The sequence below is a fragment of the Vulpes vulpes genome, chromosome 4 (assembly GCF_048418805.1).
Source record: "Vulpes vulpes isolate BD-2025 chromosome 4, VulVul3, whole genome shotgun sequence".
Taxonomy (NCBI): Eukaryota; Metazoa; Chordata; class Mammalia; order Carnivora; family Canidae; genus Vulpes; species Vulpes vulpes.
In genome coordinates, this window is record NC_132783.1 from 21,285,108 (window position 1) to 21,429,286 (window position 144,179).

Genomic DNA, 144,179 nt, shown 5'->3' on the forward strand with positions numbered 1-144,179 from the left:
AGGGGGTAGCTAGAACTATTATCCTCCATACTTTACAAATGAATTAGCTTTCAGTATAGTTCACATTTGCCCCAGGTCACACAAATGATCAGAAGCATAATAGGTTTCCGATCCCTTGGTCTATCAGACTCCAGCCCTTATTATCTTTCTACACTGCAGGGAGGGGACATGAAGATAGAGCAAAGGACAGTGAAAGACTCATGAAGGAAATGTAATCAGATAATAAGAAGAGAGCTTTTGAGCTTTTTTTTTTTTTAAGGAAGAAGGGAAATAGAGATAGTTGGAATGGAGGATACAATCACTTAAAGAGGAATCAACAAATGGGAAATGAGTATGGCAAAAAGATTTCCATACTGGGGGAAGAGCATCTATGTAAGAGAATAAGGAGCCAAGACTGGTAAAGTAGGAGACAGGCGAGGATTCCACAAAGGCCTTGAAACACAGAAGTTTGATTTAAAAGGGCAAATTCAATGAAAAAGCTGATTAAAATAAGTGATTACAATGTTTCAGTGTATGACTGTACGGTGGATTTTTGGGTAGAAACTATAGAGAGACATTGACTAAAGAATCTAAATTGACTTTAGTTCTTCCAGCTCTAAAACCATACACCATCCAATAGCCTAGCTCTTTCTAAAAGGAAACAAGCTTCTGCTCTGGGCTTGGGATACAAAATGTATATGCTCTTCTTTTTTTCCTACAGGATATGCTTTCCGTGATCAATCGGAAAGGACCACTCCTGCAAGGCATCTTCAGAAAATCAGCCTGTATAAAATCCTGCAGAATCCTAAAAGAGAAACTAAATTCTGGGGACAGAGTTAACTGTTACAGCAAATCTGTTCATGTGGTAGCATGTGTTTTAAAGGTGGGGAAAGGTCTAGCTTTACCACACATGGGTAACTGAAGCTGTGATGGTGTCTTTCATTATGATTGCCCAGGAACCAACATAGGCATAACTGATTAAGAACTTGTCAAACTGGAAAACACTTCATGAAATCAAATTTAAGGAAGCTACTGTAGGAGTTAAAAGCCCCATACATTAGAAATACTTTCTGTTTTCACCACAAACAGCCTACCTGAGGACTCCATGCAAAATACTAATACTAATATGATACTATTAATACTAAGAAATTTCAAAATATACACTCACACATACATAATATTTACCAAAGCAAACATCCTGCTTTGGATGACATCCTCACCACGATCCTAATGAAGGCAGTTTCCAAAAGAAAAATCATACAAAAAATTTGAGAATAGGTAGGGAATTTCACAATAGTAAGCAAATGTTTACTTTATGAGGAATCCAAAAAGGCTCAGTGAGGTGACCAAATCATTCTTAACCATCATTGTCGCATTGTCTCCTGTTTCTTGATGCCTTTTACTTTATAAGTCATGGAGGAATGATTTTGCCATTTGTGTCTCCTTTCACCACATCCTAGGCATCCTTTAGTTAATATTTGTGATGTCTAGCCCACCATCCAAGGTTATAACGACATGTTAGCCAGCTCTTGCTACATGCCAGTTTTGATAAACCTAACTTTTGGAGTAGGTGCAACAGGCAAAAGTAGATTGGAATTCTGAAAATTCAATAGATCAACTCAAGAACTATATTAATTTGGAAATTATACAGCTACATCACAGATATCCCATTCTATTGCTAAAATGGGAATGGAGAAAGAAGTGAGAACTAGAATAGAGAATTTAATCCATCTACCTTGGCACTTGCTATCAGCTCTCAACAAAACTAAGTTAAGGCAGTAATGATGACACTCTTACAATCAAGGTCATATGTGGTCCTTCCTTGTCACATTTGGTCTTTTCTTGTCCCTCATTTCTGTTCAACTATATGAAAGATACCAATAGTCCCTGACCACTACTACACTGAGGTCCAGTAAAACACACCACTAAATATATATATAGGCATCAAGAGACAGGGGAAAGAATGATGATACATTAGGTACTCGAATAGCATGATAAGTGTTGCCCTCTTGAAGGTGCACACATGGAATTGATGTTTCTAGCAAGGTTTAATAGGGTCTTTTCTATTCCCGTGTTATAGGCACAGACTAGGAAGATGGTGACCACGTGTGCATAGAGTTCTTAGACATTCCTGAAGCTTTCCCTACTTAAAGTTGACTAATCTTTGTGGAGAATCAGACTCTGCAACCTTGGCCTGAATAGTATCATGCCAAACTATCTGGAGAATTGGCCTACACTAGAAATGAATACATCCTCAGGACCATCACGAGTTTGCCATTAGACTCTCTACTTTTGTATAGTTCAGGAAAGGAAGAATGATACAATTATGAGAGTAGCTTATGTAGTAGTTTGCAGAAAAGCACACAAAAGAGTAAGTGCTATATGATACAAGGGAGCTTTGTCCTCATTTACACTGAAGCCTAGGCTCTGCTTTGATGCTTTCATGTTTGTTGGAGAAAATCCACACACCTGCTTTTGCACGTACAAGTCAATGGAGAATCAGAGCAGAGTTCCATGTGCGTCACAGTTTGGGTATCTATGACGGAAGTAAGACTGAACTGAAGTTTGCAACTAAGTGTTTTCTCTGTAATATTTCCAATATATATTTTGTATATGTGAGTGTGTCTGTGTGTATTTTTCTTTTATCCACATAAGGATTTTCTTGAAAATATTGAAGGCAGTTTACTTTCATCGGACCTCTATGAAAAATGGCTTCGTGTTCTTGACGAAGTGACAGAGAAGAAAAAAATAAATGCAGCCCAGAGGTAATGATGCAATAATTACTCTACTCTGGTCATGGCTCAGAAATACAGCCAATATACTATTAGGAATATATTGGTTTACTTCTTGCCACTTTGACCACTAAAATAACATTCAATGCCACATAGTTTCAATTCTTGTCACCCATGGAGGGCAGTTTCAGAATACAGACATGCCTTATGGCTATTATTGTACTTCTCCTGACCTTATTAACATTGACTCATTAGTCATTGTATAACTTCTGAATATATGAAACTGGTAGACAAAAGTCAGTGGCCAAAGAGATGCCAGTGCATCAACAGCCAGTGGCATAACCTAAAGTTTGTCAAACATTTAAACGGAGTGGGTTAGCTCAGAAATTGAATTCGGTAAAACATTTTTGTATACGTTCATGCCTGGAACTCTGCTACAGCAGGCTGTATACTAGATCTAGAAAGATGTTCTCTGCTCTCCATCTCTATACTTCCAGCTGCTAAGTGCAGTGACTTGCCTTATTTAAAAGTGCATCTTTCTGACTTCAGGCTTCTAGCCCAGCTGCCAAAAGTGAACTTTGTTCTCTTGCGATACCTTTTCGGCGTGCTCTACAACATTGAGCAACAATCCTCATCCAATCAGATGACAGCTTATGAATTATCAGTGTGTATAGCCCCAAGCCTTCTTTGTCCACCTAATTCCTGCAGGTTGGAATTGGAAGAGAACTTCAAAAAAAAGGTAGGGAGAGCTCTCATATGTGTCCCCTCGGGTTTATAATCCAGGCTTTGAATCTGAAATGTGTAGTAGTAAATTGGATGGATCAGTTCTGAAAAGTGCACATCTTCCTAGGCTTTCTTGGAATGGCAGGTTTGTTATGCTTCTCTGGTGGAATATGGGAAGGGGTCTTAACGTGGGAAACGCAGAGCAGTTGAGTCACTTCTTTCCCATCCAGGAGATTCAATACTAGACTGACTAAACAAAAGAGAGAGGAGTGATGTAATATGGTAGAAAAGACCTGGGCTCCAGAGTTTGACAAGCCAAGGTTCAAATCTCAGCCTGATCCTTGAGGGAGAGCTTGTAACCTTGCGCAAAGACATGGTTTCCTCATGACACAATGGTAACAACCCCCAGTTCCTGTGGTCGTTACTGGCACATCCTAGGTGGCTTGGGCACTAAGAGCACCCATGGCTCCAAACACATAGCTTTGCTCTGCAAGTTGTGGCTCATTTAGAAAAACACTTGACTACTCTTTTGCCTCCGCTACATCAGACAGAAACTAGTGAGATATTCCAAAACATCCTGATGAAGCCACACATACCTAATAAGATGACAGCTTCCCCAAGCTCATGCCAAGAGCCAGCATTATTCAAAGTAAGACATGAGAAGGGACTGCGGCTAGACAAACATGTTTTCTCCCCAGCCCTGTGAGTTTTTACTCAAAAACAAAACAAAAGAAAACTTCAAAAAAAATCCACAGGAATATCCACTTTCCAAAAAATATTTGTCCATATTTAAGAAATGGATATCATAGGATTTTGTCACTGCTTTATACATCTAAATCAGATATTTTCCTAAGTTACAACCCAATATTTTCTGGAAGCAAAATTTTAGAAAATAAGTAAACTTTTAGAAAGTGGGTTACTTTGAAAACTATCCTAGTTTTAAAGATGTAACCTTTGGTATCACAATGTTAGGTATTAAATTAGGCCACAAAGTAGGAGTTTAGCCCTCTGTGTAGTAGTATTTTAAAATCTGTACTCAAAGTACAATGGAAAGCATCACTCTATGTTATTTATTAGAGAACTTGGGTTTCTATTTATTTTTATCAACTCTGAATTTTTCATAGAAGTCTTTCACAGTTTTGGTTAGATCCAAGGTTTATAAACAAAATGTGACCTATAACTCTTCCATATGAAAAAGAGCACCCCACTGTGTTCTTTTTGCATTACAGGCTTCTCTCATACAGTTTTTGATCGAAAATTGCCTGAAGATATTTGGCGAAGACATCACTTCTCTCTTGGGAGAGAATTCAAAGAGTTGTCATAACAATGGGAAGGCTGCAGGTACTGTGGATAATTTAATAGGCTTTAGGGAGACACAGGCAGCAAGGTTGCCAGGGGTCATGGCAGATACTTAGCCCTGTTCTGGAGCCCAGAGCATGCCCAGGGCAATGATTCCCAGCTGCTCCTTCTTCTGAAGGCTGGCTAGCAGGTCAAGGGAGGTTTCACACTGTTGGAGACCCAGGAAAGCATAGAAACTTCAAGACGTTTTGGCAGTATTAGGAGATAGCATGGTATGATACAGTGTTTGGGGATATTTTTAAACACAATTTTAAATGGATCCCGCATCTATATTATATTTTATATGTGGGTAAGCATATAATGCATAATTATTTATTTCTACTTATAATATATAAATGTGCTCTGGTTGAAACCATAGCACGGGGCTTTAATTCCTGCTCCATTCTCTTTTTGATCAATGGCTCTTGAGGCACCACAGGATTCCAGTGCTCTTTAAAATGAGTTGAAAATAACCAGCATCATTGAGAGAAAAGGACTTGACTTGATGTCAAACAACCTCTCCAGAGTACAAACTCCAGTGCCCCCATTTATCATCTACATGACCTTTGACCAATTACTCTAGCTCGGTATCACTTTATTCATGCCTAAAATGTGGATAAAAATAATGCCTAAATCTTAGAAGTGTTTTCAAGATTCAATAACATAAAGGATGTAAAAACGTTTCTAAAACACAATTAATAGAACTAGGAGAAGTTCCTCTGAGCCTAGTGCAAGTATTATTGGAGCCTAGCAAATCACAGCTCCCTGGCAACACCCCATTTTTTGTAAATTGGAGTTTAGATCCAGAACCTGGAGACACATATCATCAATCCCTCCATCCTTTTGACATATCTTCGTTTTACGACATATACCTCATTGTGTTGAGGGAAGCTTTTGGATAATCCGTGTCATCAGGAATTAAGATGAGTCTAGTACCATGTCTGAGAATATGCTGGTGCAAGACAAGTGTTTGTTTTTCATGTCGTCAGTGACAGAAAATCAAACTGTTGAATCCAAGCCAGTGAGAGTGATAGTGATTTCCAGAAGAGCACAACTGCAGAATGCTACCAAGTCCCCATGTGGTCCATCCACCTACATGTCTACAGTTTAGTAAGGCACTGAAGACTGGAATCTCCATAATGACCCTTGACACTTCTTTTTCTGTTTTTCCAATGAATGAGGAATGAACCCCTTCCAAGACCCAGCTATTTCCATTTAAAGTTTTTTCTTTGGTCCCATATATTCATATTGAGGAATCTTCCACAAATTATCTCCCCTTTTCACTGCCTACCATATCCTATGAACTACTTTTTGAATTGTATTGTACTGTGTTGTGTTGTATACTTTTATATGGATAATAAAAATCATTCCATAGCTCAGTACGTTAGACAACCATTTCTTTGGTTACGATTCACATAACACTTCAGTGGAGACTCATCTGAGCAGTTCTGGTCTCAGACTGGATTTGAAACCAGAGGATTACTAATCTCAGCCTGATTTGCATACAAATCCTTCTGGCTTTTAAAATCATATCTGACAGCTGAACCCACTGATCACTCCAGTAGAAAAGAAACGTCTACAGGTTCAGTGTCTCCTGTTGCATTGCAAAGACAGTAACTGATGGCAGGAAATTCTGACCTTCAATCTGATCAAGTCCCAAGGTTTAACCATCAGTCTGAACGATAGGAGCAAGAACTCATCAATGCCATGAGGACCCTCTTAGCCACATTAGAACATGGAGAGTTTTACACAATAAATGACTCAGTTTCCCTCTTCTAGCCCCTACAATGAACATGCTGTATAATGGCAATGGTGAAAATAAGGCTAAGTGAATTAAAACACACTAATCTCCCTTCTTCCTTAGATTCAGACCGGAAGACGATGAAAAGCACTGCTTTCAGAGACTCGGCCGCTTGCCAGCGCATTGGCCCGTCCCAGAACAACCAGTGCACAGCTGTGCTGTCTGAAGAACCAGGAGAGCTCTTTGGAGTTTCCCTTACGGATATCTTTGATAAGGACATCTTGCCCTTACCCATACTGGTAGGTCTCAGTTTGGTCTTTTTTTTTTTTTTTTTTTACCTTCCTGAGGAGAAGGACCTCGGAGGGGCCAAGTGTTCTCATGCAAACCAACCCTCAAATGGATAAATCATTAGACAGTCCTTCGCTTTGGCTGAGAAGCTTTGCTAGTGTCATTTGATTTACCTACTGCAGAGTCATTTGGCCAATACAGCAGAACAACGTTTTGTCCCTTCCACTTGTTTCCACTGAGACCCATGTAGGCCTGTTCAGATCAGTCAAAATGGACTCTGTGTGCATGAATCATCTTCACATTCTGCTGTTGTCTTCCTGAACTCACAGTAGTCTCAGGTCTCCTTCAACGGAGTCTACTTAATCTAACAACTGAAAACATCTTACCTAAGCATAAAGACTCATCCTGAGGCATATATGAATCTGCTAATTCTAAAAGAGGATGTTAAATGACAGCCACAGAGTTTGCCCTTGTTATCTCAAATCGGTGTACTGAATTGTCAGTGTGGAAATTTCCTGAGTACCCAGGACCTCTGCAACCCTGCATAAGATTTGGGAATGTTATCCAAGGTGTGAAGAAATTGACCACGTTAGTTCCATGCTTGCTACTACCCCAGTCCTTGCATCACATCAATTTTAGGGGGTAGCTAGAACTATCATCCTCCACACTTTACAAATGAATTTGAAAGCTTTCAGTACAGTTCACATTTGCCCCAGGTCACACAAATGATCAGAAGCATAATAGGTTTCCAATCCCTTGGTCTATCAGACTCTAGCCCTTATTATCTTTCTACACTGCAGGGAGAGGACATGAAGATAGAGCAAAGGACAGTGAAAGACTCATGAAGGAAATGTAATCAGTTAATAAGAAGAGAGCATTTGAGCTTCTTTTTTTTAAGGAAGAAGGGAAATAGAGATAGTTGCAATGGAGGATACAATCACTTAAAGAAGAATCAACAAATGGGAAATGAGTATGGCAAAAAGATTTCCATACTTGGGGAAGTGCATCTATGTAAGGGAATAAGGAATCAAGACTGATTCCAGAAGGAATCAGGCGAGGATTCCACAAGGCCTTGAAACACGGGAGTTCGATTTAAAAGGGTAAATTCAATGAGAAAAAAATCTGATTAAAATAAGTGATTACAATGTTTCAGCGTATGACTGTCAGGTGGATTTTGGGTAGAAACTATAGGGAGACATTGATTAAAGAATCTAAATTGACTTTAGTCCTTCCAGCTCTAACACCGTATACCATCACATCGCCTAGCTCTTTCAAAAAGGTAGCAAGCTTTTACTCTGGGCTTGGGATATGAAATGCCATATACTCTTCTTTTTTTCTCTCAGGATATGCTGTCCTTTATCAATGAGAAAGGACCACTCACGGAAGGCATATTCAGAAAACCAGGTAGTATAAAGGCATGCAGAATCCTAAGGAAGAAACTAAATTCTGGAGACAGAGTGAGGCATTACAGCAAATCTGTTCATGTGGTAGCATTTGTTTTAAAGGTGGGGAAAGTTCTAACTTTATCCGCACATGAGTAAGTCAAGCTGTGATTGGTGTCTTTCATTATGATTGCCCAAGGAGCGACATGGGCAGAACTGATTGAGAACTTCTCAATTCGGAAAACACTTCATGAATTCAAAATTTAAGGAATCTACTGTAGGAGTTAAAAGCCCAATACATTAGAAATACTTTCTGTTTTCACCACACACCACGCCCCTGAAGACTCCATGCAAAATACTAATACTAATATGATTACTAGTAATAATAAGAAATTTCAAAATATACACTGATACATACATAATGTTTACCAAAGCAAACATCCTGCTTTTGATGGCTTCTTCACCACACTCCTAATGAAGGCAGTTTCCAAAAGAAAAATCATATTAAACATTTGAAGATAGGTATGGAAGTTCACAATAGTAAGCAAATGTTTATTTTATGAGGAATCTAAAAAAGGCTCAGTGAGGCAACCAATCATTCTTAACTATCATTGTCGCATTGTCTCCTGTTTCTTAGTGCCTTTTACTTTATAAGTCATGGAGGAAGGATTTCGCCATTTGTGTCTCCTTTCACCACATCCTAGGCATCCTTTAGTTAATGTTTGAGATGTCTATCCCACCATCCAAGGTTATAACGACATGGTAACCAGCTCTAGATACATGCCTGTTTTGATAAATCTAACTTTTGGAGTAGGTGCAAGAGACAAAAGTACTTTTGTATTCTGAAAATTCAGTAGAAGGACTCAAGAACTAGATTAATTTGGAAATTATACAGCTACATCACAGATATCCCATTCTATTGCTAAAATGGGAATGGAGAAAGAAGTGAGAACTAGAACAAAGAATTTAATCCATCTAGCTTGGCACTTGCTAACAGCTCTGAACAAAACTACGTGAAGGCAGTAATGATGACACTCTTAGAATCAAGGTCATATGTGGTCCTTCCTTGCCACATTTGGTCTTTCCTTGTCCCCCATTACTGTTTAACTACACAAAAGATACCAATAGTCTCTGACCACTACTACACTGGGCTAGAGTAAAACACACAGCAAATATATATATAGGCTTCAAGACACAAGGAAAAGAATGATAATCCATTAGGTACTTGAATACCATGGTAAGTGTTGCCCTCTTGAAGGTGCACACATGGAATTGATGTTTCTAGCAAGACTTAGTAGGGTCTTTTCTATTCCCGTGTTATAGGCACAGGCTAGGAAGATGGTGACCACGTGTGCATAGAGTTCTTAGACATTTCTGAAGCTTTCCCTACCTAAAGTTGACTAATCTTTGTGGAGGAACAGAATCTGCAACCTTGGCCTGAATAGTATCATGTCAAACTATCTGGAGAATTGACCTACACTAGAAATGGATACATCCTACACTAGAAATGAATACATCATGAGTTTGCCATTAGATTCTCTACTTTTGTATAGTTCAGGAAAGGAAGAATGATGCAATTATGAGAGTAGCTTTTGTAGTAGTTTGCAGAAAAGCACACAAAAGAGCAAGTGCCCTATGATAGAAGGGAGCTTTGTCTTCCTTTCCACTGAAGGCTATGCTCTGCTTTGATGCTTTCATTTTTGTCAGAGAAAAGCCACACACCTGCTTTTGCACGTGCAAGTCAATGGAGAGTCAGAGCTGAGCCCCATGTGGGTCACAGTTTGGGTATCTATGAAGGAAGTAGGAATCAACTGAAGTTTTCAGCTAAGTGTTTTCTCTGTGATATTTCCAATATATATTTTGTATTAAATATACATATGTGTGTGTGTGTGTGTTTCTGTGTATATTTGTGTGTGTGTGTGTGTTTTTTTTATCCACATAAGGATTTTCTTGAAAATATCGAAGGAAGTTTACTTTCATCGGACCTCTACGAAAAATGGCTTTGTGTTCTTGACGAAGTCACTGAGAAGGAAAAACTAAATGCAGCCCGGAGGTAATGATGCAATAATTACTCTACTCTGGTCATGGCTCAGAAATACAGCCAATATACTATTAGGAAAATATTGGCTTCCTTCTTGCCACTTTGACCACTAAAATAACATTCAATGCCAAATGGTTTCTTTTTTTAATAATATATTTAATTGTTATTTATTTGTGTTCAATTTGCCAACATACAGAATAACACCCAGTGCTCATCCCATCAAGTGCCCCCCTCAGTGCCCGTCACCCATTCACCCCTACCCCCCACCCTCCTCCCCTTCCATCACCCCTAGTTCATTTCCCAGAGTTAAGAGTCTTTATGTTCTATCTCCCTTTCTGATATTTCCCACACATTTCTTCTACCTTCCCTTATATTCCCTTTCACTATTATTTATATTCCCCAAATCAATGAGAACATACAATGCCAAATGGTTTCAATTCTTCTCACCCATGGAGGCCAGTTTCAGAATACAGGCATGCCTTATGGCTATTATTGTACTTCTCCTGACCTTATTAAGTAGACTCCTTAGCCATTGTACAACTTCTCTTATATATGAAACTGGTAGACAAAAGTCAGTGGCCTAAGAGAGATGCCAGAGCATCAACAGCCTGTGGTATAACCTTCAGTTTGTCAAACATTTAACCAGAGAGAGTTAGCTCAGAAATTGAATTCGGTAAAACATATTTCTATACGTTAATGCCTGGAACTCTGCTACAGCAGGTTGTATACTGGATCTAGAGAGATGTTCTCTGCTCTCCGTCTCTATACTTCAAGCTGCTAAGTGCAATGACTTGCCTTATTCAAAAGTGCATCTTTCTGATTTAGGCTTCTAACACAGCTGCCAAAAGCGAATGTTGTCCTCTTGCGATACCTTTTCGGCGTGCTCTACAACATTGAGCAACAATCCTCATCCAATCAGATGACAGCTTATGATTTATCAATGTGTATAGCTCCAAGTCTGCTTTGTCCACCCGTTTCCTGCAGCTTGGAATTGGAAGACAACTTGATTAAGAAGGTAGAGAGATCTCTCATATGTGTCCCCTGTGGTTTAGAATCCATGCTTTGAGTCTGAAATATGTAGTAGTAAATTCGAAGGAACAGTTCTGAAAAGTGCACATCTTCATTGCCTTCCTTGGAATGGCAGACTTCTTTATCCTACTCTGGTGGAATATGGGAAGGGGTGTTGTTAAATTGCGAAATGCAGAGCAGTTGAGTTGCTTCTTTCCCATCCAAGAGATTCAATACTAGACTGACTAAACAAAAGAGAGAGAAGAGTGGCATAATATGATAGAAAAGACCTGGGCTCCGGAGTTTGACAAGCCAAGGTTCAACTCTCAGCCTGATCCTTGAGGAGAGAGATTGGAACTTTGGGCAAAGCCATGGCTTCCTCATGACACCATGGTAACAAACCCCAGCTCCTGTGGTTCTTACTGGCACATCCTAGGTGACTTGGGCACTATGAGTGCCCATGGCTCCAAACACATTGGCCTTGCTCTGCAAGTTGTGGCTCTTTTAGAAAAATACTTGGCTACAGTTTTGCCTCTGCTACATCCGACAGAAACTAGTGAGATATTCCAAAACATTCTAATGAAGCCACACATACCTAATAAGATGACAGCTTTTCCCCAAGCTCATGCTGAGAGCTAGCATTCGGCAAAGCAAGACATGAGTAGGGACTGTGGTTAGACAGACAGACATGTTTCTCTCCAGACCTGTGATTTTTACTCAAAAACCAAGCAAAAGAAAACATCAAAAAAGAAAAATCCACAGGAATATCCACTTTCCAAAAAACATTCTTCCCTATTTTAGAAATGGATTTCATAGGATTTCATGTATGTTTTACACATTTTAATGAGATATTATCCTAAGTTACAACCCAATATTTTCTAGAAGCAAAATTTTACACAATAAGTAAAGTTTAAGAAGGCAGGTTACTTTGAAAGCTGTCCTAGTTTTAACGATGAAACCATTGGTATCACAATGTTAGGTATTAAACTAGGCCACAAAGTAGGAGTTTAGTCCACTGACTACTAGTATTTTAAAATCTGTACCCAAAGTACAATGGAAAGTATCACTCTAAGTTATCTTACTAGAGAACTTGGGTTTCTATATATTTTTATCAACTCTGAATTTTTCATAGAAGTCTTTCACAGTTTTGGTTAGATCCAAGGTTTATAAACAAAATGTGACCTATAACTCTTCCATATGAAAAAGAGCACCCCACTGTGTTCTTTTTGCATTACAGGCTTCTCTCATACAGTTTTTGATTGAAAATTGTCTGAAGATATTTGGCGAAGACATCACTTCTCTCTTGGGAGAGAATTCAAAGAATTGTCATTACAATGAGAAGGCTGCAGGTACTGTGGATAATTTAATAGGCTTTAGGGAGACACAGGCAGCAAGGTTGCCAGGGGTCATGGCAGATACTTAGCCCTGTTCTGGAGCCCAGAGCATGCCCAGGGCAATGATTCCCAGCTGCTCCTTCTTCTGAAGGCTGGCTAGCAGGTCAAGGGAGGTTTCACACTGTTGGAGACCCAGGAAAGCTTAGAAACTTCAAGACGTTTTGGCAGGATTAGGAGATAGCATGGTATGATACAGTGTTTGGGGATTTTTTTAAACACAATTATAAATGGATCCCACATCTATATTGTATTATATATGTAGATAAGCATATAATGCATAATTATTTATTTCTACTCTGGTTGAAACCAGAGCACGGGACTTTTATTCCTCCTCCATCCTCTTTTTGATCAGTGGCTCTTGAGGCACCATAGGATTCCAGTGCTCTTTAAAATGAGTTGAAAAGAACCAGCATCATTGAGAGAAAAGGACTTGACTTGATGTCAAACAACCTCTCCCGAATACAAACTCCAGTGCCCCCATTTATTAGCTATAGGACCTTTGGCCAATTACTCTAGCTCCGTATCACTTTATTCATGCCTAAAATGTGGATGAAAATAATGCCTAAATCTTAGAAGTATTGTCAAGATTCAATAACATAAAGGATGTAAAAACATTTCTAAAATGCAAATAATAAAACTAGGAGAATTTCCCCTGAGACTAGTGTGAGTATTATTGGAGCCTAGCTAATCACAGCTCACTGGCAACACCCCATTTTGTAAATAAAGTTTAGATTCAGAACCTGGAGACACATATCATCAATCCCTCCATAATTTTGATGTCTTCGTTTTACAACATATACTTCATTGTGTTGAGGAAATCTTTAGGGTAATCCATGTCATCAGGAATTAAGATGAGTCTAGTGCCATGTCAGAGAATATGCTGGTGCAAGACAAGTGTTTGTTTTTCATGTCCTCAGTGAGAGAAAAAAAAACTGTTGAATCCAAGCCACTGAGAGTGATAGTGATTTCCAAAAGAGCACAACTGCAGAATGCTACCAAGTCCCCATGTGGTCCATCCACCTACATGTCTACAGTTTAGTAAGGCACTGAAGACTGGAATCTCCATAATGACACTTGACACCTCCTCTTTATTTTTCCAATGAATGAGAAATGAACCCCTTCCATGACCCAGCTATTTGCATTCAAAAGATTTTCCATGGTCCCATATATTCATATTGAGGATATCTTCCCACATATTATCTCCTCTATCTTCAATGCCGACCATATCCTATGACCTACTTTTTGAATTCTATTGTACTGTGTTGTGTTGTATAATTTTATATGGATAATAAAAATCATTCCATAGCTCAGTAGGTTAGACAACCATTTCTTTGTTTATGATTCACATAACCCTTCAGTGGAAGCTCATTTGATCAGTTCTGGTTTCAGCTGAGGTCACCTGTGCACTTACAGTTAGCCTGCAGCTCCTGTCGAGCTAACCTAGGTTTCTGTGTATTGGCGCTGGCTCTCAATTGGTCCCCATGTCTTCCATAAGGTAGCTTCTCCTCCTTTCATATGGTGGAGGAAGAGTACCCAGAGGCAAGAGGGACTTTTCAAGAGTTAATGTGGGAGAGGACTGTGCAAAGCACCACGCCAAAGGTGGTGGTTTTCAAGACGAGGAGGCATTATTTCTTGAGACCACACATCATAAAACTCACAGCAGCACCACTACCACACATATCCTTTCCTTCACTGGCTTTTCATCCTCAGTTCTGTACACCAGCATTTCCTAAGGGGTATTCCAAGTAGGGTAGGAAGAATCTTTGAAATACTAATTTTTTTTTTGCCTGAGATATTCCTTCCCTCAACCTTCTTCCTACCTTAAGCTGCCTTTAGAGACAATTAAATCACCTCCTCCAGGCATAGAAGCAAGAGGAGAATATGAGGAAAAGGGATCTCCATGTTGCTTATGAGTTTTACAGTGTTGGCTTTCTAGGAAACAGAAATGATTCATAGCATAGAGTAGAAGATTTGGGTGGCAATCTCACGGGAAAAAAGCCCAAAACCTTTGGTAGGTACATAGGATATCTGCACCATTTCCTGCATGGAAACCAAATGGAAGCAGAAAATCCTCACAGAATAGTGAGCTGACATGTCTAAGAACTATGGGGCCCTCTATGTCCATGCAGAGTTTCTAATACCTCAACATGGAACATGTATCTCCATCAGTCCCAGAATAGTATGGAAGAAATAAAAAGCCACTGGGTGTGAAAGACATGCCTCAGCAATAGGAGTACAGGCCAATTTCCCAGGACCAGAGAGCAGTTTGGACACCTCAGCACCTATTTATATACATCAATGACACAGAGCAATTAGATAAGTGGCACTTCATCATTTTACAACTTGTCCTGCACCAGAAGACTCCGGAACATAGACACACTCATGGGGGCAATTAAGAAAACCTAAATCACTACCAGTCTCAGAACAGAGAATCAAACTAGGCATCAAGTGAGCTATTTAGAACTACAGAACTGTACATTTCTGAATCATGCCAGCGTGTAGATGGAGATTGCTATCAGTGCATATAGAATATAGGATCCATGCATTGTTTTCCCTTTCCCAGGAAGGGTTCCCTTGTGAAATAGGTCTAGGAAATTCTTACTTTCCTTTTGGAAGTCAAATGCCCCAGTTTTCTTCCACATATATTTCACATTATTCGACCCTTTTGAAGCGACCCCATTCATTAATGATCCTGGGAACATTTATTGCCTTGTGCCGAATAGTATCTTATATATTTAGTTTAACTTGGTGTAGACAGCATCATTTACGTTAAAGTTGAGCAAACCAAAGCTTTAAAATGCTGAGCTTGCTAAGTGGCAGAACCAGGATGCTTCTGGTGCAGTGCTGGCCCCACATGGGTGGAGGTGCTGATGCACGTACTACATCCCAGAAAAGCCAAGTTGCCCGGTGTTTAAGGTTATTTGTTGAAATGTTCCTCATCTTTTTATCCTTCGACAGCTTGGCTCACCTCTTGACTCTTAAAGCAATCGGTTATTTAAGCAATGTTAAGGTATCTTCAAAGGGAAACATTCACTGCTGAGCAGTAGAAATTTGAACTCAGCTTTTCACTGCTGATCTCCTTTTCTTTGGAAAGTTCTTCCTTCAATAGGGAATGTTGAGTAGTTGAAAATCATCTCTGGAAACTGGTGGTCTATAAATGCATTCCTAACCTCTTATTGTTTTGCATTTTCTATGTTTTCTTTCAAGCCTTGTACTTGTGTGTAGGTGTATATATACATGTATGTTTGAGTGTGTGTGTGAGGAAGTGTGTTTCCACACTTCATTGTGGCTTAGGCTCTTTTCAGTAAATGTTAAACCTATTTAACCAAAAACATCATCTATGGGTGGGTTGGTGGGGTATGACAAGAGAACACAGCCACCACATAGCCAGCATGTGATGACTACTTCCCAAGGACCCTGACTGCAGAAAGTCGTCCTTGAAGATGGCCCAGAGCAGAGGAACCAGAGAAGTAGGGGTCAGGCAGATTGTGTCCTGAGAGGCAATTCCTTTGGTTGGTAGAAACTTGAGCACTCAGAAAGCCAAGGAGAGAATCTGAGGCTGAGGGGAGCCTGGCTGTGAAAGCACAGGATTACCAAACTCAGCTTGATTTGCATACCAAAAACTTATAGCTTTTAAAATCAGAAAAAAATAAAAAATAAAAAAATAAAATCAGGTCTGATACCTGAACCCACTGATCACACCAGTAGAAAGCAAACATCTACAGTTTCAGTGCCTCCAGATCAGTGTAATGGCAGTAACTGATGGCCAAGGAAATAATCACCCTGAGTCTGATCAAGTCCCAGGTTTACCCATCAGTCTGAATGTTATTGACAAGAACTCACCAATGCCATGAGGATGCTGTTAGCCAATATCAGAACGTGGAGAGCTCTGCACAAGAAATGACTCAGTTTCCCTCTTCTAGCCTATACAATGAACATGCTGTATAATGGCAATGGTGAAAATATGTCTAAGTGAATTAAAAAAACACTAATCTCCCTTCTTCCTTAGATTCAGACCAGAACACCAAGGAAAGCAGTGCTTTCACGAACTCGGCATTTTGCCACTGTGCTGGCACTTGCCAGAACAACCAGTGCAGAGCTGCACTGTCTGAAAAACCAGGACAGCTCTTTGGAGTTTCCCTCACGGATATCTTTCATAAGGACAACTTCCCCTTCCCAATACTGGTAGGTCTCAGTATGGTCTTTTATTGCCTTCCTGAGGAGAGAGACCTCGGAGAGGCCAAGTGTCCTCATGCAAACCTACCCACAAATGGAGAAATCATTAGACAGCACCTGGCTTTGGCTGAGAACCTTTGCTAGTGTCATTTGATTTACCTCCTACAGAGTCATGAGGCCAATACACAGAACGACGTTTTGTCCATTCCACTTCTTTCCACAGAGACCCATGTAGGCCTGTTCAGATCAGTCAAAATGGACTCTGTGTGCATGAATCATCTTCACATTCTGCTCTTGTCTTCCTGAACTCACCTTAGTCTCAGGTCTCCTTCAATGGAGTCTATTTAATCTAACAACTGAAAACATCTTACCTAAGCATAAAGACTCACCCTGAGGCATATATTAATCTGCTAATTCTAAAAGAGCATGTTAAATGACAGCCACAGAGTTTGGCCTGTGTTATCTGAAATCGGTATACTGAATTGTCGGTATGGAAACTGCGGAGTATCCAGGACCTCTGCAACCCTGCACTAGATTTGGGAATGTTATCCTAGGTGTGAAGAAATTAACCACGTTAGTTCCATGCTTGCTACTACCCCAGTCCTTGCATCACAGCAATTTTAGGGGGTAGCTATAACTGTCATCCTCCACACATTATAAATGGATTAGAAAGTTTTCAGTACAGTTCGCATGTGCCCCAGGTCACACAATAGATCAGAAGCAGAGTAGGTTTCTGAACCCTTGGTCCATCTGACTCCAGCCCTTATTATCTTTCTACACTGCAGGGAGAGGGCATGAAGATAGAGCAAAGGACGGTTGAAAGACTCATGAAGGGAATGTAATCAGAGAATAAGAGAGCATTTGAGCTTTTCTTTTAAAGAGGAAGGGAAATAGAGATAGTAGGATTGGAGGATACAATCACTTAAAGATGAATCAACTAATGGGAAATGAGTATAGAAAAGATTTCCATATATGGGGAAGTGCGTCTATGGAAGGGAATAATGAAAAAAGACTGATAAAGTAGGAGACCGGTGAGGATTCCACAAGACCTTGAATCACGGAAGCTTGATTTAAAAGTAAATTCAATGAAAAAATCTGATTTAAATAAGTGATTAAAAAGTTTCAGTGTATGACTGCAACGTGGATTTTGGGTAGAAACTATAGAGACACATTGACTAAAGAATCTAAATTGACTTTACTTCTGCAGCTCTAAAACTGTATACCATCCAATAGCCTAGCTCTTTCAAAAAGGAAGCAAGCTTTTGCTCTGGGCTTGAGATATGAAATGCCATATACTCTTCTTTTTTTCCTACATTATATGCTTTCCTTTATCAATCAAAAAGGACCACTCATGGAAGGCATCTTCAGACAATCAGCCAGTATAAAATCATGCAGAATCCTAAAAGAGAAACTAAATTCTAGGCACAGAGTGAACTTGAACAGTGAATCTGATCTTCTGGTAGCATCTGTTTTAAAGGTGGGGAAAGTTCTAGCTTTATCCACATATGAGTTACTCAAGCTGTGATGGTGTCTTTCATTATGATTGCCCAAGAACCAACATAGGCATAACTGATTAAGAACTGGTCAGATGGAAAACACTTCATGAAATAAAAATTTAAGGAAGATACTGTAGAAGGAAAAAGCCCCTTTCATTAGAGATACTTTCTGTTTTCACCACACACCTCCCACCGGGTGACTCCATGCAAAATACTAGTACTAATGTGACTACTATAATAATAAGAAATTTCAAAATATACATTGACACATAACGTTTACCAAAGAAAACATCCTGTTCCTGATGATTACCTCACCACACTCCTAATGAAGGCAGTTTCCAAAAGAAAAATCACATGAAAAATTTGAGAATAGATCTAGAAGTTCACAATAGTAAGCAAAAGTTTACTTTATGAGGAATACAAAAAGCCTCAGTGAGGCGACCAAATCATTCTTAGCCATCATTGTCTCCTGTTTCTTAGTGCCTTTTACTTTATAAGTCATGGAGGAAGGATTTCGCCATTTGTGTCTCCTTTCACCAGATCTTAGGTATCCTTTTGTTAATATTTGTGATGTCTAGCCCACCATCCAAGGTTATAATGACATGGTAAGCAGCTCTAGCTACATGCCTCTTTTGATAAATCTAACTTTTGAAGTAGGTGCAGGAGACAAAAGTACTTTGGTATTCTGAAAATTCAGTAGAATGCCTCAAGAACTAGATTAATTTGGAAATTATACAGCTACATCACAGATATCCCATTCTATTGCTAAAATGGTAATGGAAAAAGAAGTGAGAACTAGAACAAAGAATTTAATCCATCTAGCTTGGCACTTGCTAACAGCTCTGAACAAAACTACGTGAAGGCAGTAATGATGGCACTCTTAGAACCAAGGTCATATGTGGTCCTTCCTTGTCACAAGTGGTCTTTCCTTGTCCCCCATTACTGTCCAACTATATGATAAATAGCAAAAGTCCCTGACCACTACTACACCGGGCTACAGTAAAACACACCAGTAAATATATATATATATATATATATAGGCATCAAGACACAGGAGAAAGAATGATGATACATTAGGTACTCGAATAGCATGATAAGTGCTGCCCTCTTGAAGGTGCACACCTGCAATTGATGTTTCTAGCAAGGTTTAGTAGGGTCTTTTCTATTTCCGTGTTATAGGCACAGCCTAGGAGGATGGTGACCACGTGTGCATAGAGTTCTTAGACATTTCTGAAGCTTTCCCTACTTAAAGTTGACTAATCTTTGTGGAGGAACAGACTCTGCAACCTTGGCCTGAATAGTATGATGTCAAACTATCTGGAGAATTGGTCTACACTAGAAATGAATACATCCACAGGAACATCATGAGTTTGCCATTAGACCATCTACTTTTGTATAGTTAAGGAAAGGAAGAATGAAGCAATTATGAGAGTAGCTTTTGTAGTAGTTTGCAAAAAAGCACACAAGAGAGTAAGTGCCATATGATAGAAGGGAGCTTTGTCTTCCTTTCCACTGAAGCGTAGGCTCTGCTTTGATGCTTTCGTTTTTGTTGGAGAAAATCCACAACCTGCTTTTGCACGTGCAAGTCAATGGAGAGTATGAGGTGAACTCCGTGTGGGTCACAGTTCGGGTATCTAGGAAGAAATTAGGGACTGAACTGAAGTTTTGAACTAAGTGTTTTCTCTGTGATATTTCCAATATATACTTTGTATCATATATACCTATATATTTGTGTGTGTGTGTGTGTGTGTCTGCGTCTGTGTGACTGTGTCTGTTTGCATGTATTGATTTATTTTTCTATCCACATAAGGATTTTCTTGAAAATATCGAAGGAAGTTTACTTTCATCGGAACTCTACGAAAAATGGCTTGGTGTTCTTGACGAAATGACTGAGGAGGAGAAAATAAATGCAGCCCAGAGGTAATGATGCAATAAGTACTCTACTCTGGTCATGGCTCAGAAATACAGCCAATATACTATTAGGAAAATACTGGCTTCCTTCTTGCCTCTTTGACCACTAAAACAATATTCAATGCCAAATAGTTTCAATTCTTCACACCCATGGAGGCCAGTTTCAGAATACAGGCATGCCTTATGGCTATTATTGCTCTTCTCCAGACCTTATTAACGTGGTGGACTCCTTAGCCATTATACAACTTCTGTATATATGAAACTGGTAAACAAAAGTCAGTGGCCTAAAAGAGATGCCAGAGCATCAACAGTCTGTGGTATAACCTTCAGTTTGTCAATGATTTAAACAGAGTGGGTTATCTCAGAAATTGAATTCGGTAAAACATTTTTGTATACGTTCATGCCTGGAACTCTGCTACAGCAGGCTGTGTACTAGATCTAGAAAGATGTTCTGTGCTCTCCATCTCTATACTTCCAGCTGCTAAGTGCAATGACTTGCCTTATTCAAAAGTACATCTTTCTGACTTTAGGCTTCTAGCTCAGCTGCCAAATGTGAATGTTGTTGTCTTGCGATACCTTTTCGGAGTGCTACGCAACATTGAGCAAGAATCCTCACCCAACCAGATATCAGCTTATGATTTATCAGTGTGTATAGCCCCAAGCATTCTTTGTCCACCTAATTGTGGCAGCTTGGAATTGGAAGAGAACTTCATAAAAAAGGTAGGGAGAGCTCTCATATGTGTCCCCTGAGGTTTAGAATCCATGCTTTGAACCTGAAATGTGTAGTAGTCAATTGGATGGATCAGTTCTGAGAAGTGCACATCTTCATAGGCTTCCTTGGAATTGCAGAGTTTGTTATCCTTCTCTGGTGGAATCTGGGAAGGGGTGTTGTTAAAGTGGGAAACGCAGGGCAGTTGAGTTGCTTCTTTCCCATCCAGGAGATTCAATACTAGACTGACTAAACAAAAGAGAGAGAAGAATGATGTAATATGGTAGAAAAGACCTGGGCTCCAGAGTTTGACAAGCCAAGGTCAGATCTCAGCCTTATCCTTGAGGCGGGAGCTTGGAACCTTGGGCAAAGCCATGGTTTCTTCATGACACAATGATAACAACCCCCGGCTTCCGTGGTCCTTACTGGCACATCCTAGGTGCCTCGGGCACTATGAGCACCTATGGCTCCAAACACATTGGCTTTGCTCTGCAAGTCTTGGCTCATTTAGAAAAATACTTGGCTACTGTTTTGCCTCCGCTACATCAGACAGAAACTAGAGAGATATTCCAGAACATCCTAATGAAGCCACACATGCCTAATAAGATGACAGCTTTTCCCCAAGCTCATGCCAAGAGCCAGCTTTAGGCAAAGCGAGACATGAGAAGGGACTTCGGTTAGAGAGACAGACATGTTTTCTCCCCAGCCCTGTGAGGTTTTACTCAAAAACAAAACAAAAGAAAACATAGAAAAAAAATCCACAGGACTATGCACTTTCCAAAAAATATTCTGCCCTATTTAAGAAATTGATTTCATAGGAATTTGTCTCTGCCCTATACATTTTAATCATATATTATACTACGTTACATCCCAATATTTTCTGGAAGCAAATATTTACAAAATAAGTAAACTTTCAGAAGGTAGATTACTTTGAAAGCTATCCTAGTTTTAAGGTGTAACCATTGGTATCACAATATTAGCTATTAAATTATGCCACAAATTAGGACTTTAGCCCACTGACTAGTAGTATTTTAAAATCTGTACTCAAAGTACAATGGAAAGTATCACTCTATGTTATTTTATTAGAGAAATTGGTTTTCTATATATTTTTATCAACTCTGAATTTTTCATAGAAGTCTTTCACAGTTTTGGTTAGATCCAAGGTTTATAAACAAAATGTGACATAACTCTTCCATATGAAAAAGAGCACCCCATTGTGTTCTTTTTGCATTACAGGCTTCTCTGATACAATTTTTGTATGAAAATTGTCTGAAGATATTGGGTGAAGACATCACTTCTCTCATGGGAGATAATTCAAAGAGTTGTCATTACAATGAGAAGGCTGCAGGTACTGTGGATAATTTAATAAGCTTTAGGGAGACACAGACAGCAAGGTTGCCAGGGGTCATGGCAGATACTTAACCCTGTTCTGGAGCCCAGAGCATCCCCAGGGCAATGATTCCCAGCTGCTCCTTCTTCTGAAGGCTGGCTAGCAGGTCAAGGGAGGTTTCACACACTGGAGACCCACGAAAGCATAGAAACTCCAAGACGTTTTTGGCAGTATTAGGAGATAGCATGGTATGATACAGTGTTTGGGGATTTTTTAAAACACAATTTTAAATGGATCCCACATCTATATTGTATTATATATGTAGGTAAGCATATAATGCATAATTCTTTATTTCTAGTAATAATATATAAATGTGCTCTAGTTGAAACCATAGCACGGGACTTTTATTCCTGCTCCATCCTCTTTATGATCAGTGGCTCTTGAGGCACCACAGGATTCCAGTGCTCTTTAAAATAAGTTGAAAAGAACCAGCATCATTGAGAGAAAAGGACTTGACTTGATGTCACACAACCTCTCCATAGTACAAACTCCAGTGCCCCCATTTATCAGCTATAGGACCTTTGGCCAATTACTCTAGCTCCGTATCACTTTATTCATGCCTAAAATGTGGATAAAAATAATGTCTAAATCTTAGAAATCTTGTCAAGATTGAATAACATAAAGGGTGTAAAACACATTTCTAAAACATAATTAATAGAACTAGGAGAAGTTCCCCTGAGACTAGTGCGAGTATTATTGGCGCCTAGCAAATCACAGCTCACTGGTAACACCCCATTTTTTGTAAAATGGAGTTTAGATTCAGAACCTGGAGACACATATCATCAATCCCTCCATACTTTTGACATGTCTTCGTTTTACGACATAAACCTCATTGTGTTTAGGGAAGCTTTTGGATAATCCGTGTCATCAGGAGTTAAGATGAGTCTAGTACCATGTCTGAGAATATGCTGGTGCAAGACAAGTGTTTGTTTTTCATGTCGTCAGTGACAGAATATCAAACTGTTGAATCCAAGCCAGTGAGAGTGATAGTGATTTCCAGAAGAGCACAACTGCAGAATGCTACCAAGTCCCCATGTGGTCCATCCACCTACATGTCTACAGTTTAGTAAGGCACTGAAGACTGGAATCTCCATAATGACCCTTGACACTTCCTCTTTATCTGTTTTTCCAATGAATGAGAAATGAACCCCTTCCAAGACCCAGCTATTTCCATTTAAAGTTTTTTCCATGGTCCCATATATTCATATTGGAGAAATCTTCCCACAATTTATCTCCTCTATCTTCAATGCCGACCATATCCTATGACCTACTTTTTGAATTGTAGTGTACTGTGTTGTGTTGTATACTTTTATATGGATAATAAAAATAATTCCATAACTCAGTAGGTTAGACAACCATTTCTTTGTTTATGATTCACATAACACTTCAGTGGAAGTTCATTTGATCAGTTCTGGTTTCAGCTGAGGTCACCTGTGCACTTGCAGGTAGCCTGCAGCTCCTATCGAGCTAACCTAGGTGTCTGTGTATTGGCGCTGGCTCTCAATTGGTCCCCATGTCTTCCATAAGGTAGCTTCTCCTCCTTTCATATGGTGGAGGAAGAGTTCCCAGAGGCAAGAGAGACTTTTCAAGAGTTAATGTGGGAGAGGACTGTGCAAAGGACCACGCCAAAGGTTGTGGTTTTCTAGAGAAGGAGGCATTATTTCTTGAGACCACACATCATAAAACTCACAGCAGCACCACTACCACACATATCCTTTCCTTCACTGGGATTTCATCCTCAGTTCTGTACACCAGCATTTCCAAAAGGGTATTCCAAGTAGGGTAGTAAGAATCTTTGAAATACTTTTTTTTTTACCTGAGATATTCCTTCCCTCATCCTGCTTCCTACTGTAAGCTGCCTTAAGAGACAATTAAATCACCTCCTCCCGGCATAGAAGCAAGAGGAGAATATGAGGAAAAGGGATCTTCATGTTGCTTATGAGTTTTACAGTGTTAGCTTTCTAGGAAACAGAAATGATTCATGGCATAGAGTAGAAGATTTGGGTGGCAATCTCACGGGAAAAAAGCCTAAAACCTTTGGTAGGTACATGGGATATCTGCACCATTTCCTGCATGGAAACCAAATGGAAGCAGAAAATCCTCACAGAATAGTGAGCTGACATGTCTAAGAACTATGGGGCCCTCTATGTCCATGCAGAGTTTCTAATACCTCAACACGGAACATGTATCTCCATCAGTCCCAGAATAGTATGGAAGAAATAAAAAGCCACTGGGTGTGAAAGACATGCCTCAGCAATAGGAGTACAGGCCAATTTCCCAGGACCAGAGAGCAGTTTGGACACCTCAGCAGCTATTTATATACATCAATGACACAGAGCAATTAGATAAGTGGCACTTCACCATTTTACAACTTGTCCTGCACCAGAAGACTCCGGAACATAGACACACTCATGGGGACAATTAAGAAAACCTAAATCACTACCAGTCTCAGAACAGAGAATCAAACTAGGCATCAAGTGAGCTATTTAGAACTACAGAACTGTACATTTCTGAATCATGCCAGCGTGTAGACGGAGATTGCTATCAGTGCATATAGAATATAGGATCCATGCATTGTTTTCCCTTTCCCAGGAAGGGTTCCCTTGTGAAATAGGTCTAGGAAATTCTTACTTTCCTTTTGGAAGTCAAATGCCCCAGTTTTCTTCCACATATATTTCACATTATTCGACCCTTTTGAAGCGACCCCATTCATTAATGATCCTGGGAACATTTATTGCCTTGTGCCGAATAGTATCTTATATATTTAGTTTAACTTGGTGTAGACAGCATCATTTACGTTAAAGTTGAGCAAACCAAAGCTTTAAAATGCTGAGCTTGCTAAGTGGCAGAACCAGGATGCTTCTGGTGCAGTGCTGGCCCCACATGGGTGGAGGTGCTGATGCACGTACTACATCCCAGAAAAGCCAAGTTGCCCGGTGTTTAAGGTTATTTGTTGAAATGTTCCTCATCTTTTTATCCTTCGACAGCTTGGCTCATCTGTTGACTCTTAAAGCAATCGGTTATTTAAGCAATGTTAAGGTATCTTCAAAGGGAAACATTCACTGCTGAGCAGTAGAAATTTGAACTCAGCTTTTCACTGCTGATCTCCTTTTCTTTGGAAAGTTCTTCCTTCAATAGGGAATGTTGAGTAGTTGAAAATCATCTCTGGAAACTGGTGGTCTATAAATGCATTCCTAACCTCTTATTGTTTTGCATTTTCTATGTTTTCTTTCAAGCCTTGTACTTGTGTGTAGGTGTATATATACATGTATGTTTGAGTGTGTGTGTGAGGAAGTGTGTTTCCACACTTCATTGTGGCTTAGGCTCTTTTCAGTAAATGTTAAACCTATTTAACCAAAAACATCATCTATGGGTGGGTTGGTGGGGTATGACAAGAGAACACAGCCACCACATAGCCAGCATGTGATGACTACTTCCCAAGGACCCTGACTGCAGAAAGTCGTCCTTGAAGATGGCCCAGAGCAGAGGAACCAGAGAAGTAGGGGTCAGGCAGATTGTGTCCTGAGAGGCAATTCCTTTGGTTGGTAGAAACTTGAGCACTCAGAAAGCCAAGGAGAGAATCTGAGGCTGAGGGGAGCCTGGCTGTGAAAGCACAGGATTACCAAACTCAGCTTGATTTGCATACCAAAAACTTATAGCTTTTAAAATCAGAAAAAAATAAAAAATAAAAAAATAAAATCAGGTCTGATACCTGAACCCACTGATCACACCAGTAGAAAGCAAACATCTACAGTTTCAGTGCCTCCAGATCAGTGTAATGGCAGTAACTGATGGCCAAGGAAATAATCACCCTGAGTCTGATCAAGTCCCAGGTTTACCCATCAGTCTGAATGTTATTGACAAGAACTCACCAATGCCATGAGGATGCTGTTAGCCAATATCAGAACGTGGAGAGCTCTGCACAAGAAATGACTCAGTTTCCCTCTTCTAGCCTATACAATGAACATGCTGTATAATGGCAATGGTGAAAATATGTCTAAGTGAATTAAAAAAACACTAATCTCCCTTCTTCCTTAGATTCAGACCAGAACACCAAGGAAAGCAGTGCTTTCACGAACTCGGCATTTTGCCACTGTGCTGGCACTTGCCAGAACAACCAGTGCAGAGCTGCACTGTCTGAAAAACCAGGACAGCTCTTTGGAGTTTCCCTCACGGATATCTTTCATAAGGACAACTTCCCCTTCCCAATACTGGTAGGTCTCAGTATGGTCTTTTATTGCCTTCCTGAGGAGAGAGACCTCGGAGAGGCCAAGTGTCCTCATGCAAACCTACCCACAAATGGAGAAATCATTAGACAGCACCTGGCTTTGGCTGAGAACCTTTGCTAGTGTCATTTGATTTACCTCCTACAGAGTCATGAGGCCAATACACAGAACGACGTTTTGTCCATTCCACTTCTTTCCACAGAGACCCATGTAGGCCTGTTCAGATCAGTCAAAATGGACTCTGTGTGCATGAATCATCTTCACATTCTGCTCTTGTCTTCCTGAACTCACCTTAGTCTCAGGTCTCCTTCAATGGAGTCTATTTAATCTAACAACTGAAAACATCTTACCTAAGCATAAAGACTCACCCTGAGGCATATATTAATCTGCTAATTCTAAAAGAGCATGTTAAATGACAGCCACAGAGTTTGGCCTGTGTTATCTGAAATCGGTATACTGAATTGTCGGTATGGAAACTGCGGAGTATCCAGGACCTCTGCAACCCTGCACTAGATTTGGGAATGTTATCCTAGGTGTGAAGAAATTAACCACGTTAGTTCCATGCTTGCTACTACCCCAGTCCTTGCATCACAGCAATTTTAGGGGGTAGCTATAACTGTCATCCTCCACACATTATAAATGGATTAGAAAGTTTTCAGTACAGTTCGCATGTGCCCCAGGTCACACAATAGATCAGAAGCAGAGTAGGTTTCTGAACCCTTGGTCCATCTGACTCCAGCCCTTATTATCTTTCTACACTGCAGGGAGAGGGCATGAAGATAGAGCAAAGGACGGTTGAAAGACTCATGAAGGGAATGTAATCAGAGAATAAGAGAGCATTTGAGCTTTTCTTTTAAAGAGGAAGGGAAATAGAGATAGTAGGATTGGAGGATACAATCACTTAAAGATGAATCAACTAATGGGAAATGAGTATAGAAAAGATTTCCATATATGGGGAAGTGCGTCTATGGAAGGGAATAATGAAAAAAGACTGATAAAGTAGGAGACCGGTGAGGATTCCACAAGACCTTGAATCACGGAAGCTTGATTTAAAAGTAAATTCAATGAAAAAATCTGATTTAAATAAGTGATTAAAAAGTTTCAGTGTATGACTGCAACGTGGATTTTGGGTAGAAACTATAGAGACACATTGACTAAAGAATCTAAATTGACTTTACTTCTGCAGCTCTAAAACTGTATACCATCCAATAGCCTAGCTCTTTCAAAAAGGAAGCAAGCTTTTGCTCTGGGCTTGAGATATGAAATGCCATATACTCTTCTTTTTTTCCTACATTATATGCTTTCCTTTATCAATCAAAAAGGACCACTCATGGAAGGCATCTTCAGACAATCAGCCAGTATAAAATCATGCAGAATCCTAAAAGAGAAACTAAATTCTAGGCACAGAGTGAACTTGAACAATGAATCTGATCTTCTGGTAGCATCTGTTTTAAAGGTGGGGAAAGTTCTAGCTTTATCCACATATGAGTTACTCAAGCTGTGATGGTGTCTTTCATTATGATTGCCCAAGAACCAACATAGGCATAACTGATTAAGAACTGGTCAGATGGAAAACACTTCATGAAATAAAAATTTAAGGAAGATACTGTAGAAGGAAAAAGCCCCTTTCATTAGAGATACTTTCTGTTTTCACCACACACCTCCCACCGGGTGACTCCATGCAAAATACTAGTACTAATGTGACTACTATAATAATAAGAAATTTCAAAATATACATTGACACATAACGTTTACCAAAGAAAACATCCTGTTCCTGATGATTACCTCACCACACTCCTAATGAAGGCAGTTTCCAAAAGAAAAATCACATGAAAAATTTGAGAATAGATCTAGAAGTTCACAATAGTAAGCAAAAGTTTACTTTATGAGGAATACAAAAAGCCTCAGTGAGGCGACCAAATCATTCTTAGCCATCATTGTCTCCTGTTTCTTAGTGCCTTTTACTTTATAAGTCATGGAGGAAGGATTTCGCCATTTGTGTCTCCTTTCACCAGATCTTAGGTATCCTTTTGTTAATATTTGTGATGTCTAGCCCACCATCCAAGGTTATAATGACATGGTAAGCAGCTCTAGCTACATGCCTCTTTTGATAAATCTAACTTTTGAAGTAGGTGCAGGAGACAAAAGTACTTTGGTATTCTGAAAATTCAGTAGAATGCCTCAAGAACTAGATTAATTTGGAAATTATACAGCTACATCACAGATATCCCATTCTATTGCTAAAATGGTAATGGAAAAAGAAGTGAGAACTAGAACAAAGAATTTAATCCATCTAGCTTGGCACTTGCTAACAGCTCTGAACAAAACTACGTGAAGGCAGTAATGATGGCACTCTTAGAACCAAGGTCATATGTGGTCCTTCCTTGTCACAAGTGGTCTTTCCTTGTCCCCCATTACTGTCCAACTATATGATAAATAGCAAAAGTCCCTGACCACTACTACACCGGGCTACAGTAAAACACACCAGTAAATATATATATATATATATATATAGGCATCAAGACACAGGAGAAAGAATGATGATACATTAGGTACTCGAATAGCATGATAAGTGCTGCCCTCTTGAAGGTGCACACCTGCAATTGATGTTTCTAGCAAGGTTTAGTAGGGTCTTTTCTATTTCCGTGTTATAGGCACAGCCTAGGAGGATGGTGACCACGTGTGCATAGAGTTCTTAGACATTTCTGAAGCTTTCCCTACTTAAAGTTGACTAATCTTTGTGGAGGAACAGACTCTGCAACCTTGGCCTGAATAGTATGATGTCAAACTATCTGGAGAATTGGTCTACACTAGAAATGAATACATCCACAGGAACATCATGAGTTTGCCATTAGACCATCTACTTTTGTATAGTTAAGGAAAGGAAGAATGAAGCAATTATGAGAGTAGCTTTTGTAGTAGTTTGCAAAAAAGCACACAAGAGAGTAAGTGCCATATGATAGAAGGGAGCTTTGTCTTCCTTTCCACTGAAGCGTAGGCTCTGCTTTGATGCTTTCGTTTTTGTTGGAGAAAATCCACAACCTGCTTTTGCACGTGCAAGTCAATGGAGAGTATGAGGTGAACTCCGTGTGGGTCACAGTTCGGGTATCTAGGAAGAAATTAGGGACTGAACTGAAGTTTTGAACTAAGTGTTTTCTCTGTGATATTTCCAATATATACTTTGTATCATATATACCTATATATTTGTGTGTGTGTGTGTGTGTGTCTGCGTCTGTGTGACTGTGTCTGTTTGCATGTATTGATTTATTTTTCTATCCACATAAGGATTTTCTTGAAAATATCGAAGGAAGTTTACTTTCATCGGAACTCTACGAAAAATGGCTTGGTGTTCTTGACGAAATGACTGAGGAGGAGAAAATAAATGCAGCCCAGAGGTAATGATGCAATAAGTACTCTACTCTGGTCATGGCTCAGAAATACAGCCAATATACTATTAGGAAAATACTGGCTTCCTTCTTGCCTCTTTGACCACTAAAACAATATTCAATGCCAAATAGTTTCAATTCTTCACACCCATGGAGGCCAGTTTCAGAATACAGGCATGCCTTATGGCTATTATTGCTCTTCTCCAGACCTTATTAACGTGGTGGACTCCTTAGCCATTATACAACTTCTGTATATATGAAACTGGTAAACAAAAGTCAGTGGCCTAAAAGAGATGCCAGAGCATCAACAGTCTGTGGTATAACCTTCAGTTTGTCAATGATTTAAACAGAGTGGGTTATCTCAGAAATTGAATTCGGTAAAACATTTTTGTATACGTTCATGCCTGGAACTCTGCTACAGCAGGCTGTGTACTAGATCTAGAAAGATGTTCTGTGCTCTCCATCTCTATACTTCCAGCTGCTAAGTGCAATGACTTGCCTTATTCAAAAGTACATCTTTCTGACTTTAGGCTTCTAGCTCAGCTGCCAAATGTGAATGTTGTTGTCTTGCGATACCTTTTCGGAGTGCTACGCAACATTGAGCAAGAATCCTCACCCAACCAGATATCAGCTTATGATTTATCAGTGTGTATAGCCCCAAGCATTCTTTGTCCACCTAATTGTGGCAGCTTGGAATTGGAAGAGAACTTCATAAAAAAGGTAGGGAGAGCTCTCATATGTGTCCCCTGAGGTTTAGAATCCATGCTTTGAACCTGAAATGTGTAGTAGTCAATTGGATGGATCAGTTCTGAGAAGTGCACATCTTCATAGGCTTCCTTGGAATTGCAGAGTTTGTTATCCTTCTCTGGTGGAATCTGGGAAGGGGTGTTGTTAAAGTGGGAAACGCAGGGCAGTTGAGTTGCTTCTTTCCCATCCAGGAGATTCAATACTAGACTGACTAAACAAAAGAGAGAGAAGAATGATGTAATATGGTAGAAAAGACCTGGGCTCCAGAGTTTGACAAGCCAAGGTCAGATCTCAGCCTTATCCTTGAGGCGGGAGCTTGGAACCTTGGGCAAAGCCATGGTTTCTTCATGACACAATGATAACAACCCCCGGCTTCCGTGGTCCTTACTGGCACATCCTAGGTGCCTCGGGCACTATGAGCACCTATGGCTCCAAACACATTGGCTTTGCTCTGCAAGTCTTGGCTCATTTAGAAAAATACTTGGCTACTGTTTTGCCTCCGCTACATCAGACAGAAACTAGAGAGATATTCCAGAACATCCTAATGAAGCCACACATGCCTAATAAGATGACAGCTTTTCCCCAAGCTCATGCCAAGAGCCAGCTTTAGGCAAAGCGAGACATGAGAAGGGACTTCGGTTAGAGAGACAGACATGTTTTCTCCCCAGCCCTGTGAGGTTTTACTCAAAAACAAAACAAAAGAAAACATAGAAAAAAAATCCACAGGACTATGCACTTTCCAAAAAATATTCTGCCCTATTTAAGAAATTGATTTCATAGGAATTTGTCTCTGCCCTATACATTTTAATCATATATTATACTACGTTACATCCCAATATTTTCTGGAAGCAAATATTTACAAAATAAGTAAACTTTCAGAAGGTAGATTACTTTGAAAGCTATCCTAGTTTTAAGGTGTAACCATTGGTATCACAATATTAGCTATTAAATTATGCCACAAATTAGGACTTTAGCCCACTGACTAGTAGTATTTTAAAATCTGTACTCAAAGTACAATGGAAAGTATCACTCTATGTTATTTTATTAGAGAAATTGGTTTTCTATATATTTTTATCAACTCTGAATTTTTCATAGAAGTCTTTCACAGTTTTGGTTAGATCCAAGGTTTATAAACAAAATGTGACTTATAACTCTTCCATATGAAAAAGAGCACCCCATTGTGTTCTTTTTGCATTACAGGCTTCTCTGATACAATTTTTGTATGAAAATTGTCTGAAGATATTGGGTGAAGACATCACTTCTCTCATGGGAGATAATTCAAAGAGTTGTCATTACAATGAGAAGGCTGCAGGTACTGTGGATAATTTAATAAGCTTTAGGGAGACACAGACAGCAAGGTTGCCAGGGGTCATGGCAGATACTTAACCCTGTTCTGGAGCCCAGAGCATCCCCAGGGCAATGATTCCCAGCTGCTCCTTCTTCTGAAGGCTGGCTAGCAGGTCAAGGGAGGTTTCACACACTGGAGACCCACGAAAGCATAGAAACTCCAAGACGTTTTTGGCAGTATTAGGAGATAGCATGGTATGATACAGTGTTTGGGGATTTTTTAAAACACAATTTTAAATGGATCCCACATCTATATTGTATTATATATGTAGGTAAGCATATAATGCATAATTCTTTATTTCTAGTAATAATATATAAATGTGCTCTAGTTGAAACCATAGCACGGGACTTTTATTCCTGCTCCATCCTCTTTATGATCAGTGGCTCTTGAGGCACCACAGGATTCCAGTGCTCTTTAAAATAAGTTGAAAAGAACCAGCATCATTGAGAGAAAAGGACTTGACTTGATGTCACACAACCTCTCCATAGTACAAACTCCAGTGCCCCCATTTATCAGCTATAGGACCTTTGGCCAATTACTCTAGCTCCGTATCACTTTATTCATGCCTAAAATGTGGATAAAAATAATGTCTAAATCTTAGAAATCTTGTCAAGTTTCAATAAGATAAAGGGTGTAAAACACATTTCTAAAATGTAATTAATAGAACTAGGAGAAGTTCCCCTGAGACTAGTGCGAGTATTATTGGCGCCTAGCAAATCACAGCTCACTGGTAACACCCCATTTTTTGTAAAATGAAGTTTAGATTCAGAACCTGGAAACACATATCATCAATCCCTCCATACTTTTGACATGTCTTCGTTTTACGACATATACCTCATTGTGTTGAGGGAAGCTTTTGGATAATCCGTGTCATCAGGAATTAAGATGAGTCTAGTACCATGTCTGAGAATATGCTGGTGCAAGACAAGTGTTTGTTTTTCATGTCGTCAGTGACAGAAAATCAAACTGTTGAATCCAAGCCAGTGAGAGTGATAGTGATTTCCAGAAGAGCAAAACTGCAGAATGCTACCAAGTCCCCATGTGGTCCATCCACCTACATGTCTACAGTTTAGTAAGGCACTGAAGACTGGACTCCATAATGACCCTTGACACTTCCTCTTTATCTGTTTTTCCAATGAATGAGAATGAACCCCTTCCAAGACCCAGCTATTTCCATTTAAAGTTTTTTCCTTGGTCCCATATATTCATATTGGAGAAATCTTCCCACAATTTATCTCCTCTATCTTCAATGCCGACCATATCCTATGACCTACTTTTTGAATTGTAGTGTACTGTGTTGTGTTGTATACTTTTATATGGATAATAAAAATCATTCCATAGCTCAGTAGGTTAGACAACCATTTCTTTGTTTATGATTCACATAACACTTCAGTGGAAGCTCTTTTGAACAGTTCTGGTTTCAGGTGTGGTCACCTGTGCACTTGCAGGTAGCCTGCAGCTCCTGTCGACCTAACCTAGGTGTCTGTGTATTGGCGCTGGCTCTCAATTGGTCCCCATGTCTTCCATAAGGTAGCTTCTCCTCCTTTCATATGGTGGAGGAAGTGTTCCCAGAAGCAAGAGGGACTTTTCAAGAGTTAATGTGCGAGAGGACTGTGCAAAGGACCACGCCAAAGGTGTTGGTTTACAAGTCGAGAGGTCATTATTTCTTGAGACCACACATCATAAAACTCATGGCATCACCACTACCACACATATCCTTTTCTTCACTGGCTTCTCATTCTCAGTTCTGTGCACCAGCATTTCCTAAGGGGTATTCCAAATAGGGTCAGAAGAACCTTTGAAATACTAACTAATTTTTTTACCTCAGGTATTCCTTCCCTCATCCTTCTTCTTGTCTTAAGCTGACTTAAGAGGCAACTGAATCACCTCCTCAGGGCATACAGGCAAGAGGAGAATATGGGGAAAAGGGATCCCCATGTTGCTTATGAGATTTACAGATTTAGCTTTCTAGGAAACAAAAATGATTTGTGGCATAGAGTAGAAGATTTAGGTGGCAATCTCATGGGAGAAGCCAAAACCACAAGGTTGGTATATGGGATATCTGCATCTTTCCCTGGATAGATACCAAAAGGAAGCAGAAATTCCTCACAGAATAGCAAGCTGACATGTCTAAGAAAGATGGGGCACTCTATGTCCATGCAGTTTCTTATACCTCAACATGGAACAGATCAGTTAGTAAAAGTATCTCCATCAGTCCCAGAATACTTGGAAGAAATCGAAAGCCACTGGGTGTGAGAGACATGCCTCAGCAACAGGAGTACACACCAATTTCCCAGGACCAGAGAGCTGTTTGGACACCTCAGCGGCTATTAGTGTACATCAATGACACAGAGCAACCAGATAAGTGGCACCTCACCATTTTACAACCTGTCCTGCACCAGAAGACTCCGGAACATAGACACACTCATGGGGGCAATTAAGAAAACCTAAATCACTACCAGTCTTGGAACAGAGAATCAAACTAGACATCAAGTGAGCTATTTAGAGCTACAGAACTGTACATTTCTGAGTCATGCCAGTGTATAGACGGATATTGCCATCAGTGCATATAGAATATATGATCCATGCGTTGTTTTCCCTTTCCCAGGAACGGTTCCCTTGTTAAACAGGTCTAGGAAATTCTTACTTTCCTTTTGGAAGTCAAATTCCCCAGTTTTCTTCCACATATATTTGACATTATTCCACCCTTTTGAAGTGACCCCTTTAATTAATCATCCTGGGAACATTTATTACCTTGTGCATAGTAGTGGCCAGGTGTTTATGGTTATTTGGTGAAATGTTCCTCATCTGTTTATCCTTCGACACCTTGGCTCATCTGCTGACTCTTAAAGAATTCAGTTATTTAAGCAATGTTAAGGTATCTTCAAAGTGAAACATTCACAGCTGAGCAGTAGAAACTTTGAACTCAGCTTCTCACAGCTGATCACCTTTTCTTTGGAAAGTTCTTCCTTCAATAGGGAATGTTGAGTAATTAAAAATCATCTCTGGAAGCTGTTGGTCAATAAATGCATTCATAAACTCAGGATACCTTATTTTCCTTATTCTATGTTCTCTTTCAAGCCTTGTGCTTGTGTGTAGGTGTATATATACATGTATGTTTGAGTGTGTGTGTGAGGAAGGGTTTCCACACTTCATTGTGGTTTAGGCTCTTTTCAGTAAATGTTAAACCTATTTAACTGAAAACATCATCTCTGGGTGGGTTGGAGTGGTATCACAAGGGAACACAGCCACCACATAGCCAGCATGTAATGACTACTTCCCAAGGACCCTGACTGCAGAAAGTCATCCTTGAAGATGGCCCAGAGCAGAGGAACAGAGAAGTAGGGTCAGCAAGTTTGTTTCCAGAGAGGCAGATCCTTTGGATGGTAGAACTTGAGCACTCAGAAAGCCAAAGAGGAAATCTGAGGCTGAGGGGAGACTGGCTGTGAAAGCAGAGGATCACCACACTCAGTTTGACTTCGTACCAAATCCTTCTAGCCTTTAAAATCAGATCTGACACCTGAACCCACTGATCACTCCAGTAGAAAACAAACATCTCCAGGTTCAGTGTCTCCTGTTGCATTGCAAAGACAGTAACTGATGGCACAGGAAATACTGACCTTCAATCTGATCGAGTCTCTAGGTTTAACCATCAGTCTGAAGGATATGAGGAAGAACTCTTCAACACCATAACGATGGTATTAGCCAACAGCACAACGTGGAGAGTTGTACCCAACAAATGACTCCGTTTCCCTCCTCTAGCCACTACTATGAACACGCTCTAGAATGGCAATGGTGAAAATAAGGCTAAGTGAATGAAAATACACTAACCTCCCTTCTTCCTTAGATTCAGGCCAGAAGACCATTAAAAGAAGTCTTTTCAGAAGTTTAGCCTCTTGGTGCTGCGGTGCTACTTGCTGCAACAACAAGTGCACACCTGAGCCTTCTGCAGATCCCAGACAGCGCTTTGGAGTTCCCGCTCATGGATATCTGTAGTAATGACAACTTGCCCTTCCCAATTCTGGTAGGTCTCAGTTTGGTCTTTTATTGCCTTCCTGAGGAGGGGGACCTCGGAGAGGCCAAGTGTTCTCATGCAAACTTACCCCAAATGGGGAAATCTATAGACAGCCCCTGGCTGTGGCTGAGAAGCTTTGGTAGTGTCATTTGATTTATCTATTGCAGAGTCATGAGGCCAATACAGCAGGACAACTTTTTGTCCATTCCACTTTTTTCCAGAGACCCACGTAGGCCTGTTCAGATCAGTCAAAATGGACTCTGTGCATGAATCATCTTCACATTTTCCCATTGCCTTCTGAACTCACAGTAGTCTCCAGTCTCTTTCAACTGAGTCTACCTAATCTAACAACTGAAAACATCTTACCTAAGACTAAAGACACATCCTGTGCCAAATATGAATCCATGAATCCTAACAGAATTTGTTAAATGACAGTCACAGAGGCATCTTCAAAAAATCAGCCAATATAAAATCATGCAGAATCCTAAAGCAGAAACTAAATTCTGGGGACAGAGTTAACTTGGACTGAGCAATTCATTTCTTAATTTTGAAGAGAAGATCCTGAGAATACTGATAAACTGTAAAAGGATAATTGCATAATCTAGAATGAATGACAGGCAATTAGGTGTTCCCCATTGGCCTTTACCATACCTGGGAGTAAGGTGTGTGTAATCATTAGTTAATATGCACTTAGTGATACAGTTAAGGTTTAACATGTCTAAAAGTAAAACAAAGGTACTTAGAATGACTATCTGACTTTATTCCAGAAAGAAAGTTACTCACAGGCTACCAGTATAAGAAAGCTAATTCTCATAATTGGTGGATCAATTACCATGATGAATCTCTCTCTCTCTCTCTCTCTCTCTCTCTCTCTCTCTCTCTCTCTCTAATAAGACTCAGTTTTTATTCATACGAGGAACATGTAAGAATTTGGTGAATGGAATATATATCAGTACAAGAAACCAGCTTTTTTTTCAGAGAGCACTGAACAATGCATTTTATATTTTTCTGTAATTCTTTCTATGCTAGTCAAATGGGCCAATAAATACTCTGAAGATTTATAGTGGATGGTGAGTCTTTTCCAGTTTTGTTTTGTTTTACTTACCCATAGCATAACTGGTGCTACGAACAAATTGGTTTCTTCGTAGTCTTGGGCCTCAATGTCAGTATTAATTTAGTTGGCTTGCTCTTTTAAAGAATGAAGTCATTCCTTTGTCAAATAAAAGAAACAAGTAGAAAAACCAAATTGCCAAAGGAAAATTGTAATTTCTTAAAGTGGATAAAGAGAAACTGCTTTATAAGAATGGGAGGTTTTCCAAAATGTAAAAGTGTAAAACTAGTTGGGGGAAAAAAAAACATAACAAAGCAACATCATCCTCAGGATAATAATTATCTCTGGGCAAGGAAAGACCAGGATTAGGAGAAAGGGGAAAGAAAGAAACTCCAAGCACACATACATCAATTTAAATTCTTGGAAGATTTCAAAATGCTTACACTTCACCATGTGCTTCATACTAATGAAGAACATGTTGTAGGTAACTTGATCATATAAATATCTACCACATACCCATGCACACACAAACGCACACATTGAATTGTATATGTAAACATACAAAATACTGTTTAATGAATAAGTAAATAAACGACAGAAATTTTAAGATTTTGTATTTATTCATAAGAGACCGATAGAGAGGCAGAGACACAGACAGAGGGAGAAGCAGGCTCCTCACAGGCAGCCAGATGCGGGACTCGATCCCCAGACCAGGATCACACCCTGAGCCAAAGGCAGGCAGATGCTCAATCGCTGAGTCACCCAGAGGTCCCTAAAAAACAGAATTTCTGATCATTCAGCAATTTTGTCTGTGATTCCTCTGTATTGATGATCTGGTTCACTCAGTCCAAGTGGCTGAACAGTAGTATTCCATTATATGATGATACATGTATGTGTGGGCACATCTAGTCAAACTTTCTAGAGGCTTACCTAGTTTATTAGCTTTCAAAGAAATTGATTTTTTAAATCATCTCCATAAATGTTTTTCCTAGGCTCTTTGTGTTTTGTTTTTATAATTCTGTTGCTTCAACTTTCTTACTCTTTTGATTTCTTCATCTAGCTTCTTGGATTAAATGCTAGCTGATTGTAGTAAATATATTTAAGACTATTCAGAACTTCTAAGTATTGCTTTAGCTATACCTCACAAATTTATTTTTCATATTTTAGTTTGTTGATAAAGCCATTACAGTTTATGATTTTCCTTGTGAAGTCTTTTTTAACCTAGTCATTATTTAAGCATTTGGGTTTTTTTTTTCAGATTTTCTAACCTGTAGGATTTTAATTACTAGTTGTAATAGTTCATTTCTAATTAAACTGCACTGTAATCAGATAATATGGTTTGAATAACTATGACTCTTTGTGACTGAGAGTGTACAGTTGATTTTATAAATATTTACAATGTTGCATGCATGCTTTAGGAGAATGTCTATTCTCTGTTGTATCCTCTTTTGAGTGCAGGGATATGTAAACTCACAATTATGTCATACGTGTTACTCAAATTCTCTATATATTCTCCGAATGTGCAGTTTCTGAGAGAGGTGTTAAATTTTGCCACTATGCTTCTCTGAGCTTTTCACTTTTATTTTGTAATTCTGAGTTTTCGTAGTTGCTGGCTTTTGGTGTTTTATGGTTTAAGTCTATATTATTAGGCACATACAAATTTATAATTTCTATAGCCTTTTCATGAATTATATATTATAGCTTATTTGGTTTATTCACATTAATGCTTCAACTTCATATTCGACTTTGACAGATATTGTTGCACTAGCGTTTTTTTTTTTTTTGGTTCATATATGCTTAGTCTATTTCTTTTTTTCCCTTTTTATATTTTCTGTTTTAGGTTGTGTGTGTAGCAGTGTCCCCTGTAAGCAGCATATAACTGATTTTTTTATATCCACACTGATAATTTATTTTTTTTTTATTTATGATAGTCACAGAGAGAGAGAGAGGCAGAGACACAGGCAGAGAGAGAAGCAGGCTCCATGCACCGGGAACCCGATGTGGGATTCGATCCCAGGTCTCCAGGACCGCGCCCTGGGCCAAAGGCAGGCGCCAAGCCACTTCGCCACCCAGGGATCCCCACACTGATAATTTCTGATGTTTATTAAAGCGATTTAATCTATTACATTTATTGTCATTATAGTGTATTTCGAGTTATACTGACAAACCGTATTTTGTGTTTCTTTTTCATTGAAGATTCCTCCTGGTTCTTTTTTTCTTCTTTCCTAAGTTTTGTTAGATTCATAAATCATATTTTTGTATCCTCTGTGTCAATTTTTATTTATATTAGAATTTCTCAGCTATTATGTCTTTGACCACTTTGTTCCAATATTCCTCTATTATCTTTTACAAGAATCCATTAAAATTTTCTGAAACAATGATTCTCAAAGAACACTCGATACGAACAACCTTTTCACTTTTTCTCTTTGTACTGCATCCTGGGTAAAATTCTCAGTTCTTTTTTCCAGTTTATTAATTCCTTAACCTTGGTCATTCTAGAGTTTATTCTTTTACTTTCCTATTTTTTCTTTTCTCCACACCTATATGTTTTCTAGGATTACTAATCAGATCTTTTTCCTATTCATACAATTTTATATTTTTTCAGTAAAGATCATTTCAGGGGCATGTGAGTAGCTCAGTCGGTTGAGTATACAATTCTTGATTTTGGCTCAGGTCATGAGATGGAGCCCCCACATGGGGCTCCTCACTGGGCGGGGAGTCTGCTTGAGATACCTTCTCTTCTTCTCTCCTTCCCTGCTCTCTCTTGCTCATGTGCTCTCTCTTAATTAAATGAAAATCTTTAAAAAGTTCATTTCATTCATTTTCCCCTCTGATTTTGGTACCAAGAAGTAGGTCTTACTGTGACAAATACCTAAAAATGCCAAGGCAGCTTTAGAACTGGGTAAGGGGGAAGGCTGTAGAAGTTTGGAGGGCCACACTGGGAAAAGCCCCATTGCTGTGAAGGAACTATTGGTAGAAATAATAGATGTTGAAGGCGATTCTGGTAAGAGTTCAGAAATAAAATCAAGAGCTTCAGAGATAGATTGTATCTTTTAGAGAATACATAACTAATCAGAAACAGATTGTTCAAAACATGGATGTTGAAGATCTTTCTGTGAGATCTCAGATGGAAATAAGGAACGTGTTATTGGAAACCATAAACAAGGAGAACCTTGTCATGAAATGGCAGAAACTTGGCTTAACGAGTGTTCTAGTATTTTGTGGAAGTTTGAACTTGGAAGCAATAAAATCAGATATTTATCTGAGTAGATTGCTCAGGAAAGTTTTAAAGGAGCTTGTTTCTTCCTGACTGCTTATACTAAAATGCAAGAAGAGAGAAATGAGTTGAAGAAGGTATTAAGCAAAAAGAAGTCAGGACTCAAAGATGTGGAAAATTCTCAAGTTTCCTAATTTCTCAGTTTGTCATTTCTGCTCTAGCACTTGTGCTCATGCTCTTGCTATCCCTAGACAGTTCCCTTCTTGTCCTCTTCCCATCCATGTCCGACCTATAGAGTCAGCTTCCCAACAAAGTCTGTCTTGATTTGTTCAGTCATGTTGGCATTTTCTCTTGTGAATTTCTGTAACCTTATAATCATTTTCCTGTGATTTTTGTGACATGTAGTCTTTAAGGCACGTTTCATTTTGTAATTTTACATTTTCTGAAATTGAAATTTCAATTTTACTCTCTTGTCTGTGTGTATATCTATATCTTTTTCAGCAATTCTCTGTTTACCCATCAAATGCTTTTTATGGATAACACATATGTAATCCACGGGTTCTAGAATATGAGGAAATAGAAAATGTGACTGCTGAATGGTTCTCAGGTGGTTCTACATGGCACGTACAAGAGCAGGGCTAGAGCAGTGGGAAATTTAAGCAAACCAGTGGAGCCTTGCTCTGGTCACTCCACAGCCTTGAACAAGCAGCTCAACTCTTTTTTTATACTTTTTGCTTTATTACTTCATTTTTGGATCTGAGCAAAAAGTTTTGTGAACCCAAAAATATTGGTATAAATGTGTAGTATGTTTTAGCTTTGTCTCTCTTAGGAGAACACAGGCTTCTGCTCCCAAAGAGACTGGCACAGTTATGTCTAGATAATTGGGTCAGCTTATTCTTGATTGGTTTGTGTGCAAACATGCAGACTACATCCATAGTCATCACTCCTCTTAATCTTTCAAACATCTCTGTGCCAATCTCCTAAATGTTAGTTCCCTTCTAACATTTTCTTTAAAAAATGGTGCCTCAGGCCTCCCAGAATGAACACAAATTTTATAGCATTAATGGTTCTTTGCAGACAGCAAATTTTAGATTTCTTTCCAAAGCACATTAATGGGTGTTAAGAAAATCTGTAAATGGCTATAATTTAAGAAGAAAGTATTATCCTTAAGAGAAGATTAGAATTTGGAGGGAAAAACAACCACAATTTTTATCTAGAAACTTTTTATCTTCTCCCTCTGCCCCTTCTCCTGCATGCTCTCAATCAATCAATCAATCAATCATTCAATAAAATCTTTATTTCAAAAGAGGAAATGGGCTCACACAATTGTGGAGTCTGGCAAGTCTCAAATCTATAGGGCAAGCTTGCAGGCTAGAAATTCAGGTAAGAATTGATGTTATAGTCTTGAGCCCAAATTGCACAGGCAAATGAGACATTCAGGCAAGGTTTCTATGGCACAGTCTTGAGGCTGAATTCCTTCTTCTATTGGAAACTGGTCTTTGCTCTTAAGGCCTTCAACTGTTTGGATGATGCCCCCCCCCACACACACACTACGGAATGTAATCTGCTTTACTCAAAGCCTACTAATTTAAATCTTATTCACATCTAATATATTCACAGTAATGTCTACACTAGTTCTTGACCAAACTATTGGGCACCATAGCATAACCACAATAACACATAAAATTAACCATCACGGTGTGTCATTATCTATTAGGCTCTGTTTTCTACCTCTTTTCCTCACTCAGCTCTACTTCATTTCACCTTACTCCACCAAATAAAATGCAATATGATTTCAGCTTTGTAAGGGTCTCCAATCTGCTACAGACCTAAAACCTCTGAACTAATCAGGAGTTCAAAGAGCTCTCTAGATGACACAGCCACAAAGACCAAATTCCCAACAGCTTTGTGTATCAGAGGTTTTCCTGCATGGTAGGTTTGGTGGAAGAGACAATGAGTGAAAAAAGCAAATGTCTATGAGGCAGGCTGATCTCAAAATGTTAATACACATTTGCCACTGAATTCACATCATGGATGGTGTATCATTTGTGTCATTATTGCTCGAAGTAAATTTTCTTGAAGTCTTTAAACCTGTACCCTGATACATATGTCAAGACTGATGGAGAGTCGCTAGGTAAGGGTGGATCTGAGCTGCTCTTTCATTCTGTATTTGGAATCTCAGCAGTCATCTCCTGGATTTTTTTTAGAGCAGAACTGATACAGCATCAGGGGCATTTCAAACTCTCGAAATGACATTTGAAAGCATTCAAATGAATGCAAGTAGCTGCATAAAGTAAGCACTAAAACGTGAGATTAACTATTGCTATGCTTCATGAGCCCTTTCACGTTTTTCTTCTAGCACCGTGGTAATAATAAAACTTAATCGTAGCAGCCTTGGCAGTTTAAAAACAGCACATATGTATTTCCACATTTGATTCTTCCTCCAAATAGCACCATGGACAAATATTGTTCGACAGATATGAAACTGGGGGCTCAGAATTCAGATTTCACTTGCGGAAAACAAATAGCAAATACTGGGTCAGAAGTAGATCACAGCTTTATCCACTATATCATCTCGTCTGTTAAACATTCTCAATTGCTGTTCTGGGAAATAAAAATCATTATGTTTCCAAAGTAAATTATGAACCAACAGCTCCGAACGACTTGTGTTAGAGGTAACAGTTCTTACACAAGAAAAAAAAAAGCAACTATTTGTGGCATTACCATGAAAGTCTCTTACTGTGAACTTTCAGAGAAAAAAATTAAATTTACAAGACTCTCATTGATTTAAAATGTAACATAAAAAAACTAGAAGAAAAAAGAAATGGTGTTTTGTGTTATGATAATGAAGTAATTTTCTTTTGTGTCTGGTAATTGCATTGGAAAACATTTTTAAAAAATAAGTACAACTCACACTTAACTACATCTTTGAAGAAGTAGAGGAAGGAGGATATTCATTCAGAGGATCAGCTTGATCTTTGCTTCTTTCACAGAGATCAAAAGACTTACTCTTATTTGAGAGGGAAAAGCAGAATTCCATTAGGACTGAGATGAAGGATGCTGGGAGCAGAGTAGCTGCCTTCTCAGTGCTTCCTAATTGGGTATCCTATCTCCAGAAGATACTCTTAATGGATTCTTCAAAATCTTAATTCCAGTAATTAAGCCATTTAGACATTGGAAGGATGTTAAACAGAGTCCAGTAAGAGCAACAGGATTCAAAGTCACTGCAAATGACTAGAGTGGCAAAGAGATAAATGGATTGGAAAACAGGAAACTTTTTTCCTGGCCCTCTAAAGTTAATCTGCAGTGCCTCAAATGAGTTCATTTATCATTCATGGGCCAGATAATAGGTCTCAGAAATCTCAGAACTGGTTCTCTCTATATAAATCCATCCTTTGTTTTAGAAACAAATCCTAATTTTTCCCATTCTGTCCTCATCAGCATGCTGACTTCCAAGCCCAGCCCAACTCAGAATTTGTGGACTTCAGTGTAGTTAGGGGCCCGAATAATGTGACAAAATGTTCTTAGTTTTACTAAAATCAAACTCATCACACATATTACAGTAAGTTCTGAAGTTGGTTATATTGTTTTTTTTTTTTCTTTAAGCACAACCACAACAAAAGTGATAAAGCCCCAACTGTATTTTCTTTCCAATGACAATGAACAATGAAATGTTCTCTGTTTCTGAGAGGATCATATGTTCTATAGAAAGTAATTTAATAAAAAAAGAACATCATTTAAGAAGGCACATCTTAGAGCAGTACAGACATTTAAAATTTGGGCCACGTATTTATGTTTTAAACTGCAGTTCTTACTCATTCTCTATCTTTTGCCATTTGCTTATCTCATTGGACAAGCATATTCTCAATAGCCGGTATCTCTTTCTCCATATATGGAACACTAATCACATACAGTTGAAAATCAGGAGGAAAATTAGCATTCTGTAAACACCAGTCACTTTCTTTCATGGTGCTTCACTTTATTTACTATAGAGATTTTATCGATATTGCCTGGAGTGACTTGCTCTTTTGTTGAGTTTATGGTTGATTTGTATCTCAACAGACTGTAAGTTCCATGAAAGCAGAGCCATTTTCTGTCACGTGTTCTTCTAGAGCCTGAGCCCCAAAGAGGTGTGCTTGGCACATAGTTTTGTTTTGTTTTTGTTGTTTTAGAGAGAGAGAGAAAGCTTATGCATGGGGGTGGGGCGGGGGGGGGGCAGAGAGAGGGAGAAAGAAAATCCACGCTCAGCATGGAGCCAATATGGGGCTCCATCTCATGACCCTGAGATTATGACCTGAGCCAAAATCAAGAGTAGGACACTTAACCAATTGACACTTAGCCCACCTGGCTGCCCCAAGGTATTCATGTATTTTAATAAACTCCAGGCACAGGACTAGACACATTGTGGACATTACCTCATTTAATTCTCAAAGTGATCTTGAAATGTAAATATATTAGCCCTTTTTCACAATGAGGAACCAAGGCTTAAAGGAATTAAGTAACTTCTGAAAAATCAAACAATTAGGAATTTAGGTGTGCTGTGTGTTCTGTTTGGGGACCATGTTACAAGAAATGTTCCCAAAGTAGGCCATGGCTATAAACAAGATGATATGGGGACTAAACAAAGTGGCCTTAAGTAACAACAGCATCAGACCATAAAAAAATTATTCCCTTTAAAACTTCTTTGTAATTAACTTTATTACATCAAGGACAAAGTCTCAAACTGGTGCCAGTTTGTATGTATTGCTCCCGCAGTAATTGCTACTCTCTTCTTCTCTCTCTCTGTCTCCTTATTTCACTTAAGGGCAGGGAAGAATATAAACCCAGATTTTGTTTGCAGTGTAGAAATCTTCTACAACTTACTTAAGGCAATTAGTTCTGGTTTCTGATTTGCACTAGTAACAGAGTTCCATCATCAATAAAATTTTAGATAAAAGCCTTAAATTTACTTAAGGAAAGTATTAATTAGATAAGAGTACAGGTGGGCAGCCCTGGTGGCTCAGCGGTTTAGCGCCGGCTTTGGCCCAGGTTGTGGTCCTGAAGACACAGGATCAAGTCCCACATTGGGCTCCCTGCATGGAGCCTGCTTCTCCCTCTGCCTGTGTCTCTGCCTCTCTCTCTCTCATAAATAAATAAATAAATAAATCTTTAAAATTCAAACAGGGATTTTGTAATTTCTCCAGAGAGGCAACTTTCACATACCCTCTGTTGAATCGGTCTGGAATGTTCTTCTCATTTGCCACTCTCTTCTTTAGCTGGCTAGGAGTTAACATTTAATACAATGCTTGCCCTAATCTTTTTATAGCCACTAACTGCGGCTCCCTGGAAGCTTCCACATTTTGTTTCTGATAAACCACATGTTAGACATTTGCCCAAACAAAACATAAAGAAAGTGTTTGAACTCAGCCTGTGCTATTTTTGCATACTTTTACTTTATAGACAAGTGCTACAATAAAGACAACGTGTAAGTTTAGGGAGATAGAGCATGTAAGACCCCCAGACTTATTGGCCTGTGTACAGAACAAAATGTTTAATCCTTCAGAATATCTATCTGGAGGAAGAATCATTCCTGAAATGTTATAGTTTCAGTTGTGTGCTGAGTGTGAAGCAGGCCCCTAGTGGCTGTAGCCATCTGGCTTTTGGAGAATCAACTGGACCTGAGAAACCGCAGAACTCTTTTCTTTAACTTGTTTTTTTTTTTTTAATTTTTTTATTATTATTTATTTACGATCGTCACAGAGAGAGAGAGAGAGAGAGAGAGAGAGAGAGAGAGGCAGAGACAGGCAGAGGGAGAAGCAGGCTCCATGCACCTGGAGCCCGACGTGGGATTCGATCCCGGGTCTCCAGAATCGCGCCCTGAGCCAAAGACAGGCGCCAAACCGCTGCGCCACCCAGGGTTCCCCTTTAACTTGGTTTTTAGTGGTAAAAGCCTGAGGCTGGATTGTTCAAATCTCCTTAGATTCTCAACATTCCAGAGTCCCCTTATTGTAAATTCCCTCTTGGGGCTTAAGCAATCATAAGTGGGTGTCTGTTACATATATACGAAAGAATCCAACTTTAAAACTGAAATTTTAAAACTTTTAAGGACATTAAACTGGTCACTAATATATTAGGCATCTGTATGTCTTAGTACATTTTTTTTTCACTATAAAAAACTCATCTACTCATTTCAAGAGCTAACAGGTAGGGTTAACTGCCTCTAAAAAGTATCAGTAAAGAAAAACACTCTTATTCAGTGAATTTATCAATGTAATGGGGCATATAAAACATGCACATACATAGCATTTCAGATTTCATTTTACCTTCACCAAAATTATGTTCTCATTAAAATGACCTAAATCTTTTGAATTAAAAGAACAGGAGTTTCTTAAAATATTCAATATTCTTCTGATATTAGTAATATATATATATATAATATATATAATAATTAGTAATATATATTAGTAATATATTACTATTAGTAATAGATAACATAAAATATATATTAATATATATATATATATATATATATATATATAATGTTAACTCTAGGATTTTCGGCAGTAACATATTAGCCAGATTTTCAGGAATTTGTACTGGGAAGTCACAATAGCTGTTTTACTTCTTTTTGTAATGTATATCTTGAGAAATTTAGTACCTCTATACTTCCTGAAATTCTTCTCTATTACAATTATCCTTCCAACATACCACACACTTTCCTATGGCTTCATGTTTTTTTGATGCTATCTCTCCCCTCAAGTAAGTTTGCAAGGAAAACTTCTATTTATCTTGCAGAACCTGATTTAAATACCACCACCTCTGACAAGCATTCCCTATTTACTTTCTATCTCTACCTCTTGGAGTAGAAGCAATTTTTTACTTTCCGTTTATCTTTCATCATATCACTCTGTAAAACCATCTAGTATTTTTATGATCTGCTCTATTAGTAATTTCAGGTCTGTCATCCAAAGTTATCTAGAAGTCCCTTTATGGCAAAAAACAGGTCTTCTTCATAATTGTGTCTTTCTAGCACACTAGACAATTTCTGATTGTTTAGTACACGTTTGTTGTTGTAAACAAAGAAATTTCAGCTCAGAAAAATGTGATGAAAATTTCAGGTGATCCTAGAGTAATGGTTTTGAGAATTATTAAAAGGTTCTTAAGTACAATATTAAGGCTTTTTGTGGTTTAGATGTATTTTTTTTTCCATTTATGATTCTATTAAAGTTTTAAAAGTGTTTCAAAGTAGTTTTATCAATTTCTATTCCAAGCAACAGTGTATGAGAGTTCCAGTTGTTCCATATCTTACCAACACTGAGGGTTTTCAGATTATATTTATATATTTATATACACACACACACATTGCTTTTTAAACTATTTTGTTTTCTTTTTTTCTTATCTTACAAACAGTAACAGTAGGAAATACTACTAGAAATAATCTTTTTCATGTGTGTATTCTATTTCATTATTAGCTCAGTACTATCACAAAAGCTACGAGAGAAGAATTAAGAAATCAGACAAGTTTCAACGTTATTGGTTGTTACATTCTGGTAAAAAATGTTATTAATCTAAATATATTTCTGAGACCATATACTTTATAGAAAAGTACTCATATATCACACACAACATGTTACTACCCTAAAGGAAAACTGATATAATCCTTATATAACATTTGTATATCATATCCAAATTAGGGTTTTACTTTCTTCCATTCTGATGTTGTCGGTTACTGATATAATTAACCATAGTAGTTCATCCTCAACAGGTAATACTGATTTCCTTTCCTGATTGCCCAAAAGCTCGGACATGAGGCAGAGGCCAAACACTGTTTTTTATAATAAGGCAGGGCAGTTTCACAGCCCCATGAAAAGGACTGTACCAGGAACTCTAATAATGCCTCAAGAAATGGACTCAAAATATAGCACAAAAGCAGCAGCTTTTATTTTTTAAGATTTAATTTATTTATTCATGAGAGACACACATAGAGAGGCAGAGACATAGGCAGAAGAAGAAGCAGGCTCCCTGTGGGGAACCCCATGTGGGGCCCGGTCCAGGACTCTGGGATCACTCCCTGAGTCAAATGCAGATGCTCAACCACTGAACCACCCAGGCATCCCATGGAGCAGCAGTTTGAAACACACCGAGGACAAACATTATATGTTCTCATTCATTTGAGGAATATAAATAATAGTGAAAGGGAATAGAAGGGAAGGGAGAAGAAATGAGTAGGAAATATCAAAAAGGGAGACAGAAAATGGAAGACTCCTAACTCTGGGAAACGAACTAGCGGTGGTGGAACGGCAGGAGGGTGGAGGGTGGGGGTAAATGGGTGGCAGGCACTGAGGGGGGCATTGACGGGATGAGCACTGGGTGTTATTATGTATGTTGGCAAATTGAACACCAATAAAAAATATATTTATTATTATAAAAAAAAAGAAAAAAATGAAACACACGGAGGAGATTGATTACCTGATATCGCAACTTGTGCTGGGGGTGTAGGGATCTTCAGGAGCCTTCTCCAAGAACAAAAGAAATGATGGATGCAACGGCACTCCCCTACCCCTCAGCCTGTATATCTGGACAACTGCAGGATTCAGCATGAGTACTCTCCATTTAGCTTGCTAACACTCCATGCCTTACCCCAGTATTCTCCTGTGGACCTGTCCACTTCAACAAACCCTCAGCAGGAGTCAATCCAAAGCTGTGTCACAAGAGTGGCAGTGTGCAGGCAGCCCTAACAGGGACCAGCACCACTTCATAATGACTCCTGCCCTGGGGAGAGGGAAAGCAACCACACATACCAGTTTGACTGCAGCCGCAGCAGTGGGCTAGGGCCAGACATCTGTTCTGACTATAGGCTCCACCAACCAACCAAAGCTTCACAGGGCACAATGTAGGGAGCCTGCCCTGTAGTTCAGTGAGACTGAAGCTCTGGAAAACTGCTGGTCTGAGTAAACTCAAGCCCAAGGTGGGCCCCAGACTGACCTCTTAACAACACAGAGACCAAGCCCTAGCCACAACAGGCAAAGAGAACCATTGCAGACTACTGGACTAAAGACAAACACGAGTGAGCCTCAATAGTAGGGCACAGACAACCCACATAGGAGACACTTGAGAAGCATCAAGTTCTGGGGAACAGGGGACATTGCATTGCAAGGCACAACAGGACCTCTTTTTCAAAAGGTCACTATCGTTAAGGGCAGGATATGTAGCTGACATTCCAAGCACACAGAATCAGACACAGAGAATTAGACAAAATAAGGAGATAGAGGAATATGTCCCAAATAAAAGAACAGTACAGTATCAAAACAAGAGAGCTAAATGAAATGCAGATAATATGCCTGATAGAGAATTTAAAGAAATAGTCATAGAGATACTCACTAAATTTGAGTAAAGAGTGGAAAACCTCAATGGGACACTCAACAAGGAGATAGAGAACATAAAAAAGAACCAGTCAGAGATGAAGAACTCAGTAACTGAAATTAAAAACACACTGGATAGAAGAGAGGAAGCAGAACTCAAGGAGGCAGAAGAATGAGGTCAGTGACCTGGAAGGCAGAGCTACAGTAAGCAATCGAGCTGAATAAGTAGGAGAAAAAAATAATAATAATAAATGAAAATAGATTTAGGGAACTCAACAACAACATCAAGCATAGTAACATTTGCATACTAGGAATCCCAGAAGAAAGAGAAGAGGGGGTTGAAAATGTATTTGAAGATATAGTAGCTGAACGCTTCCCAAATCTGAAGAAGGAAACAGAAATCCAGATTTAAGAGGTACAGAGAGCCCCCAACAAAATCAACCCATGGAGGTCCACACCAGACACACAGCAATTAAAAACAGCAAAAAGTAGTGGGAAAAAGAATTTTAAAAGCAGCAAGAGAAAAGAAAATAGTCACAAACAAGGGAAACCCCATAACACTATAAGCTGATTTTATTTATTTTTTGTAATATGTTCTTATTCTTTATTGCAATAAAGATAAACCATGTATTCAAACAAAAATGTAGTAAAAGGCCTATCCAAAATGAAATTCTCCTATAGTTAAAATTCTTTTTTTATAATAAATTTATTTTTTATTGGTGTTCAATTTGCCAACATACAGAAAAACACCCAGTGCTCATCCCGTCAAGTGCCCCCCTCAGTGCCCGTCACCCATTCACCCCCACCCCCCGCCCTCCTCCCCTTCCACCACCCCTACTTCGTTTCCCAGAGTTAGGAGTCTTTATGCTCTGTCTCCCTTTCTGATATATCCCCCACATTTCTTCTCCCTTCCCTTATATTCCCTTTCACTATTATTTATATTCCCCAAATGAATGAGACCATATAATGTTTGTCCTTCTCCAATTGACTTACTGCACTCAGCATAATACCCTCCAGTTCCATCCACGTTGAAGCAAATGGTGGGTATTTGTCATTTCTAATGGCTGACTAATATGCCATTGTATACATAAACCACATCTTTATCCATTCATCTTTCGATGGACACCTAGGCTCCTTCCACAGTTTGGCTATTGTGGACATTGCTGCTATAAACATCAGTGTGAAGGTGTCCTGGCGTTTCATTATAAGCTGATTTTAGCAAAAATTTTGTGGGCCAGAAGGGAGTGACATGATATATATAAAGTGCTGAAAAAAACATCTGCAACCACGAATATTCTAACCAACAAGGCTATCATTCAGAATAAAAGGAGAGAATTAGTTTCCCAAACCAAAGTTAAGGGAATTCATCACACCTAAACTAACTTTACAAGGAATGTTAGAGGGGAGGCTTTGAGTGAAAAAGAAAGACCATAAGCAGGAGTAAGAAGAATAAGAAGCAAAAAGCAGTGAGTCTACAAAAACTAGTCAAGGGATTCATGAATTAAAAAGATGTAAAGTATGTCACCATACACATAAAATGTTTTGGAGAGAGTAAAAATTAAGTGCTTTTAGAATGGATTCAAACTTAAGGGGACCATCAACTTAAAATAGGCTGCTTTATGCATAAGATGTTATACGTAAACCTGATGGTAACCACAAATCAAAAACTGGCAACACATATGCAAAAAAGAAAGAGAAATGAATCCAAGTAATCCACTAAAGAAATCAGCAAACTGTGAGAGATAAGAGGTATGTTCTCTAATGTCCCTACTTTGTTGAAGGTTTTTATCATGAGTGTATGTTGTACTCTGTCGAACACATTACATCTACTGAAATTAGTGTTATTATTATTTTTTAAAGATTTTTATTTATTTATTCATGAGAGACACAGAGAGAAAGAGAGAGGCAGAGAGATAGGCAGCGGGAGAAGCGGGCTCCATGTAGGGAGCCCAACATGGGACTTGATCCCGGGTCTTCAGGACCACACCCTAGACTGAAGGCGGCGCTGAACCGCTGAGCACCTGGGCTGCCCTATTATTATTTTTTAAAGATTATTTATTTATTTATTCATGAGAGACACACGCACACAGATAGAGGCAGAGGCACAGGCAGAGGAAGAAGCGGGCTCTATGCAAGGAGCCTGACATGGGACTCGACCCCAGGTCTCCAGGATCATGCCCTGGGCTGAAGGCAGCGCTAAACTGCTGAGCCACCCAGGCTGCCCTCTACTGAAATTTTTACATGGGTTTCATCCTTTCTTTTATTGATGTGATGTATGATATTGATTGATATGTGAATATTAAACCACCAGCCTCCCTGGAATAATATCTTACTTGATTATGGTGAATGATTTTTTAATGTACTGTTGGATTCTGTTTGCTAATATTTTGTTAAGGATTTTTGCATCTATATTCATCAGAAACAATGAATTGCCTGTAGTTCTCTTTCTTTTTCTTTCTCTTTCTTTTCTTTCTTTCTTTCTTTCTTTCTTTCTTTCTTTCTTTCTTTCTTCTTTCTTTCTTTCTTTCTTTCTTTCTTTTTTTCTTTTTGGTAGTGTCTTCATCTGGTTTTGGTAGTAGGGTAATACTGGCCTCATAAAATGAACTTGGAAGCTTTTCTTCCTCTCTTTTTTGGAACAGTTTGAGAAGAACAGGTATTAACTCTTTAAATGTTTGATAGAATTTGCCTGTGAAGCCATCTGGCCCTGGGTTTTGATTCAAATGCAGACCTTTTCCCAAAGTCCTTGCTCTTAACCTGTATCATATACCTAGACAAGAAGATGCTGTGGATAGCAGATATAAATGTTGTGAGACAGAAGAATATTCAAGCTTCACCCTTCGCATTCATATCTTCATCCAAGTCCATTATACTTAAATGAAAAGGCCCCATTTCAGATTTGTGAGGATCTTCTGGGGCTTCTTTTACCTATCAGTAAAATTTTCCTACAATGGTGGAGGTTTTTTTTTTGTTTTTGTTTTTTTTATTCAAAAGAAGTTAGAAATGGAAATGATAGAGAATAGTTTTCCCTCTCTGTCTAGACAAATGCATTTCTCTTAACAGCTCTCTTGAATCTTGGTGAAGATAGAGACTCTAGAGCGAGTAAAACTGCTACTCTTCCCAACACCTGCTCTCACTGTATGAGGACTAGGGATAATCAGAGAAGTAGATCTTAATGTGCATCATATGCTTCACTAGACTGGCATTGTTCCAGACAAATAAATTACTTGACTACAGAAGGTGCAGTTATAATGGAATTTCAACTAAGCAATAACAACGATAATGGCAAAAAATAACAATATTAATAACTATGGATTTGTGGGCTTTCTAAATTGTTCAGAAATGTGAGGTCCACAACTGATGTGTCTGCTGTCCAATGCTTGATTTGTGGTATAGATCAAAAACTTTTCCTTGGGTGGCTCAGTTGGTTAAGCATCTGCCTTTGGCTCAGGTCATGATCCCAAGACCGTGGGATGGAGCCCATCAGGCTCTCTGCTCAGTGGGGAACCTATTTCTCAGTCTCCCTGCTTACCACTCCACCAATTTGTGCGCTGTCTCTGTGTCAAATAAGTAAATAAAATCTTTTAAAAACATTTTCCTGGGGGATCCCTGGGTGGTTTTTTTTTGTACAAAATTTTCAGTTTTATTATAAAAATGCCCACACAACAAAGATTGTCATAAGTCATTTCTTGGCTCTACTTGCATTCAGCACTTGCTCTTGAGCAGCTTTCTTTGCTTTTCCCATCTCGACAAGTTCCTTATATCGCTTCATGCAGTCCTTCTTTGTCCTGCCAGGCACTGCTTCTGCTATTTTTTCCCACCTTTCAGGTGTATTTACTGGGTACGTTTTTAAATCCTGTTCCAAAAGCTTCTGTTCTTCTGTTGTCCAAGGGGTGAAATCTGTGCACGGGCCTTCAAATCGTTCTGAAGGTGTCGCATTGTTGGCTTGAGGCACCACTCCATGCTCTTTTTTAAATTTATCAAAAGCCCTTTTGTTTATGTCATCTTTTTGAAGAGGGTCAAGTTTTTGAAGACTCTTTGCTTTGCCAATAACATCTTTGGCAGTTCTCTTGACTCCAGAAGAAGAGTGTATAGTCTTATCATTAGCGATAACTTCCCATCTTGAATTTGTTCCAGCAAGGAAGAGGTTCACAGCTTTAATTAGTAATTGCAAATCATCTTCTGACCAGTTTTTACTGCCATTTCCACTTCCACCAGTTCATTTCTCTGCATTCTTGGATGCTTGTCGCATTCGAGCCTCACCTTCCTCTTTCTCTTTTCTAATCTGCTCATTTATTTCTTCTGTTTTTTCCAGAGCAGCCTTTCTTACTTCCTTTGTAGATGATGTGAGTGTTTCATTCAAACACTGTAAACTTAGGCACTTAGCGCCTGCCTTCTGCCCAGGGCATGATCCTGGAGACCTGGGATGGAGTCCCATGTCGGGCTCCCTGCATGGAGCCTGCTTCTCCCTCTGCCTGTGTCTCTGCTTCTCTCTCTCTCTCTCTCTCTCTCTCTCTCTCTGTCTCTCATGAATAAATAAATAAATCTTAAAAAAAACTTTTCCTCGAAAAATCATGTGAAATTTACATACAGGGAAATTCACAGAACACAATTTTTTTATTGTCCATTTGGTCAGGGACTAATTGCCATATTAAAATCACCCTCTGTCAGCTATTTTTTTTTCTAATGTATATTGATTGGTTTCTTATTTAATCAGACTTACACATTTTATTTCCATTGAATATGGAATTCTAATTCCTTACTATTTAACCTTAACTCAAATCTTACCCTCTCTTTTAATAAATTAGGACATACCAATCTTGTAAAATATTATTTCTAATTATCGGTTAGTACATTCCACTCTCTTCTTTCATCTGACAGGTGAGACACACAATCACTCAATCTTCATGCAAAGATATATGACGATGTAATACAGTTTTACAGAATACTGTGTATGTTATTTCTATTACATAATTCATTTTAGTGTTTCCATCCATCAAAATATAGCGTTCATCTGAAACTTCTCTAATAATTCTTTTGCCTCTTATGTACAGAGATAGATAAATGAAGTGACTGTCTTACAACATGTAATAGGTTGACTTATTTGTTTGTATGTGGGGATTTATACAGTGATTTGTCTCCAAAGAGGAAGTGAAATAATTTTTTTAAATGGAAAACATAAAAATTTTAATGTGAAGACTACAGGGAAGGCTTTAATGAAGGAGAAGGCTGACATATTTTCCTGATAATGACAACACAGACATTGTTAAATTTCTTTGCGAGGACAATGAGAAAAAAGTTAGGAGGGTGCTTTTATAAAGTCATTGTTATTATTACTCAAGTCAATGAGCTGTTAAGTACAAGCTTAATTATGACCTATGTTCATCATCTTGATACTTAATAACGCACCAGATGCACTTTCCCTGCTTTGTCAATTGCCTGATCTGGGATCCCTGGGTGCCCAGCGGTTTAGCGCCTGCCTTTGGCCCAGGGATCCTGGAGACCCGGGATCGAATCCCACGTCGGGCTCCAGGTGCATGGAGCCTGCTTCTCCCTCTGCCTGTGTCTCTGCCTCTCTCTCTCTCTCTCTCTCTCTCTCTCTGTGACTATCATGAATAAAAAAAAAAATTGGCTGATCTATCAGTTGACTGAGCATTCCCTGCCAAATGTGACTGTCTTCCATCTCCAGAGGAGATAGCTGGTTTACCCACATCTAGACTTCATCGTTTTCTTCCCAAAATATTTGTTCCCTGAGACAGGTTCCATCGGAAATTAGGTCGGAAATTAGGTCGGAAATTTGATGTTTACTCACCACATCTTAGGTCAGAAGAAACAAATGAAACAATATCTCATCTTGATAAATGATTGAGATACGGTCAGATGACATACTAATTTTAAAAGTGTGTTAATCCCACCTAAATATAGATGACGAATTAATTTAAACGTGGGCTAACCGGCCTGCTCTGCACTGCATCCAGGTGATGCCTTTGCTCTCAAGTTAACCTGATTGCGCAGAGGTGCCCTTGTTCCCTGACTTCATCCCCAAACCATCAGGATTATTTCAGTTTACCTTCTCCTTTTCCCAGAACATCCTGTTTGGAGTCATGCAAAGGGAGTGTTTGCTGCAAAGAAGCCTAGTTCATAGTTAACATTGTCCTTATCATGGACATACTACGTAGGGGAATGCCTCTGCTGGAGGTCACCCACCAGGACCCACAAACCTGTGGCCCACACCCAGGCTGGCTGGGCTCCAGACAGGTTGATTTGGCTCCTTCCAGACCCAAGCCCAGGGCGCTGGGCGGTCGTGGTTCACCCAGGGTGGGGGCAAAGTGCCCAGGGTAGCAGCACTTCTTATTTTTGGTGGAAACTGCCCCTCGCTCTGGCTTTCAGGACCTGGGGGTGTGCGCACTCATCGCGACAGTCCCTCTCTTAAGTGAGGCACTCCGCGACCCCCCACCCCCAATCACCTCTGCGCGCCCCCCTGCAGCCCTTGCAGCGCCCAGCGCACCCCAATGGCGGCCACTGAGCTTCCTGCAAGCTCCCAGTTGCCTCCGTCGCCGCCTGGGAATCTGGGGCCCCAGGGGACTGCGAGCCCTGGTGTCCGTGGGACACAGGGAGGACGCAGCCGCTGTGCCTGCCCCACCCGCCACCCCTGGGAGCGGGGAGGCCCGGAGAGGCGGGGCGCGGCCAGCAGCTGGCCTGGGGCAGGAGCAGCGCCGCCCACAGCCCGGGCCTGGAGCCCAGCGGAGGGGGAGCGGCGGGGGCAGAGCTCTCCTCCGCGGGGGAGGGCCCCCAGCGGGGGGCACAGCAGCACCAGGCAGCTGCCCGGAGGCCGCGGGGTCCTGGAGCGGGGGTGGGGGGGCAGCTGCAGCGGGAACAGGCCTCCGTGGAAGCGTGGCTGGTGATCACCGGGACTTCACCTTCTCTTACTTTGTTAGGAAAGCCACCAGGTAAGGAGGGGACCCCCGGAGGACGCGCCGGGCGCTGAGTGGCCTGGGACTCAGCTCGCCCCCTTCCTGAACCTCCCCCCTTCCTTCACCCTTAAAGGAGCTCTGTTCCCAGGCCCTTTGCTTTCCAAGGAGGGCTTTGGTCCCACTGGGCCATAGAGATCTCTACTCCGCGGCAGGTACAGCCCAGACGCCAGGCGTGGGGTTCGATGCAACTTTCTCACAAAGTTAGATGCAACAGTGCACAGGCTGGACCCCCTCCCTCGCCCCGCCCCCCACCCCCTGCCCTGGCATCCCCAGCGCAAGATTGTTCAGACACCCCGCTCAGAGGCCTCCCCCCGCTCTAGCCTCCGGGGCCCCCTAAATCTTAGCGCCCCTCAAACCATGTTGGAGCCCTTCCCTGCAGCTCCTCCGGGAGCACCATTTCCAGCCTGGTCGCAGCGGCTCCGCTCCACCCCAGGCCCCTCGCCGGCCCTCAGGGGGGGCGGGGAAGCCGGCGGGGGAGAGCGCGGGGAGCCCTAAGGCAGCACCATGCCTGAGTCCTCCCGGAGTGAGTGGGGTCGCCTCTGCCCCCGCAGTCCCTCCCGGGCTCCGCGCTTCCTTCCACTCTCTGGCTGCGCCCAGGGCGGCGCTGGGGAGGGCGGCGGCGGCGGAGGGCAGGTGCCCTTTGGGGACCAAACAAGGTACTTCCCGAGCATCCCCCCTCCCACTTCCCTTGGGGGCGCGGGGCTGGGTGCGGGGTGGGGGCGTCGGGGTCAGCCGGGGGCGGGGGTGCTCCCCTGGAAGCGGACTGATAGGGTTCTCTGCCTTCATTCTCTTCGTGTAGTCCTACTTAGGGACCTCAGAAGCGGCTCTTGTTTTTCTGTTTGTTTGTTTTTTCACAAAAGGCTGTTTCTCCTAAAGCTTTGGTGTCCCTGTCATCCCTGTTGGGGTTTGGGGACAGAGCCGACCTCTTCGGGCAACTCTGATCTCCAGGGTTTCGTTACTCCCCGTCCTTGTAAAGTCTTTAAAAAAAGACTTTTTTTTAAAGCTATGGTTATTAAAACGTATGTGTGTATATATTCTTATATACTATCTGTAAGAGTTCATGTTGAGTAAAAGTCAGAAAAGGAAAGTGTAAAATATTTAAAGAGTAGCACAGACCATTAATTGTAAGAGTTAAAAAGCACCAAAAGCTGTCAGTTTAAAGAATATAATCTAAGAGCTTGTGTGTAGTCAGGGGTTCTGGTTTGGGCTGATATTTGGTGGCATTAACTGGGTATTTAAGAGATTACTCAGTTGTTGATTATAAAAATTCCAAATTTCTAAACCCAGCGTGATTCATATGGTTGTGGTAAAAACTTATTGCAGACATTTTCACTTTAGAGCTAGGATTGTTTTTTTAACTAGAAGCTCACATTACTTTGCTTTTTTCCCTTTTGTTACACGCTGTAAGTGTAAAATGAGTCTGTGATTCAGAACCCCATGAAACAGATCGTTCTGTAGAAACATTTAACATTTTTTAAATTTAAAATAAATTTGGATTCACTTAGATTGGGCATCCGTGCCTGTAAACAGGCATGTTGATGGAATATTTCTACCTTATTTGATTTAATTGTTGTCATTTGACATTCATGCGTGCTTTTTTATCCTATCCCCAGACTGAATGATCTGTCCTCACAAGTAGTCCCTGAACAGGATGAAGGTTTCTGGCATTCCTAAATTCTTATTTATATACCTGTGAAGGGGATCCCTGGGTGGCTCAGAGTTCAGTGCCTGCCTTCTGCCCAGGGCATGATCCTGGAGACCTAGAATGGAGTCCCACGTCAGGCTCCCTGCATGGAGCCTGCTTCTCCCTCTGCCTGTGTCTCTGCACACCCCCCCCCCCGGTCATGAGTAAATAAATAAAATTTAAAAAATACCTGTGAAAATTGGTTGACCTTGAAAGGAGTTCTGCTGCTATATTACATTGATTGTTATAACTTATCTTCAAACACAGAGCTAAGCACCTAGTTTAAAGAAAGCTACAAGCTTGGGGCATAGATGCTTTTTAGGAATCGCAGCCTCAAAGGAAAAAAAAAAGGAATCGCAGCCTCTTTATGTGAATTTGAGTGTCAATTGAAGAATTCATAACATAATCTATAGGCAGAAAAATTATTTTGAGACTTGCAAACTACAACGTATGGAAAATCCCACCCTCACTGTTCTACCTGCCTGTGTACATACCCTGTGAACTAAGGGCTCTAATCTTCATGCATTTGCAAATGAAGGCTTCTGGTGCCAGTGCCACTTTAACAGCTCTTCTTCTTGCCATCATACTAAAATAATGTTACCTTTCATTATTTACTAAACTTCTCTGCCAAGGAGGGTGATGTTTTACATCATTTAGTATTGTAGGAGTAGCATGGTTGACTTTTTATTGCTTTGTTTTGTACGAGGCAAAGAGAATATTCAGAATATTTGGCATTTAATGGAAATAGGAATTACTAAGTGAGGACAAGTTTTTATGACCGCTTGGATCAAAGTCCAGAAACAGAAGTCTTACACTTCCGTGTAGCTTTCAGCGATAGACTTTTTATTTGACACTGCAAAACTGTGCTGAATTAGTTCACATTCCTGGTCCTGTGTCTAGGATTTTTTTCACTTCTTTTCTTTTCTTCTCTCTTTCTTTGTTTCTGTCATAATTTTTCTCATCTCTAAAAGCTGTAATATTCTTATTTGCAAAATAGTTCTATTAAAATCAGATGAAATAAATTTAACACCAATAAAAGATAAATGTATTATAAAAAATTCAAATGAAATAAAATCAGATGATAGATATCAAATAAATATTGCCATCCACTTTTTCAAAAGATACTGTTTCTGTGAATATATAGGAATATAATTCCAATTATCAGATAAATGATTTGTGAGGCATATGTTATTAAGTTGTCACTAGTGTTGAAGATAATAAAACTCTATGGTTATTGACTCAGTCTGACTTCGGTCTTATTTATAATAATTTTATGGTGGTAATTCTGATGCGGTGATGACCTTTTCTTTTTGTATGGTTTATAAACAGCGTTCATATAGCCAGCTTTAAGCTGCTCTTTAGTACTCACCTCAAGATGTGCAGTTTTTAGTATTTTGAATATGTTGTGCAACAAAATTTTCTTTTTAGTAATTCCACCTAAATATTTAAAATATCCGAAACTGGCTTTTAAGTTTCAAAGGTAGAATTTGTACCTTCATCCTTATCTGAATACAGAGAAGGTTTCCTAAGGTTTGAAACACAAAATAACTTAGGACTTTGCTTGAACTTCCTACTGCATTTTAAGAATCCTCAAGAAAGATTTCTTCTGTAGTTGAAAAGGCTAAACAGAACTGTTTGGTGTTTATTAGTTTATCCCCCAAACATTTTTCAACCTAATATTTTATTAAACCTGTAACTGTTATGTCGAATTAGATGTGTTCTTTGTTCTCAGAGCTGATTGTAGGATGACAGCCTCTTCCTAGGAGGAAAGTCTTCCATAAGGACCACTGGGCAATTAAACAAATCACTGAGTTGATTGATCGTGGAGGGTTCAAAACGACTAATTTCTGAATTTAGGATGCAGTCTAGTTACTGACTTTGCAGGACTTCCTATGAAATTAGTTTAGCTGGATAGATGCGGATTCAGTTGACCAGTGTTTACAGCTGATTGATGTGGTCGCGGTGATATCTGTTATATCAGGCTCTGAGTAAAAAGCGCCTGTGAGCTACATACCTAGGAATAAAAAATGAAGGAAGGCTTTCCAATATAGGAGTCATTCATTTGATATTTAGCTCTGTAATCTTATTTACCGACTTGGTATTCCCACTTAACTTGAACTATATATATATTTTTTACGATGTAAGTGCTTTATTCATTTTCTCTAACTGGTAGAAATTTACGCTTACTGCCAAGCAAATGTTTAAGGCAGGTAAAGCCAAGTACTCACTTGGCTTAAGTTTTGACACTGCAAAACTGTGCTGAATTAGTTAAGAACTTGAGTTCTTAAGAGTCATTTTGCTAAGTATTCTAAAAACCTTTTAAGAAGCTCTTAAGGATATCTATTTATTTCTCTGGTTTGTAGTTTGTACTGAACATGCTATTTAAAGTGTTATGTGCCATTGGTAGCTTCTGTTTTCCTCGAGACTTTTCCTCTGATTCTGAATTGTAAAGTCAACCTTTTGGAAATTACATTTTCTGAATAATTTTATTAAAACTAAACTTGGGACTGAAAAGATCCTCTTCTAGTATCATATCTCTAGTGATAACTATAAAAAATAGCCATCCTTATTTCTGCTCTCTGTACATATACCGAGGTATAAGAAAAGATCCGGATCTCTTAAGCTGATGAAATAATTAAAACACACACACACACACACACACACACACACACACACACACACACACACAGAATTTTTGCACTTTAGAGTTAGAGAGGATCATGAAATCCGGTGTTTCTCAGACTTAAGTAGTGTTCCCCTGCTAAAGACAGTCTTATTCATCTCTAGCATATTAGAAAGCATTTGGTCATAAGTAACATAAACCCTACTTGGATGCATATAAAATTGACTTACATGATTAAGTGCCTGGAGATTGGTTTGGTTATGAAATTGAGCTGATCAAATACCCGTCAAGATTCTGTTTGTCTGTATGTCTGTTTAATCTGTTTGTCCTTCCTTCAGTCTATCCATTCACCTCTTCTTCCTTCTTTCTTTCCTTCTGTCCATCTACCCTTCCAGTTTTTGGTCTTATGCTGTGTTGGCTTTATTCTGTACATTTTCTTTATAGGCTGGAAGCCTTTTTGGTGCAACTTTCGGTGGCTCTTAATATTCTGAAACTAGAGAAATACCTTGTTATTTGTGTCAGTCCTCTCAAAATTACTCTGGCCCTGCTTGGGTCATGTGCCAGCTCTGGACCAATCACTGTGTCCAGAAGAATAGGTTTATCCAAGGGGTGGATAAGCCACAATCTGAAATGCCTTTGGGGGAGAGGGAATTTCCTAAAAGAAAGCGATGTAGACACAGCAAGAAGTTCCAGATACCTACCATCTAGTGCCGGGCTTCCTTTTATTTAATGTTAGTTAAACGTGGAATTCTTAAGAGCTGGTATAATGCTGCCATAATTACAGCATTTTTCCAATTGTAATACCGAAATAAATTTGTGAGTTAATTACGAACTAAAATGGTACAACCCCAGCCAGATACAAGTTGACAGCATTTATTAAATCACCCTTTTAGAGTGAATCTGGCCCTGCCTGCCCAGTAAAGGGTCTGCTGAGGTCAGCTCACCTTTGCTACAGTTGCCTTAATGATGATTGACTTCTTCCCCTGGGTCTGCTCAGTCAGGAAGCTTTTATTCCAATAGCACAGCATACCAACTTTGGGTTTTCCTTGGTCTGAAAGCATATTTGCATATCAAGGTGGTCTCTTTTCAAGATTTCCCTTTGTTCTGCGACCACTAAACTGCAGTGTGATTGTGAACACAAATATATACCTGACTGCCAAAATTGCAGGACAGTGCTTGATTCCAAGGTGGTCATCCCAGTATTTTAAAGTATACTTCTTTCACCTTCTTTCTCTCCTCCTCCTCCTCCTCCTCCTCCTCCTCCTCCTCCTCCTCCTTCTTCTTCTTCTTCTTTTTATTATTATTATTATTATTATTATCATCAGTGTGGAAACACAAAATTTAAGACACTTTCATAGAAAAATTACAGATCTCCACAACACACTTGTTTGGGGTCCCTCCAATTGGAGGTGCCCCCAAGTGCCAAACCAGCACAGTCTTTCCCATATCTCAGCTGCAAAACAAATCAGTTTACATATTTACAGCATAGACGTCAGTGACTATGTTTTCTTTCAGAGATAAGTAGGATTTCCTTTAAGGAATATTTTTCACACATGTGTTTGTGAGTGCACGGAAATTTACAGAACACATCTCTTTCAACTCTCAGTCAAGTGTGAATGTAAAACCACATGAAGCAGTTATGCATTTAATTTGTATCGGGTCCCAGTTAGCTTCTCAGATGTTTTCATAGCTGGAGAAAACTTGGAAATACTAGATAACTTCAGGCAGAGCGTTCATGTCCTTTCCATGCCAGATCCAAGAGAACTAATCACTGTAATATCGGAGTAGAGGTTATTTGAGGATATCACTTGGAGGTGCTCCGAATCTCCCCAGCTTCATTTAATAGCCTATTATAGTGTAGTCATCTTTTCTTTATCTAAAGCAGTACTCCTCAAAGGGGATGCTGTGGGGGTACCTAGGTGGTCTAGTTGGTTAAGTGTCCAGCTCTTGATTTTGGCTCTGGTCATGACCTGAGGGTTGTGAGATCAAGCCCCACCTTGGACTCCATCCTGGGCATGGACCCTGCTTAAGATTCTCTCTCTCTCCCTCTCACTTTTTTCCCTCCCCAGCTTCTCTCTCTCCCCCTCTCAAAAAGAAAAGGTGAGGGATGCTATTGGAGTTCGATGGTGGCTTTTTTATGTTGTTTTGAGACACTGTACAACACATTGCAGGATATTTAACATCCCAAGGCCCCAGACACTAATTGCCAGAGTGCCCCCATCATACTGACCCACATTTCCAAATGCCCCCAAGGACATACTATTACGTACATACTACTTGGTTAGAAGCCATTGTTCCAAACTCTTTCATATTGATTTCTACTGATGAATACTGTGTAAGGGCCCCAGATAGGACAAATCTTAGCTTCAAACCCTGGAGCTATGTCTTTCAAAGATTATGACCTTAGGTGCTTCATTTGCCTCCTCTGTAAAATGGGGATAGCATTTACTTTGTAGGGTTCTTACGAAATTTAAAGGAAATAATGTATATTTTCTTCTCTCTCCTAGAATGAATTTCAGTAGTTTACTCTTTTATCTTTATCTTGAGAATCATCAGCACCTTAAATATAATCACAGACAGTCATTGCTTTATTCTGGCAAGTGGGAATTAGAACAAATGAATGGTGATTTTATAGATTTTAAGAGTCCTTATTTTTTACATGAATGTTAATTAATGATTTGAACAGAACCATTTGTGAATTCTGTGAGGTACTGGAAAAGGAAGTGGAAGGGGAGCTCAGACCTCCCAGTGCTGTCCCCAGCATTGGAATTGGCCCAAATTAATAACCCTCAGCTTTAAAGTGAGAGAGGGTAGGGAATCAAAGCAGAGACATTCATTAGTGAGCTTAAAAATCTCTTTCAGGTCTCCTAACTCAGGGAAAAGAACTAGGGGTGGTGGAAGGGAAGGTGGGCGGGGGGTGAAGGTGACTGGGTGACAGACACTCAGGAGGGCACTTGAAAGGATGAGCCCTGGGTGTTATTCTATATGTTGGCAAATTGAACACCAATAAAAAAAAAATTATGAATAAAAAACTCTCTGCTCTAAGCATTCTTTTTTTAGGCTTATTTGAGAGAGCAAGAGAGAGAGCATGCACACAAACAAAAGAATACAAGCAGGGGGAGCTGCAGAAGGAGGAGGGAGAAGCTGACTCTCCCCTGAGCAGGGAGCCTGATGCCCATGGTTCCTTGCTCTATCCCAGGACCCTGAGATCATGACTTGAGCCAGAGGCAGATGCTTAACCGGCTAAGCCACCAGGTGCCCCAGCACTAAGCATTCTTGATTCTCACAGGGAGAGCAGAGTGTCAGATTCTCAGATTCAATAGTTTTCTTCTTTAACTACTTTCCAAATATATGAGTAGTGGATGCAGGTCAAATCATTCAAACAGTGTAACTCAAACTGTAAAATTAGGATTGAAGGGCAGGAAAAATATCTAATGTTATATTTATTTTTGTGAGTTATTTTTGTGGTTTTCCTACAGATCATTTTAGCAGATTTCCGTATAGGTGTTTAACCATCCCTTTCCAGACAAATAATTAGTATAATTTTTGTAATTCTGGTTTTAAAGTGATTAATTCACATGACTTATGGAAAAAAGCACTGGACAGAAAGAAAAAGGGATGACACTTTAATAGTAATCTTCAAAACTTGGGAATATGTTGTGTTTTGTGGATTACTCAGGTCCTACAACTTTTTAATCTACTTGTCTGAAGCATCCTGCAAATCTCCCCAAATATTACTGCTCAAAAACCTGGTGCATAGCCCTCCTGGAGGCCCAAGCTTCAGCATACTTAGAGAATTTCCTCAATTGAGCCCCTTCGGTAGGAGCTATAACAGACCAACTTTAGTTTCCAAATCTGTATCAGAGTGTTAAAGTATTATGTTATCTAGTACTAAAAACCATTCTGCGATTTAGAATTATGATTATTGTGAAATATTGCAATTGTTTTCATTATAGTTATTTATTTTCTCACATTTGTTGTGAGTTTTATCTTTGATATTTTGAAAAAAGGTCCCCCAAATCTATAACTTATTTCTGCAAAAAAAATTAAGTTTTTGATAGTAATGGGAAAACAAGATATGTTCTTATATTTATTTTTCTCAACTAAATATTCAGCTCTTTATTTTTATACATTATTCAGAAAATTACATCATATATAGTGTAGTTATTATTAGTCTAGGGAGTCTTAATGGTTTTTCAGTACTAAATTGAGAGAAAACAAGCATTGAAAAGACCATTTTATTCCTTTAAGTGTTTCTGTACAGATATTAGTGCTTTTAAAACAGGAGCCTAAGAAGCAGCAGTGGCTAACATCTAGTTGTTCTGTACAAGCCTCTTGAATAATTTTTATTTTTACAAGAAATCACTTTTGAAGGTATACTCCATTTAATAATGTTTGATTAACTGAAAAGTAATATCTATCATGTATTAAAGACTGTATTAGGCATAAGGCTTGTCTGAGACTCTATGCTGTCACATTATATGTCTCATTTCCTTAAATTTTTAAAAAATACTTATTTATTTATTTATTCTACTTTACATTTTGTGGCTTTTTTATTTTCATGTATCTATTTTTTATTGGTGTTTAATTTGCCAACATATAGAATAACACCCACTGCTCACCCCGTCAAGAGCCCACCTCAGTGCCTGTCACTCAGTCACCCCTACCCCCCGCCCACTACCCCTTCCACCACCCCTAGTTCGTTTCCCAGAGTTAGGAGTCTCTCATGTTCTGTCTCCCTTTCAGATATTTCCCAATTATTTTTCTCCTTTTCCCTTTATTCCCTTTCACTATTTTTTATATTCCCCAAATGAATGAGACCATATAATGTTTGTTCTTCTCTGATTGACTAATCTCACTCAGCATAATACCCTCCAGTTCCATCCATGTCGAAGCAAATGGTGGGTATTTGTCGTTTCTAATGGCTGAGTAACATTCCATTGTATACATAGACCACATCTTCTTTATCCATTCATCTTTCAATGGACACTGAGGCTCCATCCACAGTTTGGCTATTGTGGACATTGCTGCTAGAAACATCAGGGTGCAGGTGTCCCGGCGTTTCATTGCATCTGTATCTTTGGGGTAAATCCCCAGCAGTGCAATTGCTGGGTCTAGGGCAGATATATTTTTAACTCTGAGGAACCTCCACACAGTTTTCCAGAGTGGCTGCACCCTGGAATCCCCTATCTGCAGTTCATATTCCCACTAACAGTGCAGGTGGGTTCCCCTTTCTCCGCATCCTCTCCAACATTTGTGGCTTCCTGCTGCGTTAATTTCCCCATTCTCACTGGTGTGAGGTGGTATCTCATTGTGGTTTTGATTTGTATTTCCATGATGGCAAGTGATGCAGAGCATTTTCTCATGTGCGTGTTGGCCATGTCTATGTCTTCTTCTGTGAGATTTCTGTTCATGTCTTTTGCCCATTTCCTGATTGGATTGTTTGTTTCTTTGCTGTTGGGTTTAATAGTTCTTTATAGATCTTGGAAACTAGCCCTTTATCTGAGACGTCATTTGCAAATACCTTCTCCCATTCTGTAGGTTGTCTTTTACTTTTGTTGACTGTATCCTTTGCTGTGCAAAAGCTTCTTATCTTGATCAAGTCCCAATAGTTCATTTTTGCTTGTGTTTCTCTTGCAAAAGAAAAGAAAAGAGAAAGAAGAGAAGAGAAGAGAAGAGAAGAGAAGAGAAGAGAAGAGAAGAGAAGAGAAGAAAGAGAAAGAGAATAAAATAAAAGAGAAAAAAAGAAAAGAAAAAAACGGGTGGGGGGTCAGAAACAAATCAAAAAACAAAAAAAACAAGGGGGAGTACCCTCTGATTCTGTGTACTGTAAATCCCTCGACCCCCCCTGGAACTTTCCAGTGCTGCTTGGTGAATAATTTGTTTTTCCCCTGTCCCCCTAGCTGGTCTCCTGGGGGAAGGGCCTGCTGTGCTGATTTTCAGGTGTTAGCACTTGGGGGAACTGCTCAGTCCCCTGCCTGCTGCAAGGCTCAGTGAAAGATGTTTAAACTGTTTATCAGGTGAGGCCACTGTGAGGCTCAGTGGGGGTTGTTTACCCCTTGAGGCCCCAGGAGGAGCAACCAGAGTAGTGGCAGCCAGCTCTCCAGCCCTACAGTCAGCTCCCGCAGTAACTCGGGAGCTCTCAGTCTGCAGGGGCCTGGAGACTCCGGGGCGGGGGCACTCATCTGCTCAGCTTGTGGCAGGAGCCTCCTTGTTGTCCTTGGCCCTCGCGGCTTCTACCTGTCAGCGAAGGAGGCCAGATACTGGGCTGTGTCCCCGGCGCCCTGGGCTCCCAGGCCTGTGCTGTTGGAATCCTGCTCCTGCCACGCAACCCCCTTCACGCGGAGCCGCAGCCGGAGCCCCTCCGAGCTACTCCCCGGTCTAGCCAAGTGCACTGCAGCCCTTTAGGCAGCTCGGCTCTGGGGTGTGGTGTGCTGTCCCCGGGGTGCAGGTGTCTGTTAGTGCCTCTGGGAGCCTGAGGGCATCCCCACCCTCCTGGGTCCTGCTCCAACTTCCTGTGAGCCCCTTTCCATCTGGGAAGATTGGTGAAGCTCCTGCTTCTCCGGGACGGAGCTTTCCTGTCCTGGGGACACCGTCCCCAGCCTTAGCCGGCTCCACATGGGGCCCCTTCCCCTTGGATGCTTTTTGTTTCTTTATTTCTTTTTCCCCGTCCTCCTACCTTGATAGATGCATGAAGTCTTCTCACTGTAGCGTTCCAGCTGTTCTCTCTTTAAATCTCAGGCCAAATTGGTAGATTTTGAGGATTATTTGAAGGTTATCTTGGTAATTTGGTGGGGAGAGGTGACTTGGGAACCCTACTCTTCCACCATCTTGCCCAGAATACTTTTCTGACATTCTTCAGCTACACATATTTAGGGCACTAATTACTTGTAATGAAAAACTGACTTAATTTTTCACATCAACCCTTTTAAGTTATTTAACTTCCTGTGTACTGTATTCTGAATGCTGTTCAGTTAAAGAGACTGCGATCTGTAAAAATATGTGTTTTCTATCTGCTTTTCAATCTGGAGATAGGGGATTCCATGGGTCGGGGTTATTGGATAATACCCCTGGAGAAGATATAAACAGGTAGGCCTCGGTGATATGTGTATACGTGTGTATAAGCCCAAAACAGCAAGAATTTTTAACAGAATCCTTTGAAAAATCACTAGGGGTGGTAAAAGGGGAGGAGCGAGGGGGTGGGGGTGATTGGGTGACGGGCACTGAGGGGGGCACTTGACGGGATGAGCACTGGGTGTTATTTTGTATGTTGGCAAATTCAACACCAATAAAAAATAAATTTATTATTAAAAAAAAAAGAATCCTTTGAGAAATCAATAGAAAAAGCCCTGTGCCCTTTGCTGAAAAATTGTAAATCTCTACTGTCCTAGTGACGATCTTTGTTGATTTCTAAAAATGTGTCTCTCTTGGGTTTAAATCTGAGAACGGTGTGCTGTCAGAATTGAATACATGAGCAGACTTTTTTTTTCTTTGTGCTTCTAAGGATATCCTGAGATCTGTTTAATTGGACACTGAAGGCAGAGCATCTGGCCTAACTTCAGTTAAAAACAAAGGAAAAAATGCCTGTAATTTAATATAAACATATGGTGCCATCTGATTCTCCAAAGATACCCCTACCTTAAATATTAGTGCTTAAAACTAGCTTCTTTTTCTTTTCTTTTCCTTCCCCACCTTAGCTACATTTTTTTTTTATGTAACTGGCTTAGGAGGTCTGTGCAAATCAAACAGGGTTTGGGATCGAGATGGTTTTTACTGCAAGATGAGAATATTCACTCATTACAGGCCCCCAGACATGTGGGAGATGATCTTCAGTAGGACAGTAACCAATACACTTCATCTTCATGAAAATTCAAATAAAAGATGATGCTATTTGGAAGACAAGTTTTGACAGGAAAAAATTATATTTTGGCTGCAAAGGTTAGTTAGATGCAGGAAAATGATACTAAGAGGAATATCTTCCTTATTCCTTAGACTTTAAAAATGTTCAATTTATTACCTCAGGGTTTGGTATCAAATTAAAAATAGATAAATGGAGACTTTAATAGTAGCCATCTGTCTGGAGAGTTTTTATTTGGTTTGTCTGGAGAGAGGAAGGATGGCTTAGATTATCTTTGAATGTCTCTTAGATATTTCAAGAGGGGAATGCTGTGGGTAGGGTGGGAAGATACAAATCACATGAGCAGATGATCTTACAGCTTCAGGGAAGTGTTAAGACTGGGAAGGGGAACAAGGCACTTCAGAGTTGGAGGGAACAGGTAGCCTGCAGAGAGGAACTCAGAAGTCATTTGGTTCAGGGTGTTTTGAATAAAATAAATAGTGGTTCTGTTAATGAACAAAAAGAAGTATCTCAGCTATGAATATGTAAGCAACTCTACAGTACACTGCTGTCTATGATCTTGTTGCTATGAGAATATAAGTAATCCTGAATCGATATGTAAAATGGATGTATTGAAAGGGACAGGTTTCATCAGAAGTTTAATATAAAATTAAATGGTGCTTGTCTCCTAAGCTGTGATGTGGTGTGAGATGGTTACAGACAACCAGAGTGAATACATCTAATGGACCGGAAATAAGTCACTAATACTGAATACTTGGACCTGGTTGGAGGCAAAGGGCCTGGGAAAAAGCTGAAATATACAAAGAGCCAACGATGCCCCTGGCCGAGTGTCCTTACTCTAATAAGTCACAGAGAAATCTTTGTTACATTTCACATCTTTGAAGAAAGAATTCCAAATGTCAGACACATCTGATGTATATTGTACTTCCTACTGGGCAGCCAATGTATGACTCAGAGGTAGTTTCTGTGAGTAGTGCTGTCCTCTCCAACGGAGATATGTCCCTGACAGAGCCATTGGGGTTTCCCTACATAAAAAAAAAAAAAGTTGGATTGTGTGGATTCCAACAGTAATGGTGTTCTGGAAGAGAGTGTCTGTTTGTGTAAATGGAGGTCTCAGTCCTTGGATTCCCCAGAAGATTTATGTGGGGATCTGCACTCCAATAAAGATAGCCAGAAAGAATGTAGTAAATGCAAAGCGGTTCGTTAAAGCAAAAAAAGTGCACTTTCAAGGTGGAAGAATAGGCAGGTTCTGAGAGGTGGAACCGGCTCCTAGGTTGTTCTGGAATTGGGTATTACTGGGCCTCTCTGGGCTGGGAGGAGCTGTGATCTGCAGTGAGGTGGTCTCTTAATGGAAGCTGCCTCCAGTCATTTGGGAAACTCCTCCCACAAGTTGGGAGTAAGAGTTTGACCCTCTGAGGTTTGGCAGCCTTCTCCGTGGGGGGGGGGATAGAGTGTTGTACCCATTATGCAAATACATTATAATGAGTCTAGGGGTTACCTTGGGGTAGGGGTGGAAGGGGAGAGAGCATGTTCTACACCTGAGGCATTTGATCTGCCCACCCCAAGGTCTTAGAAACTACAAAGGAGGCCATTGTCTTCCCAGGATTTTTTTTTTAATTTTTATTTATTTATTATAGTCACAGAGATAGAGAGAGAGGCAGAGACATAGGCAGAGGGAGAAGCAGGCTCCATGCACCGGGAGCCTGATGTGGGATTCGATCCCGGGTCTGCAGGATCGCGCCCTGGGCCAAAGGCAGGCGCCAAACCGCTGCGCCACCCAGGCATGCCTCTTCCCAGGATTTTAATGTGTAGCTTATTTATCACCAGCCTTGCCTCTGCTCCTCTCCCCATCATTTCCCTTTAAAGACTGGGGACCGTGCCTTAGGGTGTTCCTTCCACTGCTTCAGTCTCCCTTCTGCAAAACAGTCGCAGATTTTAAAATCTGATTCTAAGAAAATTTTTGTTTCAAGAATCTAATGGCATTGCTGCTCATTCTGCTTCATTTAGCTCTTTGTCAAGGTAAACAGTTTTGTTACTGTAGCTACAGAGGAACCGGGAAAGGAGACTTCATACCCAATTATCTAACGTGACTTATTTAATGCTTTATTCACTGTCCTTAAAGAACAGTGAGTTGATGTCCTCTTTGAGGAGGGGCATGGAGAGTTCTTTCTATGTATCCCAGCAGTCTTTCTGGACACTTCTGACGTTACCCAATGGGCAGTGAGGGGTAAGCAGCAACATAGCACAGTTTTCAAGTGCCTCCCAAAGGAGATCTCAGTATGAGCTTTCCTAGTGAGAAGTTACAAATTCCCATGGCTTCTCACCTAAACATATGAGATATAAATAGTAGGTGTTTATAGTCCTGAGTTCTTCTTTTAGCAGTTACAATATCAAAAATTAAATTTCTGCTTCTCATGGAGGTCTCGCATTTTGTCAGCAAGATTTTTAAATGATTATTGAGGATCCTTTGGCATTTAAGAAAACAGGAATTGTTTGAGACACATGGCAGTGAATGGTATAAAGACAGAACAGGAAAACTGCATTTTTTCTGGACAATATATGCTAAAATCTTGACATATCAGTGTTTGGAGCTCATGTAGCAGATGTTTTGATGTAACAGTCTTTTGGAGGTAACTTGACCTCTGCAGATGGCTTCCTAGTCTGTACATCAGTATGTGGCTGGACCTGTGCAGTTTGTTTGATGTCCCTGCCCCTCATTTTCTTGGTTGCTTCTGTGCCACTCCCGGGGCCTTTCTAATTGCCTTCTATGTGCTGTTCTCTCTGGGTAGGAGCACTCTGTCTCCAGCCCTCCACTGGCCACTGGCCAGTCCCTACCTTCTTTAGAGCTCCTCTCAGGTCAGAGAGGCTGTATCATCTCTTCTGAGATTGCTCAGCTCCCCTCACTCTGCCTCCTTCTGCTCTGCTTGAGTTGTCTTCACAGCTCTTACCTTTCCCTGAAGTGATATCCTATGCTTGTTTGTTCTTAAGTGCTGCAACGATGTCCAGTTCCAGCTGTCTTGTTCACTGAAAGATTCATAGTGCCTTAAGTTGTACCTGGCACATGGTAGGGACTCAGTGAATTATGTCCAGTGAATGCATGATTGTCCAAATGGATCATTGGGAAATTCAGACATTATTAGGCTCGTGGTGCTTTATTTTATTAAATGAAGTTTTGGAGATGTAGAATTTGTTTATCCCCACCCCAAGTCTGCAAAGGTGAATTTATATTCTTATATTTGTGTTACTTGGTATTAGAGATCTGAAGTGCTGATCACTCACTCCTTTCCTCCTCCCCTGGATTCCAATGGAATTTAAACACACAGTGAGTTGGATGGAGATTGATTTTTCCATTATTAAACTGAGCACCGCCTGATAACCTACAGCGTGGGGGCCTTGGAGAAGCTTGAGTTGAAGCAACTTGGTTTCCAGAATGTAAAATGAGCTACCCACTCCTTTGGCAGTTACCTCTCTCCCTCCAACTGAATGTTGAGTGGGTCTGACCAGGAAGCCTTATGGCATGAAACAAAAGACAGAGGGCGCACTGACCTCAACAAGCCATGAGCAGGCCATGAAAAGACAAAATGGAACCTATTTTATTTATCTACTATTTAGAAATGTGAAAATGTGGCTCAGTGGATGTCAGATTCTACTGGTTTCATTGGCAAGTTCTCCTCATATGGAAAAGATTCAGGAAACAGGTGGAGAGTGAAATTGAAAGGATTGCTCCAGCTCTGCCCCCCTCAAGTGGGAACCAAGCAGTATCCCCTTTTCAGTGGGAAAAGGGGGACAGGTTGCAATTATGGTTGTCCCCTGGGTGGTTGCAGTTGCAACACGTCTATTAAAATATACCAACTAACAAATAATTTGAACCAGAAAAGAGCTATCAACTCTGAGAGTTGCTGCAATTGTGAGTCGTCTAGACATCTGCCAAATAAAATAGTAGGTTCTATTTGTACGTATGTTTAAGGGGGAGAATGGATGTTAATCCAGCATCTATTCAACATCTGTCAATAAGAAATGTGTATCCTTATGAGAAAATATCATATCCTACTCTTGATATGTTTAGTATGACTAATACTAACTTCATGTCCAAACTCAGCAGCTTTTTATGTTTCAGGTTCGTGGGAGTAAGGGAGAAGTACTATACATTTTGGATGCTACCAACCCTCGACACTCCAACTGGCTTCGCTTTGTTCATGAGGCACCATCTCAGGAGCAGAAAAACTTGGCTGCCATTCAAGGAAGCTTATTTGCTTCTTATTTGTACTATGTACTGTGAGAGGAATGAACCAATTTATAACTGCACTCCCTGTTTTAAATTTATTCCCAATGACCTGCTTCAAATAACAGTAACTAACTCATAAAGCAGAGAAATCTCATGTATTCAGCATATGCAGAAAAGGGTTAAATCTAGTTGTAAATTGACACCAGATCATTCTCTTTATGAGAATTCTTGAGGGAATGAATTACATGCTCTGATAATGTCCTTGGCAGATCTTGTTTTCAAGTACTTTTGATTCATTCAGTGAACATTTATTGATAGTTTCTTTACTTGATGGTTTATTTGGCTCATAGTGCAATATTCTGTGTTATTACTTGGGAAAGGCTTCATGGAGAAATTTTATTTGGGTATATCCTCATGACTAGATTTTGAGCTTCTCGAGGATAGTGTATTAGCCAGTGTTTCCCAGAGAAATAGAACTGATAGGATCTAGATATCTGTCTTTCTGTCTATCTATTTATATATATCTCTATCTATCGAAAGATTCATTCCAGGGAATTGGCTCACGTGGTTATGGAGGCTGGCCAAGTCCAGAATATGCAGAACAAGTGTCCCACTTTGAATCTAGAGGCCACAGGCTGACGTAGAAGAAGCAGTGTCCCACTTTACACACCGTTAGGCTGGAAGAGCAGATATTCTAGTTTGAAGATCATCAAGCAGGAGAATCCTCTTATGTGGAGGAGGATCACCCTGTTGTTCTGTTCAGGTCTTCAACTGATAGGATGAGGCTCACCCACACTGGAGGACAATTTGCATTAGTCAAGTCCATCTATTTAAATGTTAATCGCATGCCAGAACACCCTCACAGAAACACCCAGAATGATGTTTGAACAACTATCTGGTGATCCTGTGGCCCAGTCAAGTTAATACATAAAATTAACCATCCTCAGTAGGAACCGTATTTTATTGAATTCCATATCCCTGTATCCTTGCCTAGTGCTGCACATTACATTGGGCTCTGACAGAAACTGTGAGTTGAACATAGCTGATTCCTCAGCAGAAATTCCGCCAAGATGAGAAAAAGTTAAGCAATAAGTTTTTAGAGGAGTCCTCTAATTAAAACTCCTTTATCAGATGGTTAACAGAATGAAGAAACATTGCAATTCACTGGGAAATTGGTTGATTGCATGTGAAAGCACAGCTCCTGGTACCTAAGCTGCAAAAAAAAAGCAAAGCTATGGTTGGCAGAAGTAAGAGAGAAGGGAAAGAATAAGGAAACTAATATTTTTTTAAGAATTTACCATGTGCGGGCAGGCCCAGTGGCTTAGCGGTTTAGCACTGCTTTCTGCCCAGGGCGTGATCCTGGGGACCCGGGATCAAGACCCATGTCAAACTCCCTGCATGGAGCCTGCTTCTCCGTCTGCCTCTCTCACTCTCTCTCTCTCTCTCTAATAAATAAATTAATAATCTTTAAAAACAAAGAATTTACCATGTTTATTGTTCTAGAAGCTTCATTGTACATCATGTCATTTACTGTGATCCGAAAGACTGTAAATTTAATAATTTGCTGAGAGTTATGCTGATTTCACTCCATTCTGAGTGTAAAGTCCACAGTCAGAAGAGGGAAAATGCACAGAATTAGGTTTTAAAGTAACCAGAAAGGATAGTCATCTAGAATATTCCATTTCCTGATGTTATTAGCTAACCATATTTTCTCCATACAGATAAGCATTGGATAACCAATGTAATTACTGTCTTTTTTTTGTCTGGATAAATGAGAGATGCCTCTTACAAAAGGCTAGATTGGGCTGGAAAATAGAATCTTTTTGGCAGCTGGAGATATTCAAGCCACTTTTTAGGTTATTCAGGATATACGTTGATCCAACCACAAATTTCAACTGATATTTTTAAATGTGCATACATTAATTTTTTCCAAGCATTTTGTATTTTTTATGGCTTCCTGATGCAGTCCTCTTCCAGCACCTCCAGCATGACCTCACAATTTTAATTTACAAACTCAGTTCAAGTGTCTCCTTGTGAATGTTACTGATATCAAAAAGCCTACATGTAGACTCATGGAATTTACTTTAGGCAAACCCACTGTTTTGTGTTCTTTCTTTATTCTGTGTTTTAGAGAATGTTATTCTGTTTAAACTACATTTTTTCCTTATGCTTAAATAGTAACTCTTACCTTTGCTCAGCTGCCTTTTGTTTGTGACCTTTCTTCCTATTGGTGGTTATGTCTGTATCATCGATAACACTCTACGTTTGCCCAGACTCCCAAAGGATTGGCTGCTCAGCTTTGAGTTCCCTTTAACTGTATATTTTGCTTGCAATGATCCCTTTAGGTAATGGAATACTATGTCGGTAAGTTTTTATCTCTACCTTTTACCCACATCACTCCTCTAGGCCCTACTTATGTATTTCTTTATAAGGGAACCACCTGCACGTCTCTCTTGTTTAGTAGCCGGTGTTGCAAAGACTCACACAGTTCTCCCGGTCATTCGGTCATTCAGTGTCGTACCTGTCTTCTGCTATGTCAGGTGCGCTTCCTTCCTTGAAATAGAGTAGGAATCTACAGAAGATGACTGTTGGCAACTTTGATACTCTCAGAAATTATTGTTCGATTTAAGAGGAGGTGAAGTGGGGGTGGGACTGGAAGAGGATTCATAAACTAGAAGATCTGTGAAGTTTCATATTCAAATTAATTAGAATCTGTTCAGAGGCCAGTGTGAGAGCCTTTTGGTGCACAAGTGATGACAGTGTCTTTAATTCCTTTTAACATTATCTTGGCTTTTCCTTAGAGTGGGATCGAGTGCACTCTGTGTTCCTTGCCACAGAGCACAGTATGGATCTTTGTCGCTCCCTTGGCGGAACGTCTGTTTTCCTTGAATGCTAGCTGGAGTAGCAGACTGTTCAGGGTTCAGAATCACATCTGAGCTGGGAGCAGAGGACCCAGCTATAATGGGTCACAAGGCTGACAGTGATGTCAGCCTTCTGATTCGGTGGAATAATCTCCTGAGGGTTGCATTCCAGAAACATCGAGCTGGTAGGAGAAGACCATAATGTTTCCTGCTTAACATTATGAATCACTTACATTCCAAATTGTATCTGAAATTTGGGGTATTCAGGAAATTTCTTGTTTGAGCTGTATGTCCCAGGATTGGAGTAAATGAGAAACATTTGTGGCTATGTGGCTTGCTTGGTGGAAAACATCAATAGTTGGTCCAATTTTTTTGGACAAGGGATTAAGAATTTGAAGTCTGTTTTGGCAGAGAATTGGAACTCCTTTTTGGAGACTTAGTTCACTGGTAGTTTTGCAATTTATTTGATTTTGGAAGATTTGCTTTGGAAATGATGATTTAAATATATGAATTATTGAAGGATCTCATAAGCAAAAAATTCTTCCCACATGCACACATTTCAGAACAATTCATTGAACTGTATGTTCAGACTTCTGAAAAGTATTTCCAACTGAACCAGAAAATTCTAAGTGTGAAAGATGTGGCTTAAAATGAACCAAAAGAATTCTTAGGCTCCATAAAAAATGGGTGATTCTTATGACTAAGTATTAATTTCTTTACACCAAAGGAAAAATGTAATATTGGAAGAAATATTTGACCTACTCAGATTTTACAGGCTTTTAAAAATTTCTGATCTTTTCATAGAAAATTATTTATGTACAGAATTACATCATTTAAAGTCAAGACTTTGAATTCTTGGAATATTTTAGATATAGTGCTACATCTCATGTTCTTAAAGACATAGTTCCAGGCATCCCTTCCTGGGACTTTTTTGCAGCATAATATCAACATAAATGAAAAGGTGGCTTGGTGTTATAAGAAAAAGGAGCATATAGAAAACCTGGGTTTTTGGAACACCTCATGAGGGATGTCAGGTTGTGGGGATGGACTGAATATGTTGAGAGAGCACTAGGTATTGAGCCAAACTTGTGATGTCAACAAAGCTTTGTCCCAATTCTGATGTCAGTTTCGTTTTCCCATTAGCAGGAGAGCTATTTTATTACATATTATTTTCTCTCCTTTCTCTGCTTTGTGCAAGGCTGGGTAGTCTTAGGCAGTTTATCTTGGAGTCTTCTGGTGACACATGATATTTCAAAATGGTCAAGCCAAGAGATCAAATGTGGATTCCTGTGAGAGAAGCAACTTGATTGTTTCTAAAGCACAGACAAGACTTTCTCCATTGTCATGAAGACATTGAGATCCATGGGCTTATTAAATGTTGTTGATGCAGCATTCAGATCGCAGGGGCACCAACCTAGCAACCAAAAAAAAAAAATCAACTGGATTTTTCATTTATACCAAAAATTATAAAGACTTTTCTCTAATTCAGTTTCTTTTCTGTTTTTTAAATCAGATTTATATAAATGTTTTTTTAATAATTTTTCTAGACTCTGTTACAGAATATTAGGGAGCAGCTATCTAATGATTTCTTTAGTAATACCATAATAATATCAGTTAAATATCTTGGAGATCTTTTAATGGATTATTTTATAGTAAAGTACATATTTGTCTTTCCTTAGTTAAAAGTTTAAAATAAGTACAATTAGAAGCAGTAGGTCCTATGAAATTTTAAGTACTAGCCCTACTGTGGCTACATATTACTATAGGAAGTTAAATTATTATATTACTTATAAATATATTATTTTAATTCAATTGGAGATTATCCACAAGTCAAACGACTATTTTTAGAAATATCCTTAAGCTGTATAGATTGATAACTTTGAAATACATCATTTAATCCTTAATAATGATGATGGTGACGGCAGCTAGCACAGAATAGGTACTATGTGCCTATAAGTGGTCATGTGTATTAGAACCTTAATATGTACCATGAATATGTGAGGAAGGCACTAGAATTGTCCCCTCCTCTGTCAGGTGAGGTTGCTGATACAGAATCTAAGTAACTTGCCTGAGCCACACAGCCATTGAGTAGCTGGATAGGAACTGAGTCCAGGTAATTTGTCTTCCCTGTCCACCGTGTAAACCTCTGTGCTCTAATACCTTAGAGTTAATTTGCAAAAGAGTAAACACAGATTTTAAAAGCCTTCCATGCTTCTGAATTTACTATTTAGATAGTTTTGAAACTACTGAACATTTGCAAACAGTTTCATTTAAGAATATACATAGTTTAGAGTTATTTAGAACTCATGTTCCTTGATATTTTTAAGTTCTCAAAACATCCTGAATTCATTCAAAGGCATTGCACCTTCTTTTCTTTTATACAAAAGTCATGCGTAGGCAATATGTGTTTTAGCCTCTTTTTCCCTTTGGTGAGGGAAATTAGCTTTGTTGGAGGATGAGGAAAAGTTAGAGTCAGTGGACAAAACAAACACTTGATATAGAAGTAGAAAGAATGCAGAACTGAGCCCAGTTTGGATTCTGTTAAGAAAGGCAATTTAAAGGCCTAATTTCTGGCCCTGACCCTTGTTGGCTGAACACTTCACTTGATGCATTCATTCAACTGATAGCCCTCGAGCATCTGCTGTGGGCCAGGGCCTGTACAAAACTGAGCCCAGTTTGGATTCTGTTAAGAAAGGCAATAAATGCCTAATTTCTGACCCTTGTTGGCTGAACACTTCACTTGATGCATTCATTCAACTGATAGCCCTCGAGCATCTGCTGTGGGCCAGGGCCTGTACAGAGCACTGGACATGTTATAGTTCAAAAGATAATCTAGTCACTGTTTCCATAGTGGTAAAAATAATCTTGGAACTCTTGTTTCTGTTGTGAATTAATGATGATAATACCTACCTCATTGGATTTTGTGAAGATTAAGTTAAATAAGATAACATAAGCAAAACACCTGGCCCCTATGTGTGCCATATAAGTTAGCAAGTATTTTTATCACCACTCTGCCATGTGTATAGTTTTTGTCTCTGTAGTTTTGTTTCTATATAAAACAGAGCAAAGTCTGTTTTATTTCTCTAACATCTCAAGGTAGCTGGTATAAATCCCAAGCATGCCAAAGACGTTTAAGTAAATAATCACCACTCAAGGAACAACGTGCTATGTGGATGACAGTCCTAACGGGCCTACTCCCAATGAAGACAGCAGCAGCCTAGTGCCCTGTTCCTGGGCTCCTCAGTTGGATGCACAGGGAAGCATGTGTTCACTTAGGCCACTTGAATATTGTTTACCGGGGCCATCGTACTGGCTATGGCTGGGTGGCCTGTCTTCTCTTTGGAAAGGTTGCTAGGACTTTATAAATGTAAGAAATGTCCTGTAGGGAAGATATCTTGTTGTGCTGTGCAGAGACCTTTATTAGATATGGTGGTTTGGCAGCTTTAGAGATAGGTTTAAGATCATTATTATTATGCTAAACCGCTTTCAGCTTTTTAAGAGAAGCAGGTTTTGTGCCAGCTGATTGTTTCTTAGTCAACCTTGTGCCTGCAGTCAGCTACCTTTCCGAATGGGGAATGCTGGATGTTAGTAGGTAGGGTCTTTAGAAATCATTTCAGTGAGCCTACACCTTCATAATTTGTAGGGCAGTAAAGCCTACCGCTGAGGCATCAACCAAGGAGAAGCTAGAGTGTTTGTTTCCTAACTGCGCTGCGGCCTTTGTTAACAGGATTGGTGATACTGAAAGTATGAAATAGAATTTAAAAAAGGAATTCTGTGAAATTCTTCTTTGGGAGGAAAAGTGCTGAGTCTTCGATTTTATATTTAAAGTTATTATTATTACTAATTTAAAATTAAATTCTATTTAATTTCTAATTTAACATTTTAAGTGAATTTGAAGCAGAATTGTTTAAGATTTTCCCAATACCTCTAGAATAGAAATCTAGAGTAATATATCCATGGGCCCACTTAGAGAAATGATTTACTTATATATGTGTTTTTGTCACTGAACTGAGTTCCTCAAGAACTGAACTGAGGAACACAGAACAGCTATGTTTATTTTCTCACTGCCCACCCTGGCAGTCGGGGCTCAGTGAATGCTGGGTGATCTGGCCTCCTCTGTTCCCTTTCGTTTCTCTCCTGATGCAGTACACCTCGTCCAGTGTGCCTTTTCAATTCGGAAGAAAGCTTATGTCTCTTTCCTTGGAAGTCACAGAAAGCAAATTCTTCCACTTGAACTCTGGTCTGCTGTTCATGTGCATGGAAGTATTTGGTCTGGCAAAGTGTTACATTTTTACCCTGGGATTGCTGAGTATGTACTGGTATGTGTGTACACATTTTGGTCTACTGTGTAAGTAGCTTATCTCTGAGCCACATAACTGTGTGGCCAACAGCATCTTGTTGTTAGGTCATAGATCTTTTTATGGTTATTACCACAGATAATCAGAGCCTTCGATTAAGATACCCCATTGACTAAGAACCTGGCAGTCCTGTCTGGACTACTCAGAAACCTGGATATGGAGCAGTGAAATGACTAAGGTTCATGTGAAGATGGTATTTGCTGCAGGGTTCTTTCAAATTATGCTTAACAAATGTAATAATGAAAGATTAGTATTCTAAAATTAATCCACATTGCATTAAATACACAGGTTTAAGAAGAGATATGGTAAAAACTAAAAAGGAGAAAGTTTACAATCTTTTGTTGCTAAAAACTATGATGAAAAGAAGAGGCATTCGAGTTAGATTCAGTAAGGCAAATAACATGAATACATCACTTATCACAAGAGGAAATTAAAAGAATATAACACTTTTAAGTGTTAAATCTAATATCTAGACAACTAAAATTAAACATACATATTGCTTGTTTCCAGACAGGATTTCTTTGTGTAGGAAGATAAAGAAGAAAATGCCTTTTTTTTTTTAAATTGGGGATATATTTTATGATGAGTATTAGATTATTTTTTAATGATTGGTATAAAAATAGTCAATAAGCTGCAAAGTGAAGTTAATTTAATGCACATAACCTAAAACACTTGAATTAGCTAGATTTAGTTCTTTATGAAGGAAAGTTGTGTTTCTAGGGAGATTTTTATTCAAGAAAAATGTATTCCATCTAGTAACATGAGTGGATACTCATAAAAGATTCAGCCACTACTTAGCCATACAAAATAAAATGTGAAGTTCTACATTGCATCATTGAATTAATAAAATATTCAAAAGAAGGTTTAAAATTTGTCTTGTAATATAAATTTTTATGATTTATATTTATACTTTATATAATTCAGTGAATGTAACCTGCACAATAAAGATGTATTCAGCTAAGTATATTAAATTATGAGAATTTGAGAAACAAGCTCACAGAACCTTAAGAAAAATGTTTCTTAGAACCTTAGGAAAAATGTTTCCTAGAACTTTAGTCATCCTTCATTGTGCCTTAGCCCTCTTTGGAAATCTCACATGATCCAAAAAAGACTGCTCAGGAAGGGAGACAGAACATGAAGACTCCTAACTCTGGGAAATGAACTAGGGGTGGTGGAAGGGGAGGTGGGCGCGGGGGGGGGGCGGTGACTGGGTGCTGGGCACTGAGGGGGGCACTTGATGGGATGAGCACTGGGTGTTATTCTGTATGTTGGCAAATTCAACACCAATAAAAAATAAATTTATTATTAAAAAAATCAAAAATAAAAGAAATCCTGTGCCTAAAAAAAAAAAAAAAAAAAAGACTGCTTGGAGAAAAGAAAAAGGAAGATAAGTTACTGAGTTGTAGGCCACTGTTTGTGGTGCTTTATTGCATCAAGAGGGTACAGAGTTGAATAGAAGAGGAGTTCTAACTCCTAACTCTGGGAAACGAACTAGGGGTGGTGGAAGGGGAGGTGGGCGTGGGGTGGGGGTGACTGAGTGGCAGGCACTGAGGTGAGCACTTGACAGGATGAGTCTGGGTGTTATTCTGTATGTTTACAAATTGAACACCAATAAAAAATAAATTTAAAAAAAGGAGAGGAGTTCTAAAATGTGGCCTTCCCTTTTTTGGAGTTTGTTTTTTTTTTCTTTTTTTTAAACTTTATTTTATTTTAATTTATTTATGATAGTCACAGAGAGAGAGAGAGAGAGAGAGAGGCAGAGGGAGAAGCAGGCTCCATGCACTGGGAGCCCGACGTGGGATTCGATCCTGGGTCTCCAGGATCGTGCCCTGGCCAAAGGCAGGCGCTAAACCGCTGCGCCACCCGGGGATCCCAGGAGTTTGTTTAACAAGAGTCTAAAAAGTAATTAAATATATTATTATCATGGCTGACTTATGTCAAAACTATACACACTATTATTCTTTTTTTTTTAATTAATTTTTATTGGTGTTCAATTTACCAACATACAGAAAAACACCCAGTGCTCATCCCGTCAAGTGTCCACCTCAGTGCCCGTCACCCATTCCCCTCCAACACCCGCCCTCCTCCCCCCTTCCACCACCCCTAGTTCGTTTCCCCGAGTTAGGAGTATTATTCTTAATTAAATGCATAATCAACTGACTGATGTGTCTATTATTTCTTAGGTTGGTATTTACTTTTTTATTTTTTTTAATTTTTAGATGAAGAACAAAATTTTATTCTAAAAATAGTTCTCAGTGACAATTAAATACCAAAACCTGGTCATTATAATAAAAGGAAAAAAGAGTTAAAGGAATTTGCTTTAAATTTTTCTCCTTAAAAATACAAAATTCTCACGAATATATTGTCAACTCTCATTTACCTGAATGGGAGTGATTCATGTTTTGGATTATCTAAAGTCCTGGATTGGATTCTCACGCATCTTCCAGTGAATACATTTCTCAGCGGGAACAGAAGCGAGTATTTGCCGCAGTGAACAGGACTAGGTAATGAGTTTATGCCCGTGAAATGTGCACTAGGGGAGCAGTGGTTGGCCTGGGAAGTGAGCGATGCAGCTTCCACACGGAGAAGACAGGCCTCAGGCCACCGGAAAGGTATTCAGGGACATGAAGTGGTTCCCTATCCTCAGAGTGCTCAGAATCCGGCTGCCTACGGGGTTCTTTTTTTTTTTAATTTTTATTTATTTATGATAGTCACAGAGAGATAGAGAGAGAGGCAGAGACACAGGCAGAGGGAGAAGCAGGCTCCATGCACCGGGAGCCCAACGTGGGATTCGATCCCGGGTCTCCAGGATCGCGCCCTGGGCCAAAGGCAGGCGCCAAACCGATGCGCCACCCAGGGATCCCCTGCCTCTGGGGTTCTAATGGACCTCAAGCCTGGAAGCACAAAGAACACAAGAGATGAAAAAGGTAAAATTGAAAACACCCCCCACCCGCATCGTCATTTTACAAAGAAATGGAAACGGTGGGGGTTCCTACCAGGCAAGTATGTGGTCTGTTACCAACTCTGCCCACCCAGGCTTTCTTGGATTCCTTCTACAATACACATCTCAGGCCTGCGGCGTTACCTGGTCCTCAGCAGACTAGGCCTTAATGCACAGTGCGTAGACGTGATGCTTTTACATAGAAATTCCTAGCATCCTCTGAAACACAAAAGCTGATCACAAGTCACATTTAAATCCTTTGCAGTGCAGACGAGGGACATTAGGACATATTAGTGCATTTCTGGATTAGCAGAAATTTACTAAGATAGCAACACTCTGTCGGATGGTCATATAGTCAGATTAAGTACCATTTTTTCACCAAACATGAACGAGTTTTGGCTGCTTGTAACAGGAACTACATTGACTGGCCCTGGGGTCCCTACAACATGGGGCTTTCTCTAATACCATAATACAGCCATGTGCCCGCCCCCAGGAGACCAGTGGCCTGAAGAATAATAAAAGCTTATCTTTAAAAGCCTTAAAAATGTACTCCAAAGCTTTTGTAGTATAAAAATGCTATGTCCCCAATCTGAGTAAAATCAACAGTGCACAAAAATGCAGCATTTGGTATGTAGGTGGGAGCCTGAGGGGTTGTGTAGGTAGTGCTGCCCTACGGCCCCTGGATGGACTGGCACAGCCTTAGCTTGTGGGGTGGGTTTGGAAATCACAGGAGGAACTTAGGTTAGGGAAGTTTACAGGACATTCAGCGATTCTAGGAGCAGAAAGCTTTACACCTCTTAAAAATATTCACTAAACAGAAAATAACTGTTCCATATGAAATAGAGCGATTTCTGGTAGTGACACTAGTCTCACATCAGCAAAAACCTAACCAAATCTTTAAAACACTGTTCAGTGTTCCAATTTAGTGAAATACACAGAGGAAAAAAATACTTAGATTACCTCTCATTGAAAGTTCAGGCTCTCCCTAGCAGGGCAAAGCCCAGATATCTTCGCTAGTTTGACTGGGCCCTGGGGGCAGTGCACCCGGCACAACGCTTTAAAGTTATGCTTGCGAGCTGGTGAACTCCTATAATTTTTGCTGTGTGGTGTTTCTGTCAGCATCCTGAGGGCCTTATTTGTATGCAGGGAGGGCACAGCACCCATGGGGGACCATGTCTGCCGATCACTCCCCTGCTGTGACCAGTGCCATACAAGGAAAGGGCAGGCCTTGTCTTACTGTGTATTTCTTAAAAGTGACTATAACCATTGCATTAACTCTATGTTCCAAATACTCCTTTAGAAAACCCAAACCAAACCCGTTTTCCCTTTAGGAACCAGGAGGACGCTCCACATGTTTATATAGCACATTGTATATTATGTGCATGGCCGAATCACCGAAATGATCTGACAGGGCTGTATCCGTCTTCTTCCACTGGTCCTGGACCTCCTTAGATGATGGCATCATGTTCACCAATGGTTCGTGATCGAACGCCTCTTCTGGAATAATACCTTCTGCCTCCGATGTAAGGAACCGACGGGACACCCAGTGTCAGCACAATACCGCCCAGAGAGCTGCCAGTATCCACTCTGGATCCTGGATTTCCTTTAGAGCTAATAGCTGGTGTGATTGTGACTGATAAGAAAAGGCCGCGGCTGAACTGTCGTGGGGATGGTCTGCGAGGCCAGTGTCGCCTGGGTTGTGTTCTGGGACCCTGAGCTGCTGGAGATCCTGTTGGCCCAGCCCCCAGCTGCTGGGATTCTGGCTGTAGCCACGCGTCTTGGAGATGGAGATGGCGGTTGGTCAGCGGGTTCCCGGAGCTGCTGGTGGCCTGGCTCCTAGAGCTGGAGGTCACAGAGGTGACATTCCCTGTTGGTGGTTTCCTGAGGCATCAAATTCTCTGCATGCAGAGATCCGTGCAGGCGCGCGCTGTCCACAGGCGCCTGGAGCAGCGCCAGCAGGAGCAGCAGCGCCCAGGCCACGTCCCAGGCCCCTTGTTCAGGGGCAGGACACGCAGCCTCAGGGTCCCGCCCCAGCTCAGCTGCCTCCTTCAGGCGGGATTGAATGGGCGATTGATTTAATTCATCTCAGTGGGCAGAGATGACAGCGACATTTCCTTGTGTCTTTCCCTTTGGTGAACTAAGTCCTGTGATGTATGGCTGTGCACAGTTAGGGGTGGGTTACATGTCTGTCTGTCTATCGGTTTGCTTTCCTTCTTTCTTTCTCCTTCCTTCCTTCCTTCCTTCCTTCCTTCCTTCCTTCCTTCCTCACTCCCTCCCTCCCTCCCTCCCTCCCTCCCTCACTCCCTCCCATTCTTTTTGTTTTTCAGAAAGGAAAAGCAAAGAAAAAGGAGCATGGTCATTCTTGCTGACAGTTTCCCTGACTCTTCCTCTAGCAACAGCATGGAACCAAGCAGGCTTTGGAGAGCTTTCCCTCCGCGACTTAGTTCCATGGGCCCATTTGTAGACTTTGGAATGTAGTGTGCTTGTAAACAGCTTTCCTGATCTTTCTTCATTTTTTTCTCTATTAAATTTAAATGCACATTATTGGGTATTTATATGCTATATTAAACTTTTATAAATATATTTTGCTTTGTTTCAATTCATGGTAGGACCAATGCCATATTGTACACAAAAGTGACATTTAATAATCCCTTGAAATACTTTGTACCTTGCCACACGTAAGATTTTTAATTCTGTTGACACCATCTGAATCCCATAGGAAACCCTATGGTAATTTTAACCCTAGAATGTCAGTAAACAACTGGAAAGATAATGTAAATAACACTGACACATCAGCTCCTGACAGCACACACTCACACTCACTCATCGGTGCACTCGTTCTGTTTTCGTCCTCCCGGCATAGAGAAGTGTCTGTCCCCTCCTCTTTCTGAAGAACAAGCCTGTGTACCCCCTCTGATGAACACTTAGGACGTAGAGCATCCCCTCTCTTCATTTGATATTCACCCTCTGACACTGATGATCATTGTCATTGATATTAAATATTCAGACTTTTTCTTTTCAAAATTGTTCCCTCTTGATTCTACATCCCCTTTCGTCAGGGATCCCCTCTTTGCTTGGATATTCTAGGTCTCCAGTTTTCTCACCTCCAATGTGCTCCTCTGCCCGCACTGAGATGGCTTCTGCCCTGAGCTTTCTAGTGACTCTCTCAGGCCACCATGCACTTTGTGTCACTAAAGCACTGCAGGCTTTTTGGAGCTCCTTCTGCTGATCTGCCCAGTGGCATTAGGGGTTGTTGACAGATGACAGATACCTCCCTCTTAAAGCACTCTCTTCCTTGACTTCACTGAAACCATCTCCTAGCCACTCATTTTTTTGTTCTATTTTTTTGCAGCTTATACGCTTTTTACCCAGCTATTAAATGTCTGAGTGCCTTCCACTTGCTCTACATTTGCATTTTCTCTTTTTCCTTTGCTAGATTCCTCTGTTCAGTCATCACAGGGCCAAGAAACCATCCTTGAACTCCAGATGAGATTAGCTCTCTCCATTATATACTCCAGTAGCACCATGTTCATCATTGTCCTTGCATTCATCAGGTTATTTTCCATTTCTTTGGTGGTTGATTAATGGCTTATCCCTACCTAGTCTGTAAGCTCTTTGAGGTTGGGTACTGTGCCTGCTTTATTTATTTCACTGTAATATACTTAGTCCTAGCATTACTCTTGCACATACGGGCTCATTTTTTTTTTCTCAAAAGAATTGTTTATCTATATAAGAAGTATTTCTTTCTTCATTAAAATAAAAAGAAGTAAAATTAAAAATGGTTGATATTGAATGACTATTGCTCTGAACTTATCTGAAGGCTATTTAATGTTACATTTTGGTCAAGGTTAACATGTTTTCATTGACTAGAAGGTGTATCAAGAGTCCTTTAGTTTTTTATCAGATAGATTCTATTGTAGCAATATAACAGACATCTGAAATTTCAAGTTTGATTGTATTAGTCTGGGCTCTCCGGAAAAGCAGAATCAATAGGATGTGTGTGTGTGTGTGTGTGTGTGTGTGTGTGTGTGTATATATATATATATATATATCTCAGTGTAAGAATTGGCTAAGGTGGTTATGGAGGCTGACAAGTTCTGAGATCCGCAGGGTAAGCCAGCAAGCTGGAGACCAAAGGGAGCTGGTGCTGTACTAGTTTGAGTCTGAAGGCCTAAGAACCAGGAGAACTGAGGGTATAGCTCAGGTCAAAGACTCTCAAGCTCGAGACACAACCAGTGTTTCAACTTAGGTCCAAAGGCAGAAGAAAGCTAATGTCCCAGTTTGGAGGCAGTCAGGCAGGAGGAATTCTCAGGGGAGGGTTAGTCTTTTGTTCTGTTTGGGCCTTGAGCTGATTGGATGAGGCCCACCCATGTTGTGGCTAGCAAGTTCCTATAGTCAGTCAATGAATTCACATCTTAATCTCATTTGAATATATTCTCATGGATACACTCAGAATAATGTTTGACCAGATATCTGACACCCTATGATTCAGTCAGGTTGATACATAAAATATACCATCATATTGATCAAATGAACAAAATTTATTATAGATTTCTACTTTTTAGTCTTTTTTTTTTCTATTTCATTAGGGTGAGGAGGTTGCCTTATAATTTTCTTCAAATGCTGCAATTAACAAGGCATATTTAGATTTTTTTAAAAGATTTTTTTTATTTATTAGAAACAGCAAGAGAGAGAGAACATGAAGGCAGGTAAAGGCCGAGGGAGAAGCAAGCTCCCTACTGAGCAAAGAACCTGATGCAGGGCTGGATCCCCGGACTCCAGGATCACGAGCTGAGCCAAAGGCAGGGCATGTTGAATCTCTGCCTGACTTTTCAGTCACTCCACACATCGAAGCTGCTCTTTCAGTCTCCTTTTCTACAACTTGTCTGCAATACCCAGTGTTCTAGCTAGGTTTGTTGCTTACCATAATCTGAGCTACGCTTGGTAATACTGTGACTTTGCTGACATTGTTTGCCCTATTTTAATAAACCCACTCCCTCTCAATCTTGTCTTGTCCCAAACTTTCCTAGTTTTCAAGGTTCAGAGTGAATCTCAAACACTGTTGTGAAACTGCCTCTGAGACTTCCATAGCTGCTGCTCTCCATGCAATTGTCTTGGCCCCTTTTACTTTTTATGGTAATTTAACCAGTTCCTATTCTCTTTCCACCAAAAGCATGTCAAGTCCTACAGAGCAGAAACTGGTATTGACTTTCTTGTGAGTGGTGGGGGGTGGGGGGTCCTGCAGGATGGTGCACATGATGTGCTACAATAAATGCATTGAATGAACACTCGGTTTCTCTCATAGGTTTTTGAATTGACTTTTGGTATATGAGTGGAGTGTGCTTGGCCTGATTCCGGTTCTCTTTCCAGGAAGCACATCTGCTTATCTACTCTGTCCTCTTATTTCCAGTCGGTTAAAATACTCTCAATTATTGGTTAACTTTTGATTTCTTAAGAATTTGTTGGGAATGGGAACTTGATTCCTCAGTCCTTTTTCTAGCAAGTTCCACTTTCCTGAATGACATTCTTGCCTTTATCATCTTATTAATTTACAGGAAAATGCCAGTTATTTTTCTTAGTTTTTAGTCCATTGGGTTCTTTGTGTCTGGCCCTCATGAGCAAGGTGTTGAGTCAGGTACTGAGATTTCTACATAGATGAATATGATGTAGTGCGTGCCCTCTGGGAGCAAGGAATCTTTGGGGAAGGGAGGAGGCAAGGGGAAGGAGAAATCTGTGTTTAGTGAAGTCTCCTGCCATTTAGAATAATATATATTTGGGGAATGATAATTTATATGTAATTTGAGGATATAATCCCTTCCCCCATGGAGTTTGCAGCCCAGTTGGGGGATGCATCTAAATAAATACAGATCAGGGTGGGAAATACTTTGATAGGGATAGCAAAGTTGGTTAGGGAGGCATGTGTGGGGAATCTGTTGCTCAAACTTGGTTATATAATAATTTGGTTGAAATTCTCTTTTCTGATGTGATATGGACCGGTACGTGGTCAGGTAATAGAAAAAGTTTGTGCTAGCAGGGAAAATAGAACTGATATTTCAACCATTTAATTTTAGTTTAAGTTTTGTAAGTATACATTGATTCTTTTTTAAAATAATAAATTTATTTTTTATTGGTGTTCAATTTACCAACATACAGAATAACACCCAGTGCTCATGCCGTCAAGTGCCCCCCTCAGTGCCCGTCACCCATTCACCCCCACCCCCCACCCTCCTTCCCTTCCATCACCCCTAGTTCATTTCCCAGAGTTAGGAGTCTTTATGTTCTGTCTCCCTTTCTGATATTTCCCACACATTACTTCTCCCTTCCCTTATATTCCCTTTCACTATTATTTATATTCCCTAAATGAATGAGAACACATTGATTCTTTAATTTTTAAAACTATGGGCAGCCTGGGTGGCTCAGCAGTTTAGTGCCACCTTCAGCCCAGGGCGTGATAGTGGAGACCCGGGATCCAGTCCCACGTCGGGCTCCCTGCATGGAGCCTACTTCTCCCTCTGCCTGTGTCTCTGTCTCTGTCTCTATCTCATGAATAAATAAACAAAATCTTTTTTAAAAAAATAAAATTTAGGGATCCCTGGGTGGCGCAGCGGTTTGGCGTGTGCCTTTGGCCCAGGGCGCAATCCTGGAGACCCGGGATCGAGTCCCACGTCGGGCTCCCGGTGCATGGAGCCTGCTTGTGTCTCTGCCTCTCTCTCTCTCTCTCTCTCTCTCTCTCTGTGTGTGTGTGTGACTATCATAAATAAATAAATAAATTTAAAAAAAAAATAAAATAAAATAAAAATAAAATAAAATAAAATTTATGACCATAGCCTTCTTGATTCTGAGCACAGGTTTTCTCACTAGAGTTTGCAACCATATATATTTTTTATAACCACTCCTTATAGTATTCAGTTTTGCTATTTTTAAAGTAATATGAGTAAAGCCTCCTTCTTGTAAAGCAAGTGGAGTATAAACTCCTTCCAGACTTATGATTTTCCTCCATCTTTTATAATTGCTTTCGTTCTGTAACTTTTTTTGTTTTTTTCCTCTTTTTTTTTCCTTCTGTAACTTGACAATTCTTTTTACACATTTACCTTTGAGTGTTTTTTAAAAATATACAGCTGATTTTCTTAGAAACAAATGAATTTTTTTCTTACTCGTATATCTTTGGTTTATGTAATATTTGGTTAAGTTATCAATTAAAATATCTTGTACAAGTGTCATAAAATATGTGGGAACACACACAAGGGACTCTCACGACACAAGCATGCTAGTCAAGGGCTGAGGACAGAGGTGTGCCCGTAAAGCAGAGAGCAGGCTGCCAACTGAGAAGACTTTGCTTTGGACGTCATTCAGCTGACTTGATGCAGTGTCAGGTAAATCTGGGAATGAGTTAAGTGGAGGTCAGTTAAAAAACTTCTGATGTAAAATAGAGCAAAAATGCTCTGGGAACACAATATGCTCTCTAATTGCTTGTCTATAAAATAGCCACTCTGTTCTCTGTGACATAATCTTATTCTAAAGTTTCTTGGCCTGTCGAGATTGGTAATTTATCTAAGTAAAATAGTTGAGGTATACCTTTTTTTCCTGTGAAGAGTACCTGTTTCCTAGGATCAGATCACATGTTTTCTGTGTAACAGATTTTTCTTTTTATTCTTCTTGTCTTTTCTGTTGACTTTTTTTCCATGTCAGATTTTTTTTTTGTAAGATACTTTAAAGATTACTGTCTTTGCCTGAGCCCCTCAGAGAAACATAGCATATATGTTAGTGATTTGTGGTTGTTGTTTTTTATTTATGGACTTAGTTTTTTTGTCTAATATAGGATCCCATTCCTAGGAATCCTATTAAATTGTTTCCTTGCTGTGTGGCTGATTATTAGCTGTGATTAGAAACCATCAGAGACCATTTTAGTGTCACCTGGATGGCTCAGTTGGTGAAGCATTTGACTCCTGATTTCACCTCGGGTCATGATCTCATGGATTGTGGGATCCAGCCCTGAGTAGGATTCCACACTCAGCAGGGAATCTGCTTCTCTCCTTCTTGCTCTCCCTCTTCCCCTCCATTGTTTTCTCTCTCACAAATAAATAAATAAATCTTTTTTAAAAGAAAAGAAAAGAAACATTTACATTTGTTTGAAACTTCACTTTTTAATAGGACCCGATGAGTGTGCCGTAAATATGAAATTAACTTATTTTGCACAGTTCACTCTTTTGAATACACCTGTCATTTTTCTGCTTCACATAAATTTCCTTGATTAAAAGATGCTTCATTTTTACCAAGGGAATAATTTAAAAAGTATTATTTTGCTTAAGTCATTGTATCAGTCAACTTTTGCCAAGAAGACTGCTCAAACAAATAACCTTAAAGTCTTAGCGGTTTCTAGCAACAAAGATTTAGCTCTTGTCCATGCAAGTGTGGGGTACAGGAGGCTGTGACTCTTTCCAGCATTTGGTTCCACTTGATGTGTAAGGGAACAACACTTACAAGAGACATGCATTTTTCTGGCAGAAGGGAAAGAACAGTCCCCCAAACATGACGACTCTTAAAGCATTCTCTTGGACATGATTCACTTTGCTTCCAGTCACATTTCATGTGTCAGTACAAGTCATTTGGTCAAGCCTGATACAGTACACACCTCATACACACACACCACTCTGGGCTAGATCACAACTTGGTACAGTGCCCCCTCCTGGGATGGGAGTAAATAAATAGGAATGCAATGTTCTGTTACAGTCAGGTCTTTTTTTAGGTTTTAATAATAAATTTATTTTTTATTGGTGTTCAATTTGCCAACATACAGAAAACACCCAGTGTTCATTTTAAAGATTTTTTGTTTTGTTAGAGGAGTATTAAGGATATATTTTGTGAATTTTACTGTGGAAATAATTTTTTCCTGATATTTTTCAGCTTTATATTTTGAACTCTGTAGAACTGATGTTAATATACAGGTTAAGATTGAATTAGGATCTTTGTAAGGAAGAATTAAGTGAAAGGATATTACATATGGAATTCTTACTTCCTACTTCATTATATTTTATTTTCTCCACCTTTATCACTTGTCTCCTACTTCTATTGATAATTGAGCGGGAGTTCAAACTTTTTTCGTCCATACTGGTATAGTTTCAGTTTGTAACTTTAGGAATTTTGAAGATTATTTCCTATTGTATTGATTAGTCATTAGTCAATTTGGCTGGATAATCTGACGCTATCTACTACCATTTCAATACACTAAATTATGCCTTTGCCAATTTCATAGTCATGTTTTGTTTTGTTTTTTTTTAACAGCATCCACATGTGGACAACAGTCTCCCAGCAAGTAAAGAGAAACCAAGTTAAGTCACAGACAGGTGCAGCTGAAATACCAAATCACGCATGGCCTTTTCTAGAGTTATATTTACTTGTGCACAGTGGGGACTATATTTCCTTACAAAACAAGAGATAGTTACATTTGCTGTTTTGAAATAGCAGAACTGAACCTCAAATGCATGAGAACATGAAATCTTAGTGGGGTATGGTACTTGAAAAGGGACAGTGGGCAAGTTGTCAGAGAAATTGGAGATTTGTGAGTGATGCTGGATGTTGGAAGGAGATAGGAAGTTTGAAAAGTAGATACATCTAGATATCCAGGAGTAAATGTTTTGTGATAGTGATGGAATCAGAAAGAATTAGACTGGAAGGCATTGTGAGTTTGTTTGGTCCTAGCTATTGCCACAATACAGAAGCAGTTCCATTGGTAAAAGCTTATCAAATGGTGGCTTACATTATCCTGTGTAATTTCAGAGAAGTCCCCTCCCCCAATCTTCCAAGATTGTGTATTCCAGTTTTTCACTGTCATATCCCACTTAAGTGTGTTTCTTAATTCCATACCAACTATCCTTTTCAAAGGGTGAGGTCTGAGAGGGGCAGCAATGATCACATCATCCTGTATATGCATTTCTCTTTAACGTCATTAAAGCTCTTGGGAAAGATGTTATTTCACCTGTGATTGAATCTAGTTCTGAAAGGGATGAGATTACAAAGTCTACCTACACCATTTTACAGATTAAGTGAAAGAGTTTCAAAGATGATGAGACTCGCCCAAGGTGAAAGGGCCCAAATGGGAAAGCCAAAGCCAGAAGAACAATCTTGTCTCCTAATTAAGTGTTCTTACTTTGTATATGACATATAAGTGGCTATTTCATGAGTATATTAATATCAGATGTACATAACAGAATATAAGTTTTCTTCCTGCACATAACATTGAGGTAGCATAGTTAATAATAGGTGTCTGGCCAAAGAAAGGAAATTGTTTTGTGAGTCATTGAAAAGTAAGCATAAGAAATAAAAGAAATATATGAGGACAAATTCCATTTAGCTGTCAAACGCATTGGGTTGTTTTAGCCTCCTTTAAGAAATGTTTTATCCAGGAAAATTGAAAGCTATATATAGATTAACTCATTCTATTTCACTCCTGAGTTCACTACGCCTGTTCTTCTCATGGTTCTAGTTATAGGCTGGCTCTAGGATTTGCTAAGTGTGAGCTTTACAATTGTTTATCATCACTTAGTCTCAACTCTCCCATTGGTAAAATGTGCACAGCTTGGAGGTGTTCTTCTGGGAGATGGACCCAGATTTTTTTGAATTTTTTTTAATAAATTAATTTTTATTGGTGTTCAATTTACCAACATACAGAAAAACACCCAGTGCTCATCCCGTCAAGTGTCCCCCTCAGTGCCCGTCACCCATATCCCCCCACCCCCCACCCTCCTCCCCTTCCACCACCCCTAGTTCGTTTCCCAGAGTTAGGAGTCTTTATGTTCTGTCTCCCTTCCTGATATTTTTTGAATTTTTTAATCCAGAATTACTCTTTTAGGTAGGTGCTATTGATCCTATTTTGTAGATAAGGTAATAAATGAAGTTAAGATAACCTTTCCTGAGGATACATTGCTAATAAATTGTATACCAGAATCCCAAGTCAGGTCTATCTGATTCCAAGGCAGAGTCTCTCCACCCAGTGTACTTGGAAATGCACTTGACTTTTTCATCCATCTCTCAGAAGGTGAAAGCCTGATAAAGTACGTGATATTTTTAGACAATTGCCAAGTGCTATATCAATGTGAGGTATTGTTGTTTCTTTTATGTGTTCTTAGCCACTTATTGGAAAATAGCAGTACGATCCAAGGCATAAATAAGTTTTCTATTTTCTGCTTTATGGATGAGGAAATTGAGGCCCATGGGATAAGGAAGGATATCTACATAGGCAGAAAGTAAGAGAGTAGTGTCAGTTCCTAGTCTAGTTCTAAAGCCCATCGTCCAGTCTTTCTCCTTATTCTTCTCTAGACCTGAGTTTTTATTCTGGCATAGGGGCTGATTCCATCACTATGTACTGATTCCTGTGTTGGAACTTCCCAATCAGCTAAGACACTCTAGCGAGGTAAGAGTAGGTTACTAGTAAGGAAAGAGGTAATGACACTGATGATAGTATTTTTTAAAGACTATATGCATACAGGTAATCATTCAAACTTCATGACAGTTGGATATAACACTATATGGCAACCCTTCCATACTTTATGAATTCAGAAACGGTCATTGTGGTGCATTAGGATTTTGGCAGAGCACCCGCCTCAAGAGAATACTCTGTAGCAGCTCTACCATAAGGCACTATCTCCAGTTTTCCTGTTGAATCATTCCAGCCAGGTTACTTACTACATTTTTCTGGGCTTGTTTATCTTCATTTCCTAAGTTTGTTTGAAAAACCCTAACAACTAGGACATTCAGAGAAGCTCTTGTATGTGCAAATTTGCCTGTAAATCTGAATTCTCTATGAGATGTTACTACCAAAATGTTGAATCTAATAAAACTGTAAGCCACCATGATTTTTGTGTGTCATTCAGAGATACAGATCAACATTCTCCTGTACTTTACTTTTTTGAATCGATTATCAGTCCAAAGGAAGAGCTTTGCAAGTAGTTTGTTACTAAAATGATTTATTTTTTGGATTTAGGTACACATGATGATTCTCTCAATTCTTTGAACCTCTCAGTTGCCTGTTCTTTTTTCTCTTTCTGGACCAGGGTTTTGGAAATTCATTTAAGGTTTGTTTGTAGTTCCCTGTCGTATAACATGAAAGTTCTAACTTAATTTTAATATTCTAGTTTAAATTTAATATTAATAATTAGATCACCGATAGCATATTGTTCTCTAGATGCAGAAATGACACCATTACCTAATAAACTTCTTTTTGCTGCATTTACAGGCCTCCACAAGATGTTACTGCATTGGGCAAATTGATGATGTGGAATTCACTTTTAGAAAGTTAGATAATTAGCCTTTCCTTTGATATATATGACTGTCTCTATTTGTAATATATATTTTATGTATATTTTATGTATATGTATTTTGTTTGCCAGGTAACTGAATATTGTCAGATTCCTTTTTCAGTATCTAGATCAGTTGGAAATTTAAAAAAAACATCAATGGTAAGTTTGAATTGGCACGTGGTACTCAATGTATCTTAAAATGATTTTTTCTTAATCACTATTAGAAACAAATGAATAGGGCACCCTGGGTGGCTCAGCAGTTTAGCCTCTGCCTTTGGCCAGGGCCTGATCGTGGAGACCCAGGATCAAGTCCCACATTGGGATCCCTGCATGGAAAGCCATAAACTACCAGAACTGGAACAGGAAGAAATAGCAAATCTGAACAGGCCAATAACCAGGGAGGAAATTGAAGCAGTCATCACAAACCTTCCAAGACACAAAAGTCCAGGGCAAGATGGCTTCCCTGGGGAATTGTATCAAACGTTTAAAAAAGAAACCATACCTATTCTACTAAAGCTGTTTGGAAAGATAGAAAGAGATGGAGTACTTCCAAATTTGTTCTATCAGGCCAACATCACCTTAATTCCAAAACCAGATAAATACCCCACCAAAAAGGAGAATTATAGACCAATATCCCTGATGAACATGGATGCAAAAATTCTCAAGAAGATACTAGCCAATAGGATCCAACAACACATTAAGAAAATTATTCACCATGACCAAGTAGGATTTATCCCTGGGACACAAGGCTGGTTCAACACTCGTAAAACAATCAGTGTGACTCATCATATCAGCAAGAGAAAAACCAAGAACCATATGACCCTCTCATTAGATGCAGAGAAAGCATTTGACAAAATACAGCATCCATTCCTGATCAAAACACTTCAGAGTGTTGAGATAGAGGGAACTTTCCTCGACATCTTAAAAGCCATCTACGAAAAGCCCACAGCAAATATCATTCTCCATGGGGAAGCACTGGGAGCCTTTCCCCTAAGATCAGGAACAAGACAGGGATGTCCACTCTCACCACTGCTATTCAACATAGTACTGGAAGTCCTAGCCTCAGCAATCAGACAACAAAAAGATATTAAAGGCATTCAAATGGCAAAGAAGAAGTCAAACTCTCCCTCTTCACCGATGACATGATAATCTACACAGAAAACCCAAAAGCCTCCACCCCAAGATTGTTAGAACTCATACAGGAATTTGGTAGCGTGGCAGGATACAAAATCAATGCCCAAAAATCAATGGCATTTCTATCCACTTATAATGAGACTGAAGAAAGAGAAATTAAGGAGTCAATCCCATTTACAATTGCACCCAAAATCATAAGATATCTAGGAATAAACCTAACCAAAGAGGTAAAAGATCTATACCCTAAAAACTATAGAACACTTCTGAAAGAAATTGAGGAAGACACAAAGAGATGGAAAAATAGTCCATGCTCATGGATTGGCAGAATTAACATTGTGAAAATGTCAATGCTACCCAGGGCAATTTACACGTTTAATGCAATCCCTATCAAAGTACCATGGACTTTCCTCAGAGAGTTAGAACAAATTATTTTCAGATTTGTGTGGAATCAGAAAAGACCCCGAATAGCCAGGGGAATTTTAAAAACGAGAACCATAGCTGGGGGCATAACAATGCCAGATTTCAGGTTGTACTACAAAGCTGTGGTCATCAGGACAGTGTGGTATCGGCACAAAAACAGACACATAGATCAATGGAACAGAATAGAGAATCCAGAAGTGGACCCTCAACTTTATGGTCAACTAATATTCGATAAAATAGGAAAGACTATCCATTGGAAGAAAGACAGTCTCTTCAATAAATGGTGTTGAGAAAATTGGACATCCACATGCAGAAGAATGAAACTAGACCACTCTCTTGCACCATACACAAAGATAAACTCAAAATGGATGAAAGATCTAAATGGAGACAAGATTCCATCAAAATCCTAGAGGAGAACACAGGCAACACCCTTTTCGAACTTGGCCACAGTAACTTCTTGCAAGATACATCCACAAAGGCAAAAGAAACAAAAGCAAAAATGAACTATTGGGACTTCATCAAGATAAGAAGCTTTTGCACAGCAATGGATACAGTCAACAAAACTAAAAGACAACCTACAGAGTGGGAGAAGATATTTGCAAATGACGTATCAGATAAAGGGCTAGTTTCCAAGATCTATAAAGAACTTCTTAAACTCAACACCAAAGAAACAAACAATCCAATCATGAAATGGGCAAAAGACATGAAGAGAAATCTCACAGAGGAAGACATGGACATGGCCAACATGCACATGAGACAATGCTCTGCATCACTTGCCATCAGGGAAATACAAATCAAAACCACAATGAGATACCACCTCACACCAGTGAGAATGGGGAAAATTAACAAGGCAGGAAACAACAAATGTTGGAGAGGATGCGGAGAAAAGGGAACCCTCTTACACTGTTGGTGGGAATATGTACTGGTGCAGCCACTCTGGAAACTGTGTGGAGTTCCTCAAAGTGTTAAAAATAGACCTGCCCTACGACCCAGCAATTGCACTGTTGGGGATTTACCCTAAAGATTCAGATGCAATGAAACGCCAGGACACCTGCACCCTGATATTTCTAGCAGCAATGTCCACAATAGCCAAACTGTGGAAGGAGCTCGGTCTCCATCGAAAGATGAATGGATAAAGAAGATGTGGTCTATGTATACAATGGAATATTACTCAGCCATTAGAAACGACAAATACCCACCATTTGCTTCAACATGGATGGAACTGGAGGGTATTATGCTGAGTGAAATAAGTCAGAGAAGAACAAAAATAATATGTTCTCATTCTTTTGAGGAATATAGATAATAGTGAAAGGGAGTAGAAGGCAAAGGAGAAGAAATGGGTAGGAAATATCAGAAAGGGATACAGAACATAAAGACTCCTAACTCTGGGAAATGAACTAGGGGTGGTGGAAGGGGAGGAGGGTGGGGGGTGGGGGTGAATGGGTGACGGGCACTGAGGGGGACACTTGACGGGATGAGCACTGGGTGTTTTTCTGTATGTTGGTAAGTTGAACACCAATAAAAATTAATTTATTAAAAAAAGAAAAAATTTATTTCTCACAAACAGAGCATGTTGCAGCATTAAACAAATCTTCCTCATTTCTCACATTTGCATAATGACTTTCTCGGATCTAATCCCCAAATATGTTAACATCAGTCTTAAATTCCCGTTCTGTTAGGTGATACTCCTACGTCTATATCCTGACACTGTTGCACAGTGATGTTCAGAATTCACAATCAGGGTTTGCTAAACCTGCCTGTATCTCTAACTGCTACCCCAAAGTTCTTATCAATATTTTTCCCTACTTGAAAGTGTCTCCCCACTGAGGACATCGCTTCCCCTAAAGTCCTGTCAATTGAAGGCTATGTCCTCCATTGCCCTCTTCCCACAAATGCCTGGAACGCAGAAGGCAAGAGGTGGGGAGAGGTGGGTGGGGGTGGGGGCATAGTTGTTCCTCTGGAGGCTCAGGAATTGTAACAAGACCTTTAATCATTGCTGTGACCAGGCTCTCTCCCTCCTCCTTTCTAAAATTTCATGTTTTTTACAATAATCTTGAGGAATTACCCATATGTATTGCACTCACTATATTCCTCCCTACTTATAAGCCTTTTATTACTCCTTTGTGTTTCCTCTTATTCCTTGAAGACTTACACCACAATTCTTATCAAAATCCTTGATAATTTTATTATCTACATTGATGACTTTTGATCCTGGTGTCTCACTCAGTGACTCCATGTCCTTCTCTCCAGTGGATTTGGCTCTCAGCATGCTTCAGCTACTCACATAATCATGCCTATGTTTGTAATTACTAATTTCCACTGCCTTAAGAACCCAGCTCACCAATCACCAGCTCCTATCTTTCCAGCTTACTTCTTCTAGTACTCTAATTCCAAAAATGCCACAGACCCACTTGGACTTTCGGTCCATCATTTCTACTGCATTTTCGATGTTCTTTATGACCTCATCCTTGTGCCTTCCTTTTCAATATTACTAGCTTAAATTCCATGGAAGGTTTAATTTCTTTCAGGCATGTACCTGTAACTCCGTTATGCAATGCTCCCTTCAGAGCATTTGCTTGAATAATCACAATCCTAGTTTAAAACAAATTTCCTCCTCCTTGGGATCTGAACTCACAAAGTTTCATGCAGCTAAAGAAAAACACATACCATGTGAGTTCTGTGATCATTTGAGTCTCACCACAAGTAGGACTTTAATGGCACCCAATATATTTTTCCTATTCTGTTCACTCTTCTGCATTCCTGGAAGACTAGGCCAGACCTCTTCTCAAATTAATAATGCATCCTCACCGATCCTTACTGAGTCTATGACTTCTTATTCTTCTCCATTTCTCAGAGAAAACAAACAAATAGAAAGAAATAAGAGATGTTCCATAAACTCCTGCCACCATATTTGCTCCCCCCCTTTTAGGTTAGAAAAGGATTTGGGCACAAGATTGTCTTTTCAAAATTTTGTTTTGTTTAAAAAATACCCATATGCAGAATGGATACTTATCTCTTATTTATATAAATCTAGTATCTAAAACTTACAGGTCGAGATTCCAGTGTAAGTGCTAAATAAATGAAAGACTTCATCAATGAAGGATCAGTGAGCTAAAAATTAAAAGTTGAGAGGTAAATATTTGTCAAAGAAAGAATGCATGTCACTCTTATTTGCATTCTATTTAATCATTTATCCATAATACAAATATCCATTAACCCCTGTTGTGTCTATGAAAGTACTGAGTAAATATTTTCTGGGTGAATAAGTGAATCCATTGATAGGGAGTCAGGAGGAGGAGTTTCTAAAACATAGCACAAAATTCCAGGAAACTTTTATTTGATTTTTTTAATTTGAATTCAATTTGCTGGAGTGTCTGGGTGGGCTCAGGTCATGATCCTGGGACGCTGGGATTGAGCCCGACATCAGGGATTCCTGCTCAAGCAAGGAGCCTGCTTCTCACTCTCTGCCTCTTCCCTCTGCTCATTCTCTCTCTCTCTCAGTAAATAAATAAATAAAATCTTAAAAATAAACAAATTAAATTTGCAACATCTAGTATAACACCCAATGCTCATCACATCCCATGCCCTCCTTAATCCCCATCACCCAGTTACCCTATCCTCCCCACCCACTTTCCTTCAGCAACACTCAGTTTGTTTCCCAGAGTTAAAGAGTCTCTCATCATTTGACCAGGAAACCTTTAATAAAATAGTTAAATAATCCTTTTTCTAAGAGAGCTATTCCAACACAAGATTATGAATTATTAGTAATTATTTCCCCAAATGAAGATGATTCTATCAGTGGTATCAATGGTACTACAGAATTTACTGTATTAGATGAGATCTTTTTTTTTCATTTAAAAATAGTTATAATAGCCATTTTTCAGAATGATGTGCAAATATATTTTATCTTATAAGAAACTGGCCATTTATACAGTCAAAAAATCTAAATATAATCTAATATAAAAACACTGTGTCATTCATTTTTCTCTTATATAAATGGTATATTTTTAAAAAGTGGTTATATAAAATATGTGGTTAGAATAATTCTTAAAGAAAAAACTGGGTCATAGAACTAGAAGACAATATAGGAGAACACCTAGATAATCTTGGGTATGGTGATGCCTTTTTGATATAACACAAGACACAACCCATGAAAGAAATAATTGATAAGCTGAACTTCATTAAAATGAAAAGCTTTTGCTCAATGAAATTCAATGTCAAGGGAATTAGAAGACAAGGTATAGACCAGGAGAAAATATTTGCAACCAATTAAATAATGGGCCAAAGACCTTAAAATATATACAGATATAAAACAAGCATATGAAAAATAGTCCACATTATATGCCCACAGAAAAATGCAGAGGATACCACAAAATACCTAGTAGAATTCCTAAAATCTGGAACACTGGCAACACTAATTGCTGGTGAGGATGTGAAGCAATGGGAACACGCTCATACACTGCTGATGAGATGCAAAATGGTCTAGCCATATTGGAAAGCAATTTGACAGGTTCTTATAAAACTAAACGCACCATTTGATCCAGCAACCACTCTTCCTGGCATTTACTCAGAAAAGTTTTAAATGTGTCCACACAAAAACATACACATAGATCTTTAAGTCATAATTGCCAAAACTTGGTAACAACCAAGATATCCATCATTTTTTAATTTTTTTATTCTTTTTCAGTAGGTAAATGGAAAAATAACTATGGTACATCTGACAAGGGAATTTTATTCAGTGCTAAGAGGAAATCAGCTTTCAAGCCATGAAAAGACACAGAGAGACCCTAAGTACATATTACGAAGTGAATGACACCAGTTGAAAAGACTATAGACTGCGTGATTATGACTAAATGATATTCTGGAAAAAGTAAAAATATGGAAATAGTAAAAATGTCAACAGTGGCAGAAGAAAGGATAAATGTACAGAGCACATGTTTAGGGCAGTGGAACTACTCTATATGATTTTAGAATGATGGATAAGTGTCATTATATGATTGTCTAAGCCCACGGAATGCACAACAGCAAGCACTAACCTCGAGGTTAATTCTGGACTCTGGGTGATTTTGATGTTCAATGTAGATTCATCATTGGTAACAAATGCACTACCTAGTGAGTGATGCTGATAATGCAGGAGGCCACGTGTGTGTGTCAGTGGGCAATGTGTGGAAAATCTCCATGATCCTCCCAGTCCTGCTGTGAAGCTTACATTGCTCTAAAAAATAAAGTTTAAAAAAAGAATATATTTTTCAATTGCAGTTTAAGTCTGAAATGTTTTCATAATTTAAACCCAACACCGATCACCTTTTTTTCCACTAAAAGTTGAGACAAACAACTAACAAATGTGTTAGAACACATTTTTATATTATAGACATGAGACCCAATCTCAGCAAATAAAAGGCACTTAGTTGAGTTGATGATTACAACTAGCCCCATCTGCCCCATTCATGGAATGAATTACAAGTATGCTATAAAAATACATTTTTCTATAGAAGATTTATTTCCTTAAACAGCAATTTTTAAAATTTGGGACTAGTTTCCAACCAGACATTAAGAATGAACATCTCAATTTATCACCAGTTAACGTGAATGCATTACATTTGGAGAATATGTAATATCCTTATTATAGATGAGTTATATGAAGATTGCTTCCAAAGGGAAAAACGTGTTGTAGATTCTTTATATTGTCCTGTTACCAGTTTGATTCCTAGATTCAAAACAATGGATTATAAAATACATTACCACTTTTTTAAAAAAGTAACTAAGAAACTTAACTTTGATAAAATATTCAAAAGGAAATGCACTGTGCCCTTAAATCAGCATATATGCTTTGCCACTCTTGACAATGATGAACACATAGCACAGCTAAATAAAATATCATTTCCAGCAAATACCTGAATCATAGAACTCCCTATGGGATTTTCTTTCTCAGGGAGTAAAATTTAATAGTCAAAACTTTCCAAACAGAGCAAGGTGCTCTAAAAACAAAGTTTTACAAATTTTACAAGTACTACAGTTAGTTTTTTTATACAGATTAATTAGTAGTATATTAAATCTAACTGATACATGGATGACTACTGACAAACTATGATTTAAGGAATTGTGTCAGGGTAACCCCCCTAAGGAAGCAACTTGCTTTGGGTTTTTGTGAACAAGATCCAGGACTCTGGCAGAAAAAAACCCACAAAGGCTGAAGGGGCTGCTGTTAATACTTCAAATGACCAGCATGTCTCCCAAAGGAGTGGAAGGATGGGAAGGGAAGAAAAACGACCAGGGTCCACAATCCCTTTGAATCACCTCCTTAAAACCCTTCCATTACATATCTGGTTTCGACGAGCTCTATGTCAGGTGAGGTGCAGAAAAACAGGATAGAAATGGGGATGGGAGGAAAGCTAACAAAACTACCATAAAAGTAAAAGAGAAAGAAATACCATAGGATATCATCAAGGGGAGACGGCATCAAACATCAGCAGGCATGTCCGCCCACTGGATTCTGTTCAACAGCACACCTTTAAATACTAAGGTCATATGTTGGATGTGGGAGTGTAACAGGTCTCCTTCAAGGTAGGTCTCTGGGCCTGTCTTTATAGATGCATAAGCACATCCAAGGACACTGGGTAATAAGATTTTCTTCTCTATTATCAGGCAATTTCAGTATCAAGTGATTTGCTTGTTTGATTATATTGATTTTGCATCTTAGCAGCAGGTAGAAAGAATCAGTGTGAAAAGGTCAGCATGTCAAGGGAAGAACTGCAAATCTTAGACTAATCGTTATAGTAATGAAAAATACTCAAAGTCAGTGACACTGACATACTAAAGCCAGTTGAGCTTTGTCTACCCCATTTTTGTCCAGCCCAATGCATTTTAATTACTGACTTACCTTTGTAGTACATTGCCAGCTGGAATCTTACTTAACAACTCTATGTATCTTGTTCTACTTCATAACTAACATTTTGTTTTTTAATCTTGTGTTTTGTAGGTGCACAAATTACATTAGTGTACACGTGCATTTGGAGAGTTCTTTTTATGAAATTATCACTATTTGTTCTTTTAGGTTTGACTCTGTTGAATGCAAGGCTACATTCGTTAAAAGGTCCATAGTTTGGGGCAAAATCTGAACCATCCTAGCTACAAATCCCCAAAAGCCCCTCTCATTACCCTAATGAAGAATGTGAATATGTATCAGTCAAGGTCCAAGCAGAGCAGATGGCATATTCAAAAGATTAACTGAAAGAAACGTAACTAAGGGGCTATTAAGGGAATAACCAAGGTCAAGTTAAATACCACATTTCCAGCAAAAGCAAGAAACCCCACCACCTACCCTTAGGCCCAAAGTACATGGAAAGGGCAAAGCAGGATGGTGGTCTAGCCAAACGGAAGCTAGACCCGTGTGAGAGCAGCCTTTACACAGAACCTGAGGCCAAAGGGTGAGAATGCTTCCTTCCATGAAGAAAGGTAACAAATGCTTCAGCCTCTCAGCTGCCATGCTTGGACTCTCTTCCCCCCAAACCCACTAGGAAGCCAGGCAGCAAGGGAGTGTGGGTAACACAGGTTGAGGGATCTCCTCGGACATGGAGCAGAGAGGAAACATGAAGTGCATGACTTTGATACAGCAAATGCAAGTGATAAAAAGAGGAGAAAATGTCATGTTGAATTATTTTCAAGAGATTAAAAAAAATAATAGGTAAATTTTCATTTTCCCGGTAATGACAGACTAGCTCGTAGCAATCTATATAATATCCTCTCAAAACGAAGCAAAAAACTAAGGAAAAAACTAGAAATTATTCAAACAAGCAGACAATAAAAATCAACCATCTATTTAAAGGCAATGAAAAATTAGCAAGTAAGTGTGTGCTTGAAAGGTGATTATGGCAGGAGAAGAGATGCTCACAGGGGAAGACTTGGTGCCACACGTCGCTCTTCTTGACAAGCAAACATCCATTTCTAAGATGAGAGGGAATAGCTGAGAAGCTGAGCAGGATGGCTGCTAAGGGACGGAGACCATAAATGGAGTTTCTCCACATTTCTGAAGACTGGTAGGTGCAACCCAGACGCCAAGGATGCTAAGCCCGCCATGCCTGAGTAACAAGATCTCCCTGCAAGTGAGACTTGGGCAAGGGAGCACCGCTGCCTCCTCCAGGAACCCAGCGACCCCGAGGCCATGCAGGCCAGAGGGCTGGGGCCCTGCAGCAGTGGGCAGCTCCAGCACCAGGACGGCACACAGGGCTTGCCACTGAGTAGGGCCCCTTACAAATTCCCAAGAATTTCATGTAGGACTTCTGAAAACAAGTAACCACAGGAGTAAGGGAGAAGCAGAAATACACCAGGACTTAAAAGCACTAAACTCAGCCTTGATCGAGCTTGACCTGACTTGTACTAAGATGATACGTCCATATGCTGACTACAGGCTGAAGATAATGTATCATCTAGAGCTCTGAGAGTTTTTCATATTAATTAAGTCTCCGACTTCATAAGATGTTAATAGACACGGCAAGAGATACAGCTAAGAGCAAAAAACAGCAGTAGAAGTAGACTCAGTGCTGATTCAGATGTTGGAATTCTCAGACACAAATGACAAAATAATGACAACTAAGGTGCTCAGGAAAGAGCTGGTAATCTGTTAAATTTCACCAGAGAACTAGAGGCTATGAAAATGGTCTAATGTAAACTCTAGGCATAAAAAATACAGTAATGAAATTATGAACTCAAAGGTCTTATTAAACATAATATTGGCAAATGTCAGCCTACAGTCCAAGTGCAGAATACTTGATAATGGATTTTGTATTGGAACAGGTCATAGCCACGTGGTTACATAATGTGTCTGACTCTCTGTGTATTAGGATGCCCAGTTTTCTACCTGTATGTCCTAAGCATAAGATATTTCTTATCTAGTCTTTTACAAAAAAAAAAAAAAAAAAAGTCACTCATCCATGGATTAGGTAAAGAAGAATGGAGGATTGGAATAAAGTTCAGGAGAAAATATCCAGACTAGAGCACCAGAAGAGCTTTTACATGTGAACAAAGAGAAGGAAGAAAAAGATAAAATGTGTGTATATGGAATAACGTCTAATTTATGTAATTGCAAATGAAGCAACACAGAAGAGAGAAGGTGATGCTAACATAATACTTGAAGAAATAATGGCTGAGATTTTCTAAAAATGATAAAATGCATCATCTATAGATTCAAGAATGATAGATCCCAGGCAGGTAAACACAAAGAAGCAAACTAGCATAAGACATATGAATCTGAGCATATTAAAATATAAGTTAAAAAGAAATTAGAAACTGAAAAGCAGCCAGGGGTGGGAGCATTAAGAGAAGTTTAGCCTTCATGGAGTAACAATAAAATTGACAGTTAAGTATTATCATCTTAAATGATGAAAGCCAGAAGGCAATGGAATAACCTTTAAATTCCAGAAAGAACATGACTGCCAAACAGAATTCTATATCTGTATCTTTTGGACTGAAGAATAGAAATCAATATCTCCAACCAAAATAAGATGGAGTGAATTCATCAGCAGCACACTCTCATTTGAAAGAGTTACGAAAATTACTTTTTCCAGGACAAAAATACGATAACAGAGAGAAACACTAAAATCATTAAGGTACAGAGTAATGGAAAGAAAAAATGTGTGGGCAAATATAAGTAAATTATGACCCTAAAAGCAGAAACAATAGCTCATGGAGTATAAAATGCATGTAAAATTAAAATACACGAACTACATAGAGCCTATGATCCAGAACTCCATCCCTAAAGTCCATGCGGAGGGCACTTACACACACAACCAAAAAGACAGGGATAATCAGGTTCATTAAAATAATAATTTTTCTCATCATTGAAAACAAGGTAAATGCACCTTCAGAGAATTTCTTCTAATTACAGGTAAGATGTCCAGAACGGCAAGAGACCATCATTGCACTTTAAGAGCGAGAAGGAGTCAAACTGTAAAAGCCTTTGTGTTTTTAAGCCCATTTTAGAGGCAAAGGTCTCAGGAAGGCTCAAGGTGTCAACTGACATGAAGAGAGACATTTCCCAGGGCAAAGGGGCTGGGACTGGGGAGAAGGGCTGGTCACTGTGAGCAAGCTCCCCCAGGGATGGGGAAGAGGGTGGGGTCACAGGAGCACCCTCCTCTGGGGATGGAGAGGAGGGAGGGCAGGTCACAGGAGCACCCTCCCCTGGGGATGGAGAGGAGGACTGGGTCACGGGAGCACCCTACCCCAGGGATGGAGAGGAGGGCCAGTCACAGGAGTACCCTCCCACCCGCCAGGCCCTCCCGGGGCCCTGTCCTGTGTCCTGCCCCTGGAGCATCCTGGTGTGGAGGTGGAGGGCTGGCTAGTCCGGGGGCCAGGCTGAAGGACCCTTGGGGACCCTCCCCCGCAGAGTAGCAGGGGGACCGGGAGGAGGTGGGTGGGGTGCCCCCGACCCCCGGACATCACAGCACCCCCTCACCTGCACCCTGAGCTGCCCACACCGTGCTTTCCGGGAGCTGGGCCTGGCTGCACCACCGGCCTGGCCACAGGGGGACCTGGCCCCGAGGTGCAGCGGCCTGGCTCCCAACTTTCTGGACGCTGCTGAGTGGGGACATATCTGGGTGTGAAGTGTCCTTTTTGCATCTATGTGATCACAGTTTGTCGGACACATTGATGGGTGGAATGAGCTGCTCAAAGGGGTCTTAAGGCCTGCAGGACGGGAGGCGTGTCTGGAGTGGGTTTAAAGGCTCGAGTCGGAGCATCTCCGTAATCCCCTATAAAGGCAGCAGGATTATGTCCTTGCTTTTCTTTTGGTTGCTGCACTCTCAGATTGCAGAGAATGCCCATAACTAAAGTTTGTTCTTAATTAAGTAAATTCATTCTAACCAGACCCAGAAATCCCGTGCGACTCCCTTTGAAAGGCTGCGGTACGGGGGCCGTGTTCCTGTGAGTGGCTCAACCTTCAGAGACTGTCCCCCCGTGACCGAATCCCCATCGTGCCTGCTTATGCAGCTTTCTCCTTGTTACAACCCCATCACGGAGCCAGGTGCCACCCTAGTTAAGCCTCAAAAAGACAAATCGCTCATCTTTTATTTACCGGTAACTTTTGTCAAAGCCTCGTCGGGGTGGCTTTATGTCCTGTTTCACAAGTACATCAAACTCTTTCTCTTTTTCCTTCCAACCTGGAAAGATCCACTCGGCATTCACCGCCCAGGAGGCAGAAATGCAGGTTTCTCTGTGCTGTCTTCTTACTTGCATCCTTTTTTTCTTAAATAATAAATTTATTTTTATTGGTGTTCAATTTGCCAACATATAGAATAACACCCAGTGCTCATCTGGTCAGGTGCCCCCCTCAGTGCCCGTCACCCATTCACCCCCACCCTCTGCCTTCCTCCCCTTCCACCACCCCTAGTTCGTTTCCCAGAGTTAGGAGTCTCTCATGTTCTGTCTCCCTTTCTGATATTTCCTACCCATTTCTTCTCCCTTCCCTTCTATTCCCTTTCACTATTATTTATATAACCCAAATGAATGAGACCATATAATGTTTGTCCTTCTCCGATTGACTTACTTCACTCAGCATAATACCCTCCAGTTCCATCCACATCGAAGCAAATGGTGGGTATTTGTCATTTCTATTGGCTGAGTAATATTCCATTGTATACATAAACCACATCTTCTTTATCCATTCATCTTTCCATGGACACCGAGGCTCCTTCCACAGTTTGACTATTGTGGACATTGCTGCTAGAAACATCGGGGTGCAGGTGTCCTGGCGTTTCATTGCATCTGAATCTTTGGGGTAAATCCCCAGCAGTGCAATTGCTGGGTCGTAGGGCAGGTTTATTTTTAACTCTTTGAGGAACCTCCACACAGTTTTCTAGAGTGGCTGCACCAGGTCACATTCCCACCAACAGTGTAAGAGGGTTCCCTTTTCTCCACATCCTCTCCAACATTTGTGGTTTCCTGCCTTGTTAATTTTCCCCTTTCTCACTGGTGTGAGGTGGTATCTCATTGTGGTTTTGATTTGTATTTCTCTGATGGCCAGGGAGGCAGAGCATTTTCTCATGTGCGTGTTGGCCATGTCTATGTCTTCTTCTGTGAGATTTCTCTTCATGTCTTTTGCCCATTTCATGATTGGATTGTTTGTTTCTTTGGTGTTGAGTTTAAGAAGTTCTTTATAGACCTGGGAAACTATCCCTTATCTGATATGTCATTTGCAAATATCTTCTCCCATTCTGTAGGTTGTCTTTTAGTTTTGTTGACTGTATCCTTTGCTGTGCAAAAGCTCCTTATCTTGATGAAGTCCCAATAGTTCATTTCTGCTATTGTTTGTTTTGCCTTCTTGGATGTATCTTGCAAGAAGTTACTGTGGCTGACTTCAAAAAGGGTGTTGCCTGTGTTCTCCTCTAGGATTTTGATGGAATCTTGTCTCACATTTAGATCTTTCATCCATTTTGAGTTTATCTTTGTGTATGGTGCAAGAGAGTGGTCTAGTTTCATTCTTCTGCTTGTGGATGTCCAGTTTTCCCAGCACCATTTACTGAAGAGACTGTCTTTCTTCCAGTGGATAGTCTTTCCTCCTTTGTCGAGTATTAGTTGACCATAAAGTTGAGGGTCCACTTCTGGATTCTCTATTCTGTTCCATTGATCTATGTGTCTGTTTTTGTGCCAGTACCATACTGTCTTGATGACCACAGCTTTGTAGTACAACCTGAAATCTGGCATTGTGATGCCCCCAGCTATGGTTTTCTTTTTTAAAATCCCCCTGGCTATTCGGGGTCTTTTCTGATTCCACACAAATCTTAAAATAATTTGTTCTAACTCTCTGAAGAAAGTCCATGGTATTTTGAAGCAAAAGGCTCAGCAGTTTAATACCGCCTTCAGACCAGGGCATGATCCTGGAGACCCAGGATCGAGTCCCGCATCAGGCTCCCTGCGTGGAGCCTGCTTCTCCCTCTGCCTGTGTCTCTGCTTCTCTGTCTCTGTCTCTCTCTCTCTCTCTCTGCATCTCTCATGAATAAATAAAAATCTTTAAAAAAAAATCCAAATGGTCTTACATCAGTGCTTTGTTCAAAACTCCTCAGTGGTCCCTTGCTTCATTGAGAGTCTGTAGTAAGCTTGATAACTCTGCCCTCTATGGCTCCTAATTCTCATCCCTTCTCTTTTTAATTGTGCCTTCCACGTTCTGCTCCAGCATCCTATTCTCAAACATGTCAATATTGCTGCCATATCAGGTTCCTTATATCTGTTTTTCCCTTTTTCTAAGATTCTTTTTAAAAATTTAATTGAGAGAGAGAGAGAGAGAGAGAGAGAGAGAGAGAGAGACTGAATGAGTCGGGTGAGGTGTAAGGCAAGAGGTAGAAACAGACTCCTCGCTAAGCCCAATGTATGGCTTCACCCCTGTGGCTCTAGGGAGGTCTTCAAAGGGGGCTTGACCAGAGGACTCCACCCTGGAGTGGAGGAGGGCCTCCATGAGGAGTCCACTCGAAGACACTGAGATCATGACCGGTCAGACATGTAATTGTCTGAGCTGCCCAGACACTCTGCCTCAAGGTTCTTTTTCCCTAGATATGTACATGGTTATCCCCCTCATATGCAAGGAGACTTTCCTGACCACTGTATTTAATATTATAACCTCCCACTATTTCCTAATCTCTGTTCCCTACTTTATTTTTCTCTTATCGATTATGACCTATCACCACCTGATACTATGTACTAATATTCTCTTTCCCCTACGTTCATATCTTATGCTCCCTTGTTGTACCTAAGACCTAGAACATTTGTCTGGCCAATTGTAGACTTTTAAATATTTGTGGAGTGAGCAAATGCATGTATGAAATGTGAGCTCTATCAGACAGTTTTTTTTCAGTAGACATTAAGCATTTGGAATTATTTGAAGATGTTAGTGTATAATTTCACAGAGCATTTTTCCTATGTTTGGGTAATTGTGCATTATAATGTAAAGAGTATTTTTGGTCTAGTTGAGTAGCTGTTTCTATTAAACCACAAAAGTTATTGTTAGGGTTCTCCTTAGCAGCATATTAATAGGGAAAAGTAGAGAACGTAGGCTATTCACGTCAGTTCCACAGTTCTCTAAAGTGAAGCCATTGTAGATGTCACTGAGAGAAGAGGAAGAGCCAAAAACAGGAGGAAGAGAAGGCATAAAAAATATGAAGCAAGTAAGTAGCAAGTAATGTTGTGAGGTACAAATGCTCTGACTCATTTGTTCTAGTTCCTCCCACAGGAAACATTTTTCAATATTATTAAATGTGCAATTTGTTGGATAAATATCTTCAGGTATTTTGAACCATCATGAACTCTCGTGCCCACTGCCTGGCCTCATGTTAGCTCTCAGGTACCACATCCTCAATTCAGTGAAGCTAAAGTTGTATTTCAAACAATATAATATAGCAGTGGCTTCTTACCTGGTGCCTGCATTGTGTTGTTGAGGATGGGAGGGAACTCAGTAGTGACCATTACTGTGTGCTAGATATGTGTTGAGAGTTTAACTTTTCTATCACTTGATTCCTAATGAGTAATAGAATCACATTAGGGACAGATAAAATGCTAGAAATGCAGAAAATGGGATCCAAACCCTTATTTCTCTGAATTCACAATCTACAGTCTTTCCACTTTACAAGCTACATGGATATGTCTGAAGGATAAAAGTATATTTGCACTTTGCTCAGTTTGGCTGTGATTCTGCAAAAAATTGGGAGAGATGCTTGGTCTATTGGACAGAACTAATTTAGCATTTTATTTGTATGTATTATTTGTGAATTTATCAAAATAACACAAGCAGAGAGTTTGAAATATTCAAATATGCCCAGAGTACATAACAAAACGTATGTTTCTGCTCCTCTTGCATCACCCAGATGCAACCATTATCTACTTTTTAAACTATTATTCTGACTTTTACACACATCTGTATTTTTAAATAAATGCGAAAACAAGTAATGTTTGATTCACCAGTTTGTGATATTATGGTTTGACTTCCTACTTTCATAAATGAGGATTTGATTGTTTGAATAATCTACCTCATTGTTGCTATGCTCCATCCTCCAGTATATTTAGTCAACATTTTTATTAAATCAAAATAGGTTTATATTATTATGTGTGTGCTCCTGCTGTTCATATCTGGGCACTATTTATATGCTGTGCTTATTTTTCATTCTTATGTTTTCTCCTAAAGTTAATAATGAGGCAATTCATTTTCATTTGCTTGATTCTCTTTGTATCTATTGCTAAAGTCCCCCACACTTCCCAGTAAAGCCTTTGTACAATTGTCATCAAGGCCAAACACATGAGGTAATCTGTCAGTTTCATTTTTTTCTTCAAAACATCTCTCCTAAAAATAACCATATATATTTTTTTTCTCTCTCTGAGTCCTGCTACATGACTGGCATTCTGGAACTTCTTCTTTTTTTAAACGAAAATTTATTTATTCATGAGAGACACAGATATAGACAGGGGCAGAGACACAGGCAGAGGGAGAAGCAGGCTCCCTGCAGGGAGCCCAACGTGGGACTTGATCCCCGGGATCACACCCTGAGCCAAAGGCAGATGCTCAACCACTGAGCCATCCAGGGATGATCCCTCTGCAACACTTTTTATTAGCATAATAGAATTCTTTAGCTTTTTTCTGTTGCTGATTTTTTTCTCATGTCTTGCTTTTTCTTAATTTACTCACTTGTTATGGGAAAGAATAGCTTCCAGTACTTTCATTAAATTAAAAGCATTGTATAAAAAAATAAAAATAAAAAATAAATAAATTAATTAATTAATTAAAAGCATGGTGATTAAGTCTTACTGAATTGATCTATTATGCCGGATAAATAGTTGGCGCCCTGGAATCTCATTTGCTTACTATTTTGGAGATTGTCTTGAACTTGTTTCTTGATGAATCTCTAGTTTTCTTGATCTTGTGGTTGCCTTTGATTTGCTTGTACTGCTTAGAGGCCTCTTCCAGTCGCTCCCTGTGAAAGAATGTAGTAAAAGCAAAATTTTGAAACTTTGTATGTCTGAAAATACATTATGCTTCTCACATAGTTGGTTGATAGTTTGGCTGAGTAAAAAATTCTAGATTGGAAATAATTTTCATTCAGAAAATTGGAGGTATGTTTCATCGACATTTCCCTTCCAGTGTTGCTATTGAAATAGCCAAAGTTATTTCAAGTCATCTTTTGCAAATAAGGCAATATCTTTTCTAAGATAGTTAGATCTTTTCCAATATACTTACAGCCACTGTGTACCCATACAACCATTCTGTTTTCACTTTATGTGTGGTATTCAATAAATTACATGAGCTACTTAGCACTGCATTATTAAATGGGCTTTATTTTAGCTAACTTTGCCCAACTGTTGTCTGAGTCTTTGAGCATGTTTAAAGTGGGCTAGGCTAAGCTGTGATGTTTGGTAGTCTATTCATATTAAATGCATTTTTGACTTACAATATCTTCAGCATATGATGGGTGTATTGGGATGTAATCCCATGGTAAGTCAAAGAGCTCTGCATTCATATAAGATAACTTGGCTTTAGCCTTGTTATAATACAAACTCTCTCAAATGTGCCTGCTGTCTCTTCCCACTCCACATGCACATATCCTCTGTTAAACTCTCTTCAGTGGCTAAAACTCCACACCTTTTCCAGAGTTGGGAGAGTAGCAGTAATCTAGAGATTTCATTGTTCTCAAACTTGTTTAATTCTCTTCTTTATTTTAACAACTCCTGTTATCCCGCGTTCCAAATGTGCCTAGTAGGCTGATTACTGAGGCTTTGAAGAGTCTAGAGTCTATGTCCATTTGCTCTTAGCTTTCCTGCTTTGGGCTTCAATAATACCCACCGTCTGTCTGCTTCCCAGCTCACAAGGTTTTGTCACTATGTTTCCTCCTCTGGTTTTCCCAGCTTTGGGACTTACAACTTGAAAACATTTGATTTACCATTTTGTTTGTGGGTTTTGGGAAGCAAAATTATATATATCCCAGAACTAAAAAATGATTTTCAATCTCAAAAGCTCTTAGAATCAAAAGAAGTGAATGTTAAGGTATAAAAACATAAAAAGAAAGGCATGAGTTGACTTACCTAATAATAATAATGAGGACAAAAAAAGCTGCTAAGTATATGGTGTTATGGATCAAGTGCACTTTCCATGCTTTATCTCATTTCAACCTCAGAACATCTATTACAGATAAATACTATTAATAGCTCATTTGCAAAAAAGGAAGCTGAAACACAGAGTGTTCAGCTAATTTGCCCTACTTCACAGATCTAGTATAAGGTGGAGCTCAAAATGAAACTCAAAATTCTGGTTCCAGGCTTTTAGCTATTTACCCCTTTGTCATATGTCCTCACCACATTATTATACTGAAAGGACAGAGTTGATTCACTTGGGTCATGATGAACCCTAAATATTTGGATTCTGTAGTTGCTGTGATAAAAGCCAAAATGATTTTGATTCTGATTAAAAATGGAGTCAGTGTAATTTATTACTTACTGATGTCAAAGGGGAGTAGATCATTGCATATTAGGAAGACCAACCTCTATAGTAAATATAGTTACTTAATGCTTCTTAATTTTATAGTATAGTGTAGTGTAGAAAACTGTACCTATGCATTATCAGTAAATTGAAGTATTATCAGTTCTCTGTCAGTTACCTGTGATAGCTATACAGTATTTGGTTTAAAAAGGATCTATTAGAAGAAGAAGAAGAAGAAGAAGAAGAAGAAGAAGAAGAAGAAGAAGAAGAAGAAAAAGAAGAAGGGGAAGAAGAAGAAGAGGAAGAAGAAGAAGAGGAAGAAGAAGAAGAAGAAGAAGAAGAAGAAGAAGAAGAAGAAGAAGAAGAAGAAACAGTAATAATGTTATGCATTATTTTAAGTGCAGCCAAGGTATATGCATTATAAGCCTAGTTAGATATAAACTGCATTTATTAAGATGTGTATGACATTGATTAATAAAATTAATCTACCAGAATAGTTACACCTGTAACCTACAATATTCTGGAAGATTTATTCTCTTCAATGAATTTGTTGGAGCATATACAGTCATTCAGTATTATCCATGATGCTTTGTGCTACAAGCAATTGAAAACCACAATCAAATTTGAAATAAACTGATTCATCATCTCAAATAAAGAAATCAAAGGAAAGATGGTTCCATCTGGTTAGTTCAGCTCAGTATATGTCTGAGCACCCAGACTCTATTTACCCTATCCTGCCGTTCTGTGTGGCATCTTTGCAGATTTGCATGTATCCTGAGGGATCGTGAGGGATCCTGAGGGATCATGAAGTCCAGGTCTTACCAATATATGAAGATGCCCAGGAGTGTATGAGGGGCTATCTATTTCTATTTCTCTTAAGGATTAGAGAATTATCCCATAAAACGCTAGCCCAAAATTGGTTCCCATGGTCACAATGGAGGCACATGACCTTTCCTGACATAAAAATTGATTAAGGTGCTATAAACTACCATGGCCAATTGGAAATATGATGGATATCTAAAAATATGATGGATAAAAGGAGCAATGGATATGCGATTTGCATTGCCTTTTTAAAAATTGAAGTATAACTAACATATAATGTTATAGTGTTTTCAGGTGTACAGTATATTGATTCAACAATTCTGTTACTTAAGGGTTAAGACCATGATAGTATGGTCACCATCTTCCCCGTACAATGTTGTTACAGTATTATTGACTATATTCCTTATGCTGTACTGTTTATCTCTATATTTAGTTATTTTATAACTGGGAGCCTGTACCTTATAATCATTTTTATCTAGTTCACCCATCCTCACCCACCTCCCCTCCAACAACCACCAGTTTGTTTTTTATATATATGTCTGTTTAAAAAAATCTGTTTTAGTTTTCTTCTCTCTTTGTTTCTTTATTTGTTCATTTGTTTCATTTTTAAGGTTCACATATAAGTGAAATTGTATGTTATTTGTCCTTTTCTGATTTATTTCACTTGACATAATACCTTCTAGGTATATCATGTTGTTTTGTTTTTGTGAATCACAAAATCTTTTACAGCTGAAATAATATCTAAATATAAAATTTTTATTATACACACACACACACACACACACACACACACACACACACCGCATCTTCTTTATCCATTCATATATCAATAGACACTTGAGTTGCTTCCATATTTTTGCTATTGTAAATAATAGTGCAAAGACATAGAGGTCTATATATATTTTTTCAAATTAATGGTTTTTTTTGTTTGGGTAAATACCTAGAAGTAGGATCGCTGGAACATATGGTATTTCTATTTTTAATTTTTGAGGAGGCTTCATACTGTTTTTCACAGTGGATGCACCAATTTACATTCCCACCAACAACGTATGAGGGTTCCTTTTTCTGCCCATCTTCACCAACATTTGTCATTTCTTGTCTCAATTCAGGCCATGCTGACAATGTCAGGTAATAACTTGTTGTGCTTTTGATTTGCATTTCCTTGATGGTAGTGATGTAGAGTACCTTTTCTTGTGTCTGTTGGTGAATTGCCTTTTAAACATTTAATGAAATAAATTCATACAATGAAAATTTTTTAGAATTACTTAAAGTTTCACAAAAAAAAATCCTTGTGAAAATATGAGTCATTGTTGATTATATTAAGAAAACTTAAAAAAAATTGTATATTTTTTTTGGAGTTCAGTTTGCCAACATATAGTGTAACACTCAGTGCTCATCCTGCCAAGTCCTCCCCTCAGTGCCTGTCACCCAGTCTCCCCATCCCCACATCCCCCCACCCACCTTCCCCTTCCACTACCTCTTGTTCATTTCCCAGAGTTAGGAGTCTCTCATGTGTTGTCACCCTCTTGGATTTTTTCCACTCATTTTCTCTCCTTTCCCCTTTATTCGCTTTCACTATTTCTTATATTCTCCACATGAGTGAGACCATATAATGATTGTCCTCCAACTGACTTACTTCACTCAGCATAATACCCTCCAGTTCCATCCATATCGAAGCAAATGGTGGCTATTTGTCATTTCTAATGGCTGAGGAATATTCCGTTATATATATGGACCACATCTTCTTTATCCATTCATCTTTTGATGGACACCAAGGCTCATTCCACAGTTTGGCTATTGTGGACATTGCTGCTATAAACATTGGAGTGCAGGTGTCCCAGCGTTTCATTCATCTGAATCTTTGGGGTAAATCCCCAGCAGTGCAATTGCTGGGTCGTAGGGCAGGTCTATTTTTAACTCTTTGAGGAACCTCCACACAGTTTTCCAGAGTGGCCGCACCAGGTCACATCCCCACCAACAGTGCAGGAGGGTTCCCCTTTCTCCACATCCTCTCCAACATTTGTTGTTTCCTGCCTTGTTAATTTTCCCCATTCTCACTGGTGTGAGGTGGGATCTCATTGTGTTTTGGATTTGTATTTCCCTGATGGCCAGGGGGGCGGATCATTTTCTCACGTGCTTTTTGGCCATGTCTATGTTTTCCTTTGTGAGATTTCTGTTCATGGCTTTTGCCCATTTCATGATTGGATTGTTTGTTTCTTTGGTGTTGAGTTTAAGAAGTTATTTATAGATCTTGGAAACTAGCCCTTTATCTGATACGTCATTTGCAAATATCTTCTCCCATTCTGTAGATTGTCTTTTAGTTTTGTTGACTGTATCCTTTGCTGTGCAAAAGCTCCTTATCTTGATGAAGTCCCAATAGTTTATTTCTGCTATTGTTTGTTTTGCCTTCTTGGATGTATCTTGCAAGAAGTTACTGTGGCAGAGTTCAAAAAGGGTGTTGCCTATGTTCTCCTCTAGGATTTTGATGGAATCTTCTCTCACATTTAGATCTTTCATCCATTTTGAGTTTATCTTTGTGAATGGTGCAAGAGAATGGTCCAGTTTTATTCTTCTGCACATGGGTGTCCAATTTTCCCAGCACCATTTATTGAAGAGACTGTCGTTTCCCAGGGCACAATCTTTTCTGCTTTGTCGAATATTAGTTGGCCATAAAGTTGAGGGTCCACTTCTGGATTCTCTATTCTGTTCCATTGATCTTTGTGTCTGTTTTTTGTGCCAATACTGTCTTGATCACAGCTTTGTAGTACAACCTGAAATCTGGCATTATGATGTCCCCAGCTCTCGTTTTCTTCAATATTCCCCTGGCTATTTGGGGTCTTTTCTGATTCCACGCAAATCCTAAGATTATTTGTTCCAACTCTCTGAAGAAAATCCATGGTATTTTGATAAGGATTGCATTAAATGTGTAATTTGCCATGGGTAGAAAACTTTTAATTTGATTGTATTATTTTGAAAATCCTTATGATCATAGCATCCATTTTCACATTTAAAGAGAAATACAAGCACTTTTGTACATTAGAAATATATCAAGAAATTGGTGATTAACTATTATGTAACATGCCTTCTCTCTTGGCTCAGATGTCTCTATTCGATACAAATGTAACCTTCAGAGTGGGATGTTTTAAATGTATAGTTTTTCTGGAGTTACTTTCTGTGCCTTCAATCAGAATTATTTAGTTTCTTACAGAAATTTAAGCTGTATTTGGAAACATATTAATACATGTATCCTTTTTCATTTCTTTCTTCTTTTTTTTTCATTTCTTTCTTCTTTTAGTGTAGTTCACTCAGGCTTATGTATCAGTTGAGTGAATAATATTCACTGATGGACATAAATTATTTCATAAGCACTTTATGAAAAATTGCTTAATACAATAGTGCCTTTAGATTTACACGCTCCGCTTTTTATCTGATTTCTTATGTCTTTCTAAATAGATCATTAGATGAATGAAGCTATTATATGGACTTACAAAAGAAGCATGGGTTTAGAACTTAAGGACTTCTGCTAAAATTGCTAGTATTACAGAAAAGTAAGTTAGTAGTGAGGTCTTCTTAAAAGTGATCCTACTAAGTGATCTTATGTACCACTCTTACCTTTTAACAGAATCTTTTATGCTATAATGTTGACCATTTTTGTTGTTGAAATTTTAATGGAGTAAACCAAGTAAGGCTAAATCATATTAATTATCTTAGATCTATATTAATTTACTAAAGTCCTGTGGTTTTGTTTTCACTTATTTCTTTTTGAATGACTGGCTACTATAAACATTTGGAAGAGAAAATATCTAGGATAAAAAATTTCCTTCCAGTAGTTTTCTTCTTTGATTTTTCATTTGTTCTTTTCTTTTTTGAAAAAAAAATTGCTTAAAGTAACTCTTTTTTTAAGATAGGTTTGGTTTGTTTGTTTGCCTATTTATTTATTTATTTATTTATTTATGAGAGAGATAGAGAGAATTCAATCTGGGGTAGAGACAGAAAGAAAGAGAGAATCCCCAAGCAGCTCCCTCTGATCGCACAGTCCCACCCAGGGCTTGATCCCAGGAGCCTTAGGTCGTGACCTGAGCCAAAACCAAGAGTCAGACGTTTCACTGAATAAACCACACAGATATCCCTTAAGGTAACTATTATGGATGGTGATGCAGCAAAAAGCAAATACTCGTTGCTCTCATTTCTTCCAATATGTTGCTTTTGTGATATGACCCTATTTACATTTTTATTTACTGTGTGCACAACACTTTTTCTCACTAGACTCTTACAGAGTAATCCTGGATTATGACAATGTAAGCAGTCTTCCCTTCTACTAAAATAATGTTATTAATTATTGAGTCTGAGAGAAGAGATGAATCAAATCCTGAGTCTAAGTATTGCTTTTTAATTACCTCCCAAAGGCTCTGCTTGTGTCTCTTCAAAGACAAAACCAATCTTCAATAAAATTTTACTCTTTGTATAAACAATCACTGAAGTAATAGGGACATTAAAGACTATCATTTACATGTAGAAATTCAGTAAATAGGGCTAAACATTAAAGGAAACATTACTAGATATAAGACAGTCTCAGATTAATACTTGAATGTTTTCATTGTTTCCTTACTTCCCTTCTCCACAACCTCCTTCTTTGTCATTTCTGATCCTATTAGATCTGCTGATACTGCAGAATGGTGAAGAAAACAGGAATGGCCTTCAAGGGGCTTTCATTCCAATTGCATTCCAATTGCCTAAAAAAAATCACTTGAGAATGGTGATGTCTCAGTGATAGGGTCCTGGAATAATTGGTCACTTACTGAGAGACATATTTAGAATATGTTTAATGTGAGAGTTAATATTAAAATAAATTTCAGATTTTTAAAAAATATTAAATACTGAAGTGTGATATCATAAATATCTTAGAAAAAAGTGAATATTTGAATTTTGGATTTCATGATGAAGAATCACCTTAGCTTAAAAATAATAGAAGATTCACGCCAGAACAGATGGACAGATTTGAATACATAAATATGTATTAAACCTATTTTGTATCAAAACATGGATATTTTAATATACACTAGTGTAGAGGACTGAACATATTTAAATCAAAATATTTTAGTAGATATTTTGTTTATATATGATATAAACAATTAAATATATATATATATATATGCATATATATATAATATCCCTATCCATTTCTATATTTCACATAACTACAATGGCCATGGCTTACCTATATAATAAAAATTTTTTTTAAAAATTCAGTCCTTTTTGAAAGTGTTGTTGATGGCTAAGAATGAGGTCAGGCTACAGTATTTGATAACTAAGCCAAATTAAAATTTTATTTCATATTTTAAGTAGCATATACACAAAAAACAAATTCAACAAATATTGAATCAATAAAAGTAATATTAATTTTCATTTTTTAAATGAACGTAATGGGTTTTAAGACCTATTTTATCCTCCATATTAAAATTTTAAAAATATATAAAGCTAAGTGTAACATTATCAAATCTACTATCTAATCATATTCCATTAGTTCATGTCCTTTTCTTCACTTGATGCGTTGGATGGGAAACACTCAGAAAAAAATATCACTCTAAGTATTCATAATTCCTATATTTAACCAAGCTTATTTATGCATGCGTATATATATATAGTATGTATGTATGTGTCTGCTTCAAGATGTTTTAGAGGGGACGCAGGTTTCCTCCCTTTCCTGTCACAGAAGCACACACCTAACAAAAAGGAAGGAGGATGAGGGACTCATTTATGGAAAGTTCTGCATCATACATAAAAATAACTCATATTAAGTTTTTGGCATGTGAGTCCAGAATAATAATGCTGGATTGTTATATAATCAAAAATGTTAACTTTATGGATGAGCGAGTTATGATGCCAAGGCCCATATATGCATATATTCTTAAAAAGAGTAGAACTACAAAATTTATATTTTGAAATATAAAACTTATAATAGAAAACTTATAAAATCTAAACTTTCTAAGTTTAATATATTAAAATTTCATTTTATTGGCATTGTTGTCTAACTGAATTTTCCAATGTGCAAGTGTTATAGAATAGCAAAGTTTAATCAATATTATCTAAAATTCATGTGCAGCTTTTACTGATATTTTGGCAAATAAAGCACTGGATAACATCAAGAAAGTATTAAAGTTTTATGCTTTTGTTCTCGAAAATTAGCAAAAGAATAAAAAAAATCTATAAAAGTTGAATCAGTTGAATATTCTCATCAGTCAATACCTACTCACATGGAAATGTGACTGTAGAATAAGAAGAGAATATTAAAAAATTGCTACCTCTAAATTACTTAGGTATAAAAGGAATTACTATTGCTCATTGCATTCATATAAGTGTCCCCAAATATAGGTACCTCAGAAAAGTTTCGAGGCCTGTGATACAACATCATGGAATACTTCTAATTTTTAAATGCAGATCTACCGTTAAATGTGAAAAATATATATAACATATGATTTGTACTGTGTTGACAATTTACTATTGTTTACTTTTGGGGCGCCTGGGTGGTGTAGCCAGTTAAGCATCCTGCTCTTGGTCTTGGCTCAGTTTGTGATCTCATGGTCCTGAGATCCAGCCCCCATCACTTCATGTTCAGGTAGGGGTGTGCTTGAAACTCTCTCGCTCTCCCTCTGGCCCTCCTGCTCATGTTCGCTCTCTCTCTACAACAAATAAATAAGTCTTAGGAAAAATGTTTACTTCTATGAACACACGGAGTTGATGGATGCCTCCCTCCGTGACAGCTTGCCAGCCCGGATCTGCCGAATGGGAAGACGTGGTTGGCCCATCCATACATGCACTTCCACATCGCATAATTCTTTGTTTACTTGATATTTCTACACTGCTGACTTTACAGTGGTATTTCCATTATTAAATGGTAGCTTGGGAACCCATACCGCAAATGAGTGTGCACTGTTTGCAAGGTTGCGATTCTGAGTGTTTAGAGTACATGCACGCACACTTCTAGTCAGAGTTGGTCGTAGAACAAGGGTTCTGAAACTTCAGTTTGCATGACAATCTCATGGGTCTTGAAAATTCCTGGGCCCTACGACCTCAGTTTCTGAACTCCCTGGAGTGTGTTTAAGATTTGCTCTTCTAGGGGATCCCTGGGTGGCTCAGCGGTTTGGCACCTGCCTTTGGCCCAGGGTGCAATCCTGGAGTCCTGGGATTGAGTCCCGGGTCAGGCTCCCGGCATGGAGCCTGCTTATCCCTCTGCCTGTGTCTCTGCCTCTCTCTCTCTCTCTCTCTCTCTCTCTCTGCCTATAAAAAAAATCTAAAAAAAAAAAGATTTGCTCATCTAACAATATTCTAGCTGATGCTGGTGCTGTTAGTTTTGTGGTCCACATTTTGAGAACCAGTGATTTACAGGGGAAAATATTGGGCAGTAACTGGAGGATCGCAAAGTCTGTTTGATCCATATTGTTTGTTATCTCAGGAGGATTTTTAAAAATTCACATTTAAAAATCATTTATTCTTATAGGACATTGAAAAAATATGGTTGCTCTTTTTTGCTTATTGATAGATCAATTCGGAAGTGGGATGACAACTAGACCAGCGTTTTGCACACTGGAAAATGATTTTCTTTCCATATAGTCATTCCCTTGGCAAGTATTTATTCATCAGAATATCATTAAAATTGTCGTTGGAGTCTCTGGTGGATTAAAACAACCTGACTTAATTTCACACGCATGCACGCACACATTTTATACAGGAAATAAATACTTTGACGTGCCTAGGTTGGAGAAAAATTGTGAAATATTGCCTGTGTGCCTGGCTTTTGAATTGCTGTGAATTTCTGGTCAGTTTTCAATGACATGACTCACATAGTATCTTGGTAAACGTTAAGTGCCTAAGACAAATGACCTCTCTCCAGTGAAGCTCCTGAAAGATGATGAAGATTACAACTTCTCATGATTGAAACGGATTGAAAATTATTGCCTTCCACTGAGAAAAAATCCCAAGCTATTCTTTCTGATCTGTGCACATTCTATGAAAAAAAAATGGCAAGAACAGGGATGAATTTTTTTCCTTCAGTGTGCACCAAATTTAGAAATTGGACATTTTCAAATTTTAAAAATTTCTAAATCTGTAGTACCTTTTGAAATATTAACGGGTATTAAGTCTTGAAACAAGATAGTTTCAATGTATGTATTGTTAGCTCTTGAAGATTAAGTGATAGACTTGACGGCCTTTGCACTTTTCCTCTAGGCTTTATTATATGATATTGAGAAAAATTAAAATCAGTATCTAAGAATTAAACATTATACATTTATAGAAGTATATTTGAGGCAACAAATGCCTATTAAAATATTACCTTATGTTCTGTTCACAACTAGAAAGTCATAAGAGTGTTGGAGTAAATCTTTCACTTTATGGATTTGTAAACTCTAAATAGAACTAGGCATAAGGTATTAAATGATGCTGAGCAAAGCACTAGGGAAAAGTCAATTAAATGAAGTGGAGAAATAATCCAAGTTACAAGGTAGACCTGCTCCATAGCTATATTCTCTCATTTATTATAATGAGGCCAAGTGGATGATATCAAACAGCTAAAAGAATACATACAACAACATAAAATGTTCTAATAACAGTAAATATAATTTTTGAGTACTTTTGAATACTTTGATAACCTTTGAGACCGATTTTTAACTTTAAAATGGAAATTAAAGTTTGTGAGACATAAAACAAAATTTTAGTGTGGCATGTATGTAAAAAAGCTATAAAATGAATAACGACTCGGATTTAACTTTCATGCTTTTAAAATAACATAGGAATAGAAAAATAACAGCAAACAAAAGTTAAATGGAGAGACCAGGTCATTAATATCTACACTTCGTGCCACCTCTTCTCTCCACCAAATATCTTGGTTTTTTCTTTAGGGAAATTTAAATCCAAAGTCTACAAGCCATCAAAGTTATAAGGCCAGGTAAACAAAGGTAGCATGCCCTGGGGTCTTGACTTTTTTATGTTAATAGATCTTATTTTGATGTAGATAATAGATTGTTTTTAAATTTAGCTATCTAAGGATTCGGATGTATTTTGAGTAAGTGTAACTACTTATCTCACAGTTTTAAACAGGTATAAGAATTTTAAATGCGGCTATATTGAGAGGGCATGGACTCCTGTGAGTGACCCCATAAAACATCTGTTAGGAATCCTCTTGTAGGGTCCATGGCAGGTCTTATCTTGAAGCTAAGGAAAAACAAAACAAAACACAACTCAAATTCTTGATTTTGTTAACAACAGGTTAACATTCTGTTAACATCCCAACTAACATAAAATAATTCCTTGAGTAAAAATAGAATAGAATTGACTTCCCTTTTCTCAAATCAGGCAGCCCTAGCAGTGAATTTAAACCATGGTAGTCAGACTGTCCTTAAACACACAACTGTTAATATGCCGTGAAAGCCATTGCATCCTGGATCATTTCCAATGCTCTGTAACAAATTACCTGGAACTTAGGGGTATAAAACAATACAGATGTATTATGTTGCATTTCTAGAAGAAAAAGTCTGAAATGGTTTTGTAAGGTTAAAATCAAGGACTGTGTTTTATCCGGATGCTGTAGGGAACATTCCGTCCCTTGCCTTTTCCTGGTTCCGGAGGCTGCCTTCCATCCTTGGTGTGTGCACCTGCCGCCCTGTCCTCAGCCGTGTAGCCACATCCTCCTTCACTCTGACCTTCCTGCTTCCCTCTTACACTGGTTCTTCTGGTCATATTGGGTTTCCTGGAAAATCCGGGACAATCTTCCCATCTCAGAATCCTTAACCCAATCACTTCTGCAGAAGCCTGTTTGCATGGCGATATGATATGTTCCAAGGGTGACAATGTGGGCATCTTTCAGGGGCCAATATTTCTCTTACCTGAGACAGGAGCACAGTTTTTATGTAATAATAATGTGTAGTTTCTGTGGAGTGTCAAATGGTGTTCCCCCTGAAGGTATACCCACGTCAAATTTCTGGAAACAGGACACGTCCGTCACCTTATTTGGAAGAAAGGATCTTTGCAGATGTTAGGTCAAAGATCTTGAGAAGAAGCTGCTTACACCCTCCCCTGTCCTGGAATTGTGCCTGCAAACTACTATTCACATGTCGGCAGCCCTTTTGGGGATGCAGTCTGAAGAGAGTGAGGTGTTCTTGAGACAATGAAGATGTTGTTGAGAGCAAATAACTAAACCAAGTTAAGTCCTCTGTATAAACTTTTTTTTTAATATGCACAGAGCCTGATGTGGGGCTCGATCTCACAACCCTGAGATCATGACCTGACATGAAATCAAGAGTCTAATGCTTCATGGACTGAGCCACCCAGGAGCCCCTAAACTGTTAAGGTCCAGTGTGTGGGTGGGTGTGGGAATCTCCTTGTCTTGGGGCCACTTAGGATAAGCCTCATATTCCCTTGTTTATTAAAACAGCCACCTGCCAATCTGGAATCCTCTGCTGCTTTCTCTGGGCTCTCCAAGCCCCCTGTGTGTGGGGGCCACATTCAGATTTCACCTGGGGAGCCCTCAAGGTTGCAAACCAACAATACAGCCCGTCACAGGAAAATGACATAGTCCCTAAATGTGAAAATGCCTGAAAGGCATATTTCGAGTTCTAGAAATTTTTCAAAGATTAAAAATAACTTTAATAATCATAGTATTCATATGCTGTACATTTATAATCTTAAAGATTTTCATATTTTTAAGAAAGATCTTATTTATTTATTCATGAGAGACCCAGACAGACAGGCAGAGACACAGGCAGAGGGAGAAGCAGGCTCCATGTAGGGTGCCCAATGTGGGACTCGATCCCAGGACCCTGGTGTCATGCCCTGAGCCAAAGGCAGATGCTGAACCCCTGAGCCACCTAGGTGCCCAGATTTTAGTATGTTAAGACACATCTTTAAAGACTGTGTAGAGGTGTCGCCTGGCTGGCACAGCTGGTTAAACATCCAAGTCTTGCTTTAGGCTCAAGTCGTGATCTCAGGGTCTTGAGATCAAGCCTCACATTGGGCTCTGTACTAAGTGTATAGTCTGCTTGAGATTCTCTGTCTCCTGCTCATTCTCTCTCTAAAATAAATAAATCATAAAAAACTGTATAGAAATATCATACCTAGAGATATACCCAAGAGGGGTTTCTTGTTTGTGATAACTGAAAGATAAATACATAGCTCTGCTATGAACTCTTGTTTCAGGAGTTGAGTAAAATTTTACAGAATTGAAAATGATGAATTAAGCAAAACAAACCTATAAATCCCTTTCCTTCATACTGGTGGACTAAAAATGGTTTGTAAGAAAAAGAAAAGATTATATATAACATTGTTACTCTGGGTACCAAATATAAACTTGTAAATAAATTCACAATATGATGAGTCTTTAAGAGGATAGTTGATAGAGTGAGTCATTCTTTATTGGTGCCATTATTTATGTTTTTCATTTCCTACAAGTTTTCTTGGCGAGAGCTAGATGGAAAAATAAATTTCAAATATTACAACACCTGCGCTTCAGTAAAATTTTCTAAGAAGAAACTTTATGCTAACAACTGTACTAAATATTCTAGGAATACAAATTGCAGATGATCTTTCTTAGTTTTTGAGATTAATAGAACTTTGTGGGCTCTTTTTTGTTATTTTTTATTTTTTCATTTGAATGCACATATCATTTTTTACCTAAGCCTGAATAATGTCTACTTGTTACAACCTGGGATAGTCATATAGTGTAAAGAAGTGCATGAACCATAGGCAAAATGTTTAAAACAGGATGGCCTGTCATTATCAGAGGAGTTAGTGTCATAGAACTATTATCTAAACTACTTCTGATATTCATGCCATGGTTTAGAATGATCTGGTGTTTGGTTTGATTCCTTTGTTTTTATTTATTTTTTAAAAAAACTTTAATTTTCAATGTATTGGAGAAAAAGCAAGTCTGTTGCCACAAACCATGAAGGTACATGGCTCTATCTCTCAACATGAGATCCTGTGCAAGTCTGTGTGCGTGTGTGTGCATGTAATTGATTCATAGCATTTGCAAAATACTCTGGGTCTTAGGATCATTCAAATGACATACATTTACAATATAGACTCCATTTGAGGTTGGTTGCTTTTTGTCTGTCATTAGTACCAGAATCTCAAAATTGTGCATGGCAACAGTGTATTTGCCTTAGTGACTGCACGTATCAATGACATCTATAACCTGTTTATTAGTAACATTCCTGTCTGTACTTAAAACATTTTTAAAATACAGATTAAATTTTACTATTTGAAACTATATGGGGATCTAAAATTTCCTGATGACATATTTATAATGCAGTATGCTAATTCAATCATATTCTGTAAATCATATTTTTATTGACTGTAAGACATACTGATTTTAAATAGCTTTTTTTAATAATAAAAATATTTTTTTATGGGTGTTCAATTTGCCAACATACAGCATAACACCCAGTGCTCATCACCTCAAGTGCCCCCCTCAGTGCCCATCACCCATTCACCCCCACCCCCGGCCCTCCTCCCCTTCCACCACCCCTAGTTCATTTCCCAGAGTTAGGAGTCTTTATGTTCTATCTCCCTTTCTGATATTTCCTACCCATTTCTTCTCCTTTGCCTTCTACTCCCTTTCACTATTATTTATATTCCCCAAAAGAATGAGGACATATAATTTTTGTCCTTCTCTGATTGACTTATTTCACTCAGCATAATACCCTCCAGTTCCATCCATGTTGAAGCAAATGGTGGGTATTTGTCATTTATAATGGCTAATATTCCTTTGTATACATAGACCACATCTTCTTTATCCATTCGTTTTTCAATGGACACCAAGGCTCCATCCACAGTTTGGCTATTGTGGACATTGCTGCTAGAAACATCGGGGTGCAGGTGTCCCGGCGTTTCACTGCATCTGCATCTTTGGGGTAAATCCCCAGCAGTGCAATTGCTGGGTCGTAGGGCAGATCAATTTTTAACTCTTTGAGGGACCTCCACAGAGTTTTCCAGAGTGGCTGCACCGTTCACATTCCCACCAACAGTGTAAGAGGGTTCCCCTTTCTCTGCATCCTCTCCAACATTTGTGGTTTCCTGCCTTGTTAATTTTCCCCATTCTCACTGGTGTGAGGTGGGATCTCATTGTGGTTTTGATTTGTATTTCCCTGATGGCAAGTGATGCAGAGCATTGTCTCATGTGCATGTTGGCCATGTCCATGTCTTCCTCTGTGAGATTTCTCTTCATGTCTTTTACCCATTTCATGATTGGATTGTTTGTTTCTACGGTGTTGAGTTTAATAAGTTCTTTATAGATCTTGGAAACTAGCCCTTTATCTGATACGTCATTTGCAAACATCTTCTCCCATTCTGTAGGTTGTCTTTTAGTTTTGTTGACTGTATCCTTTGCTGTGCAAAAGCTCCTTATCTTGATGAAGTCCCAATAGTTCATTTTTGCTTTTGTTTCTTTTGCCTTTGTGGATGTATCTTGCAAGAAGTTACTGTGGCCGACTTCAAAAAGGGTGTTGCCTGTGTTCTCCTCTAGGATTTTGATTAAAATTCCCCTGGCTATTCGGCTTTTCTGACTCCACACAAATCTTAAAATAATTTGTTCTAACTCTCTGAAGAAAGTCTGTGGTATTTTGATAGGGATTGCATTAAACGTGTAAATTGCCCTGCATAGCATTGATATTTTCACAATACTAATTCTGCCAATCCATGAGCATGGAATAGTTTTCCATCTCTTTGTGTCTTCCTCAATTTCTTTCAGAAGTGTTCTATAGTTTTTAGGGTATAGATCCTTTACCTCTTTGGTTAGGTTTCTTCCTAGATATCTTATGCTTTTGGGTGCAATTGTAAATGGGTTTGACTCCTTAATTTCTCTTTCTTCAGTCTCATTGTTAGTGTATAGAAATGCCACTGACTTCTGGGCACTGATTTTGTATCCTGCCACACTGCCAAATTGTTGTATGAGTGCAAGCAATCTTGGGGTGGAGGATTTGGGGTTTTCTATGTAGAGTATCATGTCATCGGTGAGGAGGGAGAGTTTGACTTCATTTTTGCCAATTTGAATGCCGTTAATGTCTATTTCTTGTCTGATTGCTGAGGCGAGGACATCCAGTACTATGTTGAATAGCAGTGGTGAGAGTGGACATCCCTGTCTTGTTCCTGATCTTAGGGGAAAGGCTCCCAGTGCTTCCCCATTGAGAATGATATTTGCTGTGGGCTTTTCGTAGATGTCTTTTAAGATGTTGAGGAATGTTCCCTCTATCCCGACACTCTGAAGAGATTTGATCAGGAATGGGTGCTCTATTTTGTGAAATGCTTTCTCTGAGTCTATTGAGAGGATCGTATGGTTCTTGTTTTTTCACTTGCTGATATGATGAATCACATTGATTGTTTTATGAGTGTTGAACCACCCTTGCATCCCGGGAATAAATCCTACTTGATCATGGTGAATAATCCTCTTAATGTACTGTTCTATCCTATTGGTTAGTATCTTGTTGAGAATTTTTGCATCCATGTTCATCAGGGATATTGGTCTATAATTCTCCTTTTTCTTTGGGGTCTTTTTCTGATTTTGGAATTAAGGTGATGCTGGCCTCATAGAACGAATTTGGAAGTACTCCATCTCTTTCTATCTTTCCAAACAGCTTTAGTAGAATAGGTATGGTTTCTTTTTTAAACGTTTGATAGAATTTCCCAGGGAAGCCATCTGGCCCTGGACTCTTGTTTCTTGGGATGTTTTGATGACTGCATCAATTTCCTCCCGGTTATTGGCCTGTACAGATTTGCTATTTCTTCCTGTCCAGTTCTGGTAGTTTATGGCTTTCCATGCAGGGATCCCAAAGTGGGACTCGATCTTGGGTCTCCACGATCAGGCCCTGGCCAAAGGCAGATGCTAAACTGCTGAGCCACACAGGGTGCCCTATTCATTTGTTTCTAATAGTGATTAAGAAAAAATCATTTTAAGATACATTGAGTACCACGTGCCAATTCAAAGTTACTATTGATGTTTTTTTGTTTTATTTTTTTTACATTTCCAACTGATCTAGATACTGAAAAAGGAATCTGACAATATTCAGTTACCTGGCAAATAAAATACATATACATAAAATTTACATAAAATATATATTACAAATAGAGACAGTCATATATATATATCAAAGGAAAGGCTAATTATCTAACTTTCTAAAAGTGAATTCCACATCATCAATTTGCCCAATGCAGTAACATCTTGTGGAGGCCTGTAAATGCAGCAAAAAGAAGTTTATTAAGTAATGGTGTCATTTCTGCATCTAGAGAACAATATGCTATCGGTGATCTAATTATGATTAATATTAAATTTAAACTAGAATATTAAAATTAAGCTAGAACTTTCGTGTTATAAGACAGGGAACTACAAACAAACCTTAAAAGAATTTCCAAAACCCTGGTCCAGAATGAGAAAAAAGAACAGGCACCTGAGAGGTTCAAAGAATTTACTGAATCATCATGTGTACCTAAATTCCACTTAAATGACAGGAGAGCAGAAAATAAGTTCCATTAGCAACACATGAAAAATTTTTAGAAATGTCTCGAAGATTAGAAATCAGGGTTGAAATGATAGATAACCACTGCAGAAGAAATCTCAACTCATAACAGACACAAGAAAAATGTTACAAAGAAGAACCTGCTTCCCAAGGAAACCCCAGAGAAACTTCACACTTGGAATGAACTGGCACACAAAACCCCTCTGGGCCTTTGGCCAATCACCAGGGAGGGCAGAACTGGGGCTGCATAGCTTGCTGTCCCCAGGAGAAACACCCAGAACTGCTGTCTTTTACGTAGTTGAGGATTTGTTCTGGGAGTTGACTGCTGAGGATAAAGAGAAGCAAAGCATGGCCTGAATTTTTTAATCTTGGTGGTGCCCCTTGGTAGCAAGGGGAGGAAAGGACCAGGACAGTAAGCTCCACTAAGGAGTGAGATTCAATAAGGGAGAGAACACAGAACAAAGCCTTCTCTCCCTTGGCATTATCACCACACTCCACACTCCTGTGAAGGAGGAGACAGAGGAGGGGGAAGAGGTTACGTGAGTGGGAGAAGGGAGAGGGGAGGAAGAGGAACTTATAGTGTGTGTGTGTGTGTGTGTGTGTGTGTGTGTGTGTGTACACAAGCAGAATCCTTGTGAAAAGTTGTAAAAATATGAATCAGACTGTTAACAGTTATCATTTGGAGGTGGGGAGAAAAAGTAGCCTATATTCAATACAGTTTTAGGGTTTTTTGTTTTGGTTTTTACAATGAACAGAATCGTTGTAATTTTTAAAACAATATATATTAGAAAATTCCAGGAAGAGACAGACATGATGATCATAGTCATCATTTCTGGGCAAGAAAGGGTTGATGCAAAAGTTCAAAGCACTGAAGCAAATCTAACCATCAGCTACAGTTAATTAAAGGATGTTCCTGTAACAGTTAAAGCATCCTTGGAAGTGTTTTAATTCCAAACCTCCAGAAACTATAAAGTTATTTGTAATTAAGAACATAATTAACTTCTATACAAATGTTACTTTTTTATGCAACAAAAATAAACAAAAAACAACACACTCGGCAAAAGAGAAGACTCTTTCTAAATTAACTCAAAGTGGTAATTTCCAGGGTTTGGAAACCACTTACTAAGAGTTACCCAAAGCAACAAAGGATTCACCTAATGAAAATTTCAGAAGACAATCATAAATCTTAATACTTACCTGATCAATACCCAAGAAATTTAATTGAAATGTCTTTCCAGAATATTAATCATTAGTTTCATGATGGCCTTCATAGCAGCAAGAAAAGATAATAAGTTTTAATTTTAAAACATGGTAACATTAACTTAAACTGCAATCATAAGACAGACACAGCATGCCTATTTAGGGGCTCCATAACAAAAGAAAATTTTAACGTACCCATTAAAATCTCAACTTAGAGTAATAAGAGCATTATAGCCACCAAGGACCAACCACATGTTTTGTCTGTTTGCCAAGATATGGTAAGAAGAGAAATGTCATTACAGGTATTTCTCCAATCTATTTATTTAATAGAAATCTCTAGGTACCTTTCTAAATATAATTCCTACAACTGCCCCAAATCCCCCCCTTCATTCACTACCACAATAGTTTTCAGAAATATCCCTAAACTTCTCTAATTTAATCACATAACTCTTCATTATATTGTTCTCCTTCAAAATTTCCCATTGTCAGAACCTGCCAGATTCCTAATCCCTGGAGCTCTTTTGAGCCCTTGGGGCAATATTCCTCACCTGTAGACTCACCTCCAGGCCTAATTCTGTGCCCTTTGGCAAGGATTTAAAGGGTGTTGACCCAGGGATCCCTGGGTGGCTCCGTGGTCTGGCACCTGCCTTTGGCCCAGGGCACGATCCTAGAGTCCCAGGATCGAGTTCCGCTTCAGGCTCCTGGCATGGAGCCTGCTTCTCCCTCTGCCTGTGTCTCTGCCTCTCTCTCTTTCTCTCTCTGTCTTGCTCTCTTTCTCTCTCTGTGTCTAAAATAAATAAATAAATAAATAAATAAATAAATAAATCTTAAAAAAAATAAAGGGTATTGACCCAACATCCTGGGAACTCAGCAACTCCCCATTGCCATTAGCCTGGCTCTGCCCTGGTATTCCAGCTTTGGGGACTACTTTCGTATTCTCATCCTGACCCCCTCCTAAACTCTGCCTGGAGTCTGGGGTCCTGCTTATGGTTCCTGTTATGGGCTCCAGGTGATTTTGTTGAAAATGCTTGAGCTGGGGGCACCCAAGGTGGCTCAGTCAGTTGAACATCAGACTCTTGGTTTGCACTCAGGTTACAATCGCAGGGTCATGAGATTAGGTTCTCCTGTCTAGCTCTGTGCTCAGCAGAGTCAGCCTGACCCCCTCCCCCGTTCTGCTCCTCCCCCTGCTTAATCTCTCTCTCTCAAATAAATAACACCTTCTTAAAAAAGGCCTTAGCTGGGACGCCTGGGTGGTCAGTGGTTGAGCATTTGCCTTTGGCTCAGGGCGTGATCCCGGAGTTCCAGGATCGAGTTCCACATCCGGCTCCCTGCAAGGAGCCTGCTTCTCCCTCTGCCTGTGTCTCTGCCTCTCTCTCTGTGTCTCTCACGAATAAATATATAAAATCTTTAAGAAAAAAAATAAAAATGCCTTAGCTGAAAGAAGGCTGTTCAACATGATCTTTCAAAAAACAAATATTCTTTTATTAAAAAGTTATTTATTTTAGAGGGAGAGAGACAGCGAGCATGAGTGGGAGTCAGAAGTAGAGGGCAGAGGGAGAGAGCATCTTCAAGCAGCCTCCCCACTGAGCTAGCAGCACCACAGGAGGGGGTGCCAATCTCAAGACCCTGAGATCATGACTTGAGCCAATACCAAGAGTCCCATGCTTTATGGAATGAGCCGCCCAGGCACCCGAAAAGCAAATATTCTTCAACCAGTGGTTTTCATTGTGTTGGTAATCAGAATACAACATAGAACAAATGGTTTTATGTTATCCATCTCTTGCATTATATCATCCATCATTCTGAATTTTTTGTTTTTTAGTCTATTTTAAAAGATTTGATTTATTTATTCACGATAGACATTGAGAAGCAGAGACACAGGCAGAGGGAGAAGCAGGTTCCATGCAGGGAGCCTGACGTGGGACTCGATCCCAGGATTTCAGGATTGCACCCTGGGCCAAAGGCAGGTGCGCTAAACTGCTGAGCCACCCAGGGATCCCCTGTTTTTTAGTCTTAATTCATTTTGCTTTATTTATATATCATTTTCAGCTAATTACTTTTTACTGTAAGCAGTTTGGAATATCAAAAAGCTGCAGTGGGGCAGCCCCAGTGGCGCAGTGGTTTGGCGCCTCCTGCAGCCTGGGGTGTGATCCTGGAGACCCGGGATCCAGTCCCACATCAGGCTTCCTGCATGGAGCCTGCTTCTCCCTCTGCCTGTGTCTCTGCCTTTCTCTCTCTCTCTCTCTCTCTCTCTGAGTAAATAAATAAATCTTAAAAAAAAACAAAAAGCTGCAGTAGTCTAAATGTCCAACAAGAGAAGTTGCAATAAATTAAATGCCTAAAAAATGGTTTTAAAAAGTATCAAATATAATTTTTTGGGGGGGGCATACACTTGCATTATTTTATTTTGCTTTTCCAGTCTGAAGCTACTATCAGGGGCATTTAGTTATACAAATCACACAAAAAATAAAAGACCAAGACACCCAGAGTGAGATGCATGGCAGAGATGAACTGGTAGCGGGGGCTGGCAGGGGCCGGGCTGGGAGCCAGGGGCCTGCGGTTTCCCGATGGGGCTCTAGGTGGAGGGCGACGCCCAGCTTCATCCCACCCCGAGAACCGAGGAGTCCGGTCGGACAGGGAGCACCCATCACACTGGGGGTTCTGGCTGAGGCGGCGAGGGAGCTCAGCACCACCAGATGGGGAGAGAGGCCTAGGCACACAGGAAGGAGGGGGCCAGCGAGAGCCTCCTGGGGAGGTAGGGGCAGGTTCTGGATTCAGGGGAGCATCCTGCCCCCTCCCCCCAACTAGCAGACAAGGAGAGCACCGACTCCTAGAGATGCTGCTTCAAGATTCCCCCACAGGACCCCTTGAAAATCATTCACGGCTACCACGAGGCTTGCCTGGGTGCTTCCAGCAATAATGCTTCATATAAAAAAAAAAAAGATACTGATTTGGTCATTTTCTGATTCCAGTCAGGCCAGGATGAAGGGAGAGAGAACAGGGCCCCAGGCCAGAGCGGGATGTGCGGAGGGTGAGCCTGCTTGGTGCACAGGAGCAAGCAGCAGGCGCACACTGGTTGCACCGCCTCCTTCCCGCGGCCTTCCCCAGACACAGGGAAAGTGCATGGGGCGGGGGGCAGGGGGCGATGGCCCAGTTCATGGGAAGTCGGGGGTAGAGGCTCTCACACGGGGACGTACTGGACGCTGACAGCCACGGTGGGCGTGCAACCCACCGCCTCCACCAAGAACGCCAGCTGCTATTTTGACATCGAGTGGTGTGATGGGCGGATCACACTGCGCGTGTCCGTGCAAGTGTGTGACAGCCAGGAAGAACGGCAGCTGGCTGCCTTGGTGGAGACAGCAGGGGACTCGGAGCTTTTCTTCATGAAGCTCATCAACCGTCCCATCTTCGTGTTCCGTGGAGAGCATGGCTTGCACCCTGGGCCAAAGGCAGGTGCGCCGTCACGGGCACCCCGGATGCCAACCGATCCAGCTACGATGTCTTCCAGCTGGAGTTCAATGATGGTGCCTACAACATCAAAGACTCCACAGGCAAGTGACTCGTCGGTCACCACCGGCAGCGACACCCCCGTGGACTTCTTCTTCAAATTCTGTGACTACAACAACGTAGCCATCAAGGTTAGCGGCGCTACCTGAAGGGGGACCATGCAGGGGTCCTGAAGGCCTGCGCTGAGGCCATCGAGCCAGCCAGCTCTGAGAGTACTAGCCCGCTGCCCAGCGACCCATCCCCTAATAACTCTCTTCTCCAGGCGGGCTGTGGCCTGGTGGTGAGCCCCTTGCCCTTCAAACTGGAAACCCAGCAAAACTGGTGCCCCTACCCATTGGCCCAGGCCTGGCCCTCAGAGGGATCTCAGATCCTTCTGTCCTCTCTTCTCTGCTGTGGGCGAGGCTGGCACCCCTTTCTTCTGACCTCAGACGACTCTGAGCCTTATTTTCCCAAAATGGCCAAGAAGAGTGGGGGGCTGGTGGCCTGGCGGGTGTGTAACTGGAATCTCCTGCCCCCTCCGACAGCTTTAAATGTAATTTTAGAGGAAAAAATATGTATGTATGTCATGTATATCATTGTGCTACATATGTATCATTGTGCTATATACATACATATATATCTCAATAAATATAGACACATATATCAGTGTGCTCCCAAAAGAAAAAGATATCAAACAGGTTAGCAGACCTTGTTTATTTGTTTTTATTGAAGTTCGATTTGCCGACATACAGTATAACACCCAGTGCTCATCCCATCACGTGCCCTCCTCAGTGCCCATCACCCAGTTACCCCAGCCTCCTCCCCGCCTCCCCTTCCACAACCCTTTGTTCATTTCCCAGAGTTAGGAGTCTCTCATGGTTTGTCTCCCTCTCTAAATTTTCCCAGTCAGGTCCCATCCTTTCCCTTATAATCCCTTTCATCATTTCTGATATTCCTCCTATGAGTGAAACCATATAATGGTTTTCCTCCTCCGATTGACTTACTTCACTCAGCATAATACCCTCCAGTGTTATCCACATCGAAGCAAATGGTGGGTATTTGTCCTTTCTGATGGCGGAGCAATATTCCCTATATATATATACATCTTCTTTATCCATTCATCTGTCGAAGGACACCATGGCTCCTTCCACAGTTTGGCTACTGTGGATATTCCTGCTATCAACATTGGGGTGCAGGTGTCCCAGCATTTCACTGCATCTGTATTTTTGGGATAAATACCCAATAGTGCAATTGCTGGGTCATAGGGTAGCTCTATTTTTAACTTTTTGAGGAACCTCCACACTGTTTTCCAGAGTGGCTGTACCAGCTTGCATTCCCACCAACAGTGTAAGAGGATTCCCCTTTCGGGGATGTCTGGGTGGGTCAGTGGTTGAGCGTCTGCTTTTGGCTCAGGGCATGATCCTGACGTCCTGGGATGAGTCCCATATCAGGCTCCCTGCATGGAGCCTATTTCTCCCTCTGCTTACATCTCTGCCTCTTTCTGTGTCTCCCATGAACAAAGAAATAAAATTTTTAAAAAAGAGAGGATTCCCCTTTTTCCACATCCGCTCCAACATTTGTTTTTTCCTGCCTTGTTAATTTTCACCATTCTCACTGGTGTGAGGTGGTATCTCATTGTGCTTTTGATTTGTATTTCCCTGATGGCAAATGATGGGTAGCATTTTCTCATGTGCTTTTTGGCCATGTGTATGTCTTCTTTGGTGAAATTTCTGTTCATGTCTTCTACCCATTTCATGATTGGATTTTTTGTTTCTTGGGTGTTGAGTTTAATAAGTTATTCATAGATCTTAGATACTAGTCCTTTATCTGATATGTCATTTGCAAATAGCAGAGCCTATTTCTAAGTAGAAGGAGTTGTACATATTTTACCATGTTCTTCTGCTAGTCCATATGTTATAATTTTTCTAGAATTAACGTGTTATTTTCGCAGTAAAAAAATAATAAGTAATAAACAGACCTTGATAAATAAATAAACTTGATGCCAAGCAGTGGTACCACTTAGTGACTAAACAGCACAGGCGTTGGGCGGGCTAGGGTTCAATGTCTCTTTCTATGATTAATTGGCTGTGTAACTGCAAACAGCTTCATCGCTCAAACCACCAGTTTCTTCATTTGCAAGATGGAGAAAATAACAGTGCTTATCTCATAGACTGATTTTAAGGAATAAGGTGCTTGGCACATGATGAGCATTTGTGAATGGTAGTCGCTATTATTATTATTTTTATTTTTATTATTATTATTTTTATTAATTATTATCATGATGTAAAGCTTGAAAGCCTGTGGTTAAAATATTCATTTTATTTTCAAATTTATTTCAACCCAACTGTCAAATAAAGTTGCTCTGACAATGCTGCTTTTTACTAAATTTCATTTGGCCAAGTTGATCTCAGCCAAAATATAATTCAATTCCACTGACTGCCTCCCAGAGCTCTGAATTGCTTTGGATTTCTGCTGCCACGCACTGTTCGCTTGTTAACATACTAATGCATCACTCTGGGATCACTCTGATCCCAACCACTTGTCTGAACTATATCTCAAGTGACCAGCCATCTGCTTTGTCTGCAACTGAAGAGTTTCCCAGATCATGGGGCTTTCAGAGCTAAAACTAAGAAGAGTTCTGAGCAAAACATAGCTTTTGGTCACCCTAATTATACCCATCATGTTCTCCAAATCCACATTCTTTACTTACAATTTCCTACCAATAATATTTATTGGGTCCATCCCCCAATCTCTAGTCTCACCTCAAGACTCTCAATAGACAGAACCAGCCATAACCCAAATATGGCTTCAACAGCATATCCAATAGACTCCCATAATCTGAACTCAGTTTGTCCTCTCATCTTCAAATATCCTTCAAACGAACCTGCCTCCTATTTTTCAGTCCAATTGGTATACTTCCTCTCAAAAACACTGGACTCATTCCTGCCTTAGTACAACTGCAAAGATGCCACCTGGCCTCTCTTACAACGCTTCATCATCATCATCTGAGGCACAGGTCATTTTTATCCTTCTCCATCTCTAATCTACTAAATGCATGTAGGTTCCAGGAGTTTTTCTATATAAAGTGTCTTAATTTTATGGGTCACTTATAATCCATTTCAGTATTTTTTGTCACTTAATTCATATGATCAGTGAAATTCTAATATGTGTTGATATCATCTTCCCAAATATAATTTCCTCAAGGCAACAAACAAGAATTACCATGTGTTGCCCACAGCATTAGCTGTACTCATTACAGTTGCTCAACATTTGACAAATAATGAATAGTAAAAAAAAAAAAAGCATATTAAGATGCTTGTGTCTATAGAAGAAAAACACTTATTAATAAAAGTTTACTAAAATAAATAAGTAAATAATAAATAAATAAATAAAAGTTTACTGATATTTTCCTTTATTTGACTTTGGTAATAGGCTATTACAATAAGCCAGGTCACAGATAGTGATGACTTGGGAATATTATGACAGGGGAATAGTGGAGATGGGGAGAAGTAATCAGTATGATCTGAAGAGAAAGCAGATGCTATTTCCTGACAGAATGTGCATGGTGTATGAGAGTAAAAGGTTTAAGGATGAGTCCAGGGTACTACGGTTTTCCCTCAAGCATTCACAGATGTTACTCTATTTAATGATAATTCTTGGGATGCCTGGGTGGCTCAGCAGTGGTTGAGTGTCTGTCTTTAGCTTAGGGCATGATCCTGGAGTCCTGGGATTGACTCCTGCATTGGGCTCCCTGCATGGAGCCGGTTTCTCCCTCTGCCTATGTCTCTGTGTGTCTCTCATGAATAAGTAAGTAAAATCTTTAAAAAAAATTGAAAGGAAAATTTCCTATTGAAAAATAATAATAATTCTTCTTAATGTTCAAAATAAAACACTAACTACAGATTTTTGCTTTGAATCAATATCTTCTCTGTATATTTCAACATATTTTCACGTGTTCCTTCACTCATGTGTCAAAGAATATTAATCAACTCATTTTTAAAAAAACATTTTATTTATTTATTTGAGATAGAAAGAACAAGATAGAACAAGCATGAGCTGGGGGTCAGCAGAGGGAGAAGGAGAAGCAGATTCCCTGTTGAGCAGAGAACTCATGTGTTGTTTGATGCCAGGACCTTGGGATCTTGACCTGAGTCGAAGGCAGAAGCTTAACCAAATGAGCCACCCGGATAACCCAAATTCAGCCATTTTTAAAGTTAACTACTATTCTTCAACAAATCTACACAGAGTCATTTATAATTCCCAACCAAAAAATAAATCATTTTAGTAACAAACTACTTGCAAAGCTCTTCCTTTGGACTGATAATCGATTCAAGTAAGTAAAGTACAGGAGAATGTTGATCTGTTTCTCTGAATGACACACAAAAATCATGGTGGCTTACAGTTTTATTAGATTCATCATTTTGGTAGTACCATCTCATAGAGAATTCAGATTTACAGGCAAATTTGCACATACAAGAGCTTCTCTGAATGTCCTAGTTGTTAGGGTTTTTTAAACAAACTTAGGAAATGAAGATTAAACAAGCCCAGAAAAATGTAGTAAGTAACCTGGCTGGAATGATTCAACAGGAAAACTGGAGATAGTGCCTTATGGTAGAGCTGCTACAGAGTATTCTCTTGAGGCGGGTGCTCTGCCAAAATCCTAATGCACCACAATGACCGTTTCTGAATTCATAAAGTATGGAAGGGTCGCCATATAGTGTTATATCCAACTATCATGAAGTTTGAAAGATTACCTGTATGCATATAGTCTTTAAAAAATACTATCATCGATGTCATTACCTCTTTCCATACTAGTAACCTACTCTTACCTCGCTAGAGTGTCTTAGCAGATTGGGAAGTTCCAACACAGTACATAGTGATGGAATCAGCCCCTATGCCAGAATAAAAACTCAGGTCTAGAGAGGAATAAGGAGAAAGACTGGACGATTGGCTTTAGAACTAGACTAGGAACTGACACTACTCTCCTACTTTCTGCCTATGTAGATATCCTTCCTTATCCCATGGGCCTCAATTTCCTCATCCATAAAGCAGAAAATAGAAAACTTATTTATGCCTTGGATCGTACTGCTATTTTCCAATAAGTGGCTAAGAACACATAAAAGAAACAACAATACCTCACATCGATAAAGCACTTGGCAATTGTCTAAAAATATCACGTACTTTATCAGGTTTTCACCTTCTGAGAGATGGATGAAAAAGTCAAGTGCATTTCCAAGTACACTGGGTGGAGAGACTCTGCCTTGGAATCAGATAGACCTGACTTGGGATTCTGGTATACAACTTATTAGCAATGTATCCTCAGGAAAGGTTATCTTAACTTCATTTATTACCTTATCTACAAAATAGGATCAATAGCACCTACCTAAAAGAGTAATTCTGGATTAAAAAATTCAAAAAATATCAGGAAGGGAGACAGAACATAAAGACTCCTAACTCTGGGAAACGAACTAGGGGTGGTGGAAGGGGAGGAGGGCGGGGGGTGGGGGGAAATGGGTGACGGGCACTGAGGGGGACACTTGACGGGATGAGCACTGGGTGTTTTTCTGTATGTTGGTAAATTGAACACCAATAAAAATTAATTTATTAAAAAAAATTCAAAAAAATCTGGGTCCATCTCCCAGAAGAACACCTCCAAGCTGTGCACATTTTACCAATGGGAGAGTTGAGACTAAGTGATGATAAACAATTGTAAAGCTCACACTTAGCAAATCCTAGAGCCAGCCTATAACTAGAACCATGAGAAGAACAGGCGTAGTGAACTCAGGAGTGAAATAGAATGAGTTAATCTATATATAGCTTTCAATTTTCCTGGATAAAACATTTCTTAAAGGAGGCTAAAACAACCCAATGCGTTTGACAGCTAAATGGAATTTGTCCTCATATATTTCTTTTATTTCTTATGCTTACTTTTCAATGACTCACAAAACAATTTCCTTTCTTTGGCCAGACACCTATTATTAACTATGCTACCTCAATGTTATGTGCAGGAAGAAAACTTATATTCTGTTATGTACATCTGATATTAATATACTCATGAAATAGCCACTTATATGTCATATACAAAGTAAGAACACTTAATTAGGAGACAAGATTGTTCTTCTGGCTTTGGCTTTCCCATTTGGGCCCTTTCACCTTGGGCGAGTCTCATCATCTTTGAAACTCTTTCACTTAATCTGTAAAATGGTGTAGGTAGACTTTGTAATCTCATCCCTTTCAGAACTAGATTCAATCACAGGTGAAATAACATCTTTCCCAAGAGCTTTAATGACGTTAAAGAGAAATGCATATACAGGATGATGTGATCATTGCTGCCCCTCTCAGACCTCACCCTTTGAAAAGGATAGTTGGTATGGAATTAAGAAACACACTTAAGTGGGATATGACAGTGAAAAACTGGAATACACAATCTTGGAAGATTGGGGGAGGGGACTTCTCTGAAATTACACAGGATAATGTAAGCCACCATTTGATAAGCTTTTACCAATGGAACTGCTTCTGTATTGTGGCAATAGCTAGGACCAAACAAACTCACAATGCCTTCCAGTCTAATTCTTTCTGATTCCATCACTATCACAAAACATTTACTCCTGGATATCTAGATGTATCTACTTTTCAAACTTCCTATCTCCTTCCAACATCCAGCATCACTCACAAATCTCCAATTTCTCTGACAACTTGCCCACTGTCCCTTTTCAAGTACCATACCCCACTAAGATTTCATGTTCTCATGCATTTGAGGTTCAGTTCTGCTATTTCAAAACAGCAAATGTAACTATCTCTTGTTTTGTAAGGAAATATAGTCCCCACTGTGCACAAGTAAATATAACTCTAGAAAAGGCCATGCGTGATTTGGTATTTCAGCTGCACCTGTCTGTGACTTAACTTGGTTTCTCTTTACTTGCTGGGAGACTGTTGTCCACATGTGGATGCTGTTAAAAAAAAAAAACAAAACATGACTATGAAATTGGCAAAGGCATAATTTAGTGTATTGAAATGGTAGTAGATAGCGTCAGATTATCCAGCCAAATTGACTAATGACTAATCAATACAATAGGAAATAATCTTCAAAATTCCTAAAGTTACAAACTGAAACTATACCAGTATGGACGAAAAAAGTTTGAACTCCCGCTCAATTATCAATAGAAGTAGGAGACAAGTGATAAAGGTGGAGAAAATAAAATATAATGAAGTAGGAAGTAAGAATTCCATATGTAATATCCTTTCACTTAATTCTTCCTTACAAAGATCCTAATTCAATCTTAACCTGTATATTAACATCAGTTCTACAGAGTTCAAAATATAAAGCTGAAAAATATCAGGAAAAAATTATTTCCACAGTAAAATTCACAAAATATATCCTTAATACTCCTCTAACAAAACAAAAAATCTTTAAAATGAACACTGGGTGTTTTCTGTATGTTGGCAAATTGAACACCAATAAAAAATAAATTTATTATTAAAACCTAAAAAAAGACCTGACTGTAACAGAACATTGCATTCCTATTTATTTACTCCCATCCCAGGAGGGGGCACTGTACCAAGTTGTGATCTAGCCCAGAGTGGTGTGTGTGTATGAGGTGTGTACTGTATCAGGCTTGACCAAATGACTTGTACTGACACATGAAATGTGACTGGAAGCAAAGTGAATCATGTCCAAGAGAATGCTTTAAGAGTCGTCATGTTTGGGGGACTGTTCTTTCCCTTCTGCCAGAAAAATGCATGTCTCTTGTAAGTGTTGTTCCCTTACACATCAAGTGGAACCAAATGCTGGAAAGAGTCACAGCCTCCTGTACCCCACACTTGCATGGACAAGAGCTAAATCTTTGTTGCTAGAAACCGCTAAGACTTTAAGGTTATTTGTTTGAGCAGTCTTCTTGGCAAAAGTTGACTGATACAATGACTTAAGCAAAATAATACTTTTTAAATTATTCCCTTGGTAAAAATGAAGCATCTTTTAATCAAGGAAATTTATGTGAAGCAGAAAAATGACAGGTGTATTCAAAAGAGTGAACTGTGTAAAATAAGTTAATTTCATATTTACGGCACACTCATCGGGTCCTATTAAAAAGTGAAGTTTCAAACAAATGTAAATGTTTCTTTTCTTTTCTTTTAAAAAAGATTTATTTATTTATTTGTGAGAGAGAAAACAATGGAGGGGAAGAGGGAGAGCAAGAAGGAGAGAAGCAGATTCCCTGCTGAGTGTGGAATCCTACTCAGGGCTGGATCCCACAATCCATGAGATCATGACCCGAGGTGAAATCAGGAGTCAAATGCTTCACCAACTGAGCCATCCAGGTGACACTAAAATGGTCTCTGATGGTTTCTAATCACAGCTAATAATCAGCCACACAGCAAGGAAACAATTTAATAGGATTCCTAGGAATGGGATCCTATATTAGACAAAAAAACTAAGTCCATAAATAAAAAACAACAACCACAAATCACTAACATATATGCTATGTTTCTCTGAGGGGCTCAGGCAAAGACAGTAATCTTTAAAGTATCTTACAAAAAAAAAATCTGACATGGAAAAAAAGTCAACAGAAAAGACAAGAAGAATAAAAAGAAAAATCTGTTACACAGAAAACATGTGATCTGATCCTAGGAAACAGGTACTCTTCACAGGAAAAAAAGGTATACCTCAACTATTTTACTTAGATAAATTACCAATCTCGACAGGCCAAGAAACTT

General features: G+C 39.4%; 1 protein-coding gene across 1 annotated transcript; it reads left to right on the forward strand.

The window, feature by feature from the left end:
- The first annotated feature begins 52,918 nt into the window (after nucleotides 1-52,918).
- Nucleotides 52,919-98,408, forward strand: LOC140598709 (uncharacterized). The gene is made up of 6 exons (XM_072757235.1): nucleotides 52,919-52,980; nucleotides 53,952-53,982; nucleotides 56,027-56,586; nucleotides 92,443-92,504; nucleotides 95,141-95,231; nucleotides 95,393-98,408. The coding sequence occupies exons 1-6, from the start codon at nucleotides 52,919-52,921 to the stop codon at nucleotides 95,454-95,456; spliced, it is 870 nt and encodes a 289-aa protein (XP_072613336.1). The 3' UTR covers nucleotides 95,457-98,408.
- The last annotated feature ends 45,771 nt before the right edge of the window (nucleotides 98,409-144,179 follow it).

Excerpts from the sequence above, each read along its gene's own strand:
- LOC140598709 (XM_072757235.1), top strand. The coding sequence starts at position 52,919 with ATGGCAAAAAATAACAATATTAATAACTATGGATTTGTGGGCTTTCTA. Across the intron at positions 52,981-53,951 it reads TTTCTAAATTGTTCAGAAAT|AGCAGCCTTTCTTACTTCCT; the intron begins GTGAGGTCCACA and ends TGTTTTTTCCAG. Across the intron at positions 53,983-56,026 it reads TTACTTCCTTTGTAGATGAT|GACCTGGGGGTGTGCGCACT; the intron begins GTGAGTGTTTCA and ends TCTGGCTTTCAG.